The sequence below is a fragment of the Mytilus galloprovincialis genome, chromosome 7 (genome assembly GCF_965363235.1).
Source record: "Mytilus galloprovincialis chromosome 7, xbMytGall1.hap1.1, whole genome shotgun sequence".
In the NCBI taxonomy this organism is placed as follows: Eukaryota; Metazoa; Mollusca; class Bivalvia; order Mytilida; family Mytilidae; genus Mytilus; species Mytilus galloprovincialis.
This window is the reverse complement of record NC_134844.1, coordinates 69,428,640-69,572,818: the sequence shown is the minus strand read 5'-3', so window position 1 is coordinate 69,572,818 and position 144,179 is coordinate 69,428,640. Positions and strand designations below refer to the sequence as shown.

Genomic DNA, 144,179 nt, shown 5'->3' with positions numbered 1-144,179 from the left:
TTTTAATTACACGCCCACTGCCAATTGGCATTGACGTCTTTTAACCAAGTTAATGCTTTGATTGCCACAGTTCGCCTCACTACAAATAACATTCAAGGTACGCTACTGTCAATTGATTGATAGTTGGTTGATTAAGTGGCAAATATTTATGTTTACTGTGGATTCATTTATTTTCGTGGGTACCAATTTTCGTGGATTAAGGAAAACCTGCATGTTCGTGGATTTTTAATTTCGTGGTTTTGTCGAGGTCAGCATACACGCCTTTAGAAAATTTGTTATTCGTTGAACATTTAATTTCGTTGTTCATCTGTATCCACGAAATCCACGAAAATTGGTATCCAACGAATAATAATGAATCCACAGTATTTAACGTGCAGAGAGAGTGGCATTCTCTCTACAAGTGGCATCATATTTCACGTCCCCACTCTGACGGGACGTTACTGCGTACTTGTACAGCCCGCACAGTCAAACGGACGCCCAACTTTGACAATAGTGTTACTGCCAATAGTGATCATTTTTCTATTCCCTGGTCGACCTTGGGGGTTACTGTATAGGCAAGCATGCTACAAGACAAAAAAATCGGTTATTGGAAGATACATATGTACATAAATAATCAAATCATTCGCAGCAATAATTTGGGGCCCAAGACACCTTACACCGTCACATGATCACCTTTCCATGTTCAGTACACAACTTTATCCGGGTCAAATTCTAGTTTGATGCATAATTTCAAATTTTATAAATTTTGAACGGGACGGAAGAACGATCGGACGCAAAGACTAGTAAATTTAATATCTCCTTGCTATCCTAAGCTGGTCATAAAACTAAAATGACCATTCTACTTAACAAAACTTCAGTCACATATGTGACCAGCCACGACATATCCAGGCTTATGGAGGTAGAACATCATTGTGAGAAAAACGCCGTTAACTATATGTGACTAGCCACTTCCAGGCTTAGGAGGGTACATTGTCTAAAATTTTCTTTTTGTATATTTATATAGAATATTCCGAAACAAAACTCTCTGTCATGTAATTATGACATATTTGTTGAAATAGCAATGAAACGAGTCATTTCGAATACCGGTATAAAAATGAGACTAGTGTTCTATGACGACTTTTATTTATTTAAGGCACTAATTTATGAAATACAAAATTATTGTATTTATTGGCTCTTAGTAATGTCCAATAGCGTATTTGAATAAAACTTAAAAGACTTAAATTTACTACAATACAAATAATTCTTAGCTCTATTTTAGAACATGTAATTTAAACTTGTGAAATAAAGTTAGTTTAAAATTTGTCAAAGTAAGCTTTAAGAATTCCTTTTTTTTAATTTAGATTTATTATGCATGTCTCTATACTTAGTATGCGACGCATAACAGTTTATCGTTTATATGTTGGTGGTCTCTTATATGCATTTTTTACGGTGCATTTGTTAGGGATATATTTCAAATTTAATTTTAAACAGATATATATCATGTTATGGAGGGGTATTTTTCGCAAATATCCATCAAGAACATGCTATATCTGTTTTATTACACCGAATGTTAATGTTCAAAAACGCATTTATGATCGTGACGTGACAAGCGTCCAGTCGGATAGAGTACTTTTTGGCTAATTACACCTTATGTAAGAATCCGGGATTTTGATTGGTTGAAAGCTAGTGTATTTTTCACCAATTTACTGTTATATTAAATGAATATCGGTCATTATTTAACTCCACCGGGGTATTTGTCGAAAGGATATGCCTTTTTTACCCTCTCTGCCATGGTATTTGCCAAAAAATACTCTATCCGACTAGACGCTTGTAACGTCACGATCATCAATGCGTTTTTGAACATTAACATTCGGTGTAATTACACAGATATAGCATTTTTTGAGGAATTTTTGCGAAAAATACCAGTCTTGAGAATGAATTTCCCTCGACTTACGTCTGGCGAAATTTAACATTCTCCGGACTGATATTTTTCGCAAATACCCCTCCTTAACATGATATATCTGTTTATAATTACACCTTATGTAAGAATCCTGGATTTTAATTGGTTGATAGCTAGTGTATTTTTCACCAATTTACTTTTATATCAAATGAATATCGGTCATTTTTTAACTCCACCGGGGTATTTGTCAAAAGGATATGCCTTTTTTACCCTCTCTGCCATGGTATTTGCCAAAAAAATACTTTATCCGACTAGACGCTTGTAACGTTACGATCATCAATGCGTTTTTGAACATTAACATTCGGTGTAATTACACAGATATAGCATTTTTTGAGGAGTTTTTGCGAAAAATACCAGTCTTGAGAATGAATTTCCCTCGCCTTACGGCTTGGGAAATCTAATATTCTCTGGACTGATATTTTTCGCAAATACCGCTCCTTAACATGATATATCTGTTTAAAATACCACGACAGAGAGGGTAAAAAAGGCATATCCTTTTTGCAAATACCCCGGCTGCGTTAAAAATGAACGATATTCATTTGAAAACAGTAAATTGGTGAAAAATACACTGGCTATCAACGAATCAAAACCCAGGATTCTTACATAAGGTGTTATTAATGAAAGGAAATCTATAGAGCAGAAATTTGATTTTTGTTTTGTGTTAGTTTAAAATGTAGATTCAAATATTTTTCACTCCAAACGATAAAGTAAAACATCTTCAAAACTTATATATGATGTATAGTTCGGCGTCCGCAAAAAAGAAGCAAAGAAAAGTGTTTTATTGAATCTCGATATTTATTATGTTTATAATTTTTCTAACAATGACGTTCTACCTCCATAAGCATGCAAATGTCATGGCGGGTCACATATATGGTACATGTCCGTTTTTCATACGTATTTGCAGAAGTTAAACGCCAAACATTTATCAAAAACAATCTGTTAGCAATAGTGTTAAATTACGCATACGTTTGCACAGACTCCATGCATCGTTATAATCAAAGACAAGAAGTAAACAATTAACTGTTTTGGTAAAGTGTAATATTTTTTTTTTCTTGAAGATGCATCCTCATAAATTCAATTTGATTAACTTCTACGGAAAGGTAACAAAGTACTATCAGATAGATGCATCAGAGATCTAAATTTCTACCACTGACAAAAGTCTCTGGAAATAGATTATAGATGTATGCTAAACAAAAGAAGCAAGTCGTGTACACCTTTTACATTCCGGCGTGTTTGAAACTCTTGTTTTAATCTTATAAATTATAAATTAAAAAAAAAAAGATTATCATTTCGCTTTAGATTCCATTGTTTTAAAGAAAATATCCCATCATTACATAATTATTATATTTTGTGTTAACAAAATAGTAAAAATACAATTATGTTCCAAACATCACCACTGGTTCACATATAGGCAAAAGGCTAGCATGTTTTAGTGTCTTTTCTAAGCAAGCACATTATTTAAAGACATCCTTGTTGAAATCCAAACATGGATTCGGTGTTCAAATATTCCATGATCGCTCAGCAATACAATATTCAGACGTTGCTATTTTTACTATTTATCACTAGAATAACTATTATCTTGCAAATATTGAACAATTGTATTTTATAGAATTAAAAGGGTAAAACACTTGCTCTTGTTATACAACTTGACAGTACGCCAAATAGTAAAATTAATGTTATTAATAATAATTATAACATGTGTATTGCACTTTATCTGAAAATCATACAAAAGAAACAGAAAAAAGAAGAAAAAAAAACAACACAAAGATACATAATCCAAAGTAAAAGTATTGTGATCAATTTTTTTCCAAATTTTAAGGATTTTCGTATCTCAGACATAGATTACCTTAGTCGTATTTGGCACAACTTTGTGGAATTTTGGATCCCCAATGCTCTTCAATTTCGTACTTGTTTGGCTTTATAAATATTTTGATATGAGCGTCACTGATGAGTCTTGGGTAGACGAAACACGCGTCTGACGTACTAAATTATAATCCTGGTACTATTAAGATAAGCATGACAAATCAGCACTTCCGTCAAGGTACAGAAGTTGTAACGATTGGTACTGCGTTTGGTATTTAAATAAGACAATGTGTGCGACTGCCAAAATTTGAGCATTCTTTGATAAAGTATTGTTTATCGGGTTATTGTTTTTTTTTTTTTTTTTTTATCAATTATAACGAAAGTATACTGTCAAGTGCTTTTTTCCGTTTACATGTTTTATGAATAACAAAGAATTTGGGAGCACATATCAATAACATAACAAATGAACGCCCCATGTAAAGTTACAAAGAAAGCATCTAAAAGTCATGTACTATCAGCTTAAGACAATTGCATATACAATGTATCAAATTCCTAATTTATTGCAGGTTCTTTTGTTTTTTTGTTGCTGTTTTATAACTTGTTAAAAAGGAGGTTTATATAGCAAAACAAAACCAGTTTTTTTTTTTTATTTCCACATGTTTATATTACTGTCAGGAAACTTGCAAGTAGTTACCGTTGTGTTTTTCTAAATGCTTTGATGTCTATTGGTTCTTTTATAAAGTATTTGTTGGAGGCAGAATCTTAACTAACACTGTTTGTTAAATGTATGCACCTTATTAGACTGTATGCGATATACAGCTTTGTACATGTTTACTTTTATAAATTGTTATTTGGATGGAGAGTTGTCTCATTGGCACTCACACCACATCTTCCCACATCTATTGTATAATGTGTTTTAATTAAAGTTATTTGTAAAACGAAAATTGGGGGTGTCGTAATTTTTAAATCAGTGAAATTTACCAAACATCTCATTTGATTAATGTACAATTAGTCTTCTAACGGTAATTATTGATTGTAATCAAACAATTGTATTTGCAATTTTCATAACAGAATTATTCAGATCTTTTCCATGTGTTAGAAAAATGATGTTTTAACATTGGTAGAACTACAGGTAATTCCGTAATATGGTAGACTACTAAGATCTTATCTTCGATAAGAAGTCCTTAAAATAAGAGAGAAACATTGATAACAATAATCCAAAAAACATGTAACTGTTGAAAGTTTCCTGGTACCTGTAATCAATGAGGTCTAATTGTTACTGGTAATGTAAGTATCAAAGACATGGATAATTCCTCCAAACGGATAACAATATTCTATTTTTCAATTTGGTTGGAAGGCTTGTCATGTCAACATATATGACTGTAAATAATAAAAAAGGTATCAAGTGGTTCAAACAGGGTAAGGGTGACAAATACACTTTTAATGAAGGTACAAATAAAGTAATGAACATAATGCACCCAGTTGAGAAATAGGGAAAGATATGACAAGTGGTCAATGGACGAATTAAGATGCAAGCACTTACAATCAAAAGCTCTGTCAGATATAGGGTAAAACAAGTATGAAAAAGTTTTGACCATATGAATTTAACCTAAAACCGGGGTGAACTCAGTTTCTTCGAAATGATAAGAGGTTCCTATTCTACTATTTGGTAATAGGTGCCTATCCGTTTGATCACTTATATGATATAATGTTCACTTATTTCACTTTTTGAATGTTAATATTCATCCTTCACATGGACATATTACACAATTATTGAAAGTCGGTTGTGTAGCACAAGGAAAATGGTCAAAGAAATCCGTGTTTTATTCCTTTCGTATGAACTAATATACAATGATGTAGCTTTTATTTTTTCATTTGATAATAACCAGAAAAAAGGTTCAAATAGCATAGTATAGGAGAGAGAGGTGTAATCGATAAGCATGAACAGTTTGGCTGTCAATATTACAAACATTTAGCAAATATTCGTTAATGCAGGATGTCTTTATTTCTTATTGATTCATCATATCATATCTACCAATAAGATGGTTTGCTACCTATTTAATCATTTCCTAATAATAGAACGAACAAAACTTCAGAGTCGTTTATGTCTACTCTTTTTAATCATGTCAGCAGCTTTTTCTCCAATCATCATTGTTGGAGCATTCGTGTTGCCGGACGGCACATTTCTCATCACTGATGAATCTGCAACTCTTAGATTTTTAATTCCTTTCACCCTGAAAACAATAATAGATAATGTACATTTAATCATATTTATTTTTTTTTGAAATTCAAAAATTAACCGTAGTTATAACAATGGCACGTACATGCTATAGATGAAGATTCTACCATACCGTCCTTTTGGTAACGTTATTAATCTGCTGGTGGCCTCTAAGTCGCTAACCTAGTTGTCAGTACTGTGGTACTGGCATTACAATACAGATAATGATTTATTTAAATTTACTGTTATAAAATTTTGAAACAATCTTAAATTAAGGAATGTATCTCCCTAATGCATAGCTCTGATTCCTTGTAGATTAACAATGTATCTCCCTAATGCATAGTTCTGATCCCTTTTTGTCTTTCGGTCTTTTTGGTTTTCCCAGGTCTTCAACGTCTGTATTATGTTTTGGATTTTCACATTTTTTTATTTTTTTTTAAGTTTCGAGTATCACTGAAGAGACATGTATCGCTAAAATGCGCATCTGGTTCAGTAAAATTGGTACCGTTAATGTTTTTAGCTCCTTGTTTCCTGTCGAACACACTTTGCTGATTAATGTCCTGGTATCGCATGCAATACCTTTTATTGGAATTAAATCAGAAAATATAAATTCTCTCACCTCAAATATGGGTCAACAACAGCAGTTTTATCATGGAGAGCTCCCATCCTACAGGTACTAACTTGATGATTAGAACTGGTTGCATAATGGCGAATCATACATTTCCAATAGTCATCCGTGTCAAAAGTAAATGCTTTGCAGAAAGATGTACATTCTTCTTGCCTGATAAATGTAGTTCCTATGCTGTTCCATGCTGAGTTGTTTGCAAATTCTTGCATATACCTTATAACTAGAATAATATAAAAATTGTAGGATACAAATCATATCCAAAACATTTATCTATTTTGTTTTTATTTGCGGGGTAGAGGGTTAACTGATAGTAATTACACCTTTTATTGTTTAAGCCTTGGCTTTCACAACGTTCTGATTAAAAAAAAAAAAAATTGATTACGTGGATTAGACTTGAATTTTTTTTTTAACTCTGGAACATGCCGCTAAGTTATACCGATATCAAATGTATACCTTTTACGTAAGAATCAACGTCAATCCTGATTTGCTAAATATTGCGGATCTATAAGAGGAGGCGCCATTGGATTCTTGCTTCTCAGTCGAACTGTTCCTCTGCTTTTATGGTGAAGTTTACATATATTTACTGCAAATCCAAAATCAGCTGATCGAGACGTTTCGCCAAAAACCCCCTGTGAAAAATAAAACCCTAAAAATTTAACACATTCACCCAAATGCATGTTTGTAATTGATGTATGTTTACGTGAAATATTTCTTTATATTTCATTAAAGTAAACATTACTATAATGTTCAGTAATATAATAGTATTTGTCAGAAAAAAAATGGAATATCTGTAAAGAATAGAAATAAGAAACCTACAAGAATTTGCAAATCTATAAAATGTCAACTTTGCCTGTGTTTGAACCCTTATTTCTTGATAATTTCTAATTTTATCAACGGCAAATTTGATATTAATGTAACAAATCTTGTCATGTCTAAAGCACTGACTCTTGAACTGGTGATAGCCTCGTGGACAAGCAAACCACCAGCAGGGATCAATTCAGTATTAGAAACTGAAAATAAAACTTTATTTTTTTTAGTGAGTCTGAAGCGCTTTTTTATTTCACTATTTTAGAATGCTGAAACCCTATCATTTGAAAGCTATGAAGGTTCAAATACTTGATGAGCTATATTACCAAAAAGGTTCTTAAATGACCAATAGGGTCCTAAAATGACCAATAGGGTCCTAAAATGAAATGCAAAATTCAGAGTTCTGTGGAAAAAAGGAGCAACACCTAGTTTCTGCAGTTCCATTAGATTTTGATATTGACGCATAAATGTTAATTTTGTTTTAAAACTTTGCTGTTGCTTTTGATTAAAGAAATAATTTATATTGCGAGGCCGCATATCTCAAAATTACCGTTCAATCAATATTAAAGCTGAACACTAGGAGACAATATTGGTATAGAATAGAGAATTTAAAAGAGGGAATGTGTCAAAGAGACAACAATCCGACCAAAGAGCAGAAAACAGCACAAAGCCACCAGTTGGTCTTCAACGCAGCAAGAAAAACCCGCACCCGGAGGCGGACTTCAGCTGGCCCCTAAACAATAATGTATACTAGTACAGGGAAATAAACGCCACACTAAACTTCGAAACATACAAATAAACCAAAACAGAGCTTGGTTAACAGATGATATCTGCCGTTGATTTTAGAAATAGTAATTAGGTCCGAAATATTTGTATTATTAGTACGAAATTTGCTCTTACTGCGATGTATTCTACATCCTTGTAAACGGGTTTTACATACAGTTTTAGTAACTATATCTAGAATGTTAACATAATCGGTTCTTGGTATATTACCAATTCCCAACAATATATTATCATTAAGATCGAGAGGATAAACTATTTGTATTTTTTTTACTCAAATTTAATTCAATTATTTTCCGTGATCGTACAAGTTGTGAATGAGATTCCCCAGTTTGCTTATTTACTACTTCTAAAGGTTGAACTGTTAAATATCTAATATGGTGATAGTGCTTCTTACGATGTTGATAAATGATACTTTTAAATCTATAGTCTTCTGAAACGATAAAGGTGTTATTGGGTGAGTCTAGATAAACACCGTCCGGTATCGCCTACGTACTCAATACCACAATACGGTCTGTTTCAGGTAAGTATATGGATAATATTGTTAGTTTTTCAATTTATATCTGTTTCAAAGGTTATATGTATATCATTTATGGCAGGACACTTATCGATAGAAGGGTACAAACGATGCTGTTGTTGAAAATGTTAGCAATTGTAGTATTTTTAGATATTTGAAGATTGAGACGTGTAGATACCCTTTGAACAAGATTGGTAATAATTTTTTTCCGTTTCTACGCTTCATTTTGTTATCCGTATTTTAATTGAAGGGAGATAAGACTGGCGTCCTAAATACGAACCAGCATATAGGAATATAGTATACTAGTAATATGTTTATTTGAAAACTTTTAGGTGTAAATACAAAAATATATATACCATATGATTCATCCTTTGAATTGCACATTTGATATTTTCACCTTCAAATGCATTCGCTATAAAAGTCAGTTGCAGGTCTGGCAAAAAATCAAGATCATGATTTGTTGGTAGACGTGCAAAAATTGCTCCATCAATACCAGATCGAGTCTGAACACCTGTATAATATAACACACGACATGTTTAAAAATTGTCCGTTGAATCGTATTCGTTTCCAACAAAAACAATTTTGCAGTTAAGGATGTTTGGATACAAAATGCTTTGTCTACTAAAGTTTTAACTACTTTAGATATAACTATGATTTGTTAAATGTGATGGAAGACATAATACCATTTGTGTAATTGCATGAAGAAGAAAGAGACTAGATTTTTGCAATTTGTTTGGAAATATTTAAGATGACAAACATGATTTCTTCCAGATGCGGGCAATATGCAACAATTTTCACATGTATTTCATAACAAAAAAAACATCGTTCAATATCAATACTATTTGTACTTTTGGACTAATAGTTTAAAACAAACTGCTCCATTACATACTTGTATAATGCATAATTTTATCGAAAGTCCCTGCGCTAAAAAAAGAAAGACAAAATTGTCCCTAGAAGAGCAACCCTCTAAAACTACAAACAGCAAAATTAATGAAGCAAAAAAAAAACAAAATAATCACAGACCAAATCACAGACCAACTAATTAAACAATGGAATCTTACAGTTTAGGCAAATTTGTTATTCTTGTTATATTGCCTAGCATCTCGATGTTGTTTCAAACCTTCTTTTCCAAGTTCTGTAATGTCTTGGTCATTTATATTGACGATTTTCCTTCCATTCAATAACCTATTTTTCGAGCACATCATAGTGATTTTGTCTTAAAAGATTATATTAAAGCTATCAGATCTGCTTCTTATCTGGATATTTTTCTTAATATTTACACACATGAACGACTTCAATCTAAAACCTAGTGAATATTTATGCTTTCCTAGTTCGCAGAAGTATCAATCTGTCCCATTTCATGTCGTTTACAAACTCAAGTGAAACATACGCTTCTGGAGCATCTCAGTTAACCCGGTGCTTGTCGGGGTTCGTATTGCTCAAACTTTGTTTTTTCAGACAAATAATTGACAATATCGTGTCGACTGCTGTTCAATCGTTGTTTTTCTTTCTGAGTATGGTCTGGTCTGCCTTTATTCAACTTCAGACTTTTTAATGCTCCCTTGGTGTATTCTCTCTCCTTTTACATGTGTGAATTTCACATTTCAAGGAGTTCATGAACATTGATGTGCTCTAAACGCAAAAGTACACTAACAGGGTTATGAGCAAAAATGACTGAACCGATACTTCACAAGTTCCAAGGTCACAATCACGAATTTATTTACCGATACGATGTACCTGTGTCTAAACTAAGAAGATAAATATACAGATTTTGGCCTATTCTGTATCGTGACATAAGAAGTGAGTCTGGATATTGTTACACAATTGTGTACCATTCATTAATTATCAAGGAGTATTAATTAGGAAATTTATTAAAAAGGAATTAAATAATTCAATAACAATCATGTACACTTTGGACACTTTTAAATAACGATCTGTTCAAATATTATAGACATACCATGTATACCCTGCAGCCAATAAATGACCATGTCTACTGTGAAATAACATGTATCCTTCAAGGTTTGACAATTAACCATAGACTAGAATTATTTAACATCCAGACGAATACGTAACCGGCCATTAGCTATGGGCCAATGTTTATGGACAACTGGACTATTACAACTGGTAACAAAGTAACACATATAATTTTAGTAATTTTTTTATTAGTATCATGTAGGTGTAGGGGTTATATAAAATGATCGAATTGATTTTTGTTTATTGTAAATTTTTAATGATTTTTTTTACGTCTAATGTAAATATTATGTAGCATTTGTAAACTTGTAGAAGTTGTATACGACAGATTCCCCCTTTTATTTAGTTTTTGTTCTAACAGATAATTCGATAAAAAAAAGAAGATATTGATTTATATGTAGGAATTGTTTTACAAAATATTGCTAGGCTGGGACAATCCTGAGAACTCAAGGCGAGTGAAAAAATTATCAATAATCTGATAGATGATAAATAAAAAAAAAGAAACAAGGGGAAGTAAACAAGTTTTAGTTTGTACAAATTGAGATAAATTTATCAGCAGGGTTTAGGTGCGATCTTCATTGGAATAGCCATATTTTTGTACTGTTAATTAATTAAGAATATATCTTGGTTAGCCAAAAAGAATGTTGTGAGTTCTGGTTCTAATGCCACGAACAATTGGGTAAAAACAAATGGTGTCTTCGCAATTGGTAGGAATAGATGCTACTGATAACAGAGAGATGTCTTCCTCCGCGCCATTGGTCAAGGACAAAACTTAACCGAATACCGATATTAACAGCCTCTTAATAAGGACGAACCAAATAGCTAGATGCGTCAAATACTACGAAATGGAGATGATGATGACGACACTTGTACAAAGATGTGCGCCCTTTCCAGCAGTTGATGAACCTTATACTATGATGGTGACGAAAATAAAACATGAACTATGTATACCGAAATACTGAACTTATGATTCGAATGAACTATGTGTAAATATATCCAGATATTGGACTAGAAGAATGTGATGAACTTATTATATCATGATATTGGACTTATAGAACTTTATAAACTTAGATATGTGGTGATGGTTACCGAAAACCTTATAATAAACTATTAGAATAACCTACAGGAAGAAAAATACCGTATTTTATTGAACTTTCGTTCTCTAAGAATTGGAGGCATTATGTTACACAATTGTGTACCATTCATTAATTATCAAGGAGTATTAATTAGGAAATTTATTAAAAAGGAATTAAATAATTCAATAACAATCATGTACACTTTGGACACTTTTAAATAACGATCTGTTCAAATATTATAGACATACCATGTATACCCTGCAGCCAATAAATGACCATGTCTACTGTGAAATAACATGCATCCTTCAAGGTTTGACAATTAACCATAGACTAGAATTATTTAACATCCAGACGAATACGTAACCGGCCATTAGCTATGGGCCAATGTTTATGGACAACTGGACTATATAAGATCCAGCTTTGGACTTGAAGGGGACGGATTGGTACAAGAGATTGGTACCGGGGATTCCGCCAAGGTCTTCCCCATCGTGGGTAGGCTGGAACTCATGCGCTTAATATCCGAAATACTCTAACAGGAACGAACAGTTATACCACTATACGATCACGTGCCCGTGTGAGATATTGAACATTCGAACAATTCCACTTTAAAGACAGTTTGTGAACATTCGAAAACATTTGAACTTTAGAATCTTTCTTGACTTTGTAAATACTTAATAAAATATATTTATTCAATTACTGACTATGTTACAATATACATTGAGGGATGTATCAATTGCAGGATACGCCTACTGGTATTCACATCCGTTGTCGTTCTTTTTGGGAATTAATGCAATTCCGTCAGATTTTTATCTTGGCTTGCATGTTTAAAACGGATTCATCAAACTTTTTATAACGTTACTATGTATGTACATACAGTGTTTATATGGTATTCAATGACAACCAATATTATGATAACACTTTTAGGGTGTTGTATCTGTTTTTTTCATTGAGTTGTAGTATCTAGCTTCCCATAGTAGCGATTGCATTATGACTGTTATCTTCATTATGTGACGTATTTCACTTTCCTGTGTACGTTAATGGTCATCAGTTGGTACCTTAGTTTTGTGTTTCGTGTGCAATATTTTTTTTGTTATTTATGTTATCCTATTTATGTTGTATTCGTATTACACATTCGTATACCTTTCTTGTAGAATATATAGTCCATAATGGATTGCTGGTCTAAAGCCTTCTCTTGGTTCATATTCATAGATGTAGTTGTTGAGTACTGGAAAAAGTATTGTATGTGATATTGCATTCCTTCACCGACTGGAAGATCAGCTTTCAGTGGTACCTGCCATTACAAAACATCTGAATTTACATTAAAATGTAAAGGGAAATCTATCATAGAAACTTCAACAGTGTAATGGTAAAGTAGTTCATAATCAAGGAAATACTGTACTTCCAATCTAAATGTAGTATATCTTGCGCACACCTACACTATGCATTGTTTTAGTTAGGAACTGATATTGCAGATGAAGAACTGTATATCTTTAATTAGATATTAAAAGGTTGTAAACACATTTTCTTTTGAAGGTAAAGCCAGAAGAGCACATGAAATTAAAATTTCATACTAGCACCGGGTCGATACCGCTGCTTGTGGTCCGAGGTACATATGATCATCAGGTCAGTAGTCTGTGCTTCGACACTGACAGGATTTATAGCAAACCGTTCTTATATTCTCTCCTTATAAGATAGTGAAAAAACTTAACGTTGAAATCCATCAGGTAAAGTTAACCTTAACTCGATTTGGCTATTCTTTTGAGGTCCCTGGTCTCGAAGTTCATCAAGTATTCGAGTATTATTCACTTCGTCTCATGTTATATTTGATTTAAAATATGTAACTATATATGGTATAAGTAAGTAATAAACCAATTATTTTTACATATAATGTAGTATTTAGCTCTTGCAAGCACTTCAGCAGTGGTTACTGGGCATTTATAATCGTCAGTGGCTGATAATCGTTTTGATTTAGAATGTGCCTGCTTATGGTTTTCTTTAAATGCCTAAAGTTTAATGGAATCTGTATAAATAAAAGGTTGTGCTATCTTTATTATTCGTATAATTTGGTTGCATGTTCAAAAATATAGTGTATCGTTGTTGCAAGCTTTACATATGTATATGGCGTTGTTATACTGTGAATGGTTATACATGTACGAAGAATTTTAATAATGAGTAAAATTAACCTTGGAGAAGTTGTCCCTATCTTCTTGAAAAGTTAGAAGATTGTATTGCTTCCAAATGTGTTGCTTGCCTTACCCAAATAGGGTTTTGAATAAAAAAACAAACAAAATGTAACTAGTAAAAGTGATATTAAATGTATTTGAATGGCGCATGCATTTTATGTATCCCGAGTAGTTATCGGGGATATAGTATGATACAGTTATCCATATCTTTGGAAGCGGTCTTTTTAAATGGGCTATAATTCTCTACATATATAATTATGATTTAATTTTACTGATGTCCGTTTATTTTCATGAATAAAATAAACTTTCCATAATTTTTATGAATCTGACAAATATGTCAGAATTTTAACGTCCTACTTGATGAGGACAACTATGTTTTGCATATTGGTTTGTGTTTTGTTGCGTATATATGTTATATATATATGTTGTCATATTTTTCAATTAGAAGTACTAATTAGAGAATGTTCAAATTCCTCTGTATTTGTGCCAAATCAAAAGGCTATGGTACCCTATTGTAATTGAACATGTACATGTCTCTCTTCAACCAAATAGTTGCTCATTGAGACATATTGCTAAGAGTCATTATGGGGTTGACAGAACAAATGCTAAATAGAAAGACTAGAAATAATGAGCATTTTTTTTTTAAATAAAAATGGCTTAACAATTAAAGTTAACAAAGATGAAGACACCCGTCCCCCATATGGTTGTGGAAGATTACGTTTCTAAGCAATCATTAACCAGTATGAATCCATTTGAAAATGAAAGACAAGACATGGCTTTTCACAAAACTGTTTTAGATTTTAGATGTACTTTGTTGGAATGTCTGAAGACCTTTGAAATTAAACAATATGAATCATATGTTTTTAAATCTGTGAAAGATATATGCGTGTTTTAATTTTTTGTTTAAAAGTGTTTTTGTATCTTGCTTAACAAATAATACATTGAAACAACGTTTACAATATGTGCAGACATGTTAGAAAAACGGTATAAATCATTATCTGGTTTCGATTTGGATCTGCACAGTTTATAGTTTCTATAAATGAACTTTACTACTCCATTGTCCGTTGAAAACCATCAAAAGTAATATGCATAATTTTTTATGCAGTTTGCAAAATGTTCTTCACTTTTGTTATTGATTTGGCTCTATGAAGAGGGAATGCACGTCTTACATACTGAACTTGATGGCTGATATACTTTATCACTACATACTTGTCAATAAAGACAAAGACTTATCTACCAAGATGGACTTGATTACAGGCGTCATACGTTGTATCAGGTTGTATTTCAAAATTACAGTTACAGTTTATAATTACCCTTAACTTTTCCAGATGATGTCTTGGTCCTACGCCAGACAATAACAGGAGTTTTGGTGATCCAAACACTCCTGCAGAAATGATAACTTCATCCCTGGCATAGATTCGTGTCTTCTTTCCATTTTTCATTACAACAACACCTTTGGTTTCCCCATTCCGTATAATAATCTACATGGTAATGACCTGAATTAACCTACTATACACGTAAGTTTGTGTTTGCAAAATAAAAAAAAAATGATATTCTTTAAAAAAAAAAGCATTTCTATAATTTACTCAAGTAGTTATATTAGGGTTGGCGACAAACAGTGGGAAATACTGGGAAAACCGGGTTTTACTGGGTATTACCGGGTAATGTTGGGTGTTACCGGGTAATATTGGGTTTTAACGGGCAATACTGGGTAATATTAAATACTGTCCTGTATTTTAAAGAGAATTAATCACAAAAGCAATACATTAAAGATTTTTATAAAAAAAAATTGATATAGTGCTTTAATTTATAATCTCACTTGTTTGTAACTATTAATAGAAAATTTATAAATCTGAGAAAAAATTAATGGTCCAGCAACTCTAAGACAAGTGTGCATGAAGACACAAATGACAAATGTCACAAGCTTGTCTTAATAATCCTCCTAAAAATCCATCTAATCACCATTCTGTCTAGATTGTTGACTTAAAGTCGAAGAATTCAATTTGTTTTTTTAACAAATACTAGAACACACCCGCCGTGACTGTATCAAAAGTATCAAAGTGTGTATAAGCCTTATTTTAGCCTGAATTTTTAGTATTGGTATTGTCATCTGATAAAGGCATGCTGATTATAAGCTGCGCAGTTTTGTCTGCTTTCAAAATCTGTCCAGTATAACCCGTTTCTGGGAGTATTGCCTAGCCCCGGAAAACGGACCTGGTTTTCTCCGCCCGGACAATACTCTGCCAACCCTGAGTTAAATGTATATATGTATATGTAACTTTCCTCTGTAACTTACATCAGGTTAAGTTTCTATGTATAAGAAGCTTTTTTTCCAAATAAATGGGCAAGTTAATGGCTAAATGTGTCACGAGTTGAGATTCCTAATGCATGTAATGGTAGTTTAGTTTAGTTTAAACATATTTTATTGTTCAAAATGACAAAAGGATCAGACCCAAGTTTTACAACTTAGTAACGTCTTCTCCATTTTACTAATTGTGAAATGCAGCCCTTGGATGGTGTAAACTTCCCAAAAAAACGTGTATGGTGTAATGGTGTATGACATATGGTGCAATGGTGTAAGGGTGTATGGCGCTATGGTGTATGGTGTAAGGGGAATGGTGTAATGGTGTTTGAGGAATGGTGTGATTGTGTAACGTGCGATCGGGAATGGTGTGAATGATGGAGTACGACATTTCATTGGTTGAAAATGAAGTTCTTTTTATTTTATTTTTTCGAATTGTAAACATAAACAATAATAATAATCTTAATATTTGAAATTAATTTGTATTATGAGTTATTTCGGATCATGTAGATTTAATGGGGAATGGTGTATGGTGTAATGTGTAAGGTGTATAGTACAAAGGTGTAACGTGTATGGTGTAATGGTACAAGGTGTATGGTGTAATGGTGTATGGTGTAGGGTGTAATGGTGTATGGTGTAAGTGGGAAGTTTACACCATCTAAGGACTGAAGAGAACTCGACAAGTTAGGATCAAAGGAGAGGCGAATGATACCAAAAGGACAAGCAAACTCATAAGTCGAAAATAAACAGACAACGTAATGTCAAAAAAACGAAAAAAAAAATCAAAAGACAAACAACAGTTTACAAAACACAACATATGAACGTCAAACAATGTGACGTCGGTGATATGTAGGCGGTCAAACTCATGATAGCCAGATCAAAAATATTTGATGTCCGACACCCTGATTGGCAATTTCATTATGGGATGAGCAGAGTGATACAGGCACAGGAAAAACCAATACACAACAAAGAAAAGTACTTAAGTTATCATGTCTTTGTTCACAATTACTGTTATTGAATTTGCGTATTTAAATAATTTCTGTAATGCTTTACTCTTTGTTATTAATGAGGCAGAAGGAAATATCGAAACTCATCAGTCGAAAAGTAAATGATAATGACATGGCAAAAAACGAATAACGACAAACAACGAGGTAAAAAAAAATACTTCATATTAAACTACAGACTAATCTGCAAATACACAACTTAAAACTGTAATTATGTATCTAACGTCTGATTACGTTGAAAAAAGAAAGACATCATTATATCTATTTAAAGAATAATAGATGCAATCATATATAATACCAAGATGTGACTGACTGACTGATGTTTTGCATATTATTCTTAAAGTAATAAAATGTTTAAGATATGTTAACTATAAATATGTGTGTGCGTGTGTTACGCCATACTGCTTCTTGTTCTCATAAACATATAAAACAATACACAAAATTAAAGTTATTGATCCAAAAATTTATATACAATCAATATTTAAAAAAAAAATATCTTTGTAACGTGGCTATTGGTAGCAACCTGTAAATTCCGTCTGTGCAATTTAGGTCTTAGAAAACAACTTGCTGAAGAACAACGTTCGCCGTTTTTTACGTTTGCCTGTATGGGACAATATCCTAAGAGAAAAACAAAATCACATACTGGTCGGCTATCATATAAAGGTTAACATAACATGTATCTGTTTCATGCCTATCTTAGATTAGGTGAAACTAATATGTTATATGTCCAAATTAAACTTGAACAACGTTTTGAGTTTTTTTTAGTAAGAATGATAGTAATTTTGGAGTCATTACCCGAAGTTTCGTCATTCGCAGCGTAGTCAAACCTGAATTATTCCAGAACTAGATTTCAATAAGATGGTAAACAGATCGCACACAAACTATAAAAGGATGGAAAAGACAACAGAAAAATATAGAAGAATGCATAAAATATGCAACACCATTTATAATACAGAATTGTATCGACGAGTAACAATTAAAGACCGAAAATTGCTTTCTTAAACATCTGAGATTTTGGTTTGGCTCCTTCTGCTCAATATTTTGCTGTCTGTGTGGAATGTTGTTTGTCTTGGGTATAGTGTGTTGTATGACTTGATTTTATAGGACTTTTTTGTAGGAAGAGAATTCGAAAAAGAATTAGTGTTAAGGGAAAAGATGTGAAAATGCCACATGTTATAACATGAATTTGAAAATAAAAAGTAGTATTTCTCAAAACTTTCAAGGAATAATGCATTCAAATTTCATTATTTATCTTTTGATTATATGCCGTTGGTAATTCCGTTTTGTCTACAACTTTTTCCATTAAATGGTACACTGCATAAAGCACACAACAGTCTAATTTTGAGATGACGTCAATAATATATTTAGATTTGAACCAAGTCCTTCCCCAAGCACATATTTAACTATGCTTGGTCTTATTATAGAATTTGATGGGGTAAAAACCGTTTTGGTAAGCTGACATCATATTTACGTAAAAACCATGAGTGAAATTACCTTTTCGGTCAAACATGAAAACAGGGAGATATGGTATGGTCTACAATGAGATAACTATCTACAAGACTTCAAAAGTGAGCACCTGTATATCACCACACGAGACCATCAATAATTAGCAAAATCAATACCGTAGAAAAGTCAGCTATCAAATAGCAATTTCAACATGTTGACGTCACAACTGACGACATTTCTGTTCTAGAATGCCCTTATTGTATACTTCTGTTCATTTCTCATTAGAACCATCAACATACTTTTGAAATTATTGAAAACGGTTTACTGTTCTTTGAATGTCAGGGGCCAGATAATAACTCGTTCTTCCATAAGATATTCAATATACATCCAATATCATACATCCAGAATAACACAAAATTAACAATCATTATATCAGTAGATTGAAAAATAATTACCAACTTGATTAAAACCATTACAGTCAGTGACTGGCAAGCCTTTTTCCTTGGCTGCTAACCTATGAAGGAACTCTAGTGGAGCCGTATGCCCTTCTGTAATTACCAAGGGACCTCCATGTCCATGAAAGGCTACGATATAGAAATTTGATAGATGTTTAACTTAACGATAGTTTCTGGCTATAGATGTTCATGTCAAATACAAATATTCATTGAGTTTAAATCGTACATATTCTGCTCAAATGTTCCTATAACATTTATATGCAAAAAGAATGAGGTAAAAACATTTTCATTTTAAGGAAAAAGCACATCAATTCCTTTTCAGGTAATAGAAAAGTGTCCCTGCTAGAACTTCCAATGCTGACATATATAATAAGAATATATTTTTTTTAAAATACAAAGGCTTTTCTACCTCAGACATAGATTACCTTAGCTGTATTTGGCAAAACTTTTAGAAATTTTGGTCCTCAATGCTCTTCAACTTCGTACTTTATTTGGCCCTTTGTTTTTTTTTTTTTTGTTTTTTTTTTTTTTGGATTCGAGCGTCACTGATGAGTCTTTTGTAGACAAAACGCGCGTCTGGCGTATATACCAAATTTAGTCCTGGTATCTATGATGAGTTTATTGTCATCATACTTATGATTCCCTCTAAATCACTATTTGATTACCACGACATGTGATATCCTCTTAATTCTTTTCTATGACGAGGTTGTTTCCTTGCAAATGTCAACAAGTATATTTAATGAACGTATACATGTTTCGAAATTCTGTGATAATGGTTTCAAACAAATCATTGATCGATTGTTCTTTGTTAAGAGTCTAAATATCTCATGCATGTTAAGCATTTTTAGTATGAAAACCAATTTAAACAAAACCAGAATGTAGATAGGCTCAGTACATTTGATCAACCCGAATATCAATGGCAAAATGTAAAAATTCATTGGAAAATGAGAATGTGTTGAATAAGGAAACATGATGCTACTGTACCCTTTAATGTTTTTGTATTGCTTCTTTTTCAACTTACATGGCTGGAACAAACAAAAAAGATGGCTACCACAAGGTTTCAGTGTACATCTTGTAAGTGTATGCACGCATTGCAACTTTGAAACAGTTTAATAGAATGAATTCATAATTCACATAAGTTGCGATTTTGAAATGTTTACAATATACATGTAGTATTATGGTTTCCTTATTTTCATAAAATCATCTATAAATTTCAAATTACTGTTTTTACTTACAGGAATTAATAAGCTCTGGAATTTGAATATCTTCTGACTTTTTGAAGTATGGTAAAACATCGTCGTAACCCCATCCAGTACAACCTTCTGTTTGCCACTTGTCACAATCATAACGACTTCCTCTAATGTAATACATTCCATTGATACTGCCAGTACCACCCAACACTTTACCGCAATTACCTTTGGTCTTCTAATGACAAAGCAACGATGTTTTAATTATTCAACACCATTTCTTCTTAAAATTTCCTGTACAGAGTCAGGAATAAGGGAGTTGTTATCAAATAGTCCGTTTCTATGTATTTTGACGTTTGTTTTTGTAGCAGTTCAATGTTTATGTTGTTCCGTTGCTTTCCTCTTATGGTTGATGTGTTCCTCAGTTTTGCATGGTTTGTGAACCGGATTTGTTTCAATGAAGACCAACAGTACAATCGTAACGAAGTGGGTTTAAGATTAAAATACAACACGGGACAAAAAGTCGATGATACAATCACCAGTTAGGCAGGATGCGTTTATACTATTGTTTGTTTGTATCGACATTGTCAACAACTTTTAGTAGGCTATTTATAAACAATGTGTTTCTTGATGTTTGTAATCATTGATAGGTGATGCATATAAAATTTGTTGTCCTCCTTTCGGTTTCTCTTTGTTTTTGACCCTTTGTAATTTTTACTCAATTCAGTATATGTTAACATTTTTATAAATTTACTCGGACTTGTACTAATTTACAGACAAAAAAATCAGCATTTCATCGCAGGCCTTTTGTAAACTGGTTATCACTAGTAGACCAATTTTGATCTGAAACGGTCCTTCGGATCTGAACAGCTTTCAAAAGATTGAACAATACATCATTGCGTAATTTTGAGTCTTTCCGTTAATTTTCAGACTTATCTGCTGCGGTAAATTCAGTACTGTTCAAACAATTCGCTTGCAGGCAATTAAGATATGTACAGTCTATGTTCAGACAATTCAGTAGTTGTTGTTTACCTGTACATATAAGTATACCGATATTTTTGAAAGATACTGAACAGTACTGAATAGTCTGCAAAAGAATTGTCTGAATATATAAGAAACGTTAATACGTTTATTAAAGATTAACTATCTAGTGAATGTTTAAAATGTGCTATTTTATGGTAATGAAAATAATAACCAGACAGTCTAATCAACTCTTAAATTTAAGAAATATCGGAACACCAATCCCCGTTAGGAATATATAATGGTCACTTATGTTTCAAACACGACATTATAATGTATTCTTACCCGGCTACCTTCTGACATAACAGAATACTTTTGTGGTACTGTGTCAAAACTCCAATTTTCCTTTGTCCATAATGTTCGTAGCAATTGTAGTGGTATTCGGGTAAATTCGTTTTCCAAATCCGATCCTCCAGCTTCCAGTAATAACACATTTGTTCGGTCTTCGGACAACCTTGTTGCAATTATACTACCCGCTGATCCAGCACCAACTATAAACAAATAGTAGTCATTATTTACAAAAAGCTGAAAATTAGATAGTGTATTGACCATTGCACATCAGTTCATGAAGCAGTCACTCATCTTTTGATTTTCTGGCGAACACAATGTAGCCAAATCAAATGTAAATAAAAAAAAATGTATTGACCTTAACAATCAATGACGTTGTCTTAGTTGTCTCATTGCAAATCGTTTATCGTTTTACTGTTTTCGACGTCGACTTGTTTGCATAAGATTTCGTTTTACAAAGCTAAATGTACATTCAGTTGTAAGATATTTGAACATTGACTTATAAGGAAAACACATACCTACGATGTAGTCGTAGTACTTCTTGAAAGGCTGATTAAAGATGCCATCTGGATCTTTTTCCGCAGGCAGTTGTGTCGATAGGAAGTTAAGTAGTGTTGTATTTGCAAAGAAAGCTGCCAAGGAGGTTCCCAAGTACATTGCTTGTAATAAAAGACTTCAAACTAATCGAAGAACTCAAATATAGAAAATATTCAATGAGAGACCAAACAGCACATTAATTCACGATTGCACGTAGCGCATGAGTTAATAATCAATGTTCTTTGGTCACGAGTTGAATATTTTTCGATATTTGAATTCTTTGATTAGTTATTTTTTTTTTCATTATAATATTTTATATTGACAATTGGATTTTTAGTAGAATTAAAGTAGAAATAGTATATCTTGTTCTACACATTTACAGTTACTTTGATTCAACGTCATTGACAACGTCTTGACAACACCGATTGGTGTATGACGTCAGATGAGTGAAATAACCGAGTTTATATCACATGTGAAATTATCGGTTTTTATCTCACTGGAAAATCACGGTAATTCATTGCAAGCAATGTAATAACTAAAATTAATTTTGGTTTAAGGAAAGTTTTCCATAATTCAAAGAAACAATAAATAGATGTTATCGTATATGTATTGATTCAGTGTAGTTCTACAAGTGTAACGTCAAGCGGGAATTATACACTGAACAATGGAATGGGGTTTATATATGTTCTATGCGAACAACCAGTTATGTTTAACTGCAGTTTGTAGAAATAGCCACTTAATGAAAAACATTTGTTTATTATGTTGGCGTATATAGTCAGCTGTGGTCGTTGCTATGAATGCACAGCTATAGAATATCTACGCATCAATTTAGACAAATATGTTGTGCATTTTGAGTTATTCGAGAATCATTTCTTCTACATATATGTACCTTTATCAAAGGGAAGCAAAATATCGATGAGGAAACTAGAGTGTCTGGAGAGAACCATCTAACTTCGGACGGAAAACCGATAGTTCTGGTCAATTAAGGTTTAGGTTGCACTCATCTGCAACGTGCGAGGTATGAACTCACAACCTCGGTGATGACAGGCAAGCGATACAGTATATAAACTACTTAAACTACTTGGCCACTGCGGCCCTCAGTAACATAAAATGTTGATAGGGTACCGACCGTATGGTTTATTGCATATGCTACTAAAAGTGTATCATGTGATTTTCGAAACTTGGATACTCTTTTTTACAAAAATTATATCTTTTTATTTTCATTTATTTTTATTAAAAAATTTGTATGCATTTTTTATTTTTTATTTTTTTTTATTATTGCCAGACAGTACATCATCAAACATGCATATGCATATGCATACAACTATTGTATAGAATGTTACTATCCATGCTAAAAATACTTACAAATTCAGAAAAAAAGAGTTTATATTTAGTCAGCTACCTTTTGTTTCTAGGTTGTTGGTTAACCCAAAATAATTAAATTATTAAAATATAACAAGCACTTACTCAAACCACTGAGTAGTATACATGTAAATTTGTTAAGCTTGTATGAATAAATGACACAACATGAACAAACAGCACAATTAATGTATTACTGAAATGTATGTTTTAAGTTTATCAATACTATAAGAATTAATTTATAAGAAAAACAAATGTAGACCACTAGTGTCCTGTCCTCTCGAAATTTAATGGTACAGTTTGAACACCATACCGATTTTCCGTCGTTGGTATCTATTGGTAGTTGAAATGAGATACAGAATACACAGCTTTGAATGCGTGAGTAACATAACAAATATTGATAAAGCTGTTACATAATTATGAAACCATTGTTGAACGGGTGGACAGACGGAAGAGCAAACAAAAAGACACAGTTATATGTAATATATTTTATTTCAATGAAAATGCAATGCACGATAATGTGCGTTTGAATTTGAAATACTGGAATAATCAATAAAACAAACTGTCGAGGAATATTTATACATGCTGAAACAGACAATAAATATTTACACAAATAAATATTTCAACAGGTTTATATCAATGACAAATAGAAGAATTTACCTGATCTAAGAACTAAATTTAGCAGTCAACAATGTTGTGAGGTTGCCATATATAATGTTAACATGTAAAAGATAAATGTATTTTATATGAAATTGGTTTAACATTATGGTTTGATAAATTAACAAATTTATGCAGGTAAACGAATTATGTAAAACTTGTTGTTTTAATTCGTGGGATAACAATCGTAACATATGTAAATAGAAATTTCAGTGCGTGTAAACTTTAATATAACATGTGTGGCTTTCTTGATTGCTTCCAATGCCTTTTACAGCGCACAATACGGTTTTATCGTAGCTGAAGGCCATGCGTTTACCAACAGCATCAATGTCCTTTGCTCTTTTATGAATAGTAATTGCATTGGCTATAATACAGTATCAACTCATGGTGATACTAGAAATGCATTTTTGATATAGCACCAAAGACAACTTTAAAAGTTTTGGTAAACATTCTGTCTATAAGGTTTACCAACATTTTGTTTATTGGACATGTAAGCCATGCCAGACGTTCAAATTTCGAATAATAAGAAGTGTGTTCAAGGTCATACGATGGCACTCCCCTAACTTAATTGAAATTTAGATTTGAAAACGAAGCAAAGATTTAGTTTATTATAGAAATTACAGCAGAGTAGCATTATTAGATAAATAATAACCAGAAAACATAAAAAATACTCATACATATATATAATTGTACTGTCCAAAAGACTCTGGATTCTGTTATCATTTTTCGCTAGAAATTGCATATAATGGAATGTTTAATATGTAGGTATAATCAGTCGGGGTGATTGAAATTTGTTTTTCAAAAATTGCAAATTTGGTTCAATCTTATTGGAATTTGTAGGGAAAAACATAAATGATTTCTTTTGCTTATGAATGATTATCACCGTCATATTTTTACACACACAAGCATCATCATATGTCACTCGCAAAAGAAGAATACTTACTACAAGTTAATTATCAGATTAAATGGTTACAAATTTACAAATTCATGTTCCTTTTTTTCTAAGGGGTCACGGTGGCCAAGTTGTTCAAGTAGTTATACTGCTGTAATCACTAGCCAGTCAACACTGAGGTTGTGAGATGGAACCCCGCTATGTATTTGTTACACTCCACTTTAATGACGTGAAAACAGTCAAAATCAATCAATCCATTGTTCGTCATGTTTGCTCTCTTTTCTTCTTTGAGTGTGTCTGACTTAGTGAGATATGAACGTGTATTGTATACTATTTTCTATCTTTTAATATTTATGAAAACCGACTAATTCACATCACTCCAATAAAAAGATAAAAAGAAGATAATATTTTTGTTGAATAGCCTGATGGATGATCTCTACCTAATAAAAAAATTACCAAAAAATGTCGTGTTACAATGTAATCCATATCAATTCGTTACCGATAACGATAATACAATAGGGGTTAAATGTTTTAAACTTATTTCAAAAGGAAATTACTTTTCGCTGGTGATTTAATTTTAACCTTGGTATAAGATCAAAAATTTCAGAGGAAAAGTGAAGAATAAAAGAGATAACGATGTCAGAATAGCACATCGTGTTCTCATATTTCATTTAAAGGTTTTCACCGATAATCACTGTTCAGTTGAATGACGTAACTTTACAACGGCATAACAGCTGAATGAGTGTAATTACGTATAATATTTCACATACGATTCTTTTTTAAAATCCACACGAAATAATTAACATATCCTGCTTAATACACAGGATATATTCATTCTGCATTGGTTTTATAAGACAAACAAAAATCCAATGAAACAGACAACACCATGTCGAAAATCAACCGACTTTTATCTGTATCGTTTATTATCCATTATCTTAGATCATGAAGATGTTTAAACAACAAATTTCAATAGCATCTTTCTTAAGCATTATGATCACCACTCAATTATCAAGCCAAAAAGGCACTGCTCCTGGCAAAACGACATACCATTATGTAATAAAGTGGCTAAGCATTCGTTATTTTTAATTGAGATCAAAGTGTTTAAGAATGGTTTATAAAAATGTCTTGATCTTGTTTTTGTCCTATATTTCAATAATTCAAAACGACAAAAACAAACAAAAACACGAAAAATTAATAAAAACATTACACGCAAAACACAATTAAATATCATGAGACACACTACCCTTGCAAATGGGTGTAGCAAACTTAAATGGGGAAGTAAAATGTCAAAATAACTTGTAAATACATGTAGTGAAAACAGAAAAATGTACAAAAATTCAAAAATAGACAATTTGAAACAAAAAAACGAAAATCTCAATAGATATTCGTCAACTTTTTTTTTTAACTGGGGTACTTTGGATACTTGTAGAGGTCGTTATCGCTTAGAAGTAACATTTTGTTTACATATGATAGCTTCCATCTTTCATTAACATCAAACCCGTAATACTTTTAAGCAAACATTTACCAACAGAATGTACAATATTTTCTCAACCTTTAACTTCAGAACTGTTTAAGCGAAATATTAAGGAGAACAATCGAATAAGAAGCGATTTATATACTCGTTTCTCCTTTGTGTATTTGTGTAAAAACTAACAGTCGAAATTCTGTTTCAAAATATGTTTTATGTTTTTCCCGTCGTGTATATGCATGTAACGTTTCCCACTGAACTACACCAACAACCGATCAACCATGTAAGCATTAAATCTAATTAACCAATCGATAACTTTATATCCGAAAATGACACGAGTTTCCCACATGATAATCTGTGTATCTAATTATCATAATACTTCAATAGTCGAAGTGAAATCATGTAAATTTTAATATAATTAAAGGGGTTATCCAACTGTGATGCTGGTTTCAATGTCGTTTAAACCATAAGTCTCATGTTTTGCAGTTTGCTATACACGTGTAATAGCACGTCAATATGATTTGTGAGAAATTTGACATTGCAGACTCTGTAATAATCTCTTTTATTCCCATTATCAATCAATCAGTTAGTATGAGAATCCTCGCAGGACATCAAACTGTGAAATTATTGTGTGTCGAAATGCTTATTAGCTTCACTGATTTAAATTTTAACATCTGGTAAAAATCGTGGGTCAAATGTGTTAAAGGTTCCTGTCTGGTAAATGCTATCTTAGTGTAGTGTCAGTATACTGTAGATTCAATAATAACTCTGTCACGGAACCATTGCTACTAAACGAAAATGTTTTAATATAATATATTTATTATGAAAACTACACTAAATAAAATGAAAACGTATTTCCTGTATTAACATATCAAACATGTCAAATTGTTTGTTCTTGGGAAATCACTCAACTTTATGACGAATAATTTTGCTCCAGGACTTTGTCAGGAAGCGATTCTTTCGTGGAAAGTACACAGCTGACAAGCAACTACGCTCAACTTGAACAACACAACTGACAAAAGAATGACAACTAGAAGCTTCATCTGACGGTCCATGCGTGGCAGTGGACCAGCCCCCGCGTGACGGTGGGCTACAATGTTTTAAGGTGTTGAGTTGAAGTTGGACATGTTACATGAAAAATGCTTGGAAAATAAATGAAAAATATGAATGATAAGTGAAATATTTGAAAAGGTGCCATATTTAAAAACTCTGACGAAATAGTGATTTGAATCAGATGAGTCTGAGTGACTCACAAGTATTTAGAATAAGGAATCCCCCGGGATCACCTTCCATAAGTCAACGAATTACACAATAATAAGGTAAATAAAAGAAACAAAATATACACATTAAGCAAGCATGCAGTTCTACTGTCAATAGACACGAAGTTGACTATACTATAATCAATGATTGATAGATTCAGCAAGCTGCGTTTGTGCATGTTTTATAGAGGTCAGTTGAGTGCGAATATAACGCACAAAGCAATCTAAAGACCAACGACCTAACTTTTTAATCATGTGATCTTCTATGTTAGCTTGACCAGATGCGGTGCCAGCACCTATTCTAAATGAAAGACCTGAACAGTTTTTGGGATTATAACCGCATAACTCTAGAACATGTCTGATTTTTAAATAAAGAATTCTCTTTCCAGAGCTAAATTGCTAATAGATACATAAAGAGGGTCAGTGTTTTGAGAAGACGATGTTAACGTTTTCCTGATCTCTAAATATCTTTTTAAAACACGATAAGGACAAATCTGACTATTAATTTTGTGTAACTGAATATCTATACCCTTATGGAATGGATCAGTTTTGGACTGTTTCAAATGCAGGTTAGTTACATTGTGTGAGAATGAAATGTCGGATATACATAAATTAATTGCAGGTTCATTATGTTCGGATTTGTTAACAGTTATTTCTCCGCATCGGAGGAAGCCAAAGGAAAAATATAACGCTAGCTGTTTCAATCATGAGGTCAGTGAACTTTTAAAAAACTCCCTTTCGTAATTTCTTTATAATTTGTTCAAGAATATCAAAAGTGATTGGTAGCCATATTCTTTTGTTTTGATTTTGAGATCGTTTGACAGAATTTAAGATCCATGTAAGCCTTGGCAATGCTTTACAATTATATAGTTCTAATGGATCACTACAATTTTCCTTCAAATTATTTTACCTGATTCCACATCGATAAAGTTTAATGGTAGAATAATGAACTTTCATAACTGTTTGACAATAGACAACAAAATATATGAGGATTTCTTCCGAAACTGGGCAAAGTTATTTGGAAATGTCACAATATTTAACAGTAAATATCTCTTGAAATGCATGAAACAAATATCATACACATCCTTAGTCCTTTTTGATATCGATGTTGTCCATAGTTGTTCGACAGTTTGTTTTAACACCATTTTTCATCTAGATTTCAGGACACAATTCCGGAAAAGTGTCTGCATCTGGTGCCAGGGTTCTCAATCGTTATATTTGAAATCGAGGTACAGCTACTAAACCACTCAACGTTCCCTCTTACACGGAACGAACACGGAACGAACACGCGAATGGAATGAAATGAGAACGAACGAGTTAAATCAGTCAGAATCGTTTATCTCCACTCATTTCGTTTATTAAAGTCAACTCGTGTTTTTCCGCTCAAAGTCGTGTGTGAACGAAACGAACGAAACGATCAATATATTCCGTGTAAACAAACATTGTTTCGTTCAGAAACGATACTATTTCACCTGATTGGTTGTTTGGCGATTATGCTAGTTTTCAAATTTCCAAATGAAACGAATAAATATACCAAAGTTAATCGGTATATTGTACTACTCATTGTTTATTTATGAATAGAATTCATTACATTACTTCGATATTGCATTTAAAATAAAAATGATAGCTCTGAAATGAATAGATAAAAAGTAAAATAAAAAAAAAATATTTAAATTATGAAAGGCAAACAAGATCAATTTAAATATCAAAATACCTTCTCTTCTTAAAAAAAAAGGATAGAAACATTCTTTATTTTATTATTCATATTTATTATTAAAGTTGTCATTTTTTTCTACTTATTTTCATATAAGTTAGGGAGATATACATCGTAAAAGACGTGAAAATTTAAGGAGTATCTCAGAAACTAATTTAGTGGCAGTCGCTATCCCTGGTTAAAATAAATAGAATATATTATATTATGCTTTCAAAACATGTGTGTGTGTGTGTCAATCTTTTTCGTTATCCACGTCAAACTATTTGCATAGTTTTCTTTATTAAAGAAATGAACGACCCTATTCGTGTTTGTAAATTATTTAAAACTAACGCCCATTAAGTTTTTCCAAAAAAATAGATAAAAAATATTCTTATTTCGTTTCACGGAGGGAAAACATTTTTTCGATGACTTTAGTGTAATCATTTCCCGTCTTTTACATTAGCGTATGATCCGTATATTTAACCTTTTTCAAAATAACTTGGTACTTCCAAAGTCAGTCAATTTATCTGTAAGTGCACGCATAGTCCGCTATCATATGCATGTACAGTGTATTTGTTTTTATTTTTTATTCAAGTGCAAACACTAGCTAGTAATGATTGGTTGTTCGTTTCTTGAAGTCCAGTGGCACATATATCATGAATGTTCAGGACGAATTACGCTCACAAATATACTTACATAATGTAGCAAGAATATTCAGTGAAAAAAATAATCATTTATTATATTGTGTTTTCTGTTTACCTAAATGACTCAACACAATTAAACGGTTGATTTAATTAGAAAATATATCTAACGCACATAAAAAAAAAGACGTTTATAAAATACAGAAAATTAACTAGAAAGAAGAGATGGGAATCATTCTAAAAATTATTGAAAAAGAAATAAAACTGCCTTGAAGATCTAAAAATATATATATATAATTATATATGCAAATATTGGAAATGTCTTGAAAAGTAGAATAAAGACCAAAAGTTACAGTTTAATTACGTTAACTTTATCATCGATGATTTATGATTTTGTTTAGTAATAAATCAGAAAATTGCGAATTGTTGTACACTTGTTTCAGATAGATTTTATCGTTGGCAAAACTGTTATGGCAAACTTATTAATTGCCTAAATTTTAATATGTTTATTTATAATTTTCGGATTAAGCTTGATGTCCAAGGTCACTGAACTAGTACACTGTACATATTTTTGTTTAGAGTTAAACTTATTATGCACGTCTCCGGGTGAGGGATTTTCTCTATGTGCTGAAGACCCATTGGTGGCTTTCGGCTGTTTTCGACTCTTTAGTCGGGTTGTTGTCTCTATGACACATTCCTCATTTCCATTCTCAATTTTACGTCATGTTAAGTTGGAAATCCAGGATAATTCAAGGATAGTCTTATTAAATACAAGTATCTATGATGAAATTAGGAAATATTCATGGGCGGATCCAGCATTTTTTAAAAAGTGGGTTCCAACTCAGGATAATCATATTACCACATTCAAAGGCATTGATCTTAAAAAAAGTTGGTCCTAACCCCGTAACCCCTACTGAACAAAATTGAACGACACCGTTATACTTACGACACACAGGTACTTATTCAAAATTGATATTAAAACATATAACTTCGAAAAAATACTTATAATAGCAACAAATTAGCATATATTCTTTTTATTTTATAATGTATGATAGCTTTGTGAATTGATTTTTAGCTTATTTTGTTACGTTTTCTTAACGTACAGTGGCAAGTATTTCACTTATATTCCGGACGAAAAAGTAGTTATAACGAAAAAATACAATACTAAAATGTGTTCATCAAAATAGAATAAGAATTTTGACAGCTACTGAACAATAAGGAAATATTTTGAGGGCATACATTTTGAGAGAATAATATTCGCCTACGATAAAAAAAAATCCTTTACTGTAACGTAGTATATACAGAAGGACAAAATACATTGAAAGATGATACACTCCTACATCCTTATATTCTTGCATTACTATACAATGTTGTAACTTTTAAAGAATAAAATTAAAAGCAGGAGGTATCGTTTTTTTTTTTTTTTTTTTTTTTTTTTTTTTTTTTTTTTTGGTATAAACAAATATTGCAGTGTGTTTCGTTTTGTTCCCCTCGGTGAAATGATAATATTTGCACGCCCTTATCTAGATCTAGATCTGAAATTAGTTGTTATGTTAGAATAAACAATAATTTACATTAAGCGATGTATTATTGTTGACCATTCGAGATTCTTTTTTTTTTCAACCCGTCTTCAGCTGAATTTGTGATTTTAATATATCTATGCGGGACGCAAGGGATTTCAAATCGAAAATAAATGCAAAAAAATGTGAAGTTTTGTGTCTTTCAAAACACGAACAAAATACAGAATTAAACGCAGGATAAAGGCAATAACTGTTTAGTGTCATTAAATGTTAAGCTGTATTTGTACTCGGCTCGAAACAGGAGTATTATCTCGCTAAAGCTCGCATTACACCGGTGTCTTAGCCTCGTACACATACAGCTGATATTTAATTTAAGACACTAAACAGTTATTGTCTATATGTTTCCTATGTTTCAAGAATTTATGCATACGGGTTAATAATTTTATTCTCCTCAAAAACATTTTGTAAAAAAAAATCAATGGTGTGCATTTTATCCAAAAACTGAATAATTCGCGTCTGAAACAGAAATTAAAACAAAGCTATCAAATCAAATTGGTATTATGGGTAATATGAGAACACAACGGGTGCCACATGTGGAACAGGATTTGCTTTCCCTTCCGGAACACTTGATATCACCCAAGTTTTTTGTGGGGTTTGTGTTGCTCAGTCCATGTTTCCTATGTTGTGTTCTGTGAACTATTTTTTGTCTGTCTATCTAATTCTTTTTTATCCATGGCGATGTCAGTTTATTTTCGATTGGTGAGTTTGAATGTTCCTCTGATATCTGCCATCTTTTGTCCTTCTTTTTAAGCGCAATATTTCCACGATGAATAAATTGGGGTTCTAATGATGTACTGATTGGTTGTTGTTTTTTGTTTATTCTTTTTTACGGAGGGGGGGGGTACATGTATATATCTTATATGCAGTATAGTGATTACTAAAAAGCAGTATGTTTAGTAAAACGGCGAAGACGAAATCATGTACATTTTAAGTAAGTTACTCACGTGCATGCGATAACTTAACAAAGGGTAAGGCACTTTTATTCTAAAAATGATCCTAGTAAGATCTGTTTAACATTTAACGGCGCATATCTAATCTAAAATTCCGAGCTATTAAATCCCGCGATAATTCCAGAAAGTTCACTTAATTGTTGAGGATTACGATTGATAAGCAGTGACCATGCAGACATGGACACACACTCTCCCGATTAAGTGTTTAAGTTCACATGAACAAGCAATATGATAATCATTTAAATAAAAGAAATAAAAATTATATTGACAAGACAACGTTATTTACAATGACACATTAAATGATTTTAAAACGGACTACGGCTGTGTTTTAGGTTGCAGTAACTTATTTACGATCTCAAATGCTCCTGGCTTTAATTGTACCATTACAGTTAATTTCCTAATGCTTGTAGAGTAAAACTTCAGTTGGCTTGCTTGTTTTGTTTGTATTAACGTTAGTTTCAGCACTATTATAAAGATCGACTTCTGCAAACAATATAGACTTGCATTATTAAAACAAGTATAATGTTATATTAAAATTTGATTGACAGTTATCCCAATTCCAATTGTCAAAATACAAAGCAATCAAACTTACCAAAGTCTTACCCTGCATGAATACAGAAATTAGCTGTAATTGTCACGAAGAAGTACTTGTATTCACGCTAAAGGTTGTCGACTTTACGGGAAGAATAAATCAGATTCTCAATTCGTTTACATAATATAATACTATTAAGTCATAAATTAAGAAGTCAATTAACACCTAAGGCATGTGGAATACTCAGCGTTTTACTTTTTACTTTTTACTTGTACAATCTTACTATCCATGCAGATGCAAATTTATACCCTTTTCTACTTACAGTTACTGTAACTAGGCGACCATTTGATTAGTTAATAGATAATGAACTATGAATAATGGATGTACTTCAGCGTGGTTCAATTCTTGTACACAACTATTTCCTGCATTTTGTGTTGTCGATAATTCCCTTTCATCAATCAGGCCTTGGACCGAATAATTTATTAGTTCCTACTAGTATATTATTATAATTAAAAGTTCGGTTATATGATACTAAACCTAACTGAAGGCACGGAATCCCTTCGCATATAAGAAAAAAATATTTAAGAAAAACTGCGAATTGATACAGGATCAGAACTGAAATTAAATGTATCTCTGATGTTTAGGTTGTTTTTTCTTTTCAACAAAATATTTCTGTTTTCGCTAAAAATGAAATTGACACTCATCGATGTAGCGCAGTATTAAGCAAAAGAAAGCAATCGACAGATTGATGCTTTCTTTAACCATTTCATTCATAAACACAACTGTTATAAAGTCTTTACAGCAACAGGATTACTTATTTCCTGGTTTGAATTGTTTTGTTTCGGAACCTTCTTAGAGCTTACTATTCGGTATGGATTTTCTATCGGTTACTTATGGTTGCTTTCATCTGTCATCTACTCTGGTTAATAGTTGTCTAGTTTGCAATCATACCAAATATTTTTTTTATTTTAAATTTATGTTATTCTCTGTATAAACGATCAAGCTATTCATGCTGAGTATATAAAATTAACGAATATTAATTATATGTCACTTTGATGTACCCTTGTAATATCACGGGATTGAAACTCAAACGTGCATAGGATTTTGAGACGGTGACCTTTAATAGTTCACATCTATACAAACTGGAACCCTGTTGTGTTCACATCGAAGTGCAAAGCTACATGTATAGATGGAACGGCGGACCAGTTTAACATCTATAAGTCATTTTGTCTCTGGAGGATATTTATTTCTTGCGAAACATAGCTTTTTATTCGTTTTCTCGTCCTTAATACGCTATAACTATTTGTTATCATAAGTTCCGAACACTGACCAGTCCATAAAATGCAACTGTACTATTTGTCTAAGGTTTTACACGAATTTGCGACGAAGCATATTGTATAATATTCCTTGAATATTCTTTTCTAAGGTTTTACACGAATTTGCGACGAAGCATATTGTATAATATTCCTTGAATATTCTTTTCTTAGTATAATTGAGATTTTTTTTTATCCCGGTTTAATGTTAATATTTCTTATAAAATGTGATACATATGAATTAACGAAAATTCATAACTCTAACTACATTTTTGGGACTTTGCACTTTACACTAAATATGACTTTTTGTCCTTACTGACACTAAAGTACAATTTTGTAGATGATTTGTTGTAAAATTTCACATTACTTTAAGTCATGAGTACAATTGATTAGGAAAGGAAAATTCTATGTCGTGCATAAACGGAATAGAACACGGAAAACAATATTCTTTATACAACATGTATATATCTGGAAAAATTTCTTTGTTTCAAAAGAGTTTTGATTCAATATTTGAAGGTACTTTTTTATTGCAAATTTTAAGACAAAGCTGAAATATCTACACTATATTATTTCTGGTTTTCTAAAATGCTCTCATCGGCAACGTTTAGGGCTGAATATTAATTTCTAGTTTATGGAAATTTGTAAAAAGATAACAAGTTTTTAGAAATATCATCATAATCTATAATTTACCCCCCCCCCCGCCCCCCACAAAAAAGCCATTGATGATGATGATGGAAGTTTTCAAAGACCGTGACTGGCTATACAGACCTTAGATATAAATAGGAAGATGTGGTGTGAGTGCCAATGAGACAACTCTCCATCCAAATAACAACTAAAAAAAAGTAAACCATTATAGGTCAAAGTACGGCCTTCAACACAGAGCCTTGGTTCACACCGAACAACAAGCTATAAAGGGCCTCAAAATTACTAGTGTCAAACTTACATACATGTATCTATAAATATGCTATGATTATTCAAATTAATTTTAAACGTCAAAGTACGTGACTGTTTTTATTAACGGTTTCACTAATTGAAAAAGCAACTGTCAATGAATAAATCGACAACTTGTAATGGTTTTTTTTTTTTGCACAACACATATATAAAAACAGAAGATGTGGTATGATTGCAATGCGATAACTCTCCACAAGAGATCAAATGACACAGAAATTTTAACAAATGTATATACAAAGGTCACCGTACGGCCTTCGACTGTGAGAAAAGCCCATACCGCATTGTCAGCTCCCTGCGATTATTTTCTTGTGATTTTTATTCTTGTGGCTTTTTTTCCGGTGACTTTATTTTCTAGGGACTTTGTGACCTTTTTCCCGGGACTTTTTTCCTGTGACTTTTTTTTTTCGTTTATCATTCTCTTAATAGGTATCACGTTATAACTACACTGTTATTGTCAGATTAGCTGAAAGCGTCAACATTTCAAATAAAGGAAATAAAAATACTGAATTATATTTCTGAACAAATTTTAAACACCAAAAAAAAATCAAGATCAATGTAAATATATAAATATCTTTATTAGTCTCATTTGCTGAAAATAAAAAAAATAAAAGTTCCATTTAATGATTGGCAGTAGAATAATTATCTGTTAAACAACTAAGCTAAGTGTGAAATGTCTCGCAAGTTTTCAAAAGATGTCCTGCAGAGTACGCCCGCTGGTTATTTGGATTGATTAAAAAATGTATGAAATCCTCAAAAACGTTGTCACCACTTTAATTAATACACATCTGTTGCAATAAAATGTCTTTTTAGCTTTACAGAAATATGTTATTGTCAATAGTCTACTAAACTTAAACACAAGGCTGCATATACATGTTTCATATGCATGATATTTCATTGTATATATATGCAAATAAAAAAAATATTTTCCTATAATACTAAGATTACAGTAGCTGTATTAAAAAAATATAAATCTAGCTTGTTAAATCAAATTAAATGAAACACAGACTTACTGAAATATTGTCCCTATGTTTTAGGCAATCGTAGATACAATTTATTCAGCATTTACTTTTTATCATTTAAAATAGAAAGAAGACTATTTACAAACTACCGTACTTCAATTTTCTACATTCGTTTTATTGTAAATTAGTTACATGTAGATATTTGCAACTCGGTATATCCAGTAAGCCATGTGTAGAGTACACTTTAATATAGGGATATTCTTACACATCTTTTTTACAAAAAATAAATAATGAACCTGTGAATACATTTAATCTCAGCATGAAAGTAAAATATAATATTTCCATGTCTCAACAAGTTTTTAATGACTATACTGCGAACAAAAAAGTTTTAACAAAATTTCACATCATTTAATTAAAAAAGACGGTCTATTCAGACCTGAGCCAGTGACCATCATATGGTGATTGTCGTTTTTTTTTAATAAAGAAAAATACATGTGATGATGTGATTATAAAATACGAAATTTATCTGTGAAACGAACCCAATTACCTTTCGTTTTAGAATGATATAATCGTGCACACACGCTGTAAACGTTCTAAAACGAAATGATTAGCTTCACAATTTACCGAACAACACGCTTGTTATAATGCTATGTCGTGTATAAACGGAATGGAACATGGAATGGAACACGGAATGGAATGAACGAAATGAATGGAATGAATGACACGTAAACGGAATGAACGAAACACGCAAACGGAACGAATGAAAAACGGAGCGAAAACGGAAAAACGGGAAACTTGAGTGGTTCAGTAGCTGTAAGGCATTACTAATATCGTTTTGTACACCTGGCACGTGTTTTTCACTTACAAAGAAGTTGTTTGTACATGCGGACCATCTTAATTTTCTCATTAACTTCATAATATACAAACAATTTGATCGGCCTTTTCTTATAATCTTGACTGTATACATATTATCAGACCAAAATAAGACTTTTTTTTGGTTTTCCAGGAGGCGCCCCATAATACAGCTGCCACAACGACTGGGTACAATTCGAAAATCCTTATATGTTTCATATTGCGGTACATTATGTACACGATAATTATGTTGCTGCAGTATGATATTTCGACACAACAACTTGAAATACACAAAACATTTATTTAATTCTTTTGACCAAAGATTTGTAAACTATACATTGTCAAACCCTTGTTTTTACGTTCGTAGTAACATAGTAAATTCCATAGTCAGTCACCTGTGACAATTCACGTGCAAACTACAAAATTAATGTTGTTGTATTTGAATCTTTCGGCCAATGAAATGAGACGTTACGAGTTGTTTGTTTGTGATACGCCAGAATGTTATCAATGAACGATCAAACGCTAAAGTTGACTGCATTTCAGTCTGTTAGAGTTAAATCTCGTCGGTACTAGCCAAATTTCACAAATTTAAAGTTGTTTATAAAAAATTATATCATGAATGATGGTTAATTAAGTTTTTTGGGTTATCAGTTAACTGCATGGTTCTATTATTATCATAGGAAAACACCTTAGACTTCAAACCTCATGGTTCTATCATCGTAGGAAAACACCCGAGACGTCCCAAAAATATATAGGTGCTCCTATTATTGGAGGAACATTACACAGTTGTGTAAATACACATGGCGGCACGGAACACGATCGGAAATCCATTTGACGATATCTAAACGAAGTGAAAAATATCGTGCGCCACATTTGTCACTGTATGCGCCATTTCTTGTCAATATGCGCTATAGGCGCAGGGCGCACATCCTTCCCGATCACTGATATCAAGGTCGACCTCTGATGAGGGTTTACCTGGGATTATTCCCGAAAGAACCCAAAACATTGCATATTAAATTCTAAAGAATTAAGCAATACAAAGTACATAGTGTCAGGTCAGAAATATTGATACCATACCATGAATAAGTGGGTTTATGGTCAATTTATAAAACAGATGTAATAAAGAGAAGGGTTAAATAGTTTGCAGTGGTGTCTTGACATGGCTTTGTTTGGACTTGTTTGTTTGCTTTGTGGCCTTGAATGTTTGTCCCTAATATTTTATTAACTGTGCATTTGCAATCAGATATCGCAGATCAAATTTATTCGTTCATTATGTATTAATGTACGTTTTTTGATTAAGTTAAGCCTGCCAATTGATATTTTATCGTGTGTTTTTCTATGTTGTGATGTTATGCTATTGTTTCACCAAAAAGGGAGAAGGTTTGGATCCATTAAAACGTTTAATCCCGCTGCAAATGTTTGCACCTGTCCTAAGTAGATGTCGTTTGTTTATGTAATTTATACGTGTTTCTCGTTTCTCGTTTTTTATTCTATATAGATTAGACCGTTTGAAAGGTTTGTATGAATGTTGAAGGCCGTACATTGACCTATAATGGTTTACTTTTTTCAAATTGTTTTTTGGGTGGAGAGTTGTCTCATTGGCACTCACGCCAAATCTTCCTATATCTATAATAGGTAAAATTGTCAAAACATTGGTAGAGCAGTCTAATATTAAGACTAATAAGTACTAATATTGATATAACAAAAACACCGCTATGATATTTTAAAAGTATCGCATTGATTTAAGAACTAATAGCATTTGATTATTTATGTATATAAGAAAAACACAGCACTTCAAATTTTACACGGATATAAACTTTAGCTTCTAACTAACTTCTGAATGTATATTTAGACTCAATTGTTGTTTATATTTGAACAATAAGTTTTAATGTTAGTATTTTCTTAATTTTTCGTTTCCGAAAACAACATTTTCCGCATGGAATGTCTGCATATTTACAACTGATATTAGACAATGTCGCTAAGAAAAGTTTTTATCGATAGGCTTTTTACATAGACTGATTTTGATAATTCGTGTTTTATGTAGAAATTGTATTTTTCTATTGAATTATCGCCAATGATTGGAACTTGAAAATTAGACTTACTTTTGAAAGGGTGGTTATAAGTTACTATGCGTATATTAGTACCGAAATAATATTTCAGTCGCAACGACCTCTCAAATGATTGAAAATCATTTATCAATTGTCTGTGATTACATTTGTTTGTAGGAACAAATTTTAAACCTTTTGCTATAAATTTAAATTCAGTTTCATTGATATCTCTTTTAGATAGGTTTAGGACGAACTCTTTATGAAAGTTTAGATCCTGTTTCTTTTTTCAATAGCAAGATTGTGTTTAAATCTTATAAGCTTGTTCTTTGTTTTATTTCTTTTCTTGTTTTTATAATATCTTCTAGTATGACCCATGATTATCGATGGTGTCAGTGATCAATGGCAAAATTGCGCTTAGTTGAAGTAAAGGTCATTATTACAGCCTTATGTAAATTGAATGATACATGATTATTATTACGGCAACCAATCGAATTCTTCGATTTTGGAATAAAGGAGTAACCAGTGGTAGATAGGCAACCGCATTTTTTTCTGTATTGGTGTAACACTGGACACTTTTAATTTGCAAAACACTCATTTGCAAATCCGCCGCAGCCTCAAATAAGAGCTACAGTGTCATGTATTTAACCAAAATGTGCGGAATTAAATGGGATTCAATAATTTCATGGGTTTTCTACTGTTGCTATTATATTTATTTTGCTATTTGATTTATAAAAACATGGGATTTTCAATATCCCATGGGACAAGGCAAAATCCCATGGGATTTTTTTGGTCCCATGGGTTAATTGGAGTCCCATGGGACCAAAAAATCCCATGGGATTATAATTATCCCATGGGATTTTTAATATCCCATGGGACAAAATAAAATCCTACGGGATTCAAATTATAAATAAAGATATAATTATACAGTAATGCGTATGTTACAATAAATGCTGTTTGGCACATTTTAGTTAAAAGTTTTAAATGTATACAAGTTTTTTTTTTTTATTTTATATATATATGTATTTTTTTTTTCATTTTGTTACAAACATGTTTTTTATTTGTTTATATGACAATAAAGATTATTCTCATTTTGAAATGTATAGTAATATTTATGGTCAAAGAGTTAAGTCCTTTAACAAAATGATGACATGTCTAAATAAATGAAAAAATGTTGTTTTGAAATCTTTGTCTTGTTTATTTTATTATGAAAAAAAAGAACTCAGAAAAATATTTCATATTCTGACTAAATAGTTTACTCTTCTCATGAGGTAATGTTTTCTTTGTTATAGTATCAATGCAATACATGAATATGCAAACAATTTGAATTATATACCTTTGTAGTGTACATAATATTATGCTTATATTTGCAAATTTATACTATAAACACTTTTTCTGTTTAAGTTGTAGTTTTCTTTTTTCATTGCTTGCTTTGTACAATTATTCAGTCCACTATACATGCTATATAAAAGTCAAATCAATAAATTATTTCATCCACCAGAATATTCCTGCAATTCTTAGACAAAACATTTTTTCCATCTGTTCTTCAAAGATCTTCCTCGTACAACTTTATTGGATGGAGCGATTCAAATGAGAAGACAAAGCAAGTTTATTTGGACAACAACATAGTAATATTTTTTTTCATTCGTTCCTTCTTCCAATTGATAATTACGTACATTGTTGCATTTACATGATCAAGTTCTTTTGCATCTATGATCGTGATGATATGACTCCTTTTTGTTTATAGTCATGTTGAAATTTCCTCTTTCTATTAAACATAATGTCGGAAAAAAACACGGTCCATTTCAAATTCATAAAAAAAAAGTCGCACTATGGAGAAAAATATCAACTTTAAGTTTTCTGTTCAGTATTGATCTGTTGAATGATGACCATGAAAATCGAGATGTCTGACCTACAGATACACACAACTCAAAAATTATCAGTGAAGAGAAATACAGCAATAAAAAAGCTATTTTATCATGTTTAAGAACATTTTGATAAACTTTCATTTGAATATTCATTGTTAGTACTCTTATTTTAGTGCTTTGTGTCTATGATTTACATATTACATGTATTACCGGTTGTTGTTTGGTTCCTTGTTGCAAATTTTTGAGTTAACCCCATTGAAACAAATGTTTTACAATTTGTTCAAATATTATGCTGTTATTAAACCACTGTCGGGTACAGAATTTGCTCATTGTCAAAGGCTGTACATTGAACTATTTTTGTTAAATTAAGGGGGCTCTAGGGTCGAAATCATTTTTTTTTTCTTAATATAGGATTTCACTATATCTTTCTATTTATGAACTTTATTTTATACTTAATAGAAAAATAAAATAAAAAATGGGGTCGCCATTCATTTAGGCTTACAATCCACCTTCAAAAGAAGCATACATTTTTGTAAAGGTACTTTTTTTCTGTTAAACTAATAGGAGAAATAGAGATAATATCGAAATAAAAATGAACTAAATGATATAAATCGCTTAAATTTTACAATAGTTTAGTTTAAGTACAGCTTATTTAAAATTGATAATAAAAAATATAGATCACAGGTGAGTTAAAAAAGATATTACAATTCTAATAACAGAAAATTACATTTTTGCACCAAAGGGAGATAATTTGGAGCTTTTTCAATGATATATGCATTTTAAAAGTCATATGGGGCCAAATGAATTGATTGTTTTTGAATGATTTTTTACCATATGATAAAGTAACAACTAATAAAGTTATAAATAAAATGAATTTAATATCATTCTGAAATTTTTATACTCTTGAGCCTCCTTAAATTTTATTTGACCTCTATTGGAGAAAAGTCTCATTTGAAATCAGACTGCTTCTTATTTTTGTATCAACCCAGCAATATTATGCCTGTCCAATATCAAGCGCGTGTACATAGTTCAGTGGTTGATGTTGGTTCATATCTGTCATTTTTGTTTTTCATAATTTTTTGTTTTTATAAATTAGTCTAATATTTGAAGTTTGAATTGATGCTTTGTTTCAAATTTTGTTAATGTTGTCTTTTATAGATTACTATATTATGTATAGAGCATGGGTTTTCTCATTACTTACAGGTCATTATTGGCCTAATAAGTAATTACAATGCTTATATCCACTTAATTGAACTCTGATGGATAGTTTTCTCATTTATCATACCACATCTTACTTTAATAAATATTTAATCATTATTCAATGGCAAAAACTTTTAAAACAGAGAACTTACCATTAAGGCTTTGTGGACCTCTGTTAATCTAATTTTGTTGATAATTTCTTCTGTTTATAGTTTCCCTTTATCTTAAGTGTCCTTACCCTACATATAAAAGGGTAACCATTATCATTTAATGACAAAAATAACTACTACGCGGGTATGTTAATGCTGTATTTTCAAAAAAATGAAAAAATGATACTTAAATTTCAATTTTTAATAAAAAGGATTTTTGACTCATTTATAGTGTAATTTGTTATATTTTTTAGTTTGGCTAGTATGTTAACAATATGGATTTTCGTTTTCAAAAATAACATTCTCAAATTATCACGTGGTTATCACGTGACACTCAAAATCTATTTATAAACGTAAAAAACAGTAAACTCAAAAGTGCTAGCGTGTAGACAGTCTTGTTTTTCTAAGTATTATTAGCTATGGATAGCTTATATACCAAAGTAATAGAAAAGTGCTACTCGCCTCCTTTGAATAAAAAGATTAATTGAATAAACTGAGATTTTCGACTGAATTGCGCCAAAAATACTATGACCTTCAGATATTACAACGACTAATACTTAAACGGTATAAACAACATGAACCGAGTAGCAGTTTTCGTAAAATATTAATATTCAGCTTTCTGTACGTTAACTTGACTCGAAAATTCATCATTTCTACACGCTAGCACTTTTGAGTCAAAGTTGACGTGTTTCCCAAGTTTTCGGGTCCGACATTGTTTACAAACGCACAAGTGACTTTCAAAGGGAAGTAATTCTGTAAACAGAAATAAAAATTTCAGTCATCGGGAAATTGTTGTTGATCTTTATTTAAATGTACTTTTTGTTGCATCTCCTCCATAATCAATTGATTTAATAAAAGAAACAAACTATTTAAATGTATATTTTACTCGGAGAATAGATCAGAATGATTATAATTACACATCGGCTTGGGGTATGAAGTCCTTTTTCTCTCTGTTTGGTATTTTTTTGCAAAAAACATATGTATTGAATTTTTCTACGGACACTGTAGCTTTTTATCTACCAATAAAACATGACCTCCGTATATTCGCACAACAGTGCGGAAAATGTTGTTAAACACCATTCAATCAATCAGATAATTCTTTGAATAGTGTATTCTATTTTGTCAGATGAGGTGCCTCTCATGTTTGGGTTTTGCCTCTTGTAACAGTGTAAACTGTCATGCAGAGTGTACAATAAAATCTTGCTCATTCTTTATAAATCATACAGAGCCATACACTGTACATCATTCAGTCGTTGGTCACAGTGGCAATCACACCATATATAATGACAGCTTGGAATATATATTCAATTTCCTACTTATTTTTTCTCTCAATAAATTTAATTACCACATACTGATAGGAAACATAGTTTAAGAAAAATAGATGATGATTTCATAAAAAAACACCTTATGATGGTCAGTAAGTATGGGACTATTAAATTAATTTATACCAAATATGAATGTCCAAGAGCAAATGAAAATTTAATTATATTTCAAATCCTGCAACATTTTTTTCACACATACCCTTACACAATGTACACATTCAATGAACATTCTGTGTCACATTCAAGCACACTTAAAACTCCAGAATATGTATTTATTCTATTTATGTATATATATATGTACTGCAGAATATTTTCTTTTACAGCTAATTTTCTAAAGCTTGTAGAGTAAAACTTTGGTTGGCTTGCTTGTTTTGTTTGTATAAACATTTACCCAAGGTTAAAGCACTTACGAGTGTCATCTTCAAACAATAAATATAGGCAAACTTAAACCTGTAAATATTATAGTTAAATTCAATTGGATGTTATCTAAATTATTATTAATATACAATATACAAACAAAGCAAGCAAGGTAACCAAAGTCTTGCTCTACATGCAGTAGGAAATTAGCTGTAATCTGTGCTTTCTTTTTAAGGTACAGGAAACAGGTATATAGGTATATATAGGGTGTAAAGTTGTTTAAAGAATATTGTTAATAATTTTGTAGGGTAAAGAAAAGATGCTATTTGAATAAAAATAAAAGAGAACAATTCTCTAAACAACTAATTGACACCCTCCTCCAGTTCAGACCCCCATTCATGTAATTAGATAATTAAATTAATATTGATAATTGCTCTTCAATAAGCATTACTTGGTACTTTCTCAAAAGGGGGAGTGAATGTTCTTTGTAAGGGAATATATGATCAGTGTCTGACAGAAAACACTACTGGCCGGGCAATCTCAAAGTTGTTTCATTTAACCCAAGTAATTTAAAATACACATTCACTGATTGATTGATTTGAAATTGTGTATGAAATGCAGCAAAACTGACTTATCATGTGGTATGATTTTCAATGTGTCAAAACTGACCATCATAACCAAATTACATAGATTTTTTTTGTTTTTGTTATAAAACATGCTTCACAATCATTGAAATTAGGGAATGGGTGATCCTATTGATGAATCTCTTTGCTTATTTGTATGTGAAAACATTTCATCATTCCTGACACTTTTGCTTTTGTTTCACATTTTATATTAATACACAATACTAATAATTTTGATTTAATATTCCATGGAGCACAGCTAAATATACTTTATCAAACGAATGAAATCACAATTTGTACACAGTGACACATTTATGAAGTATTATAAAAGTTCTGTGAAACATCCTCTTTTCAGTGATCATAATTAGGACACAATATCACATATCATATGTATTCCACTTTCTTATAAATTTTCCTTTCTTTGATCATGAACTAACACATGTTCCAGAATCATTGCAGTTAGTTTTTCATTCATTTCAACATATTTCCTTTTGTTGAACCTGCTTTTTCATACAGTAAATTTTTTTCTCACTTTTTTTAATACAATTAACTTCTAATTTGCATTCCTTTTAGCACAGTTAAAACAGTCTTGATTCCATTCATTTTGTCACACATATGTATAAGTAAAGAGTTGTCTTTTCAGTAATATTAATTTTCTCTTTATATCTCATGTACAGGAATCTGATATGAAAATGATATCCTTGTTCTGGTTTCATTTGTTGATCTTCCTTAGAAAGAAAAGTGCAGTCCTTGTGTCTTATTCATTTTATCAGATGTGGTATTGTATTGGAAATTAAGCCATTGTTTCTCATTCATCAAAAATTCTGCAAAAAAAATAATATTATTATACACAATATAATTAATTTATAAGACCCATTGCTATATATATATATGCATAATATCTATTACTTCAATCATTGTACTTGATTTATATGCTCTTAATAATGTGCCCTGTTATTAATAGTCTGAACATAAAAATTATCTTATTCTTATTCTGATACAAAAAGAGAACTTCAATATAATCAAATTTGAGTAAGCTTAATAGCCTATAAGCAGTGGTTGGTAAAATCAATAGTAAACTTACATGTTTGTAATAAAATAATTGCCATGTTTGTTTACTTTCTTAACAAATAGATTAATCTAAACTCATAAGCAATTGATCTTTAAATAGCTTTCATATCACTTCATGTGACTATAAAATAAGTGTCAGTAACAATAATATAATATTTGAATGCTTACATGATAATGCAGACTTCCTACATGTCAAGTCACTTGGAAGCAGTAAAAAAAAACAGTGAATAAAAATTCTGCAAAAGACAAATATAAAATTGCATAATCAAAACTTTAAAAGCAATAAACACACCAAATTTTTTTAAACATGTAGGAAATAGGCAATAAAGGAGATATTTTTAATTAAAAACCGGTAGGTATTTAATCTATATGATATTGAAATATTAACATCAATGTAGATTGACAACTTTTCAAGTAAATTTAATAATCACTTTAATATTTGGATTATAGCATTTTAATAGTTATCAAGCAAATCCTACAAGTAATCAATAGTTTTTATGTCAATTGAATGGAAGTGGTGATCAATTTAAAATTTTCATGTCTATTACTAAAAATAAAATTGGATAATATATTAACTGAGATGAGCAAATTCTCTCATTTTATAAAATCTCAGTAGCCTGTTAACTGAAATATGACTTAATAGTACATTTTATTTGTTTGTACATGCATTTATAAATTCTTTGTCTTTGTGTGACTGGTATTTTCTCATAAACTTCGAAAATTACAATGGATATAATACTATTTGTGAAACAAATCCAAGTTTTATATTCATAAAATTCATGCTCAAATCACAATGAAAAAAAATAATTCTGAATTGAAACAATGTCATTCTCTGTTTAACATGTAAAAAAAAACACCAACACTGTTCATTTGTGTGGGTGGTGTATAAAAGTATAAACAAATGACTAAGACTAAAGAAAGGTAGACTGGGTGGATATAATGATATAGGGGGTGCACCCCTTACTACCCAAGTTATGGAGCTATATATATGTATACATAAATGAATAGTTTTAATTTATTGCATACACTAAACCAAGGGGGAATTAAGGGTGGGGGGGGGGGGGGGGTTAATTATTATGTAACAGTTAGCTTGGAAATAATAAAGTCTATTATAACTAATATTATAACAATCTTTCTCCGAGCATTGTTTCCATTTAGCTAACTTTATTGATTGATTGATTGATTCATAAGATCAACGGGTTTCGTCGTCGTTTATCGAAATAAATGACGAATTATGAATGTTTTGATTCACTTCAACAAATTCAATAAGAAAAAATGGGTACCGGTGGTAAAGAGTTACAATTTACAACGTATTTACCTCAAAATGTATGCAAACTCCACCTTTCCATTGTGATTTCCGTGTGTCGACTTCTGTGACAAGGTGCTCAACAGCTGATGATAATGAGTGTGACGTGACAAGCTAAACATTGACGTTGATGACTCTTAGTTTTTGGCGATTTTCTTACTTAAAACTGTAAGTCTTCAAGGGAACAATGGTCATGGATTAAGATATTGTTAATGTCGAAATGCTGTTGTCGAAAAACAACAAGTTGATAAATCTTTGACCTCGGTGTAGCCAAAACATCACCACTCCATAGCAAATTCTCCCAACGTCCGATTTAGCCAATCAAAATTCGTAGTTTCGAAAATGACGTAATAGATGAGATTTCGATGCAATCACCAAAAATCGATTTGAAACCGCATTAACCTACCCGCGTATAACATAATTAGTAGGCAACTAATAATTTTGCCTCATTTGTATATTAATAATGTCGACTTGATCATCATTCTTGCTATTTAATAGTATCATTATTCTCTGAAAATGACGTCACAGTAAAATTAACCTCGGCAGACAGACATCTTGTTATTTTTATATGTCACTTTGCAGTCATTCTGTACAACATGAAGTAGACCCATGCTTATAATATCTGCTAAAATGACAAAACTTAGCATTGACCAAAGAACCATAAAAAACGGTCAGGGTTATATGAATCTGCCAGACAGACATGCAAACCTTACAATTGTTACATATCCACCAAATAATCTAACTTTAACTTTAAAATTAAGCATATGATAAACTGAAAAACAATGCAGTGTTTCATTGACCAATGAACCATGAGAATGAGGTCAAGGTCATATAAAATATGACAGACAGACATATGCATCTTACAATCATTCCTTTCACTAAATAAAGAGGCCTTATTGCTTACAATATCCGGAAAATAGACCAAACCACAAAAACATTTTCATAATTCCTTATACCCAGCCACATTCATTATGTATGTGCCGGTTCCAAGTCAAGAGCCTATAATTCAGTGATTTTCGTTTGTTTATTGTAATATATCTGTTTTCCATTTTTTGTACATAATTTAGGTCGTTAGTTTTCTCGTTTGAATTGTTTTACATTTCTGGACCTTTTAAAGCGGACTATGCAGTATGGGCTTTGTTCATTGTTGCAGGCTGTACGGTGACCTTGAGTTGTTAATTTCTGTTTTATTTGGTCTCTTGTGGAAAATTGTCCAATCATATCCCATTCTCTTTTTTATACTGTCCAATGTACTTTGAAAACAAAGTAAGATGAAACTTCTCAGTCAGACATATGCATCTAATTGACCTTTTGCTAATTGGAAAATAAGAAAAAAAAAAAAACTGGCCAAAAAAAACAGAAAGGTAACATTAAGCAATTAAACATAAAAATGAGGTCAAGATTGATTAAACATGACAGACCATCATATCGGGGTCTTTTATAGCTGACTATACGGTATGGGCTTTGCTCATTGTTGAAGACCGTACAGTGACCTAAAGTTGTTAATGTCTGTGTTATTTTGGTCTCTTAAAATAGGTGAAAAATAACCTTTATACACAGTAAATAACCTACTAGATAATTTCACATATTATTTTTGCGTATTTACCCATAGTTGACTGTAACATGTGTAATGCTAAGGTCATTTACTAAACTGAGTAGAATGTTACATTTGAATGTACATGACTTATCATCACATGAAGTTAAACAAACAAAAAATCCGCCAACTAAATACATTTAGTTAACGAAGCTCTTATATAAGACACAACAAAATGATACGTATGTTCAAACCTTGAAAATGGTTTTTAATATACAAACATGTGAAAACTGAGGAATAAGTATGAGGGCAGAAATAACTGAGGCATCGACAGCGTGAACGTGTCTTGTTATGCATGCATCATATGTAATGCAATTCCAGTCTGAACTAAATTTTTCACGTTTGATTTAAAATTTTGAATATATTTGAAAATAAAAAAGAAATTCGTGTAAAATGAATTGTTTTGATCATGCTTATCATTGTTTATGTTGAATGTAAAGCAAATTACTAATCATTATTTTACTTAACGGTTCTGTATTGTCTTGATCTATAGTGAATGTATATCAATTTTACGCAAATAAGGGAGATGCCGCATAGCAATAAAACAATTGATATTTCTCACTTCCAAATTGACATTTTAACCTTCAAAGTTGACGTTTCTCACTTATAAGTACATTTTCACTTCCAACTTCACATTCATTAGTTCAATGTTGACTTGTCTAACTTCCAACTTGGAACTAGACCCAATTGATAAATAGCAGTCATTTTGTTTTCCATCAACAGGTAAAGGAGAGTAGTATATGACGTCTTACGTTTGTCTTCCTCAATATCAATGTCTTATTGTATTATAAATAAATCAACGAATATCCTCGAAATGTACGTGGTAATAAAGATTTCCAAAAAAACGATATACGTACGTAACTCGACGTACGGACCTAACGGGACTGGTCATTGCCTACCATTGAATTTGATTAGTAAAATTAATGAAGGGACAGGTAAAAAACGGGTAACGAAGCAACGTCGACAATGTTGTTGATATCCCGTGAATATTGCTCCGAAGCGTTAGACAACCTTTCTATCCGCCTTCTAATAAAAAAAACCCACTCCATGTGATTGCATAGGCATTTTTTCTATTCATTTAAGAATACATGAATATCAAATAAAAAAAAAAGAGAATTTGTATAATATCTAGTAAAGTCTAGCGAGTAAATAATAAATGATATCTCTGGAAAAACAATGCGAATGTTGTTTACGTATTTTAATTAAAGTTCAAGTCTGATATGAAAACTCTTATAACGATAAACTGTCAAAAGCAGACCTGTCCTCAGGTCTGGTCAGGAGCAGACCTGTTCACAGGTCTGGTCTGAGGCAGACCTGTCCTCAGGACTGGTCAAAAGCAGACTTGTCTGCAGGTCTGGTCTGGAGCAGACCTGTCCTCAGGACTGGTCAAAAGCAGACTTGTCCACAGGTCTGGTCTGGAGCAGACTTGTCTATAGGTCTGCAGCAGTCCTTAAAAAGCAGACCGTAGGTCTGGTCCACCAACGACGAAGTTAACTTGCTTGACTGTTTAAAAATTCTCAAGTTAACTTAGAAAGCAGTCAACAAGTTAACTCTAAGTTAACTTTTGTCAAGGTTAGGACCGCACCCATCTGTATATCGAAATTATCAATTGGACTCAGATGTATGATTTCTATGATGTGTCATGTGTACTATTGTTTGTCTGTTTGTCTTTTTCATTTTTAGCCATGGCGTTGTCAGTTTGTTTTAGATTTATGAGTTTGACTGTCCCTTTGGTATCTTTCGTCCTTCTTTTAAGTAGAACCATTTAAATTTTCAAATTCCAATAAAATTAAACCAAATTTAATATCACAACTTGGAATTCAATCACCCTGTCTGTTCATACCTACATTTCAATAGATACCATGTATAGCGAAAATGTCTAACACGATCTCAAGTCATTTGAGCAGTACATATACATTCTTAACCTGTGTGTAATCCTTATTATTGCTGTTTTTTTTTATCTTTAAATATTACTCTTATGTTATCATTTTTATAGAAAAATAAATCTTTGATTCCTTTTATAATCCAAATTCCAATTAAATTACGGAATTGCCGTCCTTTTCCCCTGTACAAACCACCTAATTTTTAAAGACTACTTTTGGTATGACTTAACATTCTTGTACACATCTCAAAGCCAGAAGCGTCACAAAAACATTTTTTTTGGTGCTATATTGAACATGTATTTATTGTATAAAAATAAGGAAATAAGGTATGATAGCCAATTAAACAGCTATTCACCAGAGACAAAAGGACGTGCACACTATATATAGGTCACCGTTCGTCCTTAAACAATGACAAAAAAAACCATACCATATAGGAAGCTATAAAAGGCCTCTGAAACAATCAAGAAAACCAACGCATATTACAATAAAGTTTACAAGAACTGAATTTATGTATGGACACATGTTACGAGGTTATCCCATGAATAAACAAAAAGTTTAACATGATAGGTTTACCTGCTCTATTTGGTTCGTTTATTTAATATAAAATACATTAATCTTCCGCAGGTGGAATTATGTGTGGCAACCTCACAACAGTGTCGACTGATAAATTTAGTTCTTATATATGGTAAATTGTTTTATCTTTGTCTTTGCTTTAAAAATGTTAGAATATTTGTTTGTTCAAATATTTAGTGTCTATCTTAATTGTCCTTCGAATGTTAAAATTACGGATAACTGCCATATTTCAAATTCAAACGTAAATTACCGTGTATTGCATTTCTCTTGATGAATAAGAAATTGTAATACATGTGTCTTTTGGTTTTCCTTTTCCGTTTGCCCTGCATTTACAAATTGGTTTGCGTCAAGTTTTCAAACGTTATCTTTAAATTTCGAGAGGAATTTCGAACTGCTACAACGACCTTAAAACAAGACAAAATCAAATCACTAATGTTTCTCTCTATATGATAAACACCTCTGTTATCTCTTTATGAACAACAGTCGATTTTGAATAACGCAGTAGCAAGTATATCGAAATTATCAATTGGACTCAGATGTATGTTTTCTATGTTGTGTCGTGTGTGCTGTGGTTTGTTTGTCTTTTTTCATTTTTAGCCATGGCGTTGTCAGTTTGTTTTAGATTTATGAGTTTGACTGTCCCTTTTGTATCTTTCGTCGCTTTTTTAAGTAGGAAACCAAAGTTTGTAAATATAGCATTATTAATACCTTTGCGTTAGGGTGGAAACAATAAGGAAACCAACTGTACACATACATCCTCTTTGCGCCCCTTTTTCATTAAAGGGAAGAGAATGAGATTCCAAATTAGAATTAACACATACAATGATAGTATAAGTTTTGCAAAAGGACCCTTGAAGTTAAAGGTCTTCTTTATTATTGATCGCAACATTCAAAACACCTGCACTTTCATATTTTCGTAACATGTGGAATTGTGTGTAATCTAATATAATATCGTTTACGAATGATTACAAATACGAATATAATAGTCAGTCGTCAGGAAATAAAACCATTTAAATTTTCAAATTCCAATAAAATTAAACTAAATTTAATATTACAACTTGGAATTCAATCACCCTGTCTGTTCATACCTACATTTCAATAGATACCATGTATAGCGAAAATGTCCAACACGATCTCAAGTCATTTGAGCAGTACATATACATTCTTAACCTGTGTGTAATCCTTATTATTGATGTTTTTTTATCTTTTAATATTACTCTTATGTTATCACTTTTATAGAAAAATAAATCTTTGATTCCTTTTATAATCCAAATTCCAATTAAATAACGGAATTGCCGTCCTTTTTCCCTGCACAAACCACATAATTTGTAAAGACTACTTCTGGTATGGCTTAACATTCTTGTACACATCTCAAAGCCAGAAGCGTCTGATACGGTGCTTTTTGTCCGCGATTTGCTTTTTGTCCGCTTTTGCTTTTTGTCCGATTATTTTGCTTTTTGTCCGATACTTTTGCTTTTTGTCCGTTGCTTTTTGTCCGTTTTGCTTTTTGTCCGATAATTTTGCTTTTTGTCCGATACTTTTGCTTTTTGTCCGTTGCTTTTTGTCCGTTTTGCTTTTTGTCCGATAATTTTGCTTTTTGTCCGACACTTTTGCTTTTTGTCCGTTGCTTTTTGTCCGTTTTGCTTTTTAGCTCACCTGGACCATAGGACTAAGTGAGCTTTTCTCATTTTCTCATTATTCGTCGTCGTCATTAATTTTTACAAAAATCTTCTCTTCTGAAACTACTGGCAAAATTAAAGCAAACATGGCCAAAATCATCCTTAGGGTATTTAGTTTCAAAAAAGTATCCGATGACCCCGCCCAATAATTAAGATGGCCGCAATGTCTAAAAGAAGAGCATCGCATAAAATGTAGATTTTGGCTTATATATCTGAAACAAAACCATAGAGACAATCTAACAAGGGATAAGAACATTTCGCCTCATAAAATAATGTGGACCAGTCAGAACTTTTCATGTGGGACAATATGAGCTCTTAATTTAAAAAAAAGTGGTACAATCGGGAATAAGCCCTACAGACTTGAGCAATTCTAAAATAAACACTGTTGATGTATCTCTTTTAAATTTTCTATTAAAAAGTGTTTTACATTTACGAATGCACTATATTGTATCTGTATCTAAAATATTAAACGCATTTATTTCGTGATAGAAATTAAGTAAATGCTTAAGTAACCATTTTATTACTTTTCCCCCTCTTTTCGAGTTTGTCAAACAAAAATAAACTACTTTGTTGAAAATGCTGTTGTGTTAACCAAAGTTTCCTTAATCTTATTACTTGAATAACCTCGAACTTCCTCGTCATTTGGATATAGTTGCTAAATAATTCCGAAATGTATGGATTAATACAGTTTATCTAAATAAATAGCTACACATGTATTACGTAAACTTTGTGATAGTGTTCCAAAAATGAAGTTTGTTTGTTTGTTATATTTGTAATATTTGTAATGTTTAAGAAAAATAAAGTTGTTGGAAATATGACGAAAATATTACCAGACTTAAAAAAGTTTTTTTTTAACTGAAATGTTGCAAAATATTTTGGAGCGACTGTCAATCGGCCATTCGCATATAAGTGCAAATGGTGACTATATATTATTAGCGGGAAGAAGAAACTGTGCGTTTAAGCAATAACATGTCGTAAATGTGTGCACTTCCACATGTAGCAAACGCCGACACCATTTAACATAATGATAAAACTATTCAAACGAGAAAACCATTGATTTACAAAACACTATACGACAAACAAATACAGAAACAAACAACAACTATTGAATTACAGATTGAAACTCCGTTCCTGACTTATTCGTATGATTATCATATATAATATTTAGCGCGGTTAAACATCAATTTAGAACTTCAATAACGAAACCATCACTCAAGGATTATTTGATTTGATAAATTTCTAAACTATTCTAAAGTTTCGAGCATATAAAAAAGAAGATGTGGTATGATTGCCAATGAGACAACTATCCACAAAAGACCAAAATGACACAAACATTAACAACTATAGGTCACCGTACGACCTTCAACAATGAGTAAAGCCCATACCGCATAGTCAGCTATAAAGGCCCCGATAAGACAGTGTAAAACAATTCAAACGAGAAAACTAACGGCCTTATTTAAGTAAAAAAATGAACGAAAAACAAATATGTAACACATAAACAAACGACAACCACTGAATTACAGGCTCCTGACTTGGGACAGGCACAGATTTAAATAATGTGCCGGAGTTAAACATATTAGCGGGATCCCAACCCTCCCCCTAACCTGGGACAGTGGTATAACAGTACAACATAAGAACGAACTATAAAAATCAGTTGAAAAAGGCTTAACTCATCAGATAGACACAAATACAAGTGGACGTGGCCGGGTACTTATACATCCCGACACAAAAAGTCACAATGAACAGATCTGAGAGTACTCGCAGTTATCTGACAGCTATTTCAAAGCCACTAACAACTAATAAAAAGTCATGCCTCTGAGACTTAACGTTCGTTTAAGTCTTTGAATATCCCATGTATTCTACAAATTGGTGTACATACACCATTGCTCATACGTTTGAGGATGACAGACTAACTTACGACCAGAATGAATAAGAATTAGTCTATATAACAAGATCTAAAATATTTCTAGTGTAAAATACTTTAACCTCGCAACATTATTTATGTATGTGCCTGTACCAAGTCAGGAGCCTGTATATTCAGTGGTTGTCGTTTGTTTATGTGTTACATATTTGTTTTTTCATTTATTTTTTTGACATAAATAAGGCCGTTAGTTTTCTCGTTTGAATTGTTTTACATTGTCTTATCGGGGCCTTTTATAGCTGACTATGCTGTATGGGCTTTCCTCATTGTTGAAGGCCGTACGGTGACCTAATGCTGTTAATGTCTGTGTCATTTTGGTCTTTTGTGGATAGTTGTCTCATTTGCAATAATACCACATCTTCTTTTTTATAAGAATGCCAACTCCTCACACGTACAATTATTACTTCATTTTCTTTTTTTCACTCATCTAATTATTATATCTATTTTAATTCAATATTGTATCCATATAAATGTATATGAACGCTTACATATATATAATTATTGCGATATCATATATAAGAGAGAGGCAAAGTGTACCAAAGGATAATCACACTAAAAAGGGTTGAAACAAACCAACAAAGCCGCAGCTGAATGAAAAACAACAAGATACACAACAGTCCACAAAACAAATGGTCCGAGAACACAATTAATTCGTAGTGCATTTCTTTTAGAACATAAATGAAAATTTAAAAAATCCCACCTGCGCTTTCTCAATGAAACTTTTACAGTGTGTTGTACTAATTTTGGGACAAATTATATCAAAATTATAGAAAACTTCATCGCGTCTAACTCAAAATATGGACAATTTTGTGTTTAGGGTGTCTTGAAATCTTTTGACAGCTTCCGAAGTGCTAATTTTTAACCTTTTTCAGCTGGACCAAATCACTACTTTCCTGTAAAATTCTGGACCCAAATTTTTTTACAGTGTAATTCCCCCCCCCCTACTTACAATGTGAGGCATTAAACAAGGAGAAATAAATTTGGAAGGGGTATAAAAATTATTGGCAAGTAACCCACTGTTATCACTAGGGACTAATAACGAAAATCAAGGGACGACAATTGTGGTCTCGGACGAAATCATTGAAATTTAAAATCTGAGCAACAAGAACCAATGCAACTGTGATGATGTATGGTTAACTGGAAGAGTAAGATAATCCTGCTCCGTCCATTAAGTTTTAAAAAGTCATGTATTAAACTCAAACTCTCGAACACGTTGTCTTGGAAGATCTTTATTCCAAGGGGGTCCTTAATAGTTGCTTTTTGATAATCCTATAAGGAGTTTATAATTTAACTCCTTGCGAACACTTTCATAAGGAACGAAAATTCCCATCTGCATCTTTTTGAAAAGATTGCAAATATTGTTTAAATTAAATAGGGTATCCCATTTCAAACCCAGCGTCTCGGAAAATCTCATTTTAGGGCACTAGACAATGATTAAATGTAGTAATTCGATAATAATACATGGATTTCTCGCGAAAACATCGTTAAGGCGAAATTTAAAGTTTGTCTTGGCTGATTGAAGAAATTTCACAATAAAAACTGAAACGCAAAAACGCAAAAAACGCATAAAGATGTTTATTCAGGACAATAACTTATATAAAACAACAGCAGAAATACATATAATGTATCACCAATGGAGGTTGTAAAATACTGTAGGTGATACTTAAACGTAATGTTCTATTTATTTTTTTTTGTCGTTAAGGGGACTGGAGGGTATTAATCCATTATTTTTTAAATATACATGTAGGATTTTGCTTGTTTTTCTATAGATGAACTTTTATCATATACTAAATAGAAAAATCAAATAAAAACATGGGGTTATCGTTCACTTAAGCTCACAATCTGCCCTCGAAAGAAGCAACCATTTTTGTTAAGGTACTTTTTTTTAAGTTGAACTAATAGGAGAAATAGAGAGATATATATATCGAAATAAAAAAAGAACTAAATTACAGAAATCGATTTAATTTTACAACTGTTTAGTTTACGTAAAGCATATTTGAAAAATATCTATAGGTCACCGATGAGTTGAAAAAGACATTTTAATTCTAATGCCAAAACAAAATGTCATTATTGCACTAAAGGGAGACAATTTGGAGCTTTTACAGTGATATAAACATTTGAAAAATAAATCTGAGACCAAAATCATTCGATTTTTTGGGTTGATTTTTGAGCCAATTCATAAAGTTATAACTAATATGCTAATAGTGTAATAAATAAAATTTGTAATGAAAACAAAAATGATAAAATTTTTGCTGAAATTACCCTCGAGCCTCCGAAAGAGCAAGTATTGCACACAAAAAAAGGAATCATCCTTTAACGGAAACAACTCTTGAAATCATCGGCTATTCGTCGATGACTAAAGGCTATTTATTTCTGAAATCTAAATTTTGTTTTGCTGTTCTGAGTGTTCAAGATGTTACATGCAGCTAAAATATTGGTAAAACATTTGAAAAAATACTGATCTGTATAAAATTTACACAAAAGTAAACGAATGAAAGCCACTGGAATGCAGTCCAGGACTCGGATAAATAAGCACATTTAAACAAGAGTGCACACACTGAAATGTCTCGCCTACTGTACTCATCATTAATATTATGTTGATAGCCCTAAGTATAAAGATTTATTACAACTGCCACATAAACTTAACATTAACCAAGATAGCTAAACAAAGACCAAATGAATTATGAAAATGAGGTAAAGGTCAGACGAACCATACCAGGCAGACATGAACAGCTAACAATTCTTCGATACAACAAATATACTTGACCTATTACTTATAGTTTAAGAAAAACAGACCAAAACACAAAAACTTAACACTGTGCAATGAACCGTGAAATTGAGGTCATGGTCAAATAAAACCTGGGAGACTTATATTTAGATCATAAGATATTTTCATGCACCAAATATAGTGACCTTTGGCATATAATATTAGATATAAAAAGACCAAAACTCAAAAACTGAACTTGACCACTGAACCATGAAAATGAGGTCAAGGTCAGATGATATCTTCCCGCTAGACATGTACACCTTACAATCATTCCATACAACAAATATTGTAGACTCATTGCATAAAGTATGAGAAAACAGACCAAGACAGAAAAATTTAACTATAACCACTGAACCGTGAAAATGAGGTCAAGGTCAGATGACACCTGCCAGTTGGACATGTACACCTTACAGTCCTTCCATACACCGAATATACTAGCCCTGTTGCTTATAGTATCTGAGATGTGGACTTAACCACCAAAACTTATTCTAACCTTTGTTCACTGATCCACGAAATGAAGTCGAGGTCAAGTGAAAACTGTCTGACGGGCATGAGTACCTTGCAAGGTACGCACATACCAAATATAGTTATCCTATTACTTATAATAAGAGAGAATTCAACATTACAAAAATTCTGAACTTTTTTTTCAAGTGATCACTGAACCATGAAAATGAGGTCAAGGACATTGGACATGTGACTGACAGAAACTTCGTAACATGAGGCATCTATATACAGAGTATGAAGCATCCAATTCTTCCACCTAAAATATTAAGCCTTAGAAGTTAACTTACGCCGCCGCCGCCGCCGCCGCCGCCGCCGGATCACTCTTCATATGTCGAGCTTTCTGCAACAAAAGTTACAGGCTCGACTAAAATGACAGGTTATATGAACTGAGTGGCAATAAAAGCACAAGTCTAACACTTGTTTTTTAAAAAATTAAAATCTTTATTTAAAATGGTCATCTTTAAACAAACAAAAATTGAATATGAAAATTTACAATTCCAACAATAGATCGATATTAAACAGAAATGTTTCATTATCATTTTTCGGCTACAATTGGTATATGAACCATCCAAATGTCAAAATATCAACATAGAGTATTTACAAAGAATGTTTCTGTTATGTTGTGCAACTAAATCTCTACAGCAAATGGTAGTGACAACACTAGATGTTAATTAGGATCCAGCGAAAAGCCAGGCTTTTGTCCACGAAGGTAGCAAATTGTCGGTGTGACTATCGCTGACGGCTTTTGGTAACACACGATATGGTTGTTGGTCATGTTGTTATCACCAAGGGAAGGTTATCGTGCTCTTAATTTCCACACAAACTGATATAGCTCCAAAGGTTTAACAATGAACACCACTGGACACTCATGTCAATTGGAAGGCCACGCGGAATCAATATCGGAGATGTTAAAGACAAATGCATCGGTCATGCTGGGCTTTTGTTGCTTAATGTCTAAATAGACATGGCCTATAATTAAAAGATCCTTTTGCGGAATTTGTGGATTATTTGGTCAACTGTATACAGTCTACGAGCAATTGCATCCTGGGAAAAGCCTCATTAGATAAACCCCAATTTGTTTGTAATTGGTTGTCAGAAAGACCTGGCATATAGTCTTATATTTATTGAACTTACTTACTTACAATAAGGGATAAGCCAGCGAGTAAGTCAGCAAAGGGTTAGGGAAGTACCTTGGTATATAAAAAAGTCGAAATAAACAATTACCGGCTGGCCAAGAGATTCTCCACGTGGGGTATGATGCCAGAGGTAGAAGTAGGCATTGCCTTAAAAAAGGCACAGATCACTTAGGCCCAAGACCCGTACGAGTTTGACAACAATGAATTAAAAGGGTAAGGTAGTACCTCTGTTTGCAACGAAGTCGAAATACACTTTAATAATTGCCGGCTGGCCAAACTAAAAGATTCTCCACGTAGGCCATTTTACCAGAGATAGAGGAGGGCATTGCCATACAAATTTCTTATAGCACTTATGCCCTAGACCCGTACGAGTTTGACAATAATGAATCAAAAGGGGGAGATGGTACCTCTGTTTACAACAAAGTCGAAATAAAGTATTGCCGGCTGGCCAAACTAAGAGGTTCTCCACGTAGGCCATTTTACCAGAGATAGATATGGTAATTGCCTTTAAAATGGCATATAACACTAATTCCAAAGACCTGTACGATTTTGCCTGCAAGGGGTTAAAAATAAAAGGTGTTACCTTTGTTTACAACGAAGTCGAAATAAACCTCTACCTCTGGTATAATGATCCACGTAGAGAATCCCGGAGTTTGGCCTACCGGCTACAGTTATTTTGACTTTAATGTGAACAGAGGTACCACCTCCTCATTTTAGCTCTTTACTGACAAACTCGTACGGGTATATGCCATATAAGTGCTATAGGCTATTTTAAAGGCAATGACCACCTATACCTCTGGTAGCATGGCCCATGTGGTGAATCTCGTAGTTTGAACAGCCGGCAATATTTCATAACGACTTTGCGATATACTAGAATACCCTCCTTTCCTTTTGCTGGCATAAGTGCTATAAACCATTTTAAGGCAAGGCCCACCTCTACCTCTGGTATCATGATAAACGTGGATCATCTTTTATTTTTGGCCATCCGGCAATAGTTTATTTCGACTTTGTTATATACCAGGGTACCCTCCTTACCCTTTGCTGACAAACTCGTACAGATCAATGGAATAAGAATTAAGTATGGGCCATTTTAGATGCAATGTCCACCACTACCTTTGTTATAATGGCCTATGTTGAGAATTTCTTTGTTTGGCCAGCCGGCAATAATTCATTTCGACTTCGTTGTAAACATAGATACCACCTCCCCCTTTTAACACTTTGCTGAAGCACTGGTACGGGTCTACGGCATAAGTGGCCATTTTTGAGGCTATGGCCACTTCTACCTCTGGTATCATGGCCCATGTGGAGAATCTCTTCGTTTAGCCAGCCAGCAATAGTTTATTTCGACTTTGTGATATACTTAGGTACCCCCCTTACCCTTTGCTGATTAACTTACACGGGTCTGGGACATACGTGTTATGGCTATGTTAGAGGTAATGCCTACCTCATCCTCTGATATAATACCCCGCGTATAGAATCTCTTAGTTAGGCCAGTCGGCTTAATTTATATTTTCGATGTAAAAAGAGGCATCGCATCCCCCCTTTAACCTTTTGCTGACAAACTCGTACAGGTCTAGGGCATTAGTTTTATCAGCCATTTAAAAGGCAATGCACACATTTAACCTAGGATTAATGGCCAACTTGGAGAATCTCGTACTTAAGCAAGCCGGCAATAATTTATTTCGACTTCTTTGTAAACAGAGGTTCCAACTCCCTTTTAAACCCTTTGATGATACCGCGTACTTCTCTAGGGAATAAGTGATTTAGGCCATTTTAGAGGCAATGACAACCTCTACCTCTGATATCATGGCCCACGCGGAGAATCTCTTAGCCATCCAGCAATAGTTTAGTTCGACTTTATTATATACTAGGGTACCAACCTTACACTTTGCTGACTAACTCGTACGGGTCTAGGTCATACGTGCTCATGGTCATTTTATAGAGGCAATCCCTTCCTCTACCTCTCATATTATGGCCCGCGTGGATAATTTCTTAGTTTAGCCAGCGGGCAACAGTTTATTTCAACTTCGTTATATACCGGGCTAATTCATCCCCCTTTTAACTCATTGTTGACAAACTCGTTCGGGTCTATAGCATAAGTGCTATGAGCCATTTTTAAGAGAATGACTACCCCAACATCTAGTATAAGGGCGCACCTAAAAATGTCTTAGTTTGGGCAGCCGTCACTATTTTTGGTGGACTGTGTGATATACTAGAGTATTCCCCTTACCCTCTTCTGACCAACTCGTACGGGTCGAGGACATAAGTGCCATGGCCCATGGACCATTTAAGAGGCACTGCCTACCTATACCTCTGGTATAATGGCCAACGTGGAGAATCTCTTAGTTTGAAGAGCTGGCAATAATGAGGTTTATTTTTACTTCGTGATATACCGGCGAAACTCATGCCCCTTTTAATTCGTTGCTGATAAACTCGTGTAGATCCAGGACATAAGTGCTATAAGCCATTTATAAGGGGTTTTTTAGACTTAGGGATATACAAGAGTATTCCCCTTGCCCTCTGTTGACCAACACCTACGGGTCTAGGATATTAGTGCTTCGAGCCATTTTAGAGGTAAAGCGATATATTGTAAAAGACATGAAATTTCATGTACAAATCATTTATAATGTGAGTACGGTCTGTATTTAACTCCTAAAAGGACATGGTATTTTGAAGTTCAAAATGAAACCTGCCAAAAATATACACATTTTATATCGGACATAAAGCAAAATTATCGGACAAAAAGCAAAACGGACAAAAAGCAACGGACAAAAAGCAAAAGTTTCGGACAAAAAGCAAAATAATCGGACAAAAGGCAAAACGGACAAAAAGCAACGGACAAAAAGCAAAAGTTTCGGACAAAAAGCAAAATAATCGGACAAAAGGCAAAACGGACAAAAAGCAACGGACAAAAAGCAAAAGTTTCGGACAAAAAGCAAAATAATCGGACAAAAAGCAAAAGCGGACAAAAAGCGAATTGCGGACAAAAAGCACCGTATCAAGCGTCAAAAATTTTTTTTTTTTTTGGTGCTATATTGAACATGTATTTATTGTATAAAAGTAAGGAAATATGGTATGATAGCCAATTAAACAGCTATTCACCAGAGACAAAAGGACGTGCACACTATATACAGGTCACCGTTCGTCCTTAAACAATGAAAAAAACATACCATATAGGAAGCTATAAAAGGCCACTGAAACAATTAAGAAAACCAACGCATATTACAATGAAGTTTACAAGCACTGAATTTATGTATGGGCACATGTTACGAGGTTATCCCATGAATAAACAACAAGTTTAACATTATATGTTTACCTGCACTATTTAGTTCGTTTATTTAATATAAAATACATTAATCTTCCGCAGGTGAAATTATGTGTGGCAACCTCACAACAGTGTCGACTGATAAATTTAGTTCTTATAGAAGGTAAATTGTTTTATCTTTGTCTTTGCTTTAAAAATGTTAGAATATTTGTTTGTGCAAATATTTAGTGTCTATCTTAATTGTCCCTCGAATGTTAAAATTACGGATAACTGCCATATTTCAAATTCAAACGTAAATTACCGTGTATTGCATTTCTCTTGATGAATAAGAAATTGTAATACATGTGTCTTTTGGTTTTCCTTTTCCGTTTGCCCTGCATTTACAAATTGGTTTGGGTGATGTTTTCAAACGTTATCTTTTAATTTCGAGAGTACAGACAAACACGTGAATATGTTTGGCTAACTCCTCCAATAACTTAATATTAACAGTATCGTTAAACTTTAGTGATAAGAAACCTGTTTTGGTTGTGTATGTTGAAGTTTCATGTATTCATGTATGCTTTACAAATTAACATTTATACAGCTTAGTTGTTTGGTTAAGTGCTAGTTAAATTTGAATAATTAAATTGTACAATTTCATAGATTGTTTTGTGCTAACTAACAACCTGGCAACAAAAGGGTAGATGATTAAACATAAATACATTTTTTTTAATTTGTAAGTACTTAAGCAATCTTTAAAATAGCTGAATGCATATATGATGATGTACTGTCATCCAATAATATCTTTGCTACAATGTACTTTGGTTCCGATAACCTATAGTTATATTTAGCCTAGTAACTCATGTGATGCTTTGTTGTGTAATATATTTTATGTTTTGTTATATCGACACATCGCATTATTCAACGGTGAGCACGTAGTAAACATCGTTTTTATGTTTTCGGCATAAATTAAATACCGATAACAAGATTTAAAAAATGAAAAATAAATTAATAGTAAAATTGCTCTCTGCACGATACAAATAGTATCCTACTTTTACAAATCATAGCGTTGACCTATTGCACTACCACCTTAATTTACAATTACAATGAAAAAGACAGTAATGTTCCGTCTTGTCGGTTTACTATCAACGTCTGCTGTTACTGATCATTCTTATATTTTATTTTATCACTGTGTGTTTAACTAAAATACTAAATTGTTCTTTCTAAGGTTGTTTTCTGGAACAATGATAGGCAAGTGTTCGAATTTTTTTTTATCCAGAAAATTCTGGAAGATTTACTATTAACATCATGTTGGCCTTGTTTGCTGCAAAGTGTTTATTACTGACGGCAGGACGTATGGAAGTAGTAGGGACGTCTTGTCAATGTTTGAAATCAACTGTCTGTTAAGGTTTATTGACTAATCATTTTAAATTAATATTTTGTTACATTTTGATCAAAATAAGAGTATACCCGCGAAGAAACTTGCCAGTATACGAAGAGAGTGAATGTATTGTCTAAGATCATGGTGCATAACCATTACGGCTACTTCTGGCGGAAACGGATACTGCCACCAAAACCAACGGTGACTTTCGGCGTTTTTCCTATCATGGTGGCAGTATCCGTTTCCGTCAGAAGTGGCCGTTATGAATATGCACCGTGAAGCTATAAATACCAGAAATCATCTCCAGTCTGCAAATCGTTTAAATATTACGATAACACATTAAAAACAACGATATATTTTGCCACACAGATATGTATATATAAATTTCATATTCAATATGCAACATGACATCTGCTCATGTTATTTGTATACGTTGTGCCTTTATTCTTATTGTAAAGTTTCGTGAGTTGTAAAAAAGTGAATTTTACAACAGTGAACGTTAACTTCTGCTACGCTACAGCCGACTTCATATTATTAAAGGGCCCCTAAAACTTAAGACTAAGATATGGCTTTTAAATATAATATTCATTATGAAGTAATATACTAAAAATAAACAAATAATTTTGGGCTCTGGACATCATTCAACCATCTAAAAACATTTTTGCTCCAGAACTTTGTTGTCAAGCAGATTGTCCATGTAAAATCTAAGGGCACTAGACAAGAGAACCGAAATATTTGAACATGTTGAACATTTTGAGGATGCAGATGATAATCGATATTCATAAGGTTTACTCTTCAAATAAAGGAATCAAAAACGTATATATAATGGAAACAATGTGATGTTTAGCAGCAATGGTAACAGCCCTGAGTTCAGTTGTTGTCGAAGCGTGTACTCGAATTTGTGATTCTCCTTAAATACTTTCATAAAAAATGTATTGAACAGTGTGAAAATGCGTGATGTATTGATCATAAAATAATCGACGATGTACATGATGTAAAAGAGGGTAAAACAAAGTACATAAAGTTACGTGATAATCTTGTAACAGATTAATGATATGTTGCAGTAACAGTAACTTTCAGTCTACTCAAAAGATGTTTATCATTATTCTTCATGTCAAACATTATTGCTATTTTCAAAAACTTGTATCTATACAGAATATTATCTTTTTCAAAAAATAGTCTAAGACAATAAATATATAAATATTAAGTCAAATCGCTATCATAGTGGCTTCATTTTGTTTATTAATAGAACAAACGAATATCCCTACTGCAATAAGAATCGGATGTATTTTGACATGCATAAATAAATGATCAGATCTCATGTATATGCACATTTAAAAAAGCCGGAAGGAATTTAGGTAGCTTATTCGTATACACTGTTACAAAGTTGTTTGCACATTTTTTAAGTAACTTTCGATCTTTTTCCTTTAATTTAGGTTTAACGAGGAAGATATCTGATGATGAGACTTCACTTTAATGAATGCATTTTACTCTCTTTTCCTAATTTATACTTTTATCTATAGCCATTCCCTATTAAAAAAAATGTTTATTTAAAAGCGTATTAACAAATACCATGTACCTATCTTTAATAGGCAAGGTACACATGTACCAAATTGAATCTGTTGCAAGGGATTGCTATAGATAATAATGCAATGTAAATGTAGAGAGACACATCTTTTATTAAAATGAAGTTTTATACCATGGATCAAATGATATCGACTCGTTTTAAGATAATTCTCACGTATTTAAATAATAGTTGTAAAGTAACTGATAAAAATTACAAGATACAAATATAGTGGAAAAGAAAAACTGCCCTCGAAGCTACATTTTATTTCATGTTTTTGTTTGTTTGCATATCTATACTAACGATATTATACATATTATATATTCTTTCTGTCATTTTATCTCACAAACTTATTACAGTAATGATAAATATTCGTTCCATTAGGAAAAGTGTTTATGGCATTATATTGTCATAAGGAAAACCATATAGCGATTTACTGGAAAGAATTATAAACACAGTAAGATACTTAATACTATTATTACGTCCCTCGGTACCTTCTTTTGAGAATTTATAAGACGATATGTACCAGAAAAAAACAAAGTATGTCTAATGAGAAAGTAATAGAAAAATGACCTTACTGTATATTGCTAATAATGATATGTTATTGGAGTTTCCACATCCGGTGCCGTCAAATGTCATCATGTGTGATGGACTAGCTGTAACACCTGCGATCCGGTTACCATACGAGCCAAATAATTTTATTCAAAATTCACCAGGAGGCGTGGTAGTTGTTTCATTTGGAAGCATTATTAAAATTCTTCCAACACTAGACAAAATACCCCAAGCCTTTAATATGGAAAAGAACTTAAGAGGTTAAGCATATAAAAAATATTTTGATGCTGCCATGGATACCCCAAAATGACTTATTAGGAGAACCGAAAACAAAGTTATTCATTACTCATTCTTCTTACGCCTTGGAATTCGTTCTACCTTATAGATGTAATTAATAATTAAATAAAAATAGGGCTTTCATCAGTAATATGTCTAAAATTGATATGCTGCCGAGTTAAAAGAAAACAAATTGAAAATGCAAAAGCGAGTACCGAGAATGCATAAATATTTCGGTCTTAAATTTATAATCTTGGCTTACAGTCATATAACTTTTGAGTACGATTATCGTACTCCGACTTAGAAATCAACCAATCAAAATACTGGATTTGGCGTTTCGTGCTCAACTTTTGTACTTCGAGTACTGGGTAAAGTTTTATGACTGAAATACTGAAACGCCTGTTGAACAAATCTTTTCAAGCCATATGATGAAATATGTGTACAAATATTCAATAATTTTACATACATGTGAAATTAAATTTTTGAGATACTTCATGTAAAAAGGTCACAGCACCAGTAGCATACGTGTGTACAGCCAGTAAAAAAGGATAACGACCAGTATGTCTTTTACTTTAGTTAAATGTATGTGTTCTGGGTTCTTGTAAGAATGTGGCGAAAGGTGTAAAAAGTGTACAATTATTCCGATGGCTCAGAAAATACTACCGTTCCGACTTTATCCATATATTTATATGAATCGGACAGTCGTAGATTCTACACAGTAAGACGGACAGTTCTTGATGCCTCAAAGTTAGAGAAGTTATTAAACCTTTAAATATACTGTTTTTTTTTCTGATGTTAAATGGCCGATTCAATCCCAAGTAACATGAGCAAGTAAGCATGTAACTGCTACATTTATGCACCTTAATGTAATATTAACAATACTCTGTCTTTGTGTTTTTATTCTTATAAAAATACCATCAAATTAAGTACATGTGCATAGCGGAATACATTTTGAATAAAAGACTGATAAACTAAGACACCAAATGGTACACTTTCGTTAATCTCTACAAGATCACAACTTTGTCATTGCAATTTTGCAGCTCATGCATGCATGTAGACAGCGTTATAACAAAGATTATCAATACGAAATTTGTAATGCATCTAATAAGTACAAATGCTATTTCCTTAAATTGTCCAATAATCTTGTTGTATGACAATTATCCATCTAAAGCTGGGCTTTTATCAATCGATTAAAGTGAGAATGCGATGAAAACCTATAATCTCAAGGTTATCGACCTGTGAAGAAGACAATAAACTTTTCCAAAACAATAGATAATCTGTAAATAATACACAAGTAAGCACGTCTGTTTTGACACCACTGTTACTTGGTACCATTCACATAACGGGAACCCTGACTATTAACACAGATTTAATCAGGTGTACACGTATATGTAAATAAAAAAGCGGTAAACGAGAAGCAACAGTTCTTTATATTATAATTTATTTAATCCATTAGGCATATTTAACCACGGTTTCTATCCATTCTTAATATTCATTGTTTTAAAAATAAACGAGTGTATCTTGCAATTAGAAATGACAAGCTGGGTATGATCAAAACAATTACAATTTTCACATATCCTAGAGACAATAATGAACTTTTTATAACGTACCAATATTTGTAAACACAATATGCACTGTACCTCAGTTTCCGTCCATATCCCGGCATGTAAATCTTTTGCATTGTTTTTAATTTTGTTCAGCATAGATAATATCGTTAAAAATGTTTAATGCCGATTGCATATTTTTGGACTCACGTATTTTCTCGACTTGTTAAAGGTCGGAGTGATATGGAGTATGCTATCTGTCTTTTGTTTAAGACCATATTTTGTAAGGTTACCTAGTATTGCTGTGTTGTTATCTCTTTAACATGTTAATAACACATATACACATATCTGTTATCAAAATCTTGTTTCTTCTAGTATTGTTGTGTTGCTGTCTCTTTGACTTTATAATTGCACATATACAAATATCCATTATGAAAATATCGTGTCTGTATTTGTGCAAGTGTTCAAGGCGCGTTTCTGAAATACATGACATCAGGTACGCTACAAGACCAACCGTATGGAAAGTCAAAACCATAAAATGTTGGACACCATATAACCAAATGGCATACAAAACACAATTAACATCGTCGTTCTGTATTTCAGCCAATCAGCATTTCGTTTGCGCCAATAATGTTTTTCATAGCGCCAGTTTTAATACAGGTAAACACGTGTGAAACATCATTTTTACAAAACGTATTGACATGGTTAAAACATCCAATACTTCTTCTGTCTGCAATTTGTAAGCTACTCACAAAGGGCATGTGAACTTGGATTTCCAGCAACATAAGTAATGGCAGAGTATGTGTAAAAAACAGTTATAATGCACTATAACCGAGTAATTTCATCTCTATTGTAAATCTAAATTAACGTGCATGCATACTCATTGAAACCCACTTTCCTGCTGTCTTCGGATTAAAGTATGCAATTATGTAACAACAAGGCAATCGGTATACACCCTTACCTCTGAATTTTGCACCGTCGACAGATGTTGTTCATAATTAAAGAAAAAAGTTTTTAGTCTCTGGTAGAATTAGTTTTGTAGTATGAATTGCTTTACATTTTGTAATGTCGACCAATTTAAAGGTTACCAACTTGTTTTGGGTTAGCTCATTGTTGACATGTATCTTTTTGTTTATATTTGGACTTGTTGTCTTAATGACAATCATATCATACATTTATTTTTATTATATTTTTACAGTTGCATTTATGTAATGCTATGTGCTTATTCTTGAATCTTATTTATTTATGTTATTTATTGTTATATTATTGTATTATGAATTATTCATGTAATGCTATATGCGAAAATTCTTGAATATTATTTATTTATGAGATTGATTGTTATATTATTGTATAATATTTATTAAAATGGATATTGTCAAACCTAAAACACGTTTATCTATTTACTTTTTCTAAACAAACCGTTTTTTTTTTTTTGGAATATTCAATAAGTAGTATTTATTTTCATCACTTTGGGTTATGTATTGAACTAGTAATTCATGTTATAGTTTCAAAACTAAATATAATGTATACTGATAAAAGAAAGCAATATTCACTCGTCTAATATTTGCATTCCTATGATACACTCTTCAAAATAAAATGTTGTCAAACTAAACAGGCCAAACGTTTACCAAATTGATAACGTACCTTACATTTTATATCAGCGTATGTTCTATTAATCATGTTTTGTTAATATATTAGGGAGCTTAATCTACAACATAATACGATATATACATCCTTTTTTCTTGTATTCGTTACCATTTAACCAGTCATTGCTAGTAACAAAAAAGAGGCGAACGATACCATAGTTACAGTCAAATTCAAAGATGGAAAATAAACTGACAACGCCATGGCTAAAAAAAACAAGAAATAGACAAGTAACGCCATTGCTAAAAAAAAAAAAAAATAGACAAATAATAGTACACAAGACACAACATAGAAAACTAAAGAATAAGCAACACAACCCCCACCAAAAATCTTACTTGTTCAAATAACGATACAATCAATAAAAGACTTATATAAATATATTTTATCATGATATTGGTTCACAAAAGGATATATCATAACTCAAGTTCTGTATAAAACTCACAAACATCCCTCCGCTATTTCTAAAAAAAAGCTAGTTCATCTTGAACTGTATTACTTGCATAAAGGTATAATGATAAACTATCGCACTACCAATTTCAGGAATAGTTTCATGCGTAAACAAACTTTAACAGTGTTTTTATTTCAAAGTTTGTCATTATCTCCGTTACTATGTTTCTTTTTCCTGATTCTAATTTGCAAAATGTTAATGAGTGGAAACACAGGAAATGTTGGCATCGCATACATTAGAAAAAAGCTCTATTGTGTCCATAACACATGCCTTATAAGTTTAAGTATCCCACTATTAAGGAAATACAAACGGCGGTAGGGCTTATTTGTTCGTGAACGGTGTCGGGGTCTGTGTTTTTATTTAGGAAGGCATTTGACATAATGGTTTCTGCTTACTTGATTATTTGAGGCTTTGTATGATGAAGCAAAACTGTTTACTTAATCTGAAGTGGGTATACAAATAAGCATAACAAAATACTCATCAGTGACGCTCAAATCCAAAAAAGTTTAAAAGGCCAAATAAAATAAGAAGTTGAAGAGCATGAACGCGCTTCAAAACTACTTACCACCCAGACTTGATCTATTTCGATTTAGTTGATATTTCGAGCGTTGGAGAGTCTTTTATCGTTATCCTTTTTAAATAATACAATTTTTGACTATGAATTTTATAATTATTGACGGGTTTCCTACTCTGTGAAAGAAATCCAGGTATTCTATGAACAAAGAGCAATAATCAGAAGTAAAATTAAACATTTATTTGTTGCATTTTTGGAAGGAAGTTTACCGTTTTCCTATCAGTTTTCCATGTATAGAAACACAACAAAGTTTATTTTCCCATCTAAATTGTACCAATCATAAACTTCTTTCTGTTGCTCTTATTTGACCGAATATGAGTTGGTCAAGGTTTCTAGTCGAGAAAATCTAAAATCCAGAGTCAAAAGTCGATAATTCGAAAACAGTTTACTGTTACAATGTCTTGGTTGTAGAGTCATAGATTATTCTATTCTCTTTGCGTATAAATCCTGTGAATCAAACAGTGACTTTTCGTCATGCAATATCTTGAAACAGTTTACACAAACTATACAAAAATGACTATGAACAAATTTATTATCATAGTATCATGTCTCAAAAGATCGATTTTGCGAAAACATAGATATCATAATAGACTGGGAAGATAATAAGTAAAGTTTGAGAAAATTATCCTACGATACACAAAACAAAATAATTTACAAGAATTCCAATGAAATACAATAACATTGTTTTCTTAATTATATGTATTTTGATGTCTAAACAAATATTTGGCTTTCGTTCACTTTATCACGGGTAATACAATATTATACCAAGCTAAATATGGTGATTTTTTGTCTAAAAGGAAAACAACAATTTGTAATTCCATTAAATTTTCATTAAAGATAAATGCCTTCTGGTTATTTCAGAGGTGGTCAGTTCAGTACTCCAAAAAACCAAAATGTTTTTGCAATTGATAATTTGACAGTTTCATTTAATACAAATACTTAGTAGATTATGCGATGGAACATATTTCACATGTCAGTAATTTGTATTAGTTTATTTTTTTCTGCTTAAAGGGGTATAACCCAATTTGAAATATGTTAAAAGCGCATAATATATGCCTTATACATTCGATACTTAACGAACACAATAACGAATATACTCCATTCAAAGCTCCTGGAGAAATCACACGTGTGTCATATAAAATTAATCAATGAATGGAAAATTAAATCGTGAAGTTATATTTTGTCGTACAACATATATGGGTATCTCCATTAGTCTCATTGTTTTTCTCTCATAAACAATAAAACCAGATTAAAACGTTTAACTTTGTTTACAAAGTTATCTCCCTGTAGTAAAATGATCTACTTTAATTCATTTTTATCAATGCAGCAACCTTGACGTCATTGATGAATTCGAATATTATAGATATATTAAAGCTTCTGTGAAAAACATATTACTGTAATTCAATTTCGATTTAATGTTTAAACAGTATAGGTGGCACTGACAACTACAAAAGGACGTAAACGACTATTCTGGAAATTGTTTTGTCCACGTCTTCATGAACCTGGGAAGTGAAATTAGATTAAGGAAAAACTTCAAGATTGTGTAAAACAATATCTTTAAAAATATTTTATTAAAAAAGAAAAAAATATTTTGGTAGGGGTGGGAAAAGGAGAGAATTAAGATGATATAAATTATCAAAGGACTTTAAAAATACATGAATTACTTTCACAATTGTCAATCTAACAAAATTTCAAATCATCAAAATACTGAAATTTAAAACGGATGATAGCCCCTCAACAAATGACAAACTCAAAAGCTCAAACTCATTAAACTAATGAATAAAAATTGTTTCAATTCTGATTCCAAGATTAACGAACTGTTACCACCAGTATGAAAGTAGTCCAGAAAAAAAATGGTATTGTCAATTTGTCTAACACGACGGTTACAACAAGTGGAACAGGATCTGCCTACCCTTCCGGAGCACCCGAGATCACCCCAAGTGTTGGTTGGGTTCGTGTCGCTTTGTCTTTAGTTTTCTATGTTGTTTCTTGTGTACTATTATTTGTTTGTTTGTCTTTTTATTTTAAGCCATGCCTTTGTCAGTTTATTTTCGATTGATGAGTTTGATTGTTCTTCTGGTATTTTTTGCCCTTTTTGAATATCACATCTATATCATCTTAATAAAACTAAGGAAAATTATGATTAAAGCAGTATACAATATTTTGAAATGATTAACATATGTCAAATTGACTGGAGCGTATAAAAGGCTTTGAGAACAACAAAGAAAATTAACACATGCTACATTTAATTTTACAAAATCTAAGATTTGTATTTGCATATTATACGATTGTAATCCCAAACAATATTACATAATATTTTTATCTGCACTCACTGGTTTATTTGTTGAACAAATTGAATTTTAAATACATTGATATTTTACGGTGAAACTGTACGTGGCAACTTTACACCAATGTCGACTGCTAAATTAAGTTCTTGTATAAGGTAAATTGTTTTATCATAATCTATGCGGTTGAAACATATTCAATATCTTGTAATATCTGTTTTTGTAATACATATATTGTCCGTCTTAATCCTTCCTCGACTGTTTACTTTAAGAATAACTGCAATATTTCAAATTCAAACGTAAACTACCATGCATTTATATTCTCTTGATGAATGTGATGTTGTAATACATGTGTCTTTTGGTTTGCTTCTCCGTCTGTTCACCCGTTTCACAATGGTGTCATAATTATGGAACTGTTTCAGCATGTTTTGTTATGTTACTCACCCACTCAAAGTTGTGTAGTATGTAGTTTTTGAAATAAGTCAACTAGACTCATTTATATGTTCATTCGGTAAGCAAACTGTGCACACATAGCATAATTGACACCTTTTCATATGTTTTGAAGGAATAGGAAATAAAACCATGTTTATATACATTCTTTGTGTGGCCCCTTTTTTTAAAGGGAAGGTAATGATAACCCACATCAGAAAAAAAACAATATTGACTGTATTGTTTAAAAAACAACCTTGAATTTAAAGGTCTTCTCTATTACTGAGAACAACATTCAAGACATGTGCACTTTCAATTTATCGTAATATGTAAAAATGTTTGTAATCATGATTTTTGGTAACGAATGATTAAAAATATGACGGTGATAATCATTCATTAATAAATGAAATCATTTATTATTTTCTTTCAAATTGTAGTAAAATTGATCCAGATTTGCCAATTTGTAGAAAACAAATTTCAATCACCTCAACTGATTAGACCTAAACTTTAAACATTCCATTGTATGCAATTTCTTACAAAAATGAATACACAATCATGTATGAGTAATCTGTATGTTTGGTGGTTGTTATTTATCTAATTATAATACTCTGCATGTTATCATTTCTGTAGAAAATTCTTTGAATCGTAATTTCAATTATGTAAGGGGAGTGCCGTCGTATTAACTTGAAAACACTGCTTATTTTTCGAATTGTATACGTCTGGCATGGATTGTTTGTCCAATTAACAAAATGCTTGTAAGCTTCATATACAGAATCTTTACCAACACTTTTAAAGTTGTCTATGATGCTATATCGAATATGCATTTATAGTATCCACATAAGGAAATATGGTATGAAAGCCATTGGACCAACTATTCACCAAAAACAAAAGGACAGTGATGCTGTTGGTCAACGTACGGCCTACAGCAAGGATCCCATACCGTATTGTGTGCTGTAAAAAGGACAGAGATGCTGTTGGTCAACTTACGGCCTACAGCAAGGATAAAATCCCATACCGTATTGTGTGCTGTAAAAGGCATCGGAAGCAATCAAAAAATCCTCAACATGTTATATTAAATATAAAAAAGAAGATGGGGTATGATTGCCAATGAGACAACTATCCACAAAAGACCAAAATGACACAGACATTAACAACTATAGGTCACCGTACGGCCTTCAACAATGAGCAAAGCCCATACCGCCTAGTCAGCTATAATAGACCCCGATAAGACAATGTAAAACAATTCAAACGAAAAAACTAACGGCCTTATTTATGTAAAAAACAGAACGAAAAACAAATATGTAACACATAAAACTTTACAACATTTACAAGCACACTGAAGTTTTTATTTACATATGTTACGATTGTTATCCCACGAATTAAAACACAAGTTTTACATAATCTGTTTACCTGCATATACTTGTTGATTTATTTAACCATATAATGTTAAACCAATTGCATATACACTACATTTATCTTCTACAGGTGAAAATTATCTGTGGCAACTTCACAACAGCATCGAATGCTAAATTGAATTATTAGATAAGGTAAATTCTTTTATTTTTGAGTTTGCCTTTAACATGTTAAAATATTTGTTGGTGCAAATATCTATTGTCTATCTTTATTTTCGTCAAATGTTTAATTAACGAACAACTGCCATATTTCCAATTCAAACGTATATTACGATGCATTGGGTTTCTTTTATGAATATAATATTGTAATACATGGGTATTTTGGTTATGCATATAGACAATGTTTTGTCAATTGCTAATACTTTTGCTACAATGTACTATGGTGTTCATCACCTAAGCTTATATATTTAGCATAGGAAAACATAATGTGCTTTGTTGACTCGATGACAAACTCTTAAACTAAATTTGTCTTTATAAGTACTACGCAGGTTCAACATATCAATAGTTCAACATTTTTTGTTTTCACTATATTCTGGTGTTTTGACAGATTTAACGTAAGTAGATATCAAAGGTACCAGGATTATAATTTAATACGCCAGACGCGGGTTAATCCCTTTTATTTATTCAAACGATTCAATTTTTAACTATTTGTACGACATGTACACACCCTTTGATACTTCACCAGAATAACTACCCGAAAGCAATAAATACAACTTCTTTTTACTGGATTATGTATATACTGTGGATTCATTATTATTCGTTGGATACCAACTTCTGTGGATTTCGTGGGTACAGTTAAACCACGAAATTAAATGTTCAACGAATGATGAATTTAAGGTTTGTATGCAGACTTCAGCAAAACTACGAAATGAGATATCCACGAATATGCAAATTTTCCAAAATCCACGAAAATTGGTACCCACGAAAATCAATGAATCCACAGTAATGAAAGCTGTTAATTGCATACTGAAAATATTAATGAACAAACTTAAATATACTTCCCACAAACCAAATCTTATTTTTACAATTGAATTTTGTTATTTCAAGCAATGTTCCTGGGATCCTCTATGCTAGCACTCTATGCCAATGCAACACTGTTTAACTACCTATCAACACAACTGCCTGCAAAACAAGATCCAGATGGAATCTTTGATCAGCCTTTCAAGAAGTACTACAATTACATCGTAGGTATGTGTTTATATAACAAGTATAGTGTCTTACTGCTTAACGTGTTTTTACTCTGCAAAACAAAACCTTATAAAAACAAGTTGACGTCGAAAATAGTAAATTTATTTATCGATTGTCAATCGGATAACAAAGACAAAAATCATGATACATATGGTATGTTTTTAAAGGTCAATTTACTCGTGTCATTATTTATAAATTTAGTATTTGAACTCCGTTTAAAAGCATTTGAACGATTTATCCCAGTAACTTTTTTCATATTTGCCTTAGCACACAAATAGAGACTGGTATGATTAATAGCAATACAATATGAAAATAAATGAAAATGACTACATCAAACAATCATACGATAAGAGACTACTTCGAGAACGGACGCAAAATGGTCAAGAAACAATTTCATTTGCAGCTTACTGTAAAAATATTGCTACTAATTGTGGATTCATTTAATTTCGTGGGCATCAATTTTCGTGGATTAAAAAAAAAACCAGCATTTTCGTGGATATTTGATTTCGTGATTTGCAAATCTCTTCATACAAATCCTATAGCAAATGTGTAGTTCGTTGAACATTTGATTTCGAGGTTCACCTGTACCCACGAAAACCACGAAAATTGGTATCCAACGAATCATAATGAATCCCCAGTATTTGTTTTATAGTTGGTGCTGGATCAGCGGGTAGTATTATTGCAACACGGTTGTCCGAAGACCGAACAAATGTATTGTTACTGGAAGCTGGAGGATCGGATCTAGAAAACGAGTTTACCCGAATACCATTACAATGGCTAAGAATATTAAACGCAAAGGAAAATTGGAGTTATGACACAGTACCACAAAAGTATTCTTTTATGTCAAAGGATAACCGGGTGAGTGAGAATATCTTACAAGGTTGTGTTTGAAATGTTATTTACTATTCCATATTTCTTCCACGGTGGGTGTTCCGATATTTTTTTTAACTTTCAGTTTTGGATAGACTGTCTGATTATACATTTTCATTACCTTAAATTTTAAACGTTCACTAGATAGTTTATCTTTTTGATATCAGCATTCCTTGTATATTCACACATCTCTCTTGCATTGAATTCTGTACTGTTCGATCATATCGGTATGCTTTTGGAGTGGAACGGTAATTAACAACAACTGATCTGAATTGCCTGCAAGCGAATTGTCTTACTGAATTTACTGCAGTAGGTATGCCTGAAAACTAACAGAAAGACTCAATATTATTAAAAGATTCAATCTTTCAATAGCTAATCGAAGTGACAACAAGTACAGTGTAACCTATGTTATCCGACACACTGGGAGACCAGAAAAAAATGTCGGATTAAGCAAGGTGTCTGATGTTCAGGTGTTGGATTAGGCAGGCAACACTGTATACAGTAGGCAATCGAATAACAAAGATTCATAAACAAAAAGAAACCGAAAGGAGGACAATACATATTGTATGTATCGCCAATCAATAATTGCAAAAATCAGCAACACATATGGTTTATAAATACCTTAATTTAAAACAGCCGAGTCTTTTTCATGACTTGAAAGTTGTTGAAAAAGAGTTTCGTCAAATAAGAATTCGCTGGTTTTTTGGTTGTCACTGTCTTTTTGTAACACTTATGTTTTTGCTTTTTGATTTAAACTTAATCAATTGCAAAACATTAATTTGTCTTTTAAATATATTCTTGCGACACGTCATCTTGGTGCAAATAAATTGAGAATGGAAGAGAGGAATGTGTCAAAGAGACAACAATCCGATTAAAGAGTAGAAAACATGAGTCTTTAACAAAGCGAGAAAATCCCGCAACCGGGGCATGTTTCAGCTTGCCCCCAAACAAAACTGTGTATTAGTTCAGTGATAATGGACTTCCTACTAAATTTCGAAATATGAACTAAAATTCAAAATAACACATTACTAAAAAGGCCTGAGGTTCCTAAAATTGGGACAGGCGCAAAAAAACAACTTAATATGCTTTTGGCTCGTGGGTCAACATTGCCAATTTTGCATTATGATTTATTACGAAATATACAAATGTAACTACGTGTATATTCTTCAGAAAGAAAATAATAGAACAACCCACAAAACAAAAGAGTAATAAAAAAAATTGAAAACCTTTAAACTAATTCTGCGTGACCTCACTCTCTGACTTTTGGTTCAATTCTAGTTATTTGAAATGATTTTCACTTAAGAATAAGCTGCTGCTGTCGAATATATATTACATATGAATTTGTGTGGTTGCATTGTTTAAACATTAATGTAGTGTTTATCAAAATCTACCAAGTCTTTGCTTTTATATTCTCATGATTCACATCCGGCATCTTTTTTGGGATTTAAGTGGATATCGTATTGCTCAGTCTAAAACTGTTTGCCTTTCAGGCCTATTACATTTTTTATATGAATTTTCTGAATCATATTCGACTTACTTTATTTCAACGTGGCTTTGGTGTCTGCTACCTCTCAAAATTCAAGTTCAATAAAATAGAAACTATTTTACGCTCTCGAAATAGTTAACTATACTATGTCTACAGCGACCTAACAAAAATCCAAATAAATATAAAAAATAATTTACATTGTTTTGTCAATAGAAGACGAAAGGCCATTGTGGTAAAGTGTTGGGAGGTACTAGCAGTATCAATGCAATGTACTACGTTAGAGGAAGTCGTCATGATTATGACAAGTGGCAAAAAGAGGGTTGTACTGGATGGGGTTATGACGATGTTTTGCCATATTTCAAAAAATCAGAAGATATTCAAATTCCAGAGCTTATTAATTCCTGTAAGTAAAAATAGTAATTTGAAATATATGGATGATGTAACGAAAATAATGAAAACCATAATCATGTATTTTTATAAGTGTAGAGTTGCAAATTTTGTAAATTATGAACTCAATCTGTGAAAGTGCTTCAAATATTTAATGCGTGCAATACACGCACAATATGTACAATGATGTACACTGAAACCTTGTAGTAGCTATGGGTTTTGTTCTAGTCATGTTTTTAGCTCACCTGGCCCAAAGGGCCAAGTGAGTTTTTCCCATCACTTTGCGTCCGGCGTCGTCATCCGTCGTCCGTCGTCGTTAACCTTTACAAAAATCTTCTCCTCTGAAACTACTGGGCCAAATTAAACCAAACTTGGCCAAAATCATTATTGGGGTATTTAGTTTTAAAATGTATCCGGTGACTAGGCCAAACAACCAAGACGGCCGTCATGGCTAAAAATAGAACATAGGGATAAAATGCAGTTTTTGGCTTATAACTCAAAAACCAAAGCATTTAGAGCAAGTTTGATAGGATTAAAATTGTTGATCAGGTCAAAATATATGGTAAAGTGTTGGGAGGTACTAGCAGTATCAATGCAATGTACTACGTTAGAGGAAGTCGTCATGATTATGACAAGTGGCAAAAAGAGGGTTGTACTGGATGGGGTTATGACGATGTTTTGCCATAAAAATTTTCATAAAATTTGTAAATTTTTACTAACATTTTCCACTGACACTACTGGGCCAAGTTCATAATAGATAGAGATAATTGTAAGCAGCAAGAATGTTCAGCAAAGTAAGATGTACAAACACATCACCATCACCAAAACACAATTTTGTCATGAATCCATCTGCTTCCTTTGTTTAATATTCACAAAGACCAAGGTGAGCGACAGAGGCTCTTCAGAGCCTTTAGTCAAATATATGCAGTTGAAAAAAAGAAGAAATACCATTACGGGAACATAAGAAACCTTCCTTTCTATTCAATATAATCGTCCTTATCCATGACGTTTTTCTATACATTTCCCGTCATTATTTAAAGTCAATCAAAAGTGCTGAGCCTATTGAAAAGCTTGTTTTGTTGAAATTGGGTTGTTATCCTAAATATGCATGAGATATTAAACATTACACAAAAAATCAATCGCTTTAAATTTAATGCACATTCAATGTGTATTTGACATGTACATCTATGGTCGGAAACTTTCTTTGAGTAAAATATCTTTCGAGTTTCTATATTGTAGCGTATCATGGACATGGAGGTCCCTTGGTAATTACAGAAGGACACACGGCACCACTTGAGTTCTTTCATAGGTTAGCAGCTAAGGAAAAAGGTTTGCCAGTCACTGACTGTAATGGTTTCAATCAAATTGGTAATTGTTTTTCAAGCTATAAAAGATAAAACTATTGCTAGTCTAGTGTAACTCTGAAAGTAAAGTGTATATTGAATATCTAAGGAATGACGATTGCATATGAAAAGAGTTAGTATATGGCCCCTGCCATTCAAAGTATAGCTATCCATTTACAATAATTTCAAAAGTATGTTGATATGATGTATTTAATTTAGAAATGAACAGACATTTATTAGTTTTTTTGTTGATCTCTTCAAGCGAGTTCGTCGTAAGTTGTTCGGGTAATTTGTAATGGTTTCTATCATCATTTTCAACTTAAACACCAACTGATTTGAATTAATGAATTTTTCAAAACACTTCATTTCATAGCGCTATTTTTGTTTGTTAATGTTATGATCCGACAGACATGTTGGTGACTATGTTGAACGCATCTATCCCATCGAACTAGGTTAAAGGATACAACAGATAAAGTTATATGGAACGCCAAAGCTGTCTTATGTGGAACTCTGATATTACTTTATGTTGTTTCATTATTAATTAATGATATTTTGTCTTTACTTAATATGGTTTTGACGTTGCGTAATGATGTTCTATATAACTCAATATGGAATAGTCATTACTTAATGATATTTCGATATTACACGATATGGTTTCGTATTGACTCGATATAGTTTTGCCATTACTCAATATGGTTTTGTCATTACTCGATGTGGTTTCACCATTATTTAATATGGTTGTGTCATAAGTCAATGTGGTTTTAACATTACTTGATGTGTATATGACTTAACGTAATGTAGTTGTTTCATTACATGATGTGGTTTTGTTATTTCGTAATGATGATTTGTCTATTCTTTATACGGTTTTAACATTACGTAATGATGTTTCAAAATTTGACGATTTTACACTACATGATGTGTTTGTTTCATTATTTAATTTGGTCTTGTCATTCTTTGATGTGGTTTTGTCATTCTTTGAGTGTGGTCATCCATCGAATTAGTGTTCAAATTAAAGTTCGGTTAATGTTTGAGTTAAACTTTGAGTTAGTTTTCGAATTCAAGTCATGCTTAAAATTAAAGTTCTAGTTAGCATTGAGTTTCGAGTTGGACTTTGAGTTTGAGTCACATTTAAAGGCAGAGTTCTAGTTTCAACTTTGAATTTGAGTCACTTCTTGAGGTGGAGTTTTAGTAAGATTCGAATTTAAGTCTCATATAGATTAATAAAGATTTCGAATTGAAGTTCGAGCTATTTTATATGTCTTTTTGAGTTCGTAATTAAATTTTCTGTCGCGGAACAAGGGTTTTTGTTCGGCCTTCCAAAAAGAGGGCTCCGGGGTATGCGTACTAAATAAACAATGTTACAGTATACAAACCGCAACATATGAGTTGAACTAAAGTTAGATGTGGTGTGATTGTCAATGAGACAACTATCCACCAGATCGTTTAAATGCAGTGTATGTAAGAAATCATATATAGGCAATCGTATAGCCTTCAACACTCCGTATAGTCAGCTACAAAAGGCCACCATGCACTATGTGAAAAAAATCAAACGAAAAAACTAACGGTTTAATTTACAAACAAACAAATATGACACATATGTATACAAAGACAACAAATGAGCTGCGTGCTCCTGACTTGGGGCAGGTACATAAAGAAAGTGCACGTGGCGGAGTTGAACATGTATGTGAGCGATAAATCCTAACCTAACATCGGACTGTTACAGAAGTGTAACAGCACAACACGAGAAAAAAAATATAAACTAGACAAAGTGATGCCCCCGCACTCATTTAACTGCTTATACCCTGAAAAGGACAAAGTTAAATTTTTCTCCCAAAAGAGGAAAGATAATAAAAAGTAAAAACCCTGACGACATGCACACCTTCAATACATGTAGAAACAGCCAGCAGAGTGATAAATTCCTCGCATTCAAACTAGGAGAAGTTATCTGGAAACACTCTACTTATGCAAGTAAATTTCCCCAAAAATGACAAGTTCAATTTTCTCCCAAAATAGCAAAATAAAATATTAATAAAAATTAAACCCTGACCACATGCAGTCTTTATTTTTTTTATGTTGTTTCTTGTGTACTATTATTTGTCTGTCCTTTTTCATTTTAAGCCATGGCGTTGTCAGTTTATTTTAGATTTAGGAGTTTGACTGTTCCTCTGGTATCTTTCGCTCCTCTTTTTGAATTCCATTGGCAACATTCCAATGCTCTCTTATTAATAGTATTGTATCATTCTAGATCTGGAATTATTAAGATTTGACTACGCTGCGAATGACGAAACATCGGGTAATGACTCCTAAATTAATTGATACATATTCAATTAGGTTTACTTAGTAATGTTAATTTAACACATTTGCATACAACATGTTCAACAGAGACATTTCATATTTACCTTCTAGTTGTGAATTTGCTGTTTTTCTTAGGATATTGTGCCATTCAGGCAAACGTGAAAAACGGCGAACGGTGTTCTACAGCAAGTTGTTTTCTAAGACCTAAATTGCACAGAAGAAATTTACAGGTTGCTACCAACAGCTACGTAAGGAAGGTAAGTGTTTTAATAGAGAATTCGCGATATCTGACTTTACTAACGTCATACATAAAGTATACGTAAGAAATCACAATTAAGACTGTATTTGAGATTGAATTGTCTCCCTTTTTCCAAAAAAAAAAAAAAATGCATTCAGCTATAATTTCGCCATTATCTTCATATTTTTCTTAATCTAATTAGGATATTTGAATTAAGACAACATTGTTGTACATAGGGAAAACGTTTAATTTCAGTTAGGGAATCATGAATACATTGGACAATTAAAACAATATTAAGTCTTTTTGTTTATAAGAAACAAACCGATCAAAAACCAGATACAGCCCAATGCCATTAATGGACTTTTTTATGCTTTATGGTCTGGTGCGGTCTTTTTGGAATGTTTTCGTCTTTCATTTGTTTTTCATACTTCGTCATCCCGGGCTTTAATATCTCAGATCGTTAATCTATATCCTAGCTTAGACTATTTCTTACGAGTTATTTAGTGTGAATTGTTGCAACTGTCTTTTTAAATTGATTTTTACCGACTGCTGTTGCATCACTTTCTAAACTTAGGAGAGCATTTTGAGTCGGTAAACATGTTTGTCCACCGCCATAATTTATGCTCGGTCATATGCTACTCAGTGCTTGACTTTGTTGCTGTTTATAATATTTGTGTTTGGTTCGCACATGTTTGCTTTCTCGTTTTAATTCCCTTGCCTTTCCCTTTCCAAAATAGCGATTTTGTCAGTGCATAATTAATCGATCTTTAAGCGTACATGCACGTCTTCAACTTGAAAAAGCAGTTTCGATTTTTTAGTATTTATAGTGATTCTGGTAACTTAAAATTATTGACCATTAAATCTTAAGAAAAATAATCGTAATTAATGGAAGCAGAGGAATGTATAACGAGCTGATATCCAGTTTAGGATTCAAAAACTGAAGACACTGCTATACATCTGTTGTACTTTGTTTAAAATGCCAAGGGTTAATTATTAAGTCAAAGCATATTATCATTAAACTATTGTAATTGAAATAAAAAATCTCAAAATACAAATATCATCTCACTTTGTTGACCGTCAATTCACGATTTTCAAACCAAAATAGGTTGTATCTCTAATTTAAAGGTGTGTTTGACGTATAGTTATCATAACTAGTATTTTGAAGGTTTTTTTTTCTCCGGAAAAAACCTTCAGATATACCTTATAGTCAAGTCAGAATCAACATAGAATGAAATTCAAAACAGTGTAGCTGTGGCCATTGATTGACACATTAAAATCATCCATTGACTGGGACAATTTACGTGAACGTTTGTCTGTAACGACCACTGTTCACGACGTACCTACGATAGACATTTAAACTGTGGGGTCACCAAAGGTTTCTTAACGCCTTTAATTATAAAATAATTCGAAAAATTAATCAGGAATAACCTTTGTGTTTTGATTTATATAATTGATATAAATCAAAATATCGTGTTATTTCTGATTAATTTTTCGAATTACTTTATTTAGGTCTTGAGAACCTTTGGTGACCCCATAGTTTACGTGTCTTTAAAAAGTACATAGTGAGCATTGGTCGTTACATACAAACGTTCACCTAAATTGTCCCAGTCAATGGATGATTTTAATGTGTCAATCAATGGCCACAGCTACACTGTTTTGAATTTCATTCTATGAGTGAAATTATAAAAAATCAAAAGATAAATGTTTATGGTTCAGATACAAAACTTCACGCCAACATATAAATGTGTCGTATATCTTGTATCAAGATAATTCTTGTTTGTTTATTGTCGTCAGTACATAATTAAGGCAATCTGAAATTGAGCCCTTGGTCTGGACTAAAGCTAAAAATGAAGTCTATACGGTAACCAATAGTTGCTTAAAATCAACATTATTTCCCCTGATAGTTAGCCATCTGATTGTTAATACTGTTAGATATCGACGATTCATCTTTTGTGGTTGTACAAAGGATTTTTTTTAGAGTTTTTTTTTTTTGGCTTCATATATATACTTCATCAAATTGTCTGTACGAAATAAAATGCCCCTCCGCACCAAATATTTAAACACATAAAAAGATGGTTCGTTCCTTCTATGATGTTAACATTAGAAAGAAAAATAATGGAACATCTGAGTTGCTATCTCCTTGCCATATTCTACCAAACATCTCTTTAAACGAGTATCTACAGTAAAGTTGAACATATAAATAACGAAAATATATCTTGGGAAGAATTTCTTTATACGAAATATCGAATGAAACAAGTGTGGACACAGACTATTGTGGACAGTATCCATCATATAAGAGAATTACTCGGTCAAACTCATAAGACCCAAACAAATTCGAACTTGATCTTGATTTTATCATGGACATTTGCCAGCCAGACGATACCACCAGATAGACCACCAGAAAGACAGATAAATAGACAGATCAGACCACCAGAAAGACAGATATACAGACAAATAGGACCACCACACCGACAAGACCATCAGACAGACGGACCGACAGGCATGACCCCCAGACAGTCACACAAACAAGACCACAAGACAGACACGCAAATAAGACCACCAGACAGACACACAAACAAGACTACCAAACAGGCACAGACAGACAGGGCAATCAGACAGACAGCAAGCCAGACAAGGCAACCAGACAGACAGCCAGACCAGACCACCAGATAGACAGAAAAGACCACCATACAGACAGACAGACAGACAAGACCACCAGATAGACAGATATACCAGATAAACAGACAGACAGACAGACAGACAAGAACACCAGATAAACAGAAAAACAAGAACACCAGATAAACAGACAGACAGACATACAAAGACAACTAGATTAGACCACCAAACAGACAGACACACAAGACCACCAGACAGATATACAGAGAAGACCACCAGACACACAAGACAAACAAGACCACCAGACAGACAGACAAAAAAGACTACAAGACAGACAGACAAACAAATATAATAAAGTCTCCTACAGGTCCACTTCACAGGTCAGGGACTTATATATCTAGTTAACACTAGATGATTAACGATCTATATCAATCAACAAAATGTGTTATAGCTAATTAGGCACAAGTCCCACACAAATTAATTTAGTTTAATTACCGATTAAACTTAACCAAACTTAAACTAAATCAGCATATCTTTGCGTTATGGCTTTAAAAGTCATATATAAATATGTAACATTACGTTGCTATGAAATAAAGAGAAGAGAAAATATATTTGCGGGTTTCTACAATGTACATGAAATACTGTTGAGACCGAATATCTACAGATAAGCCTTTTTTAAATGATTTTTACAGTTCGTTCTTTTGTTGTACTTTAAAATCACTGTTCCAGGTTAGGGGAGTTCAGTGGTTGTCGTTTGGTGCCGTGTTACATATTTGTTTCTCGTTCACTTTTTTGTGTACATTAATTAGGACGTTAGTTTTTTCGTTTGAATTGTAAAACGTTTTACATTTGTCATTTCGGGGCCTTCTATAGCTGACTATATGGCATGGGCTTTGCTCATTGATGAAGGCTTTACTGTGGCCATTTTTATTAATTTCTGTGTCATTTGGTCTCCTGAGAAGAGTTGTCTCATTGGCAATCACACCTCATCTTTTTTTTATTATTATTTTAATCGAGAAACATTTATCAAACATACCAACAAACGACAAGCACTGTTCCTGACTTAGGACAGGTGCATATAATATATGCTGCGGGTTTGAACGTTTTAACAGGCGCCAACCTTCACCCTAAAACTGAAACAGCAGTATAACATTACAATTGAAAAGACGCACTATAAAATATTAATTGAAAATGGCTTTACTCTTAGACTATAAAAAAATGAATTTAATATGAAATCGTGTACCAGTGTTTGACTGAAATTTCTGCAAATTTACTTTGCATATGTTGTAATGGCTCTTGCTCTTTCTGCATGAAAGAGAATAAACTTTCAGAAAGCCAAAAAAAATAATAATTTTGCAACCATCAGCTACATTTTTTTTTATCTGTTTTGACTCCTTATAATTATAAAATCTTGATTTATTTCCTTGCAAAAACTTCTAAGCTTGTTCAATTTCATGTAGTATGTGCTGCAACGCATTTAAAAAGATTGGAATTGATGACAGGGGACTCTACAAAGATCCTTTAGTAATCTAAATAAATGTTCATCAGTTGACAAATAACATTGCACATTGACGTAACAACTGTAAAATACAAATGTCGTCTTCACCGAAAACTTAAATAATCAATTTGGAAAAAAATGTATATATAACATATATGTCAACTTAAATTAAAAGATACTGATAAATTTCATTTTATCTATAAAAATCGTATTTTTTTTAGCTTACTGTAAAAAAAAAAATATATATATCTGTAAAAACAATCACCGACTTGCCATCTTACGTATGCAGTCAGTGATTAAGTTCGTAATACATAAGTTTTCACCTTTTTAACGGTCTAAAAATGATTTTGGGAAAAGAAAGACAATCCAAATTATTAATTTTCACTTTCATACGTACAATGTATGTTACAATGACGCTTGAAAGGTATAAATAACATGAAGTTGACATGGTATACGTACAAATACCATTGTTAAGTTACATTTAATGTATAAAGTAGATACTTATGTCGCTTGTGTTGTTTTCTCTAGTATGTTTTAATATTGATGTATATCTATTTTTGGATCACTAGTTTTCATGTTTAATGTAGTTTAATAGTTGATCTATATTAATTTGTCTTGAACATTTTATTACTTCAGGAATAATATGAAAACATCAGAAAGTCACATCTTTATATTCTGTATGGTTGCGTCTATTACTCTTTAAATAAAAATTCGTGAAGCTTTCAGACTTAACTATATCCGACGTTAAGTATATTAAGTTAATTAAAATATCATGAGCAGTTTGAAAGATGAAATATAGATCAAAATATAGATCACACTCTTTTTGTTTCTTCCGGAACACCTTGAACTTCATTGGTGTTAAGTTGTGCAGCTTAGTCTTAAGTTTATTATGTAGCTTTTTTTGGAATTGTGTTTTTTGTCTTTCCAATTTTGTCTTTTTTTTTTTGCCATGTCATTATCATTTCAACGGAATAGTTCGGGTTTTTCCTTCTGTCTCATTGATATAGGCACGGGAATATCGTATCAACTAAGGGATTTACACTCCGTAAGCAGGCTCTGTTGAAATGTTGCTAAATAGAAATTGAATGTTGAAGCTGAAATCATCTATTGTATCATAACGTTTTGTTTCCAACCGACCCTCGTTGTCAATTTCTTAGATGTAAGTCAAGATATGAGGCAGACTGTTGAGTACTTTGTCTCAAGTGCGTTGGGATAACATGTAATTCGTTGTAAATTTAGCCTAACAATGCTGGATCTTCAAATTTGCGATATATTACTTGTTTGTTCTTCCCACAGCGAGATTCAAACCCTTGCTTCTGTGACATCGTGGCTACACACCTTGAACGTGCTTTTCATCGTCGGATTTAATTAGGGTCGTAGCACAGTACATGATGTATAGGGGCACGTAGATGGTGTACCTTTGAGATTAGGATATCTATATAACAACATTCGACTAATGGAAAAAATATAGAGATGCTCTTTTTGTAAAGAATACTTTTTATTTCTTATTTTGCAAACATAATTACGTGTTTAGTAATTAAACACATGTCATTCACATATAGATTATTATACGAAATGGTGAAGCCAAAGGCGTTGTTGTAATGAGAAATGGAAAGAAGACACGAATATATGCCAGGGAAGAAGTTATCATTTCTGCAGGAGTGTTTGGATCACCAAAACTCCTGTTATTGTCTGGCGTAGGACCAAGACATCATCTGGAAAAATTAAAGGTAATTATCAAACTGCAGGTATTATTTCTATATCCAATTTAGTACAAAATATAAAGCCTGTAAATAGTTATCAAAAGTACCAGGATTATAATTTTATACGCCAGACGCGCGTTTCGTCTATATAAAACTCATCAGTGACGCTCAGATCAAAATAGTTATCAAGTCGATTTTTTGGGTAAAATATAAATCTCTGTTGTAATGGTCAAGTATGCAATAATAAAAGATAACAGCCATATAATTCAGTATACAAGACGATCATTTCCTCTACATGATACCAAGCCAATTACAAACGTGGCAAATATTGAAGCTATCATTTACAATCTGCACAGATTATTATGTATATTTTATTGTTTTCATCGGACATTGTACATGTTGTAGTAGTTAAGCTGTGTTGTCTATATGGAATATAAGCTATGCAGATCCAAATAGAAACCATAGATTGATTGCTACAGGTTTCCCAAACTGTCAGCCTTGCTTGTAAACTTTATTAAAATGAATTATTTGTTGAACAAGATAAAAAAAACACTAACAATTAAAATTAAAACAAACATACATCATGTATACCTTCAATTGATTATTTAAAAGCATATTGTTTAACTAAAAAGGTCACAAAACATACAAACAAAGCACTTCTTAAATATAAAACAGGTTTGTGGAAAAAAAAGAGACGAGAGAAAAAAAGGCAGACCAATATCCAATACAAGCATTTAACTACACGGTCATTACTCTAAAACGTATTTCTATATGTACATGTATCTCAACAAGACTAATGACAATCAATGGATACATGCACGTGGTATAAGATATCAATACATTTACGACGGAATCTCAAAACATATAATATATGTGAAAATTATAGCATTAGCTTAAAACCGCTTCTCTTTTTAAAATATTTTACAGATTTTGAGAATTTTTACGTAATTATCACAACATCCGAAACACACAATATTGTTATGTTGAAAAGTCATGTTTCAGGATGTCAAAGCCTTTTGAGTGGATAATATAAAGAGGAATTGAACATTCTCTAATTTAGAACTTGTAATTGAAAACTATGCCAAAAAAAAAAACCCCACAAACTTCGTCTATATAGATATAGTTGTCCTCATAAAGTAGGACATTAACATTCTTGCAACGCTGTCAGAATAATGAAACATATGGAAAGTTTAATATATTCATGAAATTCAACGGACATTTGTGAAACAAAATGTATTAATATATATGAAAGTACCTGTAATTATATTCCATTAAAAAGACCGCTCTCAATGATATGGATTGCAGTATCACATTATATCCCTCATAACTACTCGGTAACCACATACCATGTGTTTCATTCAAATATGTTTGGTATCACTTTTAACTGGGGAGGAAGCCGGAGTGTCCGGAGATAACCACTGACCTTTGCTAGAAAAAAATGACAACCCTAGTCTATTAAGATTGGTTTGCTGGGTTCGAACTCACAACCTCAGTGTTGACGTGCTAGTGATACAGTAGTCGGACCGCACAGTGTTGGTTTGCACAAGATATACTACATTGCTATAGGAAGTACAGTATTTCTATGATAATAAACTTCTTTATCATTACAAAAATGCAGTGTCTATGGTAGTGTTCCTTTATATTTTAATCTCAATCTGATGTTTTGTAATGGCAGATACCACTGAAAGCTGATCTACCAGTCGGTGAAGGAATGCAATATCACATGCAATATTATTTCCAGTACTCAATTACTACACCTATAAATATGAACCGAGATAAGGCGATAGACCAGCAATCCATTATGGACTATGTATTTTACAAGAAAGGTATACAAGAGTGAAATACAAATAAAAAATATAATATGACTAACAAAAAACGCACACAAAAAAAAAAACTACATAGTATAGCATATCACATGAAAAAAATCCTGACTTATTTGGAAATTAGAAATACAAAAAAAAAGAAAATCAATAACATACATCGCATGATTTATATAGTCTGATTTGGTTGATGTGTTTATCTCAGTTTTAGTTCGTAACCCGGATTTGTTTTCTCCCAATCGATTTATAACTTTCGAACAGCGGTATACTACTGTTGCCTTTATTTGGCATATGGACAAAATGAGCTGCGTAAAAAATATGTTTATCTACGCGGACAAAATTAAATTACAAAAAAAACGATCTCCGAGGATAAACGTAACGAAAAGTCTTGAGCTAACGGCAAAATATAAAGCTAAACACATTATGGAATGGATAACCACTGTCATTTTTTTGACTGGGTACAGATATTTTCTTATGTTGAAAATTGTGGATTAGCTCTGCTTCTATAGCTAGCTAAACCTCTCATGTACCTCTTTGGATGACAGTTGCATCAAATTTCATTGTATGGACAAATCATTTAATGTGCCTTTGTAGACACTTATTCTTTAAAGAAAAAAAAAACACACTAAAAACCTTGCACATTCAAGGTACTAACTGATGACCTTCATCGTACAATGGTCAAATAATAAAGAATGTAGTCATTATGCAATCGCTACTATTGAAAAGCTTTATACTACAACCCAAGAACCAAAAAAACAGATACAACACCACCAAAAAATTGTTTTGTTTTGAATTACACGTAAAAATCGTTTTAAAAAGTACAGACACTTAAAAGACCCAAAGTAGTTAACACTTTAGTAGACACAATATTTTGTAACGAAACAACATTACATGGAAACTAATTTGGGTTTTTGTTGGAACTAATTACGATTCAATGGACAAGTTATAAACATTAATATGTTATATTATACAGGTATTCAGACACGATCCGGTATTGATGGGACAATTTTTGCACGTTTACCAAAAAATCATGGTCTTGATTCTTTGCCAGACCTGCAATTGACTTTTATAGCAAGAGCATTTGAAGCTGAAAATATTCAATGTGCAATTCAAAGGATGAATCATATGGTATGAATATTTGTTCTTTACACATAAAAGTTTGCAAATAAACGTATTGAAAGTATACATGTATTAATGAACACTATTTCTGTATGCTGATTTATATTCTTGACGCCAGTCTTAGCTTCTTTGAACTAGAATACGAATAACAAAATGAAGCGCAGACTCGGACAAAATGTATTGCCAATGTTGACCAATGGTCATTTAATCCTGTCAAGCTTCAAAATCACATATAAAAAAAACAACAAAAAACAATTGTTTACATTTTCAATAAATGCAATCGTGGTTACCCTTTAAACGATACTAGACTTGCCAAAATATGATAAACATGTCTCCGTCTTACAACTAGTATCACGGTGAGGTCGACTTTTAATGGTCGTTCATTTTTCCTTTCAATTTGAAAACTGATAAGAATTAAAACAAACTAACAATACTATATACTTCCTTACCTGAAACAGACCGGGGTATTTTATTAAGTACGGAGGTGAAACCGGACGGTATTTATCTTAACGCACAACCAAACACAATTTTTTACTTAGAAAACCCTAGAAATAAAAAAAAAAACATTCATAAACACCATAAGAAGCACCATCGCTATATTCAATATTTATCGGTTCAACCTTCATATGTTGTAAATAAGCAATACGGGGAATTTTATTCAAAACATGTAGTATGTTCACGAAAATCAACGGTTAAAATTATAATAAAAGATTACAGACAGTTTATCCTCTCAGGCTTTATAATGATATCATAGGAATCGGTAATATATCTAGAACCGAATTTGGTAATATTTTGATAATGTTTCTTAAACTCTATATACAAACCGTTCACGTAGACGTAGAAAAAATAATAAGACAAAAAAAAAGTAGATTTTGTACTCACTCCATACTTACTGTATTAAATGAGAAAAACTAAAAAAAAAATATGTTCAATTCGGTAAGGAAATAGTTGATATTCGTATCAAACATTTGAAAGAAAATTTTACCCCATAATCTAGTGGAACTCCGTACTTGTCCCGGATGATAAGGCTTCAAAATAATATTATTCTTGTTTAACGTACATCATATAATTAGGTTCTGCAAAAGGAAATCACAAACTGACCAATTGAACTGACTAAGTTTTTCGGAGATGAACAACCACACAATGTTGCTTCCTCTTTACAGGTAAAACAGAATAACAATAAAGTTCCAAGTATGTATTGGCTTCGGAAGCAGCACAAAAAACCTTACAAAAATAGATTTATTTCGTCTTCAAGCCAATTGTCTTTTCTACCTCCTAGTAGTCTTTGTAAAACAAAAAAATCTGGTAACCTTTTTTTTAAATAAGGTCTAGAAAAATCGTGGAATTAATTACTTTTGGTGTGTCAAAAATTAGTTGGAAGTACTTGATAAATTGCTTGATCGTATTGCTGCTTTTGAATTTTTCCAAAGATTTAATTTTTCTACCATAGATACCACTTTTTGTCATTATCCCAATAAGATAAAACTAACAGACCGAATCAAATGAGCAGTACTTTTAAGGGCATTTAAGTAGTCAAAATGTCATCGTTAGGAACTACAACTATAAAAATTGACCTATTTTAATATGGTAACTGCTATTGGTTTTTTACTAGCTAACTATTTTGTTCGCTATGTAGATAACATCTGTCCGTATATCGCAAAGTGATTGGAATCAATAAGAACTAACTGTGCACCACTTACTGCGGAACTGTTTCTGTATCGTTACAGATTACAATGTATGTCTAAAATCAGCAAAGATTCATCGAAACCTCATCTGATATAAAGATTGTATAACACTTTTAGATATTTTGATGATAGTTTAGCTTTTATTAATGACGACTTAAGTATGTAAATTAAAAGAATTATTATCTTAAAATTATTGATTACGATATACATATCTTTAACGGGAAGAATAATACTAGAATTTATTGTAAAAAGTAATGATTTGGTATTTTCTATTATTTATCATGTTCATTATTTATTCTAGAAGATAACGTTCCCTTAGCAGCATCGCATTTCGTTTTTATATCTGGATTTACTCGATACGTATGTTACAAATGTAACATCGGATTTGATTTTAACGAATGAACATCAGTATTACTGAAATATAATCTAGCACTGAATTGATCCCTGCTGATGTTTTGGTTGTCCAAAAGTGTTTCATCAGCTTCAATATTTGTAACATAAATTTATGAAGTTTTCCGTTGAAAAAAATAAAATAATCAATAAATTAGGATTTTAACTCAGGCAAACTTGACATTATAAAGATTTTCACAATCTTTAATATCCCTTTTTGTAAATAGCACAACTATTTTTACACAATTGGCTTTCAAGTAAGTGATCCTTAAGTTGGCAAATCAATTTAAATAATTCCGAAGCAACAAATTTACGAAGTGTTATTTACTTTTTTGTAAATAAATTCCTTTATTTCTTAATTTTCTGACGTAGTACTATTGTGTTACTTTTTATTAAGCAAGGAAATGTTTCACGTAAACATAAATCTATTTGGGTAATGCGTGAATTTTAATGTATATGTTTTTCACAGGGAACTTTCGGTAAAAAGTCTCGATCAGCTGATGTTGGATTTGGAGTAAATATATGTAAACTTCACCACAAAAGCAGAGGAACAGTTCGACTGAGAAGCAAGAATCCAATGGCACCGCCTCTTATAGATCCTCAATATTTATCAAATCAAGATGACGTTGATTCTTACGTTAAAGGTATGTATTTGATATCAGTATCGCTTTTTGACAAGTTTAAAAAACCTTCACATTTAATACACAAAACTATTGTTGTCATTCAGAACATTAAGAAAGACAAGGCTATGGCGATAAAAGTTATTAACTGTAAATCAACCCCTCCCACCAGATCCCATAAAAATAAATAAAAACATTTTTTTTTGTATGATTTTATGTATTTTTCTAGTTATAAGGTATATGCAAGAATTTGCAAACAACTCAGCATGGAACAGCATAGGAGCTACATTTATTAGACAAGAAGAATGTACCGCTTTTTGCAAAGCACTTACTTTTGACACAGATGAATATTGGAAATGCATGATTCGCCATTATGCGAGCAATTCTAGTCATCAAGTTAGTACTTGTAGAATGGGAGCTCTTTATGATAAAACTGCTGTCGTTGACCCATATTTGAGGTGAGAGTAATATATAATTTCTGATTTAATTTCAATATAAGGTATGGCTTGCGATATCGGGACATTAAGCGGCAAAGTGTGTTCTACAGGAAAGAAGGTGATAAAAACATTAACGGTAGCAATTTTGCTGAACCAGATGCGCATTTTGAAAATAAATGTCTCTTCAGTGTTGCTAAAAACCAAGAAAAAATGAAAAATTAAACATGAAAGTCCAAAACTTAATACAGAAGTTAAAGAGCTGGTAGCACAAAAAAGATAAAAAAAAAAAAAAAAAAAAAAAGCCTAATTCGGACAGATAATTAGAGCTATGCAATAGGGAGATAAATTTCTTAATTGAAGATTGTTTCAAAATTTTAAACAACACATTTAAATACATTGTTATCTGTATTTTAATGTCTGGGCTTATGATTAGTATGACAAATGAGAGGAAACCAGCTGATATATATTCCGATTCCGAAAGAAAGTGTGGTAGAACCTGCGTTTAAACTAGTTACGTGATATCGTTAAAACTACATTTTTTTTCAAATTTCGAAATAAAAAAAAAACGATCGTACGGCCATCTTTTATTATTATTTTCAGAGTGAAAGGAATAAAAAATCTAAGAGTTGCAGATTCGTCAGTGATGCGAAATGTTCCATCTGGTAACACAAATGCTCCAACAATGATGATTGGAGAAAAAGCTGCTGACATGATTAAAATGAGCCGATATACAGGACAATAAAATGTAGTTCAGTTGTTAGAAACAATAATACAATAGTCAATTGCAAACGTTTTATTTGTAGATATGTAATGATAAATGAATCAAAATTAAAAAGACTCGTCATGAAAGAACATATGCTTATATTCATCATAATTTGTTACCATTGACATCCAAATTTGCCTTACTTTACTCTCAGACTATGTGATAAGTGATCATTTTCATGGTTATCTTAAAATGAAAGCTACATAATTATGCATAAGTTCATACGGACTGAAAAATAACACAGATGTATTTGATTACTACCCTTGTACCAGTACGACCTAGAATACGTGTGTTATTTTTCCATTTAATATTGTTTAACGGCTGAATATAAATAATTCTAATAACAAGAAACTCAACATTGTATTATATAATTTATAAAAAGGATTCATACCTTTTATTTATAGAAATGTTTTCTATTTCATTGCACATTTTAGTTTAAGGTAAATTTATATTGAAAATACATGTCCAGTTTTCTCAATTATTATAGTTCTAATTAATGGATGTTTTTATAATGGCCCTGTTATATGTTTAAAACAAGGGGCTAAAGATACAAGAGAGTCAGCCAAACTCATAGATCGAAAAAAGTGACGAAGACATGGCCAGAAGTCAAACAGACTAACAATAGCACACAAGACACAACATATAAAACCAAAAACTAAGCAACACGAACCCAACAAAAAAATCGGGTCGATCTCAGGTGCTCCGGAAGGGCAAGCAGATCCATATTTTGACGTGTTACTCATTCTATCACAAACCCGGTAAATAGTATAAGGTATGTTACATTTGTCGATGATGTCTCTTATTGCAAGAGGCTACGCCAAACAATGCCAAGTCATATTGTTATGGAGAAATTGTATACATATACTTATACAAAAAAAGAAATTTTAAAAGTTGTGAAATGTAAATGTAAATATAGTTTAAAGGGAAATCACACTATTAATACTACTAATAATAATTCATTGAAATTTTGCATGTAGACAGATCATACTTATTACGATATTTTAGGCGGAAACAAATTTGGGGTCACCGATGTTGTTTTCGAGATATGACGTCATCAAAACTTAAAGAATCGCGTTATACCAAAATTTAGAAATAGCGCTCTAAATTGCTTTAAAATGGCAAAATTATTGAAAAACGATTTTAAACTGGAATATCAGATACAGTTAAATGTTATTTGTACCTTAAACACATTTGATTGTCTCTGTTTCCTTATTTTTGGAGGCCTCTGGACATTTCCCGCCATTTTAAATTGCTATTCATAATAGATTTTTCTTGAAATCAAAAAAAATCTACTAATGTTTTTCCCTTCAAACTTATACATAAGTTGCAGCTTCAGGAAAGATTCTAAAAGCATAGATAAAAAAGGGGGTCACCGATGTTTTAAATCCGTTAAAACGGAAATAGTCTTATCGACGAATTTTGGCGGGAACTATAAACTTTTCTGTTAACGTTATAGAACGACGTTGCTGGCATAACAGCATTTCTTGCAACGCTTGGTCTGAATTAAAATATAATAACTATATCATGATTGAACATTTTTTTTTAGGTATTTTGATTATTCATTAATATTTTTATCAATCTATCGAATCGTTAAATATAGATACAGTAACATTTTATTGTAAAAGTAATTGTCAACGTTGAAGTCATCTTTAGTATTTCTTAATTGCATTTGTTGTATGGGAAAAACGAATGTTCGTCTCCGATGATGCCGTATTATGCAAATAAATTTTGGCTTCCAGGTAAAGAATCTTCTATCTCAGGAGACCGAAGGTATCCATGCTAAAAAGTAACACGTTCCTTTTAAACTGCACACAGAATAATTTCACGAGCTTGTCCATTAACACCGTGTAGATAAAACCTGAAATGCCGTGTTTAAAATGCCATAAACTCAAAACGTTTATAAAAACTATTTTCGTAAGGAATTAAAAAATGGTTAACGTTTCCGTAATTACACAACGCTTCATAAGTGAGTTATTCGAACTGTGGAAACCATTTTTTGTCTGAGTTCTTTCACCCCGCACCCATTTTTCATACATCGTTTCGTGTACATTGTACATAATATGTTCAGTGTTCATCGCCTGGGTTTGAAAGCTTTATGTATTACTTATATATGATATTTCCGTTCGATTATTCGCGCAACCTTGGTACGTTATGAAAAATACAATGCATCTGATAATTCAGTGCTAATACAGATTGACAATAAAAGACACACATCGTTATATTGATATCAGGAACATATAATGTTCCCAATTGATGTAATAAATAAATCTTTTAACTTATAATAAACGGAACTAGTGTTTTTTCTTGTTCTGTTACATCTTTCCATAGGCGGATCCAGTGGGGCCCTATGGGGCCCGGGCCCCCCTTTTCGTGGAAAAAATATTTGGTTGATTATATAGGGAATCATTGAAGCATGACTGGAGCCCCCCCTTTTAGGTCAGTCAGCGGGCCTCCTTAGGAAGATTTCTGGATCCGCCACTGCTTTCCGTGTTTCTGTGGAAAAGTTGATATATTTTATCTAACTCTAGTTTTTTTATCAGATGACAAGTGAAGTGTTGATAACATTTGTAGACATTTTAATGAGTACGAGTTCAAGTTAGATTTTGAGTTTAAGTTCGAGTATCATTTTGAGTTTAAGTTCGAGTATCATTTTGAGTTCGCATATTAACTCTAGTAAGAGTTCTAGATAAAGCTCGAGTTCCGCTTAGAACTGGCAAGTTATAGTATTACTGTGAGATAATATGAGAAGTTTAGGTAAGAGTGAAAATTTTGAGATCCGATATTATTGATGGTGAGATGTTAATAAACTAGTATTATATTATTGTATATCCGATGAAATTAAGAGAAAGATTGCAGTTTCTATTTTCTGTTGGTGCACCTCTTTTTCTTTGAATGTATATTCTTTTATCACATTTATGTTTCAATATGGTATATATACTTTTGTTTCCCAATACGGATTAACAATAGGTAATTTGAAAATAACTAATTAATTGTGTGTGCCATTTTCAGCACTCTGATATATCATGTTGGTCATTATTTTTAAAGAACCAAGGTGTCAAGAGAAAGTCAGCTGCCTTTGTATTAAAAAAAATCGTAAGGGTTCCACGGAACCCAGTGTCTCGCCTTCTTTTGCTGTTAACTCCAGAACAAAAATGAGGGGGGAAACATCAATAAGAATATTCCGCTCGATACTATCTTTTCATTGTAAGAAGCTTCTGTCCAAGATTGGTAAAAATTAAGGATAGTTTATGAATCTAATAAATGCTTTTTAAACTTTAACTGTAGACTGTATGTAATATTAACTGGAAGAAACACTAAGGTCATATATAAGTAAAATACGGATAAACAGGTACAAAATTTTAACAAAATTTCCTTCTAGATACTAGCTTTTAATCATAAACAAGCTTCAGTCCAAGTTTGGTACAGATCCAGAATAGTATAAGAAAGTTATTAAAATTTAAAAAAAACTTTAACCACAAAGTCAATGTATTGTATCCTGGCAGAAAACCTAAGTCTATTTAGAAGTAAAATACGGAAAAAATGGATATTATTTTTTCAAAATTAACTTCTCGATACTATCTTATGATCATAAACAAGCTTCTGTCCAAGTTTGGTAGAATCCAGAATAGTTTAAGAAAGTTATTCAAATTTCAGAAACTTTAACTACAGAGTAAATATTTGTCGCCGACAGAATGTATGATCGCTATTTCTCTTTTTTGACTAAAGTCGAAGGCTCGACAAAATTGTTGTCCTTTTCAGTCATGATCGGATTCCGACAATCTCTATATGTCACTGTTTTTTGAAAGGCAAGTGATCACATTGAGAGATCTGAACACGCACCTACATCTGAACTACTAGTTTTCACCGTCTTTTTCTTAATTTTTGCAAATATTTTAGTGGCAAATATTACACGAAATTCAGCAAAAAAAACCCCAATTTTCTATATGAGTTGAATATTCTTTTACAAGACGGACCCTTGTGTGATGGTTACAGTTTAGCACTCTGAAAGATATGTTACTCTACATAAATACATGTATTTGTGTGTTAAATGTTTCTCTTGTCGGTGACTTGTAAAGCCAAATATACAGTGTGGAACTTTTGTTGTGGTCATCAATAGGACCAAAATAACTAGGCATAGTGTTTGATATTCCCATATTGCTATGACGTATAGCGGTCGTATGTTTTAATCTGCTGGTCGTACAGTTTTCTACATGTAGCTACATTTTGAGAAATACAACAACATATATATTTTTTTGGTGCTTCAATTATGTATTACAAAGCATAAAAGAAAGATTGAGTATGATTTAAATTTTCATTGATTTCGACAGCAAGCAACCGATGTCAAAGTTTGTATGCTTCTTACAGTGATTTTTAAATGGCGTTTTTCTTAAATAACGTTTGATATTTCAACAAATACGTGTATATGATTACTCTACAAAGCACTCGTGTTCATGTATTTGTGCTCCACCTACCCAAAAGATAAAGAAAAAAATAGAGGGAAAGAGAGACGTAAGATACCAAAGGAATATTTTAGGAAAGATGGATAACACTTGGATAATTTCTGTAAATAAATAATATTTCAAACACTTCACACATTAACGGCCAGTGGCAAGTTAAATACATATTCAGAACTAGAACATATTGACTTATGAATTTTGACCCTGCTTTGTATAACCCGACAGGCTGAGCCGGATTAATACAAATGTAAAATTAAGTTTTAATGAATTGTTTATACATGTAGCATAGAAGACTATATAGTAATGACGTTTCATTGGATATGAGAATACTAACAGTCGACAGAAACTCCTTGTTCTTGTTTACGTCCCTATGCTGGACAGAAAACTACAAGTTCTGGAAGCTGTACGCTTATATGCTGTTTCTCTTGGTAATAATATATTGGTATTTTTTTCCGGAAAATATGCGCTGAATCCCACATACCGCATCACGACGATACGCTGCCAACAGCTGGGTTACACTAATGACAGGACGGTTGCCCGGATTGTGACAGGATATTCACCGGAACTTTCTTGTTATTTGATAGATTATTTTAATATTTGAATACCTTAGAGATACTAGACTATTTTTTTTATGAAAATCTAACAAAAATAGTTCAAAACAATATTTTTGAGCAAACAAAATTGACCAGACGGATATCACTCTATGTACGCTTTACGTATATTGAACTGATCGACAAAAAGTGTTAATATCTCTTTTGATTTACAATATGTTTTCATACCACTAAGAAATCTGCGAGATTAATAGTTATCTTACATGAAAATTTAAATTTTATAGTAAAACAAATTGTTTTCCTAAAAAAAAATAATTGACCGGACGGATTTCATATTCGCCAGTTTACGTGTTGATTATATTGAACTGATCGACACAAAGTTTTAATATCTCTTTTGTTTTACAATATTTTTTCATACAACTAAGAAATCTGCGAGATCAATAAATATTTATTTGAAATTATATAAACTTTACAGTAAACTTATGTTGTACTGTTACACCACTGTCCCAGGTTAGGGGAGGGTTGGGATCCCGCTTACATGTTTAACCCCGCCACATTATTTATGTATGTTCCTGTCCCAAGTCAGGAGCCTGTAATTCAGTGGTTGTCGTTTGTTTATGTGTTACATATTTGTTTTTCGTTCTTTTTTTTTTTACATAAATAAGGCCGTTAGTTTTCTCGTTTGAATTGTTTTACCTTGTCGTATCGGGGCCTTTTATAGCTGACTATGCGGTATGAACTTTGCTCATTGTTGAAGGCCGTACGGTGACCTATAGTTGTTAATGTCTGTGTCATTTTGGTCTTTTGTGGAAAGTTGTCTCATTGGCAATCATACCACATCTTCTTTTTTATATTAAAAAAAAAATGAGTTCAGCGAACGGTAATTCATATCAAGACCATATCAAGACTACTATCGGCTATTTTTGTTGCCATACATTGTGATTGTGTCCATTTCAAGTAGCATTTTCATTGTTGCACTTAAATCAAAACGTGGTTTGCTTTCTTCTGCTTTAGTGAAACGTCCCTTCGAGCGGGTCGCCATTTTAGAAATTAGCAACCACTGCAACGGAATCGAAAACGGCGACGTCATAATACGGTCACGACAGTATAGCGGCACCGAGAGCGATGCGTATAAACAATAGTGTGATTTCCCTTTAATTAGTTGTCCTATCTAAAGCAATTATTTCTGGCATACAAAACACAAGATGTCTTTCTAGATTTGAATAACTCGTTCTTATATACGGCTATGATCATGATGATAGTCGTCCCTTATGAAAAGCTGAATGTTCCATTGTAGTTCATCATTTCTTATATTAGAGTTTCCTTATAAAACGAGAAAAAAAAATACAATTATAAATCACATCAACAAACGACATCTATTAACATCAGATTCCTGACTTGTGTTGATGTGAAATACATTGTTGTTAAGTCGAGTTTATTGAGTGTAGGTTTCTAAAAATTCGACTTTCTATCGGAAATAACGTGAAAAAAAGTATTAACAAAAAAAAAGACGAACTGTCAAGTAAATTCTACAAAAGGGAAGTCCACAAAACATGGAAAAATCAAACGTTATACTATATAAACCAACTAAACAAACGGAAAAAAACACTGTCATATTCATGACTTGGATAAAATTATGGTTTATTCGTTGTTTATTATGTCACGAAACCTCCCACTTGTATGTTATTTGTTTTTAGTAATGTTATATCGAAAAATAAAGTGTCAACAAACCAAACAGACACAAATAATTAACAAGACTATAATTGGGATTCAACATAAAAAATTATGAACATGAATCAAATCACAACTGTTAAAAAAGTTAAACAAGCATACATATACTTATGAAAACGATGCGTTACTTGATGATGCATACAGTAAAACATACTGGCATGCTTGTATATAGTTTTCCTATATAGTACAAATCGACTTAAATGTAAATACAAGGGTGTATAAAATAAAAACAACACTTTTAAAAACTCATGTGCTACTCGAACCTTAACCCGCACCAGGAATACTTATACACTCTTAGTTGGATTTACACAAACAAAATCAATATTGTTTGCAGCGTTGTCCGCAGAAACAATAAAAAAAAATATCGTGAAGAAAGATTGAACATTTCACAGCGACATTGTAACTGAATATTCAAAATATACGTTGTAACAAAGACCCTATTTATTGTAACCCATTTTGACGGAATGTCTAGTTTATCTTTTTTTTTCATTTTGCCCATGCTCCGACGTAAACTTAAACGGAATGTATTATTTATGTTGAAGTTATTGTTTCCATTGATATGTAGTGGCTCCAAGAAATCGTACTAATGTCGGAAAAGTAGCGAATTTAAGGTGACTGAAAGTAACATTATTTTTTTTTTGAATAGGTTGGTAGACTTAATTTATTAATAAAATATAAATAAATCAGAAATGCATTCATAGTATTAACTTGAGGAGGAATCGGTATGATTTCCAATGCACTAGCTTTTCATCGAAAAAACGGAAGACATGGATACTGTTAATAAACATATGGCCTTTAGCAACGATAAAACTGTATTGTGCGCTGTAAACGGCCTCGGAAGCAACCAAGTAAGCCACACATGTTATATTAAAGTTTACAAGCACTGAATTTTGTATTTAGATATGTGACGATTGTTATCATTCGAAATTAAACAACAAGTTTTACATAATTCGTTTACCTGCATATACTGGTAACATGTATTTAACCCTAATGTTAAACAAATTGCACATGTTGCATATAAAATACATTCATTTTCTACAGGTGAAAATTATATGTGGCACTTTCACAACATTGTTGAATGCTAAATTGAGTTCTTAGATGAGGTAAAAAAAAATATTTGTCTTTGATTTAAATCTTTTAAAATATTTCTTTGCGCAACTGTCTATTATTTGTCTCAGCATGTATAATAATACATCAAACATTTATTTTATTTATAACTTCAATATTTCAAATTCGACTTAGACTTCTCTTGGCAGAAAGTTGATGAACCAGGGGTTCGTGTTGCTTATTCTTGAGTTTTCTATATATGTGGTGTCATATGTTATATTGTTTGTCTATTTGTCTTCTTTTATTTTTACCCAGGCGTTGTCAGTTTATTTTCGATTTATGAATTTGACTGTCCGTCTGGTATCTTTCGTAACTCTTTTTCAAAGAACGTCTCGTCTTTTTTCTACACAATGTTCATCGGAAGGTACCAAAACCTTGTTGATAAATATTCCATATCAACCTCATAAATAGTACCTGATGGTCTTGGTGCAAAGATTATGTGTAATGACGTTGTTTATCATCTTAATAACGTGTTACTTTGTTCTTTTATTTGTACTGTTTGATCTGTTTTCTATTATCTCAATTTGACGTTGCTCGGTACTTATACATCCCGTCAATGTATTTGTTTGAATTATCTTTCATTTTAACTGGTGTGTTTTGTACGTGTGACTTTTTGTGTTTCTTTGGTACAAATGACGTGGCTCTGTACTTTGAATGATCCCGCCATTTTGTTATTTGTTTTATTATAAGGCCTTTATGTAACTATTCCTTTATAATTTTAAAAATACTTTGAACGATCAAAATATTCACTTGCAAAGTGGTATTATGTGTGGATTCTTAAAAATTCTAAAGAGCTTCTGGAGAATTTTAACACTCGGTCTTTTTCTGAAATTAGTTCTAACACAAATTTTGATTATAAAACCCTGAATACCACCATTCCAAATGTGAAATTATAATTTAAAAATACTTAGAACGACAAAAATATTTTATATTTCTTCTTGTGTAATGTTTACATTCTGACACTAAACACGCAACTCTACACTAGAGTCCATGTGTATGCAATCACTGGACTTATATTAATATTTCAATCCCATATGGTTTGATTTAAAATACATATATAAGAAAGCAATGCATGTGGTTGTTAAATTTGATAGATACTTTTTGTTTTTCTTTGTTTCTTTTTCTTCTAATTGAGACGGTGACACAGTGATGACTGCCGTACACCTATTTTTGACAATTTTTTCCTATTATGTCTGTTTTGTTCATGTTTCTGTTTAAACAATGATGGTTAGTTGATACGACTGTCATACACATAAGAGGTTAAGCGCTATAAAACAAGATTCAGTTCACCTTTTTCTTCATTTGAAAATGCGCGTGTTCGGTGTGATCCAAAGCTCCGTGTTGAAGGTCGTAACTTGACCTATAATGGTTTACTTTTATAAATTGTTATTTGGATGGAGAGTTGTCTCATTGGCACTCATACCACATCTTCGTATACCTAACAAAAATATGATTTATAGGCATATTTCCATACAATTAGTTCAAAAGTGCCGACATCCAGATAAGCTATGGTACTTTCGGCTATCATCTTTAAAAGTCATATGTCACCCAATATTTTGCATATTTTATCATATCTTCATCACAATGAGCCAAACATTTTGCAATAGTCCTTTCATATGCATCTACAAAAGAGTCAGAGGAATTAACAAAACAAGTAAAAGTCAAAATTTAGAATATTAGCTTGAACATTGACCTGACCTCGATTGAATTTCAGTGAACCAAGGACCTCAGACCAAAATACATACGGTCTCTATCACTTACATTTCATGCTAAACATTAATAAATCACCTATTTCAAATACAGAAGGGGAAATAACTCTCAAATGAAGAGTATTTAACATGTAATTTGGGAAATAAATTTGTCGACATCTTTTACGGACATGGAGAAGATGTATTCACAAGAAAACAGTGTTTAGGGATATAACTTCTACAAAGAAAGGAACCCGTTAATCAGGGTCATACATTATCATAAACTCTACGATATCATATACCAAATATCTAAGCAAATTATGCCCAAAAAATATAATAAGAATAAAAGTTGCAGAATAGGAAGAAGAACAAATTATAGGAACAAATACACTAGGTCTTTCCACAGAGAAGTGGAAAGAACAAAACCAAACTGTCTTTCGAAAGAAAAGTGGAAAGACCTAATAAATAAAAAGGAAAACTAATTACATGTATTATGTAAGTATTTATAAAAAAGTACATGCACATGCAGCTACTGTACCCGTAAACAGCAAAACAGCTGTTTTTATCCTCATTGTTTTCAACACTTTAAATAACCAAGTTTTTTAAGTTATGTGATTGACACCTTGTAATGGGTCCTTGACAACTTTTAACTGCAGCAAGATGGTATATTATCAGCATAACAGAAGCAGGGATGTCGTTGTAACAACTGAACGTATTTTTGGTCATCATCATTCCACTATAAGTCGTTTTGAGAATAAAAATCAGGCAATAAACGCTGTTAAAGACTTTCCGAGATAATGAAGACCCCTATACCATTTGCTAGGGAAAATCAAACATAATGAAGGTTGGTCAGAAGGAAACCCATTGCAAACAAGACAATCCTAAAAAGAGAGTGGTGGCCATCCAGGAAGCTTTTAACAAGAACTGTTCGAGATCGACTCATCGCTACTGGTTATCGTGCGATAAGACCATTTCGGAGACCTTTGCTAACGAACAGACACACAGTTTTCCGTATCCAATGTAGTGCAGAGCTCGCCAAAGTTGGAAATTAGCATCGTAGAGGAAGATCCAATGTTCAAATGGAATTCGTTTCATCTTCCTTGGTCCGATCGTAGCCCGGATTTGAACCATATCGAGCATATTTGGGACACTATTCGGCGGAAAGTGCGCGAAAGGACACCCCAGTTCAAACACATCATGAAATGAACAATGCCCATTCATCAGAAATGGTTGCTGCTACCTTAGCAACAAATTAGTCGATTTATAGAAGCAATCAGAAGACGTTTAAATGCGATTATCCGTTTGAATGGAGGCTGCGCACAAAGTACTAATTCTTTGGCGTATAACGATCAACCATGATATGAACAGTCATCTGAAGATTAATTTTGAAATGTCTGACATTGCAAAGTTCGACTACAGTAAAAGTTGTAAAATGCATTTTTTTGTACAAATAACACTTCATTTTGTTACTAAAATTGGGGTTATATAAATCATTTTTTTTTTCAAACATTTTTTGTTCGTTTCAATGCCAATGTTATCATAAACTATGTTTCAATAATATTATACACATATTTTATTATATTTCATCCAAAAAAAGAGGCTGATTTTTCAAGTTTTAAAAAATCAAGGTGTTGCAATACTTTTTTCCATGTGTATATATCGAAGTATATATCAATGTATAAATGTATCCGTCAGATCCGTGCATATAATTTAAAGAATTAATTAATTAATCGCTAACTGTTGTCCCGGACACTCTTCCATACAATCCGCCAGGTACGTCATAAACATTTTGTAAGCTTTAAGCCATCAATCACAGAGCATTCACCGATCAGTTAAACATCCGTCACCGATCATTCACCGATCAGTTAAACATCTGTCACCGATAATTCACTGAGTAGTCAAGTCCACGTCAAACTGTAACGTGTAAGGTTGCAGGTACCGTATAGAAGTAGTGCTAACTTTTTTTTCTATTTGTAAAGAAATGTTCCACGAACACATACATTGATTACAAACATGCATTAGGGTGTTGTGTTGAATTTTGATGGTTCCTTTTTGACAGGGAGTTTTTGACAAAACGCTTCGATCAACTGATGTTGGATTTGCAGTTAATATATGCAAACTTCATAACAAATGCAGAGGAACAGTTCGACTAAGAAGCAAAAATCAACTGGCGCTCCCTGTTACAGATCCGCAATTGTTAGTAAATCAGGATGACGTAGATAATTACGTGAAAGGTATATATTTGTTATTAGTGTCACTGTTCGACATGTTTCAGTATTTTTATTAATCTTCAAAGTGACCCTACACATTGAAAAAAAAAAAAATAAAATGTCTGCTTCTTTGCATTTTTTCAGTCAGAACATTTGGATCAGAAAACCACTTTCCTTTAGAAATAAATGACTTGATAAAATAGATGCTTTGGAGTTAATTTAGATCCTGCAATAATTAGATTTAATATTGTTCTAGCTATAAGATATATGCAAGAATATGAAAACAACTCAGCATGGAAAAGCATAGGAGCTACATTTATCAGGCAGGGAGAATGTACATCTTTCTGCAAAACATTCACTTTTGAAACAGACGACTATTGGAAATGTATGATTCGCCATTATGCACGCAAAGCTAGTCATCAAGTTAGTACCTGTAGAATGGGGGCTCTTCATGATAAAACTGCTGTTGTTGACCAATATTTGAGGTAAATGTCATTTATATGTTGTTATCAAACTTGAATAAAATGTAGTGCATGCAGTATCCTGACGCTAATCAGTAAAATGTGTTCAACGGGAAAAAAGTTGCTACATGTAGAAACAGTAACGGTACCAATGTTATTGAATTCATTCAGACGTTGAAGTGCTGATAAGATAAAACCTTAATATACAACACCACAACCAATAGGGACTCTGTGGGATTGCGACGTCAAAGACGTTATATCTGCCACTGGACAAAAAATGAAAAAATGAACTTTCTTTAAACTGCCGAAATAATGTTTTGGAGGCAGAACATGGGAATAAAAGTAGATATTTAGGAAGAAAAGATTCTATTTTGTTTCAAACTGTAATATATGTGCATGAAATAAAATATTTTTTCACCTTTATTTACGTTTACAAAAGAGTTTTTTTCGCGACGTTCGGGAAAGACGGCCGTTTTTTAGCAGCATTAGACATATTTCGTCTGTTCTCGCTTCAAGCCAAGCAATCAGAAATACACCAGAGATAACTAAAAGTAAAGTTTTTTAGCTCATTAAGATTTTAAGGTAGGTATAAAGCTTCTAATCAACCACTAAATACCTTAAATTTTATATTTTTACAGGATTACGAACAAAATGTTATATTCCCTTATCTTTCCGTAGCTTATACCTAGTTCATTCGATTGTGTGAAAGTTTTTCTTTTAGAAACCGGTCTTTTACAGTAATAAAATTTTTAATGATAAAGCGATTTTTGTTTGAAGTACCGCATGTCACTCTAAAAAGGTGAACGTTTTCGCTATAAACGTCGTCCAGATGCAAACGTAAAAGTTGGGGGGGGGGGGGGGGGGGGGGGGGGGGAAATGACATTATCGGACATTTCGCTTGCACACATAGGTCTAAAAATTGTTCCATTACAAGCACGGAAAAATAATAATGCAAACAATAAAACTTCCCGATTTAAAATTGAGGTAAATCCGACAATAAAGTAAAGCATTAATAAGGTATGGCATTTATTTATATATTTTTTAAACAATCTCCATCCTTTGTACTGCAAAGGCAAAGTGTCGCGCAAATCGATTTGTTTACGATAGCTTAGCAACCAATAGATAAAATAAATCTTGCTTCCCCGATCAAGACTATTTATAGACACGAAACTAATAAATTGTATTCATACATTTATATCATGAAATAAATAAAATAAAGGAAATTAAAGCATGTTAAATTGTTTTACAAACATGTAACAGCTGTTTCAAAACTGTACTGGTCAGTTGTAATTAAAATCTGTTTTTTCAAGAACACGAAGAAAAAGAAAAATGTTAAATAAAAAAGGCAAACCAGAAACTTTTTTTAATTGAAATAATTATAAAAAAATTATATCGATCTGTACATGTAGTCTATAAAAAGGTATGTTTAAAGAATATGTAAATATTTATTTCAGAGAGCCGAAAACATGGAAAATAAAATGAAAGAAAAATATGGGATGCTTAAGAACATTGGATTTAATACTGAAAAACATGAAGCATTAACACTGAATGAAATAAACTTTAGCCAAATTGAAATTAACTTATTTACAAATGGGGTTTTGTTTGAACTAGATCAGTTACGCAGACAGCATGGAGCGTCACTTCGCTATCTTCTTAAATGGTCATTTCAGCTTCTGTCAATTAAAGACGACCTATGTGATAACAATATTCGAAAGCTTAACTTTGGTTTGCGTAAACTTTACAAAGTAAAATTAAACCTGTCCAAAACAAGAAACGGGACTTACCACAACAGAAAAAATGAGTTCCTCAATAAAGTTTACTGTAACTATCCAAATGAAATAATTGTTGACAGCAACGAATCAACAGAAAATAGTACTGTAAATAAGGAAACTCTTACGAAATTAGAAAATGCTTTCAATAAAGTAACAATACAGAGCAAAGTTACAAAAACAGAGAATACAAAATTAAAGATAGAAAATATCAACCGAGAAAAAATAATACAAAACCTAGAGAAAAAATTGAAAATGACTACCAATGCAAAAAAAAAATAACCATGGATCTACTATGAAAAGAGACGCAAAAAAGAATATACACGTCCTAAACACAAATATAAAATCCTTAGAAAAAAGGTTGCTGCTTGAAAAAATGCATATTAAAACAGTTAAAACCATATGCAGAATGGAAAAGAAAAGGCTGAATGGAAAAATAAAGTATTGGGAAGGTATTGCCAATAAAACCCGTCACGAAAAATTAACAGCAATCAGCACTCAAGAAATACAGATACAAGAACTCAGAAAAAAAATAAAGGTGAATGAAGACGAAATTAAAAAATATTCAAAAATAGTAAATGAGCAAGCAGAGCAGATTGATTATCTTACAGATTTAAATGACCGTACAATTGATCTTACTACTGAATCCAAAAATGGTCAATATACTTTTAACAGTCAAACAGATCAGTGTGTAATGGACCTTCTTGACTGTGGACTTTCATTTGAGAAAGTTGGACCAGCAATTAAAAATGTTTTATGTATGTGCGGATTAAGATCAAAAGACGACCGATATCCTAAAAAGGATTATGTTTCTAATTGTAATATGCGGCGTTTAGCAATATCTCAAGTACAGACTGCAGAAATTTGTACAGCAGCTGCTAATCAGACATTGTACACCGACGAAACTCGAAAGTTTGGAGAAACATTTTCTTCTTTCATTACAACGGATGAGAATAAGACTCCTTTTCTTCTCGGCCTAAAGCAGATGTCAAACAAAGCTGCCCAGACACAATTAGATACTTTTAAAAGTATTCTTAATGACATTGAAACCAGGATTAAGTGTCTAGTCGATCAGAACTTACAAACATCCACATCATTTAATATACTAAAAAACATTAAATATACAATGTCTGATAGAGCTGCTACAGAGATAGTTTTTAACCAGCTTTTAAAGGACTACCGAGAGAAACTTTTGAAGGAACATGTAGAAAAGTACGATGATTTGCCTGATGTTGAAAAGATATTCTATCGCGTATGTACAACTTTTTCTGTGGTCTACATCTAACAGTTAATATTGCAGATGTTATAAACAAAGTGTTCATGCAAACCAAAAATATCGAAGATTTTGATAGCGATTTCAGTCATGAAAAAGCAGGTGAGGCCGATATTCTTAGAGCTTTAAGATGCGTTTGCAAGGCTTTCGCAGTTGGTGGTGATGAAAAATGCGGCACATCTCTTGAATTCAAAACTTATCTGAATCGTAATGATATAAAAACTGTAGATATCAAACCATTTCACGGAAATCGTTTTAATATTGTTTTTCATAATGGTGGTACAGCTTTTCATTTACGAGATTACATTCATAAATTTTTGACAGAAGTCAAGTCTGAAGGACATGTATCCAAGTTAAACGGTTTGTTGAGAGCTGTTCTGAAATTCATCAAAGTCCCAGAAATAATTACAGGATTTCGTGCACTTGGTATATTCAACAAATTTATAACTACTCCTTTATTGAAAGTTCTAGAGAACAAATCTACCCATATCTTTGATATGAACCAACGATACCAAACTTTGGTCACTTATCTTGAGAACGTATCTGTTGACCTTGAACGTACACAGGAACTATTGACAGGAGAGTATGTACCTTTCCCAGATATCGCCATAAAAAAAGATGATGTTTGGGCTTCTTTGGTGCATAGCGAAAATGATGCGCCCTGCGCAGCTCTCCTTGTTGAAATGTGCTCATCTGTTTGTAAGGCTTTGAAAGATAAGGTTGCTGACCATTTAGAAGATGGGCAATTTTCCGGAAACCACGAAACTGACCGTGAGCAATTTTCATCAGTTTTGCCCCATAATAAATTGCCAGAGAGGGTGTTTGGTCAGTTAGACTGGTTACTGAGACACCGACCTAACGCAAGTAAGATAGCAAATGAGGCACATATTATGTACAACATGAATCGGACAGCCAACTGGTTGCAACAAAAAGATGACGAAAAAGTCGAGGAACTAATTTCATGGTCCAAAAAAAATTTGAAAAGTATGAAAGAAACTGAAAAACTAAGAATACAAGAACTCGATTCAAAACTGCGACAAATCAGCATCGATAAGGAAAACAGAACCAAAGCTTTGGCAGCAAAATCAAAGGAAAGAAAAGAGTCTTTGACACAGGAAATTGTGAAACTTGGCTTTTGGGATAAAAAGGGTGTTGTAAATGCTAAGTTAAAGAAATTAAAGACACAAACAGCTAAACGTAATGCGTTAAAAACTCAAATCAATTTCAGGAACTATGTTTTGGAACAAAAAGCAGACATAAAATATTTCCGAGTCACCAAATACCAAAGACAAACTGTAACAATTAATCAGTTGAAAACAAACTTATTGACTCTGATTTCCATGACAACGAACAACTGTGAAAGTAGAGGTAAATATATATTTTGTTGTTCGTTTAAAATGTTTAAAACATTTTTTTGGAAATTCAAATTTCAAAAATAAAATTAAATCTAAACAAATACTTGTAAAAAAACATTACGACTTTAACATTGGTTTTTGCTGCTTCGCTGCCAGGTTAACGAATATTAAGAGACGGACCAATTACAGGATTAGGTGTAATTCATCTAGCACTATATAAATCAAACTTAGTGTGTCGTGTTTATCGAGTACACCGCAGGTTTCATATCCATGTTTATGTTTTTTTCTATATATTTGTAATAGTTGCCACTGTTCGTTAAACACCGCATCATTTTCAGATTGTATATATATTGGTAATCGCACTTTTAACTAGATTGTACCTGATGAATATTATGTCATAATCTCAAAGGTGTCACGAAATACAGCGATCAATGAAAAAAAAATATATATTAGATAGATATTCTACGGCTTGACAAATAATTGAAAATGACGACAGAAATATGTTAATCTTAATCGAGTATTACAATTTTATTTGTAGAAAACAGAAGTGAGGAATAAAAATGAACGAGCGAGAAGAGGAATCTGCTAGTGATTTTAGACAACGTGTATACACTCAAACAATATATTGAGTAAATGTGATTTTAAGCTTCCAGAGTCAATAAACTCATTCATTCAAGCACCTAATATTAGTTGAAGAAGTCGCTATGTTTGACCTTGGTTGTTTGTTTTTAGTTTGTTGTTAAGCCATGGCCTTGTCTTGTTTATCCATTCGTATACCCGGTACACTTATATTGAGAATTGTTCTCCATATGTTACTTAATAAAGTGAGTTTAATAGTATCTTCTCTAAGTAGATAAAGTTGTATTCTGTCTCCATAATACAAACGTAATAAAGATATTGCATCTTTTATAACCCTGCCAAATTGTTATATAAAAATATGGAGCTATCCACCAAAGTCCAAATGAAGTGGATGTAAAAATGATAGACAACCGTAAGTCCTTCAACAATGAAGAAAAACCCATAACTTAAAGTCGGCTATAAAAAGCCCAACATCACAGTAATAGGAAACAGATAGATGGAAAAAACAATTTCAGATGTATAATTTACTTCATAATTTTATGTAATCAATTTCACGATTTCATTGACCATTCATGGAATTAAAATGAAAAGAGTTACTTCCCATTCAAGAAATGATTTTGGTGAAAGTTATGCACAGTTGAAGTTGTCTATATATAATAATTCATATTATACACGTCTCAAAACATGAACTAATAAATATTCAAGCAATGCTGTTTATTATTATAAACATGTCTAATTATTTGCAAATGCCAGTTTTTCACATCCTTTTAGCGTTTTTGGAAAGTCAGTATTTCTTTGAAGTATATCATTTTTTTCATCGTTTCAACAAGACCATGTGTACAAGAAGTATCCTCAATAAGACTACGGTTGGTATTCCATCTTCCATCGTATTTAATGCATGATCGGTAATGATGTAGTCATATAAAAATAAAGTAAAGCATATTTTTCAGAAAATAGAAATATGGCAGAAAAAAAATGCACTTGCATGAAAATCATACATATGCTTAAGGTCAAAGGTCAAACAAGAATATAAAAATGTATGCCTCATTAAATTTGTACTATTGGGTACAATCAAATAATATATACTTTATGCGTATTTATTGCTTATGAAAAATATCCCACAGAGTCCCTACAACCAAACAGAAAGAAACAAAAAGAATAAACACAGAGAAAGCAAACCCTTGCCAAGGAATAAATCAATGTACAAGGTAAATAAAATCCCTAATTTTAAAATAATTTTGAAATGTTATAACAGCGAATTTGAATACAATATTATTTGTAATTCATGCCGATACCAAAGAAATAACTACATCTACTAGGCTAATGATTCTCATTACCCTTAATAGTCTACAATTTCGAAAGGTTTGATAAAATCTGTGTTGATATTATTAACGTGCTATTGTTATAACTATACAGTTGATTTTTATATTTCGACAATACAAACTAATGCTTGATTGTAAATTATTTATTATTATTATGCAGAGTGAAAGGAATTAAAAATCTAAGAGTTGCAGATTCCTCAGTTATGCGAAACGTTCCCTCTGGTAACAAGAACGCTCCAACAATGATGATCAGAGAAAAAGCTGCCGACAGGATTAAAATGAGTAGACACATAGGGCTTTAAAATGTAGTTCAGTTGTTAATGAGCGTTAAACAACAATCTAATCTGTAGATATGTAATGATAATTATTATAAATATGAATTAAAGAGACCATTCGTTAAAGAACATCTGCTTAAAGGTTTTAACCGTTGACATTCAAAAAGATCCGTTATTGTAGTCTTTGACTATCATATTTTTACAAAAGTGTTATATATTCCAAATAAAACTTCTGTTTTTGATTACTTTCCTTGTACAAGGACGACCAGACTTTCAATACTCGTGTAGAAAAGTGGGACAAAGGATACCAGAGGGACAGTCAAACTCATAAATCAATAATAAACTGACAACGCCATTACTGAAAATGTAAAAGACAAACTTAAGAATAATAGTACACATGACACAACATAGAAAACTTAAGAATATACAACACATCACCATCAAAAACTACAGGAAATGTGTCCATTTAAAAGATGAATATAATCAGTTATAAATCGAAGAAACTACACATTTTTATATTATACAATATTTTAAACAGATTTACACATTTAAATTGACAGTTTAACACAAATTTCTAACCATTTAGGTGACAATAAACTCATCATAGATACCAAGATTAAAATTGTATATTAACGCCAGACGCGTATTTCGTCTCCAAAAGACTTAACTTGGTTCACCTTAAAATTAAATGGAATTGATTATTTATAAATGTGGTTTAACAGAAACAGACACGTGCACATTTTGCTCTGAAATAAAAGAAATGTTATTGATTCAATAGAGAAAAAAAAAGAAAGGTTATTAGATATCTTTTCAAAATATTTTTGCATTAAACATAAATTGGAAAGCACTTCAACATGAATTATTAAAATGTGGATTTGACCTGACAAATATAGAAGCAAAATATGTTATCTTTGGTTTTGTGGAAATGTGTCTAATGCAGAACCACATTTAATATTGACCTTAACATTTTAAATTTAAAATTGTAAACATTCAGGAGAACCCTTTCTGTGTCAGGTAATATCGCATATTAGAAATATTGTTTTAGAAAAGAACCATATACGATAAATTACTTATCGCCTACACAAAAAGAATATTTAGATAAAAAATGATTGCCATTACAATCTGTCCTAGGTGATTTAAATATTTCATAACTGGTATCAACATTATAGTTATATTTTATTTCTATGTATTGATATTTAGAGTTGAAATAATACAATAATATCTTTAAGATCATACTTTAACCTGTATATGTGTGTAATCCTGCTTGATTGTTTTCTGTCTGCATGAAAAAAATAGACAAATAAACAAATTTCAAACAAAAAGTAAAATTCATATAGGCCAATCCTTTCTTAATGATATCAATTTAATAAAATTGATTTTTTTTTCATAATGGCCATGTTTTGTGTCCAAGGTATGTTATAATGGTCAAGAATGTATGTAATGCCTGAGTCATCCCCGGGAAACATTACAGCACAAGGCCACTGTAGCTGTCAATATGTACTTTCAAAACAAATTAAACCAAATGCAAACAAATACACTTTAAAAGCTGTGACGTAACTTGTGAATATAGTTTAATTGAGGTTCAATTTAAAGCAATTGATGGCATATAAAATACTAGACTTCTTTAGGGATTTCAACAATCTGTTTTTCAAAACATCTATGGGAGCTGTACGATTCAGAAAAACAGTGGAGTGTTCAATTGCAGTTCTAGTATTAGAATTTTCTTAAGAACAACCCTTCACGCTTGAATTTTTCACCAACTATCTTAATATTTTCAAATCATTAAAAAGAATAGAACGGTTACTAGTGTATATCTATTTATAGAATCTTAAAACCTTGAAAATGCAGAACACAAAAGAATTTTATATTGCACTGCATGATGTTGCTTAGTGTTATCCGTATATGTCTACAAAATAGTATAATGTAGACAATCTCGTGATTCCTTGACTATTAAGAGGGTTAACTTGCTCATTCTTGAAAACCGTACGTTGATCTATAAGATTAGCTATGTTTGTCTCGTAAACACTCTATTACATAAAAAGGATATCGATAACTGGTATCTCTCCAAATACTGTACAGTACAGAATATATTAGAATATTTTTATTTCTTAAATTACAGGGCCCATAAACTCACCTACCATTGATTGATACAATTGAAAATTTCAGCAATAAACATCACATGTAATCGTTCTTGGTCAGAGTCAGAGCCAACAACAATATACACATCGTGAATAAAAGAAAAAGATTACATTACATGCACACATTCTCAAAGTATTTACTAGACTTATTGTCAATATTCATACCTGATCAGTTGCATCTAAAATTAGCAAAACTGTTGTGAAAGGTTTAAATGTACACAAGGTTAGCTATTTATAAGTGTGTACCTGGAATTTATTGAATCTTTTAAAAAACAAAGTCATATGATTTACATTTGAGGTTGCAATTATAAACACAACATGTGTTTATTTGTAACCAATAGCAAAAACCTTATCATGGACGATCTCTTAATCTATTGAATGTCTTATTTTATCCAGATTTCAAAAAGTTTATCACAAAATTGAAAATCGATGCAACAATCTTTATATTGAATTTTATATAAACTGCCAGGTAAATATTTGACTTTATATTTTTCTATTTTTCTATTGCATTTTCGGCTTAATAGTAGATTTAAGGAATCGATATGAAATATGTGTGTCGAACAAAAATGCCTATATAATTACGGCAATATGAATCTTTAAATATGATTTCGATTTTAGTTAGATTTGCACATAACCTTTATTCTAAAAAAATGAAACTTCGAATCTTCAAAACTTGCTGCATGGTAAAAAACTATCATGTCGTGCTTTTGCATTTGAATGATTTTTATTTAAATAAGAATTTATGTTAATCAAATTTATTGGTAAAGCTTTGCAAAGGCCTTGCGTCCATCTAAATTTCGTACACGATAATCGTACCCAGATTCAGAATTAAAAAAAAAAAAAAAAAAAAAAAAAAAAAAACAATACTGGATTAGGATTTTCATACACAAAATGTTGTGTTCATTTTGCAACGTTTTGTAAGTTCAAAACCCAAGCTTTATGATGACACTTAAACTGTTAGGCAAGAGAAATATAAACCGAATTATACCATCTTCAAAAATGATAAAATGCTTTGAAAATTAACCAGAGTTATTTAACGTAAATCATAGAGAGGGGTTAGTTAACAATTGGATTACTATAGTTGAGTGTTACTTTATTCAAGTATAAAAACATAGATAGTCAATTCTACTATTTTTGTTTCCATTTTCTGAATTTTTATGATAATAGATAAACATACCTAAATATGTAATGACAAAGTTTATGAAATAATCATTAGGTGTTTTTCTATTAAAAAAGCACTAAATATTTCGTATAATTGAATGACACAAAGTAATTAAAGAATGTTATATTTCAATAAAGTTGTCAAGTCAGTACTTATTTGAAAATACATTTAAATGGAACAACAAAAATAGATTGGGTTATTCAGTATTTAACAGTGATTTAAATAAACAGTTATCACGAAATCCCGAATACAAAAAAGAGGTCATATTTGTTTATGCTTTGCTACAAACATGTCGGTCATATTCATCTAAAATTAAAAATGTTTTAAAGGTAAATACATATACAATTATTTCGGTTATCTATATAATTTCTACGATTTAAGTCAGTTCATATTCAATTGAATGTTATACATTTTTAATATAGAAAGTTTTAAAATAGCAATATACGAAGGAAAGCTAGTACGTAGTATCAAAATATTAAATATGTTTATGGTATCAAAATAAGGTTTTTTTTTTTATTATCTTAGTTTTCTGAATTTGTTTTCCAATTCATATCTTCTCTCTCATTTTACAATTTTGCCGTAAATGATCTTATATTTTGTCACCCGGCTCCTTATAAAAAGTAGGATCACTAACAAATACTGAACTTAAAGGAAAATCATTTCGGAAAGTCCATAATCACATGGAAAAATCAAATAACAAAACGCATCGAAAACGAATGGACAAGAACTGTCATATTCCTGACTTGGTACAGGCATTTTCAAATGTAAAAAATGGTGGATTAAACCTGGTTTTACAGCGCTAACCCTCTCACTTTGATGACAGTCTCGTCAAATTCCGTTATATTTACATTGATGCGTAACTTAAACAGACACAATATAATTGTTATTGATATCATTTAAGAGCTGTAATTGACTAATTGATAATAATCATTTTAATCATTTATCACTTGTATTTTAATTGAATCAACTACTTTTCAAAATTCTTCTGTAATCATGTATAAAGAAATAAAGGCAACAGTAGTATACCGCTGTTCAAAACTCATAAATCCATGGACAAAAAACAAAATCGGGGTAACAATGTATACTTTTGTTATTACGTTTGAACTACAGATATTGTGGTTATGGTTTAATTATCATTTATTTATAATAAACGGTGACTTTGTAATTTCTAAGGTTCACTTATGGCACAAAACGGCACAGAATATCAACTTTATCATAAAACACTTAAAAAGGTAACGATTTGATTCGTAAACTGGTATTTTTCAAAAGCCGTAATAAATAAATCAGTTCTTTTCATACAAAGTACAGAATATTCTTTAAAGTGGGTCAATTTTAGATATGTGGTTAAAATATGGTGATTTGGGCAATTTTCAGACCTACAATCTTCAGGAAAAACCTTGGCCGCGACCTAAGATCCAAAATGTTTTGTAACCAAAAGTGTCCAATTTTGATATAGATTTCATGGATGGAGGCCAAGGTTAATTATGCCGAAAAAAATAAGATTATGGAAAAAAAAAAAATTGACCTACAGTACAAATAATGTTGTATTTCAGGGGTTATCGTCTCATCAGTTTTAAAGAAAGGTGCCAAAAAAAAAAGAATATGTTTGTCTTAATAGTATTATCACAAGTATATATATATCATGTATATATTTCTATGCAAAATTTGTATTTTTTTTTGGCCCGATTTGAAAAAATTAAAAACATTACTAAATAAAACTCACGAATTGATAATCCATTTATATTTGATCAAGTTATTATTTTTTTCTGGTTTGATGCCATTATAGCATGCTGTTGCCCTCCTTTTTTATTGATACCTTCATTGTTTTACTTCATTTTGTGTGTTTTAACGCCACTTTTAAGCACCGCATTTAGGCTATTTTGTATTGGCCCGTTTTTAATGATTGAGGAAGCCGGAGTACCCCGAAAATAACCACAAACCTTCGATAGGAAAACTAAAAATCCTGGTCAATAAAGATTGGAATCGAATGCACCTGTACGACCGGGGTTAGAACTCACAACCTCAGTGTTGACTGGCTAGTGATTACAATTATAGTAACTAATTAGACCACTCGGCCAATAAGTCTCCCCTTTGTTTTAGAAAAAAGATCGCTGTAGCTTTATGTTCTTACATGAACGTTTTGTTGTTAATGCTGTTCAACTTCGAATTTGATTTTGCCTTCTACTTCTTACAGAGAAACTGATGAAGGCAGAAAATGGCGTACTAAAATATGAGTATCTCATTTAATTTTTATTAATCACGCTACTGCATATGCGGTTTATTCGAAACTGAACAATACAATGTATCATTTGAAGGTGATAAACTAAGTTTCGTTTTGTACATAGATATAAGCCGATGTGGTAGTGCCAATGACAAACAGATATACCATTTTTTATTTGTAAAAAGTAAACTATCACAGTTAAAGTATAGTATTCGAATAGGAGCTTTGACTAACACCAAACAGTTAGCTATAAAGGATTCCAAAATGGCAAGTGTAAACAATTTAAACGAGAAATCAAACGTATCATCTATATAAAAATCTAGAAACACTTATTAAACACATCAACAAAAAACAATGACCACCGAACAAAAGGTCCCTGAATAAGGAGACATGTGCAAACAAATGAAGCGCAATAAACCCTTTTAACTTGCGCCAACCGTTACTCTAAATTAAATCATTGGTATAACATCAAACATGGACAGATACACTATAAAGCATCATTTGAAACTTTTAAGTGTGTTAACGCCATTGCCAGTCAAATAAGTCGACATGAATTGTGCAATGCCAAATAAAAGTATCTACAGGTAGTATGAAAGTTAGGATTTAACCTTATAATACATATGCATAATGTTGAATACAGATAACACAACCTTTAAAATAGAAATTAAACGTGGATGTGCATTTATACATTTCACAAATTCATCCAAAAAGAGTAGAAAGATATGCTTTAAATTGTTGATTACAAAATCGACATTTATGCAAATGTAAACAATTTTAAAGATCTTTTTACAATATAGACAACCATTTCTTTATTAATTAATTTGTTAACACCAAAACTTATTGCTAGGTGTTATGTATAACTGTACACTATAATTAAAATTTAGGATACAGTACTGTTTTAATAAGTTTTCTGCGGATAAAGCAAAGTTTGATAATCAAATATTTGTATCTTTTAAAACGTAAAGTCAAATTTATAATTAATTTATGGTGAGTAAAATTAAAAAGAAGGAAACAAAAATGGTCTCTTTTATCGTAACTTTAAGTATTGAGTTTCCCTTTCAGAATTAGGATGTTTAATCTAGAAAATGACAACTACTGCTGTTAATGTTATTTCTGTGTAAAGTAAGCACCGTGTCGTTCGTTTCGATAGTATATTTAGTACACACCGGAATATTTTTCAAAACAATATCATCAAGATAACGGTAAGTTTTGTTGAATGTGTCAACTAAATGTAACAATGACGTGTTGTTACTGAGTTTGGTTGCAAACTAAGAAACAGAGAAACATAGGAATATATAAATCTACTGTATATGAGTGCAATCTGTAGTGGCATTAATACTATGCTTATTCACAATTTTAATCTCTGTAGAACGTACGAACCTGAATGCCAAAGAATTGATACATTTATTTTGGAGACCTACGGAGTACTAAAGGAGTCATATCACAATTACAAAGTTGGCTTCTTTGTCTGCTAATTTAAACATCCTTGTATCACGATATTGAAGAAAAACAAAGATACAAGAACTGCATTTTTATTTGTTAACATTAGTTTAGAATTTAAATTCAGTAAAATGCTGTTAATTAATTTGTTTCTTTACACATATAGCATTTGTAGGAGAGGACTAAATTTCGTATGATGGGATGCAACACATCTTCTGTTGGAATTCAAAAGGTATCAATAGTAAAATATGATCTATTTGAATAACACCACTTGACAAACTTTTCTCAATCGACAACACAGATTCATAAACCTAACCGTGAACTTGTCCGGTTTGAAAAAGTAATGCAATCCTGTCAAAATATATAATTCAATGCAAGGAGTGATAACTCTATCAACCCCAGGAGTAGATTACCTTAGCCGTATTTGTACAACTTTTTGGAATATTGGGTCCTCAATGCTCTTCAACTTTGTACTTATTTGGCTTTTTAAATGTTTTGATATGAGCGTCACTAATGATCTTGTGGAGACAACTCGCGCGTCTGGTATATTAAATTATAATCCTGGTACCTCTGATAACTATTTTATCAATCGATCCCGGCGAGATCTGTGAATTTGTATCCTGTACTTTTTTTTTTATCTTGAATTCATGTAATGAACATTAAAATCGTCAATTAAAATGTATTCCATGTTCAATTATAAATACCTATTCCATAGACAAAAGCTGTGGCAAGTGATGCATGCGCAGTACCGACCGGACTAATCCTTGATAATGAGTGACTTGGTAATGAACTTAAGAATTTCGTTAAGCATTAAACACGATAACTTGTGCATTTACTAGATGAATAACTGTAGCTGATTGATAATTAAAAAACTAAACAAACTGACAGTTCGCGAATGATTAGTACTTCCTTTTATGCTTATATGTATTTTATTAACAATACTTGACTATCTGTTTAATTATAAAGGACTATCTTAAGCAAAATAAGTACATTTGACAGTAGATATTACAGCACTTGGATTGTGTAAACTTACCCAAAAAACGTGTATGCTGTAATGGTGTATGGCATATGATGCAATGGTGTAAGGTGTATGATGCTATGGTGTATGGTGTAAAGAGGAATGGTTTAATGGTGTTTGAGGAATGGTGTGATTGTGTAACGTGCGATCGGGAAGGTATGAATGATGGTGTACAACATTTCATTACTTGAAAACGAAGTTCTTTTTATTTTATTTTTTCGTATTGTGAACATAAACAATAATAATACTTTTAATATTTGAAATTTAATTGCATTATGGATAATTTCGGATCGTGTAGATAGAATGGAGAATGGTGTATGGTGTAATGTGTAAGGTGTATGGTGCAAAAGTGTAACGTGTATGGTGTAATGGTACAAGGTGTATGGTGTAATGGTGTAGGGTGTAATGGTGTATGGTGTAATGGTGTATGGTGTATGGTTTAATGGTGTATGGTGTTAGTGGGAAGCTTACACCATCCAAGGACTGTATTCATCCAGAGTGAATTTCATAATTTGGAATATACAACGATATACTTAGCTTAACGATCAAGAATAAGATAAGACGCCATTGTAATTTTCTCATGAATTGTATATGTAAACCTGTATTGCATGAATAGAGATTTTTTTTTATGATATGAGACATTCACTATGTACACTATGGTGTACTTATGAATACCATTATCTGTTTTAAAACATACTATTATCGAACAATGTTCTTTCTTTTAGAAAAAATCTGACAACGTTCTACCATCATTAAGCACACCAGAATCGTCAGGGATTAAAAAAAGCGTTACAATACCGAAACAAACAGAACAATGGCATGTATCTGAAGCTGAATCGAGCAGTGAAGATAATGATTCGACGACTCAAGAAACTTTGAGTCCATCTTTTCTAATCAACTTAGTCAAAACTAATATTGTAGTAATGGAAGGACAATATGAGGAAAAAACAAAAGATGGCTTCGTAACAATAGATTTTTGGAAGGCTGTTTTTTCTTTGGATCATCACTTTCAGACTATCATTAATCATGAACCTTCGAGTGAAAGGTTAGACATAATGGAAACAATAACAAAACATTTTAAAAACCATCAGACCGTTAAAATCTTATGTAACATATGTACTGAAATATTAGAATCTGGAAGTAGCTCTGGATATCCAGGAATTTCAACACAAAATATTGATTTTGTGTCGTCTTTGTTGTCCGTGTTGGTAAACTCTTCCGATAACAATTTTGAACTGTGTAGAATTGTTTCTCAGCAAACTAACTTTCTTTATATAGCGACTAAAAAACTTCAACAGTGGAAAATTCCTCATTTTGATGAATTTGACACAAAGGTAAGGGACGAAAAGTCAACTAGTTCACCTGGGCTAAGTCAATTGATGCTTTGTTAACACTTACTTTTAACAATAAAAACAACAAAGAAGACGGAACATGCCAAAGGGACATTCAAACTCATAATATATAGACAGACTGAGAATGGCATAACAAAAATAACAAAAAAAAAAGACGATGAAAAAACTACTAGTTCACCTTGGCTAAGTCAATTAAAGCTCTGTTAACTCTTACTTTTAACAATAAGAACAACAAAGGAGGCGGAACATACCAAAGGGACATTCAAACTCATAATTTGTAGACAGACTGAGAATGGCATGGCAAAAATAACAAAAAAAAAAAAAAAAGAGACGATGAAAAAACTAACAACCTAACAACAATCAACAAACCACACTTATACAGTAAAGACTTCAGCGGTTATTTCATGAGCCCGTGTATATGAAGTAGACTCTGCACCACGTTTACAGTTGAAAGTGTAAATTGTGTTACAAGTCAAACTCGTCGATGTCAGATTCATGTACATGAGGACGAAATTGGCTCACCGACAACTAGAACAGTTTGGTCGTCGTCGGTGAAACATAGGTTCCATGTGCGTTAACATTAACTTTGATGCATCTTCAGTAAGGAAACTTAATCACATCAAATACTCTATAGCGGGTTATTTTTTCGGGGTGTAAATATTTGCTTATTTTCGCAGTAAGAACAAAATCGCCAAAATAAATTCCGCTTATTTAAAAGTGCACATGGAAAGGTATTGAGAAAAATTTTGAATCGGCCAAAATGATAATCGTCAAAATATTTCGTTTACCTTATTCATTGCAAATCGCGAATTACTACACCCGCGAAAATAACCTGCTATACGGTACTTTTGTAGAAATGAAAGAGAATCTAGTTCAAAGGAAGGCAAAATAACCTTATGTGAATAGCTTGAAGCGGACAAGTCACCATTTTTTACAAAAAAATAAACAACATTGTTTTTTTTTATTTTATGCGTCCGAAACGCTTTTCTGGATTTAACGTTATCAAGAACGTTCAAAACCGAATGTTTAAGAGCCATGGATGTATAAGGACCAATATAATTGTAAATTTATAATCCAAAAAAATGACCTTAAAGATTTGCAAAATCCATCCAAGACCAAATATCCCCGAGGAAGTTGAAACCTTCGTGTTAATTATTATCTAAAAAATATTTGTTCCTTTAAACAATAATCATATTTAATAAGAATGTGTCCCAAGATTGCGAGCACAGTAAACATGACTTAGTTTTTTGCAACGTTGGTCAGTGTACAGCCTATAACAATGACTGACATCCACTCAATCTGTATATTTATGTCAATATCAAATTAGTCCTACCACAAAATTAGGTGAAAAGTAACGTAGTGTAAAAAAAATCATTAATATGTTATATCATTGAAGTCAGAAGACGGATCACACATTCTTGAGTCTCTCATCACTGTACTGCATAATATTACGATGTTTGAGGACAACGTTCCAAATGTACGAGATGTTAACTGCATTGAAGCAATGAAACCTTATTTAGAATCGAAAGATGATACAATTTGACTACTATGTTTAGCAACCCTTGCTGATTTAGTAGACGAATCTGAAAGTGAGATGATAAAAAGCAATGGTGACGTCATTCAATTTTTAATGTGGACTATTTCGATGGCTATGGAAACGGAAGATAGAAATTGGGATGGCTGGTCGCTCATGGAGTTAGCACGAAGTATGTAGACTTCTATATATATTTCAAATAACAAATGTAAGATTGGCCTAGAATACATTGCATAAGTCCAAATCAAACCAAACGATCGGGACATTTTAATATCCGAACTTAAGATGAGGAGAACAATATCAAACGGGATTTGAAACCCAAACGTCGAAAATAAACTACCAAAGTACAACAAACAACAGAAGTTACAAATAAAAACAACATAGAAACTAAATACTTTGCAATCCACCAAAAAATGGGTTTAAGCTAACAAAATTAGGTGTGTGTGCACCTTAAACAGCAATATATGTAAAAGAAACAAATATCAGACACATAAAGATCAAAACAGAGGCAAAGAGTACTTGTAACATTAGGCGTTACTGGTAAGGGATATTTGACAGTTGAAAATTACAAATTTTGCCCAATAACTAGGAATATCCCGTTTTGACTTTTCCTCGAAGTTCAAAATTTTTGTGATTTTACTTTTTACAACATCAAAAAACACAAACTTTTTGCTACATCTTTCAGAGCAGGTGTAGGAAAAATAACGATTTTAGGCCATTGCTTTTTACAACTCAATACCGTGCGCCTACGTGATCTAGAAAAATATATGGCGATTTAGATAGCAAAAACACCTCTCATGACATTGGAATAAAAACATTCCTGGGTCACGTCGGCTCAGGCACTAAGGAAATAAAAATTTGTTGTAAAATCACCTGCAAAATGAATGATAACTACAATATTTGAATAATAACAGAAAGTTAACCACCCTCACCTCACCCAGTTGCGAAAATTAGTAGTTTTGAAGTTCATCCAAACAACCTTCAAACATCAGGGAATGTTTTAACATAATACGTAGCTTTGCAAAACAGAATTCGAAAAATGGGAAAAAGGGGAACAAAAAACGGGCCTAATCGTACCTTGTCCTTTCCTAATATGTCCTGGCTCCCAAAGCTACCTATTAGATGTATGTGTCTTGAGTCGTTATGTCATTATTCCACCGCATAGCTGCTATTGTACTTGCTAGCACTCTTAGTACAATAAAAAAGGTGGTGATTTTTGTTTTATTTAAGATAAGGTCTCACCTGGAGCTCAACTCTAGATTGATTGAAAAAAGAGATGATCTTGTTTATTTTCACTTTTAATTATTCATTTGTAAATTGTTAAATTCCCTTGGCATCATCGTATGTTATTTATATATGTGTCTCAACTAGTAGTATTTTCTTGTGCATGTTACATCTTATTTGTAATAATCACTATGCAGAAATTATATACTACATATCCCATTCTTTATGGACATTTTTTATACAAAGCACGCGCATATGATAATTCACATAAAAAACTTACAAAACTTTTAAACAGACTGATTAACATAGGATACACTTACGATACTGATGAACATTATACAAGCTGGCAAATTTGGAAACGACTATTAATCTACACATTAACGATCTGACTTGTAATTTGTGGTAAATGAAATTCATATATATATATATATATATATATATATATATATTTCGACTTGGATTTATGTTGTTGAAGACTGATTTTTTTTCTGTCTAATGTACATTTTGCGACTTCATTTAGTATATTAGCATGATTAGTGTGTTATGTACATACTGCTTATTTTTGGATAGAATACTAGAACTGTGTTCCGTTGTTATAAAATGTCCATATTTCTCTTTTGAATGAAAAATATTGCACCATTATTTGCCATCAGTAATTATGAGTGCATCTGTGAGAGTTAATGTTTTGTTTATAAAATGCAAATAGCATACTCATAATGATAATGATATAATGATTAAACTAGTGTTCGTGGTAATTATGAATTGTTTTTCTCTCTCATTTCAATGGAATTAATGACCATGATGACTCTTGAATGATTTCAGTACTTACATTAGCATGATTATGAGAAATGAGATAGTACAATTGTGTTGGCGTTCTTGAAATATGCCATATTCGCAATCATTTTTATGGCTCTGGATATATTATATTTGTTTATAACACATAAATGATATAAAGAAAATGCTATAAACATTTTTTTGTGTGTGTGCACAATTTCGTTATGTTACTAGAAATCACAATCGTTCAGTAGATATTAATAGTAAGATTCTTATTTGTTTTAACAGTTGTTCATCAGGTGGCAAGAAATGATAACAATAAAAGAACAGTTGTGCAGCACGGTGCAGTTCTACTTCTTGTGAAAATTCTTGATATAGGAAACATAGAAGAACAACGTGGTAAGATATTTTACCTAACAGATATAGGGAGATGTGGTGTGAGTGCCAATGAGACAACTCTCCATCCAAATAACAATTTAGAAAAGTAAACAATTTGAGGTCAATGTACGGTCTTCAACACGGAGCCTTGGCTCACACCGAACAAACGTCTATACAGGGCCCCAAAATTACTAGTGTAAAACCATTTAAACGGGAAAACCAACAGTCTAAGTCTTATTCGATGACATTAACATTCATAACATTTCTTCATAACTTATACTCATTTGTTATTCCTATGAAACAATACAATGATTGACAGTATCTAATCATTTCACAATTAGTGTTAACGTTAATAGGTATCAAATTTACCAGGATTATTACTTAATACGCCAGACGCGCGTTCGTCTGCATAAGGTAACGTAATACTAGTAATTGATGAAGACATAACGTCTTGCATTGGTTAAGTTTCTATTTTATTCCTATATGGAAAACACAACATAAGTAATTAACGTTAATTTTAAGGAAATGTTTTTCTACAGAGGCCGTTCGCGCTATTTGGACGTTATCTTTTGACAAACAGAACAAAACTAAAATGATAGAGAAAAACGAATGGAATGTGATAGAGACATTGAAAATAATGTCTCAATCATCAGATGAAACAGTTAAAAAGATCAGCAAACAAGCTTTGTGGACGATTAAAGACCAACACAACACAGGTTTGTATATACGTAATAAATTTAGTTAATACACGGAAAAATCGAATGAATTGATTTACAACAACAACAACTGGTTAAGACGAATTATATTTGTTGTACAAATACTGATGCAATTTGTACTTGTTAATGTGTTTGTAAACAATACAGAATGGTTCGATACATCCTTATTTGTATCAAAACAAACACAAGCAAATCCTTTGATGAGTTTTGTCTTGGATGCGTAAATTTGTACATTCGGAGAAGTCTTATGAAGGTAAATCCAGAAAAGGACTTCAGACGCAAGAAATTAATAACGTGTTATATTCAATATATTTCTTAACGTCCATTTAACAATACGAAATGATGCAGGCAAACGGACAAAAAAGGAACGTTAAAATCCAAGGATATACAAATACTAGAAAAGCGACAGACGGGAGAATAAATAATAATAGCCATTCATGGTAAGTTTTACCCGAGGAAGCTGATAGCTTCGTTTCTACTCAGTTAACAATTGTTTTTATAGATTATGTCAGTAACAACACACTGAATACCCACCTCAGTTATATAAACGGTAGCTACAAAACAACCATCTACAAAACGACTCAAGACACCCACTGCTTGATATAAAACTAACGCTTCAATCATTTCACGATTTCATTTCATCTGGAACACACACAAAAAAAAACAATAGTGTCATGAATGCCAAGGATGTATCAATATATTAGATGCCATTCTAGTGTATATGTTAAAATGAAACAAGCAGTACATGTATTCCTAGCATTTTTTTTAGAAAACTTGCGAGTGAGGTTGTTAAACCTTTATTACTTAGTGTTTGATACTTGACTGAACATTTTATTTAAGAGTAACAGCCTCTAGAATCTAATGTCAACTAGCGCCAGTTGCTAAAGTGCTAGAAAAAAAAAAAATAATCGATGAAACAAAAGAACTAAAAACATCTAAATTACCACAACCAAAGGTGCATAATTATACAATGATATGACAAGCTTTGTATTTGAAGTGAACCAATTACAAGAAGAACAACTGTATGTAGTCGATTCTGCTCCATGATATCTTCTAAATTTATTGACGTCTCATTCAAAAAATAATTGATATAACTCAAATTACTAAGAGATTACTAAGTATCATGCTTTGATTTCTCTTGGTGACGTTTGAACTGTGACTCTATGGTTTTTGGTTGATAGTTTGTCGTTTGTTATGATTTTTATTAATTGAAATTATCCGGACAATGTGACTATTTTCCTAATTCTTACTCGATATATCCTTTTCTTGGCATGTTGGTTATTTTTCTTCAATCCACGTGTGGTTCGTCTGATCTCAGTTTACCATTTGTCAAATTTGATTATGACGTTATAATGAAAATAGAATTAAAGTAGAAGCATTGTTGCAAAGTTACTATTAAACTGTACGTTATTTTTTTCATTAAACAAAATGTGTCGACTGCGAAAAGAACTAAATGGACAGTTAAGCAAGAGGTAAACTTTTTAATTAAGCAGTTGGATCACTGATGCCTCCTTTTTCATGATACTCTTTATCACTCTGTTATCGGCAGATCGGTTGATTATAACTTTCTTACATTTTGACGAAAGGCACGAACGAACGTTCAGGGAGCACATATTACATTTCCACATTAACAATTAAGAGTCTGTGTGTTATCCAATAACACAGTCTTCTTTTCTTAAAAAAATGTATCTTTCAAAAATAAGCATATTTCATATAAAGCACACTTTTAAGATCAGAAAATAAAGACAAATAGTGCCGAAGACTCTTATGTCCGATACGTTACTTATATTGACCACATTTACACAGATTGTTTATGGAATTGTTCAAGCACTACCAGACAATTGTCAACGTGGATCATCGATATTTGCAAAACAAGGATGTTATACAATTTATATGAAATAACTCTATGATTGATAGATTTTAGGTTTTGTGAAATGTGAAAAAAATAATGTTGCACTTGTGATCGCAGGCAACACATATGAAACTATAACTATAATTTCAAATTTAGTTCAATAATAACGTTCCAAAATTTACACTGTTAAGCAAGAATTAAATGTCTAAAACAGGAGAAAAAACAAACAAGCAATGGCAAACACTTAACTTCAAAAGGGGGTTATGGTTTTTGTTTGAGTCAGAATTTGTGTTCTTAATAAGTATTTTGACGCTGTCAATCTATTTATTTGTTTCCCCAAATTTAAACACTTTAGGGTAAACGACAAATCTGATTTAAAATTATGTGTTTGTAATCTTTTTGCCCACAATTAATTTGTTGTGTCAAATTGAGAATCAGAATATTTGTTTAGGAAGAAAACCATAATCCCCTTGAAATAAATGTTTGTTCATTTACACTCAAATTTGAAACGAAAAGCTTGGGTGTTTTGAAAAAAAAATAAACCGTCTCTATATTTAAATAACTAAATTGTATATAGTAAATTAAGGCAAAGATCTTGAATTGGAGGCTAGAAGTTTGTCTGTTGAGTAGAGGTACACTTCTAAATATGCTCTTGAGCTTTAATTAAAGATCATGTTATTACTGTTGATTCATTATTATTCGCTGGATACCAATTTTCGTGGATTTCGTGAGTTCCGCCGAACCAAGAAGTAAAATGTTCAACGAATGACACGTTTTTTGTCGTCGTGTATGCTTGGTTTTGACGAAACCACTAAATTCAATATACACGTTCATGCAAGTTTTCTGAATCCATGAAAATGAACGAATCTACAGTATATACATGTTTTTTTCTTCTTTAAATACACATTTTAACACATCACTGTATATCAGGAAAATAATTCTACAAGTTTGCATAATGTATATTGTGGATTTCACACGACGCTTCAACAGTAAGCATGTTTGGAGGAGAGACGCATAGTAGTCACTCACCGTTCAATGGCTAATATTTCATGAATGTTCAGGACCAAAACGCATTTATATGCTTTATAATCGGTTCCATAGGAGAGCCTAACTCCGATGTATGGACACATCACAAGCTTAAGGTTACACTGAATTGTATTAAGGAAGAGGCTGTGTTGCATTATACGATCACAGCATATAGTATAGCATTTAGGTCATCTTTTGTTCTCTCCATTTGATTATTTTGGGCGTTACAAATATTGACTGAAGGTTTTTGGTTTATTATATTTTTCTGAGGGAAATTAGCAATGTATTTACTTTGGTATTTGCTTAGGTAAGATACTGGAATATTACAATTTTGTTGAAAAATTAGGGGGGGGGAGATGTAGTGGAAGGTGGTTGGAGCTTTTTTCTTCTTCCTACCCTGTATTTATTATTTTATTTTGTACGGTTATTTCTTTTCACCCTGGTGGTATTATATTTGTACCTATCGTACGTTCCGAAATCCTATATCTCACAAAGAGTCCAATTTGATAAGTGTCGTTGTATGTAGGGTAATAGTCCTTTGTAGGCTAACATTTGGGTGAAATGCCATCGACGTTCCATGACGATAATTGAAATATATCAACATAAAAGACCCCTAATACGAATCTTACGTATGATTCGTCAAGCGTACGTAACTATTAGATTTCAATGAGTATAATCTCAAACGACGCAGAAAAAAATTCCTGGCGAACCCTATGATATCGACAGAATAAATGTACTACGAGTTGACACTAAATAGCGCTGGGAACAAATATATCAAGATTCAGATCATAGGCAACAAATATAAGGATTTACGTCAATAATTTGCGTGGATCTACGTTTAAAGATCAAGCTATGATCATTAAAGAATATGGAATATATTAGAAACACAACTTCATGTTTACAAAGTCATACGGTCCAGCTTGTTAATATCCCAATGAGTGTATACTAATTTTGTCCGCAATACGCGTATGGTCATACCAGTTGGGTATACCAATATGTTCACGAACATACGCTTTTGGTCCTCATATATACTCATACATGTATGCATCGGAACATATATTACACATTTCGTTTCAGTGCAACCTTTATCTGGGCCGGAAAACATCAAAGTAAAAGGATGTGGTAACAGACACATAATGATTAGCTACAACTGGGGGCACCAACCAATGGTAAAACAGATACGTGATAGTTTAAGGAACAGTGGTATCAGAGTATGGATGGACGTAGATGATATGCAAGGGTCTACACTCCAGGCAATGGCTAAGGCTGTTGAGCAGGCAGATATTGTTCTTATTTGCTATTCATTCAAATATAAGAACAGTGATACTTGCAGAGCTGGTAAGTATTTTTATCAATCGATGTTCTGTAAAACATCAGTCTTTGGTCACAACCATGAGCACTGCATGCAAACGATTACTAATACCAGTCTAATGACCTATTATGTCTTATATATAAACGAAAACATAATATAAAGATTATTGCACTATTTCAGAAGTAGTTTTACAGCAAATCTTGATAATAATGCTCATATGTGGCTATATTATTTTTATTTTATGTCTCAACGCATTGAAACAAGAACTACAGAGTGCTAAAACGTGATAATTAGGCGTGTAAAAACTTTTAAATTATAAATTGTATAGCAAAATAAAATAAATTAGTTAGCTAGTTGTACAGAGAACAATTAAATCTTTCCACCTGAAACACAATACATTGTATTTTGAAATGAAAAATATTAAAATTCGGTTTCATCTGTAATTTTTCAATGCAAATTGGAAGCTTTAATTACTTTTGTTAGGAATGAGGAAATTAGTTTGTTACTTTCGGTCTGGTCAATGTTTCCTCCGGTATAACTTGATAGTGATCTTGACACTGATTCCAAACATGTATGGCTCTCTATACTGTTACTTTAAATAATTGCAAAAAAAAAAACTACTTCCAATTTACAAAAGGTCATTATTGGCTGATTTGTTTAAAGGTAATATGCATGCATCTTACTACACAATGTCTCAAACCTTAATCAAATATGCATACAAATTATTATCACAAACATTTTGAACTCCAAGGAAAATTCAAATTCCCTAATCAAACGGCAAAAAAAAAGGTCAAAGAGATCACACGAATAGATCAAAACTGTTATATTCCTGATTTAGTATACTCATATTCCAATGTAGAAGTATATGCAACATTCCAGCAGGACCTGCATACGGTGTATATATCTCCCAGTTGATACAATATCCCCGTGCTTGCATTTCCTTTCATGATGATTTTCTTGATAGAGGGTTGTTGCTCACAAGGAAGCTATTAAAATCAAGAGTTCCGAATGATGAAGTTGAAATCATCCCATCGTAAATTTTATGGTCGCCATCACGAGTTGGTTGACTGTTATGGAATAACCGTTTCACAAATGATATCGGATATGTTCCTTACGTCGTAACTACATTCCCCTTCGCTTTCATCAATGTGACCTACCGAAATTTGACTATTTACCGGATTTGTTTTCTCATAAGCAACACGACGGGTGCTACATGTGGATTAGGATCTGCATACCCTTCAGGAGCACCTGCGATCACCCCTAGTTTTTGGTGGGTTCATGTTGTTTATTCTTTAGTTTTCTATGTTGTGTCATGTGTACTATTGTTTGTCATTTTTAGCCTTGAAGTTGTCTGTTTATTTTCGATTTATGATTTTGACTGTCCCTCTGGTATCTTTCGTTCATTGTCTAAGTGAAAACAATGGTCAAAGTCTAGAACTTTAAGCTTAAATGTGATGTTAAACTCCATTTTAAGGTAATAAACCAAGGACATATAATCAAAAAAACCTCAGGTCTTTACTATATAATGCTATTGATCTATATCATCATAAGCGTAAATTATAAGAAACATGAGAGAGAGAAAAAAAAAAACATTCAACGGCAGAGTACGCTTTTAACAAAAATTTATAGTATTGTAAAATACGACAAGTCGCAACTAACAAATGAGAACACCATATGTTGTCAATTTCTTACACAGTTTTTGAAAAGAGTGAAAAGAAGTGAAAATAAGTCAAAAACTAAATGACCTTGATCTTTGACTTTAATATTAGTTTCCTCAATTTGACCAATGACCTCAAACCAAATGGTCTCTATCACCTATTGTTTATCAGTTACAAATACAAATCACTAATATCAAATGCACATGGGAAAACGATTATCATATGAAATCTCTATATTTATTCGCTAAAAATCGATCGAAACATCCTGCGGATAAAAATTTCATATGGATAAGTATTTGGTTATCTTTTTTAAAGCGTATTATCTGTTCGATATCATACACCAAAAAGGAAAGCAACATCTTGATATTTAACCAAACAGCGAAGGAAAACACTTTAGTTGGCGAAAACAAATATTTAGACAGAACAAAATCAATGACTTTAACATGTTAAAAAATGCATCATACTGTACAAATAACTTTATGTCCAAGAAATGATACATCTTAATAACTATGAATATACTACAATTCTGAGACAGGTTTACAAAGGACTTGTTTTATAAGATGAATAGATGAATTTGTAAATTTTATAGAGGCAGAATATGCGTATACACTGAAAAAAAGATAATACCATTGAAAATGGAAAAGGATTACAAGGCTGACGGTTGGCTTGGGTTTATAATTGGTGCTAAATTGTTTTATGAATGTAGTGGGAAATATGAATATGGGGATAAAGTCAATGAATTAATCCGGGCAGTACAGGAAGCTGTGGAGGGAAGTACAGATATGCTGGTAGAGGTACCAAAACATGTTGAAAAATTAACCATGGAGGTATATATATTTTTCTAGGTGTATAATGACATTCGGCAGCAGAACCATTATGCCTATGATTTTAAGGTTTCTTATAACAACAAATTGATAATTTTCTATCACAACTCATTTGTTTATAACTTACATGACAAAACTTTAAACAATGTTATCATACTCTTATAAGGTTATGCTAATGCTTATGATATTTGGTGTTTCTAACTATATATCATATGTATCGATTATAACATGCCCTTTTCCATATTGGCCCTGGTATCACCAGAGACTCCTATATCGGCCTCAAAACTTTAGCCGATGACCGATATATGTCGAGGGATGATACCAGGGCCAATATGAAAAAGACATAATATAATATGTTTATCACATATTTAAATTCTGCAGAAAAGAGAAAAACAGTTTAATAAAATTAAACATAACAAGTTAAATCTTATTTTTTTTTAGCCAAAAAGTGTTATTAATTGTCGTTAAGGACGCACGCAATGACGTCACGTCATTTGGAATCGGGGCATACTAACCAATAACCTCTTTTTTGCCCGTGGCAATTTTGAGGTTATTGCATATGCAAAACACAACGTATTCGTAACACATATGTGATAAGTTAGATTACAAATAATATACACACATACAAAATTAACACTCAACTAATCACTAAATGCATTTCCGAATGAGCAGTATGAACAGTTATATTTACGCAAATAAGACAGCGAGACACCAACACAAAACATTAAGGACGTCTACAGTCAACATGTAGTCTTCAACGAAAGCAAGTGGCTTCTAAATTTGCCATTTAACGAAGGTAGAAAATTAATTTTAACTACATCAGAGATAATGACAAAATGTTATTAACTAACAAAAATAGAGCCAGTAACCCTAGGAAATGTTCGATTGTGTAGGGAATTGTTGTGAAGAATGAATAACAGTCCTTAATTATCAAACAATAATATCTTTAAAAGAATGTAATCTTTAACTATGTTCCTCATTTTTTTCCCGAGCAGTAAAATATGATCCACAAATGCACGTCACCTTATATGATACAAAAAAGTCTTAAAAAATAGTATTTATGTTTTCCAGCCTATTTTGCAATCTGAGTTACCTGTTATGTCAGCTCCAAAACCAAAGGATGAACAGTCCAATGTACTAAACATTGTTATAAAATGGACGCCATCACAAGTTGAGAAATGGCTGGACATAAATAACCTTCCAAAGTATGTGGTTGTCTATCAATGACTATATTGTAGCATAGTCTTTACTTAGACAGAACTCACTGCTAGATTAAAATAAAATATTCACACTTATATATATGAAGGACCCTGAAAGACCATTGCGATGGTCAATCTAAAACGCGATGATACACGCTAAACTACGATGTAGTCAAACACTAACGTGCCATACTTTAACACACAGTGCAATAGGATAGTACTCTTCAGTGTCATATTGTATCGGGAATGAGGTTCATTAAAGATATTTTGTCAATTTGGTCATTACGTCACTCTTTAGTTCCGCAAAAAAAAAAAAACAATCAATAGTAGAATGATTCCAGTAGAAAGTAAAAACTTAGGCTTTATTTCACGCAAATTCATAATATCTTATTACACTCTGAAAAGAATTTGAAAAAAATAAATTTGAATGTATTTAATTCCTCAATATCTAGGGCGCCATCACAACTTTAGACTCCTGTATATGTATATAACTGAGAACGGTACCTTACATTGTACATTGGGTTTACCAATACAATACTTTTGAGGATAACATGTACACAAAACATAACGAGTGAATTTCCCTAACAAAACATTAACCTAGATTAAAAAATGAAATGTAAATAGAAAACATCAAACTCATCATTTTCTACATTTGAAAATGCCTGTACCAAGTCGGGAATTGTCAGTTGTTGTCCATTTGTTTTAAAAAACAACTTTGTCTTCTAAAATATTGTTTCCAGAGTGTGACATTCAACGTAATTTACAGCTAAAATATAATAACACATAGGATTTTGATCCCCTTTAAATTTTACCACAAGTTGCTAAACGCGTAATGTTGCTCACTTATGATAATCCCTTCCATATCTAGTTATTTTTAACGAAGTTCAAAATTAGTAAATAGAGGGTAATGAAATAGGCACTTGCACCTCATGTTAAAAAGAATCCTACTTTTAGAAGAACCATAACATGGTATCAGAAAATGTATTGGTCTGCCGTTTCTTGTGAGTGCCTTTTTTGATATCAAATAAACAACAAGCAGAATTAAAAGGAACACCCACTGTATCGGAACACATGTAAAATGGTTGACATACCAATTGTTGTATATCCATCACATCTTTCATTTAAGAAAACTGCTTGGGCGTTTAAGAGGAAAAGACATCGCATTTCTGCGACTCCTTGCTAATCAGGTAAGTTGAATTATCAAGCTACTGGCTACAGAAAGAATTAACAAATAGTTCTGTGTTTATTTTACATCTTGATAATAAACAATACATGTCGTTTGTGTTGGCAATACAATAAATCGTGTTTTGTTTAATCATATGGGAATGCTTTGCATCTTTCGTGAGAGATAAAAAAAAGAATAATGAGACAAGTATAACTGTGAAACGAATATAATTAAAACAACTTACTGTTCAATCGTTACATTGTCTCCCTAGTTCTGTAAATACACAAATTTAGATTCAGTATAGTGTAAGCTTAACATGTAACATATGCAAACTGAAGATGTATAAAAACATAATGTAGATATCGGGCGATTCAATATAGTTTTTATAAGAATTATACGACTGTTTTACAAAGTGTTATATATTCCGTACGGTGACCTATAGTTGTTAATGTCTGTGTCATTTTGGTCTCTTGTTGATAGCTGTCTCATTGGAAATCATATCACAACTTCTTTTTTTCATATTATAAGTGAAATCTATAGTCATTTGTGTATTGTCTTTCTTTGTTAATCGATTCATCAGAAAAAAGTATAACGTAGTAATAGTAAAATGAAACATGTCTGTACAGAATAATTAGTTCACTTTATATTGACAAATGGGCATTTTTCATTTAAACATATGGCAAAAATTGTAAGTTCTAATTATCGATACAGACCTGCACGGGTATGCTCGTGTATTTGTACAATAATCACAGTTGCACATGTGTGCATTTCAGATTGGACTAAGAGTTGATATTTTTTCGCAAAATAATCTCCCTTATTTGGTAAATTATAGATTTGTTTTACTACTTTAACTAATTGCACAACTGCTTTACAATTAAACATTTGCTGGATCATGAGAAGTCGATCATGATGGCAGCTGTGGTTATTTTGAACATATGAAAAGTGTTGTGGTTCCTATTTTTATATTTGTAATGCACAAACTATCTGATCGATCGTCTGTAATTATGTGTACTGTATATCTTACGTTTATTATAGATTAATATAGTATGGTGCATTAAAATGCATATGATACAGAAATGTATCTGTAACAGCCAAGAAAGGCTGTCGAGATAAAAACGCAAAATAATCGTCAAGTTAATCGACCTTAAGTGTTACACGAGACATAACTTACAAAGAATCGTGAAATTCCACACCTGTTTGTGCTATACAAAGAACACGCTTGAATCTGTCAAAATTCATAAATCTCTTTTACCATCAAACTAATAAAAAATACAGCATTGAAACTGGTTTTATATTTATCAAAAAAATATTACATTTGTATATATCATATACTTACATTATCTTTTTTTTTAATTTTTCAGTCTCATAATACTTTCTATCAAACAATCAGAGAACAGTTGAACATAAAGGATATTAAATCAATGTCGGATTTCCTATTCGCGTTGGAAGACATCAATACAGACATGATAAATCTGCATTCCACTTCCTCTTTGTGATATTTTGAGTTTGACGAACTTAAAACATGTAGAATTTAAATGTTGTTTGGTTTTGGAATGCATTTTTTTTAAATATGTGGTTTTGACCTTCTTAAAACTAAACAATTTCATTTTTTACTCATAAAAAAATGATAAATCGAATGGATTCCTCATCAAAAGGTTGTCTTTATGAGAAATTCAAAACTAGATGTCAGTGTGAGTAATATTTGAATTGCAATTATGTTTTCCATAAGAATTTACTGTCAAAATTTAGACATTGTGATTATTCCCTTGGTATTGCATTTGGTAGATACAGAAATATTCCAAAAACGCAACCATCATGTAAAAAATATAGTTTCCTAGATGACGAATTCCATCTTATTCGATGGTAACATTAAAATAGATTTGCGTTCAAATTTGTTTTCTTATCTAAAATACTATGGACCATTTTTATAACATCTTGATGCATTTAGTAAATTAAAATCAATTCACCCCGCCCCTCCAATCTGTTAGTTTTTGTCATATTGAAGTCTTCATTTAGCAGTCTTTAGAACTGAGGGGCAGACCTATGTTAGACAAGTTTTTAAATGTGTATGTACATGTATTTGTTGATTGAACTGTTTCTTAAAATATGTTATATTGTATTCCATTGTATTGTTTTTTTTTATTGTATTGTTTGTATGTATTGCATAGATCCTGACCATGTTAACAGTGTTATTTTGCAAAAAAAGATTTTTATATTATAGTAATAAAAACCTTGTACATGTTGTAGGTATTTTTTTCATTTCATTTTTGGTATTCATCTGTGGTTACAATTTAACAATAACGAACAAATATTAATCCACAAAGCATTGATTTTCAGATTTGTCAAATGAAAAACAAAATAATGATGGCAGAATAAATCAATCATAATATTTTTCTAAATTGTTGATGAATAAAAAATAAACAAAATAGATAAAGATTTTTCTTTAGAATCTATTTCCTTTTTGTTTCCTTGTATTCTTTTTTTTTTATAGGTTTAAATAACATGAGTTACTGTAACTCCATTTGCGGACACGTTTTGATAAATACAGTGTATAACAGCTTTGAAATATTCAATGCTTTTTTGTCTGACTTTTGACTCATAGTGACATGTTATACTAGGTAAAATAATACAATTACATGATATTAAAACACTCTAACATTTATAGTTGATTCTTAACGTTCTATGTTGTGGTTTTCCACCACTATTTAAGGCTACGGAGCGGTTTTCGTTCTCAATCATAACTTAATAGTTATCAAAAGTATCAAGCTTATAATTCTATACCCCAGCTGCAGTTTATATATAGCTGTACAGTTGAAAAACAGCATTACAGATGTCATAGAAATGGTATGCTTTGTCTTAGTCGGAAGGTTGTGTAGCTTTACATCCAGGATAAAAAAAATCTGTCTGTACCAAGCAACGAACATGACTCGTTTGAAGTCTTCGGTCCTTTGATTTTGCTATTTGCTTTAGGTCTTTCTGTTTTTCAGGATTTTTTTCCAAAGTTTCTTATGAAATATTCAACAGTTTAAAAAGTAAAAGACCGTGTCATATCATAAGCGATATATACTATAACCTTTTTCATGTATTTTCAATTTAGCAACAGCGACCATTTCAGACCTTCATGTATATTCAAAGTCCTTCGTTGTAGTAGCAAATAAATAAAAAAACACCATTACAAATTTAATCCTAAGTCTATATTCTATTTTCTACAAATTTACCTGTGACGTCACTTTATGTGGCGTTGATACATTCACCTGACGTGTGATGGACATTTCGTAATCATAAGGGTATTCATCGGTGATATAGGTTAAAGTTTACATGTTGTTATGTTTTGTATTATTCATTTGTGCATTTCACTGTCGTGAGTGTTCTTGCATTTATTTGTACAGTATTCATGTCACATTTCATATAAGCAATATGTGTAACATTGTCTTGCAACACATTTTATTAAAAAAAACATAAAAAAAAACACAACAAAACATACAAAAAATAATCTTTTATTGTTGAACAGGATGATGATGCTAAGGATCAACACGACAAACATGTAAAAATTAACTAATATAAAAAACATTTTCTAAATTGTTACAATATTGTTCACAAGGACTCTTTCGTCGCTGTTCTAAGTACTTCCATATTGCTAGTATTGACTGTTCTTAATGACATATTTGTATGATTTAGCTTCTCTGTATAATATTTAACATGAACATTCTTGATACTGGAAAAAAGTTTTCTGGTTTAAATACCATGAAAAATACGAATCTTTATATCCTCTGTACCTTAGTGGCAATGTTGATTTGTCGATATTTCTAAAGCTGACCTTCACATTCTGAAATAAGATATATAATAACGGTAATAATTATAATAATACTGATTATAAAAAGATTATTACTTGTTTGACATTTCTATTAACCGACGAATACTTCATAATTTGGAAATACACTGACAATTCTTTTAAATTTTAATGTAGAAGTTAAAATAGCAAAAACAAACGAACTCCAAGAAAAACAAAAAACAAATTGGATAGTCTGCGTCACTCAAAGGACAAAATCAAACTCAAACACATCAACCAAATGGATAACAACTGTCATATTCCTTACTTATGCCAAGCTTTTCCTGCAATAAAATTGTTGATGACAACTGGTTTTCCTTTACTTGTATGACAGTAGAATAAACTTCCAATGTATCGACAATGATTTGTGAACAAAACAAACAGACATATTATGTAGCTCTGTCAAAAATATGAATACAATAGTCAACTATGTGTTCTTATCTTAATCACTATACAACAAACAATTATGTACAATAGAAACACAAAACGCATATGGACAAAGCACAAAAGCAAAAATGAAGGACAATTATACAAACATTGTACAATAGCACAAAAACAAACCACAATGACGGGATGCAAAAATACAAAGCCACGTCAAAATTACATCACTGTTAACAGACTACAATGTAAACGTAATATGTATAAAGACAAATGAAACAACACAACAACATGCCAATAAGATGGTAAATCAGTTTGAAAATAACCATTTTTTGATCCTCCCAGAGTCCCTGAGATGATGTTTTTTAGCGGAATTTTTAATGTCTGTTTCGTATAATGATGTTTGTCGTTGGGCCTTTTATTTGAAAATAAAGTTCAACATATGAGTTTGAATTTCACTTTGGTAAATTTTACCACTATGTTTTTCTCTTTAAATTCCTAACTAAAATCAGTTTTTCAATATTTTCAAAATAATGGAAATTTAAATGATGATTAATAACGTCTGAACATTGTACTACAGAGCTATCATAGACGATCCTCTATTTACATGATAAACATGTCATCAACGAAACATTTGAATACCAATTCCATATTTTAGTATTTATTACAAATAATATCACACACATTTCGAGGATATTCGGTGATGTATTAATTATACAATAAACAAGGTTATAGAGGAAGAAAAAGTAATTAAGACGTTAACGAGATGCTTCCTCTGATTTATAATTTGATTGAAAACAATATAACCGTTCTTTAATCAATTTAGTTCACAGGTAGTCCATTTCTATATTGAATGTGAGTCATGTCTTCACACTTACCTTTAAAAAAATACTCGAACATTCACATGTCTAAGTTTCATGTGGCATTCAAATTTACACACATATTTTTCAATTTTCTATCAACGTAGTGTTTTGGTTAAATATATTTGTACACGTCTATACATCCTAAAATATAAATAAATACAGGATTAATTCACATGTACCTCTTTTAATAGGTTGGCATCAAAGTCTACTAGTATCCATTTAAAAAGCTGTATCTTATCTCTCTTCAAAGTCGTATATTGAAGACTTTCTAGACCATCAAACCGTTACCTTCGACCGTATCGCATAAATTTTTCCCAACTAAAAAAAAGATATTATTATGGCACCCTCAACGGAGTTTTGGTGACATATGGCTATTCTACGTTTCTTTTTTTATGGCACCCTCAACGGAGTTGGGGTGACATATTGTTATTATGTCACCCTGAGGGAGGTCGGGTGACATATTGTTATTGTACGATTTTTTTTTTATTATTATTATTCCACACTTTTTTGTCCAGACTATTTCTCAGAATAGGATGGACCAATTGTTATGGAACTATACCAAAATGTTAATGGCTATGTGCAGAAGTGCAGTCGAGTGTTGGCATATCCAACATGGCTGCCGTTGTCATGGAAACAGAAAGAATGTGAAAAATCGGAGAGTCTCTAAAATTGAATGGAACTTTGTGAAAATGTTCTTTGGAATATGAGGATCTGCCATCCATCTTTGGAATTTTCAAAATGGCCGCTGTTGCCATGGAAACAGTACAAATGTTAAAATTTTCAAAATGCTTAAATTTTCCAGAAAATTAGCAGAATGATGTGTTGTAAAGTAAATATGTCATTCCATGTTAAAGAAATCAAAATACCTGCCACTTTGTGGCAATTGGGGGACCAGGGTGACATTCGCTATTGCTTGCAATAGCAATTCTAGTTGTTCGTTTCTTTTTTTCTTATATTTATTCTTCCACATTTTTTTGTCCATGCTATTTCTCAGAATTGGCTTGGACAATATTGATAGAACTATACCATAATGAGGACCACTATATGAAATTGTGCAATCGGGGTATAGCATCATCAAGATGGCTGACGTTGCCATGGAAACTGATAAAATGTGAAAAAAAAATGCAAATTCTAAATCTTTCATTATAAGATCTAGCTGGATGAAACTTTATGGTAATGTTGGCAGTGGTGCCTTGAGGTACCAGCAGTACTTAGCTTCTGCAAAATGGATGCCATTGCCATGGAAACTGGAGAAAAGTTTAAGATTGACCCTAAGGGAAAAAACATCAAAGCAGCATTTTCTTAAGGAATATCAGACCAAACTCAAAGAAACATCATGAATATGCAACATGGCATAATTCAATGTTGAAATTGTTGTTGGAATTTTCGAAATGGACACTGTTACAATGGAAACAGCAAAAATGTCCAAAAAATTCAAAATGGTCCAAACTTAACGAAACTTGTTATTCATGGTAACTGACAATTGGAAATAAGACTTTGGACCTTAGAATTTCCAAAATGGCCGCCGTTGCCATGGAAACTGCAAACATGTTAAAAATTTGAAAAATGTCCAAATTTGATGAAAATTTACAGAGAAATACATTTATATATCTTTTTGTGCATTCACTGTTTAAACTTTCAAAAAGGCTGCATTTTAGAGGCAATGTGGGAAGGGTGCCATTCGCTATTGCTTGCGATGGCAAATGTAGTTATGGCACCCTCAACGGAGTTGGGGTGACGTATTGTTATTCTACGTTTCTTTTTTTTTCTTATTTTTCTTGCAACACATTTTGTCCGCGCGATTTCTCGAAATCCAATGGACCAAAGTTGATGGAACTTTACTATATTAAGGACCCCCATGTGTAGTGTTGCAGGAAGCATGGAATGGTTCAAGATGGCTACTGTTACCATGGAAACAGAACAAATGTGAAAAATTCCAGTTTTGGGTTTTGGTGAACTGTTTGGATATGCTTTAACTCAGAATCATTATATTTTAACACAATGTAGGTGCCCACTATATACAGGTGTTGGATGATTTTGGCACTCATTGGAACTACTATGTTGCCATGGAAACTACACCAAAAATTTCAAAATTCTCAAAATGTTCCAAACTTCAGTAAACTTCACAGTAACGATAAGCAACATTGGAAGATGTGGCATTTGGAGTTGAAATTTCCAAAATATCTGTTGTTACCTGGTTACCATGGAAACAATGCTAAAAGGTCAAAAATTAAAAAAAAATAAAAATGCTGCAAACTGGAT

At 32.0% G+C, this 144,179-nt stretch overlaps 2 protein-coding genes and 1 pseudogene across 2 annotated transcripts; 2 read left to right on the top strand and 1 right to left on the bottom strand.

Annotated features, from left to right (window-relative positions):
* Positions 1-5,574: 5,574 nt before the first annotated feature.
* On the bottom strand, positions 5,575-22,281 carry LOC143084257 (glucose dehydrogenase [FAD, quinone]-like). The gene is made up of 11 exons (XM_076260666.1): positions 22,143-22,281; positions 21,622-21,827; positions 20,365-20,554; positions 19,130-19,258; positions 17,731-17,846; positions 15,236-15,403; positions 12,880-13,030; positions 9,049-9,203; positions 7,070-7,217; positions 6,580-6,808; positions 5,575-5,976 (listed from the first exon to the last, which is right to left on the bottom strand). The coding sequence occupies exons 1-11, from the start codon at positions 22,279-22,281 to the stop codon at positions 5,835-5,837; spliced, it is 1,773 nt and encodes a 590-aa protein (XP_076116781.1). The 3' UTR covers positions 5,575-5,834.
* A 40,336-nt stretch (positions 22,282-62,617) lies between these two features.
* Positions 62,618-95,483, top strand: LOC143083560 (oxygen-dependent choline dehydrogenase-like). The gene is made up of 13 exons (XM_076259816.1): positions 62,618-62,693; positions 74,692-74,753; positions 75,666-75,806; positions 76,459-76,664; positions 78,376-78,565; positions 79,789-79,917; positions 82,323-82,444; positions 88,102-88,269; positions 89,918-90,068; positions 91,036-91,190; positions 93,726-93,900; positions 94,106-94,334; positions 94,914-95,483. The coding sequence occupies exons 3-13, from the start codon at positions 75,668-75,670 to the stop codon at positions 95,053-95,055; spliced, it is 1,806 nt and encodes a 601-aa protein (XP_076115931.1). The 5' UTR covers positions 62,618-62,693; positions 74,692-74,753; positions 75,666-75,667; the 3' UTR covers positions 95,056-95,483.
* Positions 95,484-116,373: 20,890 nt separating this feature from the next.
* Positions 116,374-139,089, top strand: LOC143083559 (uncharacterized; annotated as a pseudogene).
* The last annotated feature ends 5,090 nt before the right edge of the window (positions 139,090-144,179 follow it).

Bases quoted from the DNA above. Each gene is read 5' to 3' on its own strand.
- LOC143084257 (XM_076260666.1), bottom strand. From the start codon at position 22,281: ATGTACTTGGGAACCTCCTTGGCAGCTTTCTTTGCAAATACAACACTA. The intron at 19,259-20,364 runs GTAAGTAAAAAC...TCTATATCGTAG, and splicing joins TCCAGAGCTTATTAATTCCT to CCTTTCATGGACATGGAGGT. The intron at 17,847-19,129 runs GTAATTATTTTT...TTTTTCTCTTAG, and splicing joins TAATGGTTTTAATCAAGTTG to GATATTGTCCCATACAGGCA.
- LOC143083560 (XM_076259816.1), top strand. From the start codon at position 75,668: ATGTTCCTGGGATCCTCTATGCTAGCACTCTATGCCAATGCAACACTG. The intron at 78,566-79,788 runs GTAAGTAAAAAT...TCTATATTGTAG, and splicing joins TCCAGAGCTTATTAATTCCT to CGTATCATGGACATGGAGGT. The intron at 79,918-82,322 runs GTAATTGTTTTT...TGTTTTTCTTAG, and splicing joins TAATGGTTTCAATCAAATTG to GATATTGTGCCATTCAGGCA.